The 144179-nt window shown below is 45.2% G+C and overlaps 1 long non-coding RNA gene across 1 annotated transcript; it reads right to left on the reverse strand.

The window, feature by feature from the left end:
• Positions 1-35804: 35804 nt before the first annotated feature.
• Positions 35805-115130, reverse strand: LOC146798212 (uncharacterized). The gene is made up of 3 exons (XR_014969129.1): positions 114784-115130; positions 40633-40762; positions 35805-36447 (listed from the first exon to the last, which is right to left on the reverse strand). It is a non-coding gene; the product is annotated as an uncharacterized LOC146798212 (long non-coding RNA).
• Positions 115131-144179: the final 29049 nt, after the last annotated feature.

The raw sequence follows: 144179 nt of genomic DNA on the forward strand, positions 1-144179 counted from the left end.
GAATCACTACCCCGGAGGACACCCCATGCCAAAATGACATTGGATTCCATCCTGAGGATAAAGGATGAACTGTCCGTCGACAGCCAGGGATGTCTGCTACGGGGCCCCAGACTGGTAATGCCGGCTAGCCTCACCCAACAGGTGGTAGACCTGGCCCACAGAGGCCACCAGGGAGTGGTAAAGACCAAGAGCAGGCTCAGAGCCAAGGTGTGGTTCCCGGGCATGGACGCAATGGTAGAGCAGACGGTGAGAACCTGCAACTGGTGCCAAGCGGCAGGACAGCCGGATCGGCCTCCCCCTGTGGTGACGGAAGACAACCCCCGGAGGCCGTGGGAATGTGTGAGTGCCAACTTTGGACACCTTCCAGATGGGCGTCATGCACTAGTCATCATCGATGATTTCACCAAGTATCCAGAGGTCGAAATAGTGGGGAGCCAGACGGCCACTGAAGTGATCGCCAAGTTTGAGAAAACCATCGCCACTCATGGCATAATTGAGGTAGTCAAGACTGACAATGGACCCCCTTTTCAGGGGCAAGAGTTTGCGGAGTACCTCAAGAGCTGGGGAATCCGTCACCGCAAGGTGACACCATGCTGGCCCCAAGCCAACGGAGAGGTGGAACGTTTTATGCGCACCCTCAACAAGACAATACTCATAGCCATGGCGGACGGATCCCCGGTGGAAAGGGCGATCTATAGTTTCTTGAGGGAGTACCGGATGACCCCCCACGTCACAACGGAGGCAGCGCCAGGACCGGCCACCATGGGCCGAATAATGAGTGACACGATTCCCCACCACCCGACGTGGGTCCCGGCACCGATCAGCGACAAGAGGACTCTGGCCAATCGAACTCGCTCAAATGATCAAGCCAGCAAGGGGAGAGGAGCTAAGGAGTCAACAATCCAAATGCAAGATCAAGTGTATGTTAAAGACCGATATCCGGGAAGCAAGTTCCGACTTCCTTTCGAGCCACGACCGTGGACGGTCACCTGCAGGACCGGCACGATGGTGACTGCCCAGAGGGGAGATGAAACTGTCACCCGGAATGTGTCCTTCAAAAAAGCCCATCCGGGAACACCTCCGAGTCCCGGACCTGAGCCGGAGGTGCGGAGCCCGAGCCAACGGTGTGGAGACCAGGAGAGAGAGGAAGCTCTGGAGGGTGATCACGATCCAATGGAGCATGACCCTCAATCCCCACCGGCTACGCCCGGGAGTAACCTGCCCCGCGGCTCCTCGCCCCAGGACGAGCACAACACCCCAAGGCGCAGGACTCCGGAGGTGATCCGATACAGAGGAGGCCAGTCCCGGTATGGGTTGCGGAGGAACCCAGCACCATCCTCCCAGCTGGCTGACTATCTGGTGTGACCCGGAAGGGCTGGCGAACTGGTAACAGATCCATCGTTCATTTGCATATTGTGTTAATTGTTTGCTGTTTTTGATAAAGTTGGGAAGGAGTGTAATGTCCGGCGCGCGAGGAGTCGGTCTAGCTTACCGCGCTGCCGGTGTGCGCTAGCGCTGACGCGCGATGTCAGATGCTAGCGAGTATAAAATAAAGAGGCGTCGGCAGTCGGAGCCGCGTGTCTAAAACTAATCACCGGCTCCTGTCGTCATTTAAGCGCGAGCGCGCTAATATGTAAATGAGAGCATTTAGAAATGCTACACTGGGCACCCAGATTTTAATTGCCTGTGACTTCCTCTGGTATAGGAGCATGTGCGGCACCCCTGGGCGAAGCAGCCCTGTACTGCTGGGCACTTTTAAATAATGCATTTCTATTTTTGTTTACACAATTTGTAACGGTTACGTTCCTAAATGTTAATATTCGTACCCTTTTCCGTGCGTGGGATGTATGAACACACATTCTGAATGCATTACTAAGATGTGCGTGGGTGAAGTTCAGCCCAGATGTTTCTTAAACTCCCGCTTTCGACGGCTTGAGCCGTGCTTGTTTTGCTCAGAATATTTACTTCGTACTTTAGTCTTGCCCACAACCTTGCGTAAAGGTTGTCAACGGTTCAATGTGGCCAGCGTTTTTAAAAGTATATTTGTAGGCTGAGCGCGATTTTATGGAGAGCTGCTAGTAGCAACTGTTTCCAGGCGTTGAAGTTTTTTCACTGTTTTTACAACTTTAGGGTGTGGAAGGAGGGAACCCCCCTGCTAAAACTTGGGTATTTAAACATGGGGTCTACTCGATGCCAATGGTGCCTTATTTACCATAATCGCTCCAGACTTCTGGATGTTCTACTCTAAAGTTCTTGAGTTTCACATAGTCATTGTTCGATATACTGTGTAAACAGCACCCGTCTCTGCTGGGTCTGACGCCTCCTTGGAGCCAGTGGAACTTGGAATGGGTTTTGACATGCTAGGTGTGGTATGTCAGGCTGCTAGGCCCAAGGATAGCTCAGTGAGCTGAACTCTCGCGCTGCCAAATGTTAGGTTCTTGATCTCATCCCAAGCCTTCCACCCTTCTGTGGTAGGAACCGCCATCAAATGGCAAATATTTGTCATTTAAATTATAAAGCTTAGAAAGGTATGAAGTGCTAGGGTCACAACCGGATGAGATTTTGTATGGTGTACCGTGGGAGAAATCGACTCCTAAATATGTGCTACAAAAACACCATAACTAGATTATAGGGTTATTATACTTCGCTTTACTTATAGGTGCCATACCAACATACATCTTCGTGGTCCATTGGTTTGGAGCCAAGAATAGTAATTGTGTACTTGACTTTGCCGCGGTTCGGCCAATATCTTTGTAGTGAATATTCTGACACACCAGGTTAGTGTTTTCACAAAATGTGGTTGTGCACGAAGGTGACAGCTGCGCAGATACAGACCTGTTGTGTTAACAGCTAACTGGTGCCAATTTGTTTTATATATAGCTCTTCAATCCACATTTATGGTTTCAAAGCGTTCCAATCAACACATGTTACTATCACCTAATATAAGGGCACTAAATGACAGACCTCACAAGGATAGTGTACAGAGTAACTTAGTAAATTTGACCTCTGACCTGTAGACCACCGCCGTGTTAGCGGCGATCATTTAACTCGAACTTGTCTTTCCAGTGGGGGTTCAAATTCGAATGATGTCACAGGAGTTCTTGCTGTAACTGTGTGAGGGAGTGGGGTGATGTGAAGACTACTCCTGATGTTAGCAATAAAGTAGTGTCTACCCGTGGTCGAAGTACATTTTAACAAGCATTGAAAATGCAATAGGTCTCGCCTTTTATTAAGTTAAAGCCATTTTCTTTGCTATACAATACCATTAGCAAAGCAAATGGCTTTAACTTAATCAAAGTAGTACAAAAGAGGGTGGTGATGGACAGAGCGTCAGAACCAATCAAACACTCACACCCAGTCAACAGATCTGGGTTTGATCCATCACCGTTCTTTAGCCCACTCTGCCACCCCAGTTCAGACATGGCCATATGCAAATCAGTCTGACCCTGTGCCTCATGGGAACAGTCCAGCCCGAACTGCCAAGCCATGCCTTCCCTGGACCGGAAACCAGCTTCCTAGGACCAGTTTCTGGCATTTCAGCCGTCTTCAACCAGGCTTGCTTGAATCCAGTGGCAAAGTGAGCAAGGGACTCACATCTGAGCATACCCTGCCAATTTATGGCGAACAAAGCAGTACAAAAGAGGGTGGTGATGGACAGAGCGTCAGAACCAATCAAACACTCACACCCAGGCAGAGTGGGCTGAAGAACGGTGATGGATCAAACCCAGATCTGTTGACTGGGTGTGAGTGTTTGATTGGTTCTGATGCTCCATCAATCACCACCCTCTTTTGTACCGCTTCGTTCGCCATAAGTTGGCAGGGTATGCTCAGATGTGAGTCCCTTGCTCACTTTGCCACTGGATTCAAGCAAGCCTGGCTGAAGACGGATGAAATGCCAGAAACCGGTCCTAGGAAGCTTGTGTCCGGTCCAGGGAAGACATGGCTTGGCAGTTCGGGCTGGACTGTTCCCATGAGGCACAGGGTCAGACTGATTTGCATATGGCCATGTCTGAACTGGGGTGGCAGAGTGGGCTAAAGAACGGTGATGGATCAAACCCAGATCTGTTGACTGGGTGTGAGTTTGATTGGTTCTGATGCTCCGTCCATCACCACCCCCTTTTGTACCGCTTAACTTAATCCAAGGCAAGACCTATTGCATTTTTAGGTCTCGTCTATGCAGCGCTTGCTTGAATCCAGTGGCAAAGTGAGCAAGGGACTCACGTCTGAGCATACCCTGACAACTTATGGCGAACAAAGCAGTACAAAAGAGGGTGGTGATGGACAGAGCGTCAGAACCAATCAAACACTCACACCCAGTCAACAGATCTGGGTTTGATCCATCACCGTTCTTTAGCCCACTCTGCCACCCCAGTTCAGACATGGCCATATGCAAATCAGTCTGACCCTGTGCCTCATGGGAACAGTCCAGCCCGAACTGCCAAGCCATGCCTTCCCGGGACCGGAAACAAGCTTCCTAGGACCGGTTTCTGGCATTTCAGCCGTCTTCAACCAGGCTTGCTTGAATCCAGTGGCAAAGTGAGCAAGGGACTCACGTCTGAGCATACCCTGCCAACTTACGGCGAACAAAGCAGTACAAAAGAGGGTGGTGATGGACAGAGCGTCAGAACCAATCAAACACTCACACCCAGTCAACAGATCTGGGTTTGATCCATCACCGTTCTTTAGCCCACTCTGCCACCCCAGTTCAGACATGGCCATATGCAAATCAGTCTGACCCTGTGCCTCATGGGAACAGTCCAGCCCGAACTGCCAAGCCATGTCTTCCCTGGACCGGAAACCACCTTCCTAGGACCGGTTTCTGGCATTTCATCCGTCTTCAACCAGGCTTGCTTGAATCCAGTGGCAAAGTGAGCAAGGGACTCACGTCTGAGCATACCCTGCCAACTTATGGCTAACAAAGCAGTACAAAAGAGGGTGGTGATGGACAGAGCGTCAGAACCAATCAAACACTCACACCCAGGCAGAGTGGGCTAAAGAACGGTGATGGATCAAACCCAGATCTGTTGACTGGGTGTGAGTGTTTGATTGGTTCTGATGCTCCATCAATCACCACCCCCTTTTGTACCGCTTCGTTCGCCATAAGTTGGCAGGGTATGCTCAGATGTGAGTCCCTTGCTCACTTTGCCACTGGATTCAAGCAAGCCTGGTTGAAGACGGATGAAATGCCAGAAACCGGTCCTAGGAAGCTGGTTTCCGGTCCAGGGAAGGTATGGCTTGGCAGTTCGGGCTGGACTGTTCCCATGAGGCACAGGGTCAGACTGATTTGCATATGGCCATGTCTGAACTGGGGTGGCAGAGTGGGCTAAAGAACGGTGATGGATCAAACCCAGATCTGTTGACTGGGTGTGAGTTTGATTGGTTCTGATGCTCCGTCCATCACCACCCCCTTTTGTACCGCTTAACTTAATCCAAGGCAAGACCTATTGCATTTGTAGGTCTCGTCTATGCAGCGCGCATGCGCTGCCTAGGAGGACCTTTAGCCGTCGTTCAGCTGTTTTTCGAAGCACATACTCGTGTTTGTGGCGGCATACACCTTGCGGGAGTGCGCAGCGGCGCGCCACAAGCACGAGTATGTGCTTCAAAAACAGCAGACTGCGCACGCACGCAGCACTCCCAGGCGCGTGCTCTCTCTCTCTCTCTCTCTCTTTTTGATTCTTCTTTCTTTTTCACACCTGGTTTTCTCCACACTCTTTTCTTACGTACTCTTACTCTTCATGCTTTCGGACCACTCTTTTATTTGTTGGCCTGCCTCTGCTTGTGTAATAAGTGTTTGTGTTTACTTCATGCGCCAAATTGTTTTAAATTGGACCGAGTACTTCTCATCAGCGGTCATGTTTTTTCATTTTCAACGCAGTGTCCGCTTCACGATCGCCACGCTTTATCTGGTTTTAGTACACATTTTGTTAATCTCATCACCTCGGTGTCCGCTTCACGATCGCCATGCTTTTTACTACACATTTTGTTAATCTCATCAATGGTCGTGTTTTGTTTTCACCCTCAACGTGACGCCCGCTTCACGATCACCACGCTTTATTTGGTTTTACAGCACATTTTTTCATGTTAAACATATTTATGGTGTACTTTGCTATTACTAGAAATACTTAGTTTTTGCAAGCCAGTAGGTGGCAATGCTTTCCTCAATCCCCATGTCCATGTATTTTATTCATGTAAAGAGATTAATGTACTTTCTTCATTTGCAAATTTTATGCCTTTTGGCTTTTAAATTTCAGAGTTACATTGAAAAAAAAACTTGCTCTCTCTGTTCACTTTACACGGCATTACTTTAGAAAAGGGAATTTAGATTGAGAGAAGCCGTGTTGGAAGGTTGCCTTTGTCACTTTTTATATCAACATACTATTATTTATTTTTCTGAGGACAAAAGCTTATAATGTGCATCATTACGATATGTCTTTCAGAATACATTCTGGCCCTTCTGGAACTTTTATGCTACACTTGCACACGTCTTACTGCCACAAAGGTTATGGCCTGCATTGCTGTGCTGCCATTGCGTAACAAGCAGGCTTCACACCACTTGGTGTGAAAATCTGTGCCTTTCTTGCTGCACAAAAGGATGTGTGACCCCACTTATACCACTCATAATCCATATTTCGTGTCTCATGTCTGGTTGTGTTTACCAGCTGTCAACAGGGTGTAGATGTTTTCCAGATCATTATGATATTATTAGCTTAATGTGCAGTTTCAGTGGCAGTGCAAGTTAGAAGTTGGCTATTCAATGCCTAAAGCAAAAATCACAGGCAACGCACATAAAAAAGCCTACTGTGTTCTGGATAATATGCTGCATTTCTAAACACTTAGAAGGTGTAAAAGGCGAAACCTGATGGCTATGCCAATGCTTGTTCTTCTCTCCGTGGTGACACAATTGATGATCTAAGTATTCACGAACGAAGCATGAAGCCGACTGCTTAACTGCATAAGCCCACTAGGTGTCGCTCCTGCATTAGAATCTATTGCTTTTCTAACCAACCTAGAAACTCGCCTTCATTTTGTATATATGATCTTTAGTTATATTTAGTTTTCTGTAACCCATAACACTGAGGATAAGGTAAGTTGTTAACTATCCCAATTTGGCAAATCAAAGACTGGGGTACAGGATGATATAGAAATTTGCGTTGGGTCAGAAAATGTGGTCACATTTGGAGGAATTCAGGATTGTGAGTGGCAGTTCTGGAATTGGAAAAACTTTACCATACATTGGGGGTCAGAGTGTGTCAACAAAAAAGGGATGGAGTCACAAGGGTGGAGTCATGAAAAGCTGTCTGACAGTCAACTGATAAATATATATATATTTTTTTAACTCTGCCACAAAGAAATTGGCAACAAGGAGAAATGTGACAGTAATCTGTTTTGGCTTAATTGGTTGCAAAGGCTGCATTTTAAAATAATCTTACAGGGTTAAGGCACCTGCTGCAGAGAGCTATGTCTGCCCAGTAGATGTGAGGAAAACATAATGGTAAGATAACTCTAGTGGTTAATGCACTTGCTGGAGAGATCAGTGGTTTGTCTAGTCACAGTTTTGACCAGCAGCATAGAGGATTAATGTGTCTCCTACAAAGCACATCATGTAACCTGCAGATGACAGATTTTTTATTTTAGGTTAATAGGTAAGCGTGTTACACTTACTGCTCTTGACACATAACTCCTTTTATTACTTGCAGTTCATAAATTGAAGTCCTTCTAACATACCACAGTGAGCTATGAACTGGCATCAAGGTTGCAAACTGCAAGGCAGGGGCTCGGAACCTTATTGTTTTTTCTCAATCTGTTCTTATTACAAGGCTGCTAAAAGGGTTTATTCGGGGAGTAGTAATGTATTATTAGTATAGACAACCCCAAGCATTGAATTACATTTTAAACCCTGACTGTGTGTTTCTTCTGGCAATGAAGTCTTAACATACAGGGGCAGATTTACTAACCTTTGACGCAGCGCAACGCAGCAAGACAACTTGCTGTGCTGCGTCAAATGGAGAGTTCTGCAATGCGCCATATCTATTAAGATATGGTGCATTCCTGCTCTCCCTCTGCGCCAGCGCGCTAGTGGATGCCAAGTGCCAACGCAGGCACTCTTGCACCATGGGGCAAAGGTGTCTGTGTTGAAGGCGGGATTGTTTTAATGTAGTAAGGGAGACCTTTCTGAACAAAAGTAGTCCTCTGAAGCTTTTCCTCTTTCTTTCTATGTGTGATGCAAAATACAGCACAAGTGCAAAGAGGAAAAAATAATGAGAAATAAACATATTTCTCGTCATTACGACTCCTGTGGGAAGGCTTTAGCATTTTGATGCATTCCCAGGCTTACCACTATTAGTAAATGTAGGAATGCGCCAAAAACTATGGGTGGATGCATGAGAACACCAATGCCCCCCACCCCCATGGAACACCTGACCAGTGCAGAGTACTACAAGGCAGCAACTTGAGTTGCCTTGCGTTACTCCAGGTTAAATAGGCCACGCAGACATTGGGATGAGTAGCTCTATTAACTAAATAAAAAAATAGCAAGCGCTATAGGAATTGTTATTTGTGTAAATACTTGTTCATACCAATACATCTGGCATTCTTGCAGTGCATGAACAGTGAATATACAGGGATTGAACAAAGTCAAAAGCTTGCCCCCAGATCGTAGTTTCTCTAAAGTACTTGTGAAGTGATAAGCTGTGAGCCTTTGTTGCCCCTCCATTGCACTGGCTTTTTGTTAGGCTCCGGATAGCTCCCATTCAGGGTCATCCTCAAACAAAAGGAGGGCTGATGACCCTGTAAATTCGGCCTGTGATTTGGGCCCAGCTGGAATCTAAAATAAGGAAGCCCCCTTGCAGTGGCGTAGCTAGACCATTTGCCGCGCATGGCGGCCCCTTCGTTTGCCCCTCCCATGGCGGCTAAATTTAAAAGCAGGGGTAGGGAGCTGGCAATTCCTGCGTTCGCCGCCCCGCAACTGCCGCAAGTAAGAGTGGGGGGAGGCCGCCACCCCGAAAACTCGTGCTGTCCGTGGCGGACCGCTTCACCCCCCCTTGCTATGCCACTGTCCTCTCCTCGCCGCCTCCACATTGCTGCTCTCACAAAAAAGCAGATAATGTGCGGGCATTGCTGAATTATATCCCTATTTTGTCAAATTACACTGGGACACACTCAGAATATTTCATTGTGCAGTCGGATCCCAGATCTGGCTCAATAAAAGCTGCCAGACCCGGGATCCGACTGGAATCCCCTTCATCCCAGCACTGGTGAGTGATGCGCTCTATGGCATGTAGCTACTTGGCTCCAGCCCCCTTGACAGCCTCCTTTGCCAAAGGGCGCTCTGTCCAAAAGTCCTGCGAGGCAGGATTCAGAGGTAGCCTTCGAAAAGAGAGTCCCAAAACCATTGAAAGAAAGGCGGCTGGAGGTTGCAGCCTATATAGGCAAGCTACAATGTGCATGATTTGTGTCCCAAGCCTTGTCCGGCCACTGGTGATGGTACCACTCTCACTGCTGTGGGAGAGGCATGGCTAAATGCTCTAGTTGTGTGCTCGGTGAAGACTGACTGAACCAAAATTACTATTTGTGAACAGAATGAAGATGATGCTTGTTAGGAAGTGTCTAGAGCTTGTATTTGCATATGTTCTGTGGTATCGCTCCATCATAGATTGTAAGGCGAAGGAAATTCTATAGGGTCAGTTGCTACTGACGCCTGGGGAGAACGGACGCCAGGTTGTGATCTTCATAAAAGCTACATCAAAAGTATCCTGCTGTGCCGCACTCCGTTACTTCTCTTATAACATTTTGGCGATGACTTGGAAGAGAATCTAAAGAGGACAAGGGCAGCAGAGTGAGCACAACCTGGGTAGTCCTGGACTGTGTATCCGTAAAGTACACAACCGGTGGAGTAATGCGATTTTCATCACTGAAATGAGAAACACCGGTGAGAGCTAACATCGCGATAGAAATTCTAATGCCTGGAGGTGAGGTCCTTAGGATTTAAGAAATTAGGCTCACCATGCGGTTGTTTTGGGCTTGAGGACACCGTGCGGCATTTGAATCACGCACGGGGAGTGGCTGCAGGGCGTGTGTACAGGAGCAGGGCGCACGCTGAACAAGCAGGTAAACCTTGAGAGGAGGGACAGTGTTGTGTCGTCACAAGGGGAAAAGACGTATACCTGCTAGCCTTGACGCAACAGCCAGATGTGTGCACGCATTGGTCGTTGCGCAGCACAAGCGCCTCAGGCAACGCCCACGTTAACGCTCAGAGAGAAGCAGCTTTATGGCAATGTTGCCAGATTGGGCTATTTCCCTCACAATTGGGCGACATTTTTCCCAATTGTGCAGGAAAAACCCATACCCGGTGGGTGGCTACTTTTTGGGTGGAATTAAAGCCAGTGTGCGCAAAATACTGGCTTGGGCGGCGCCGACCGTGGCATGCGCCTATCACAGTGGCGCGTGTGTGCTCGTGAGCGCTAAAATGATTGGAGGAGGACCCGAGTTGTCCCTCCCCCCCCAAACACACACGCTGATGCTGCACATCACGTATTTGTAAGTGCACACACACACACCCACCACCTAACTTAGCAGTGGTGTGTCGCGGGCCGAATTGTGGGTTCCCAGGGCCGTCAATCTTGTAGCGCGCGAAAGCGCTACCAATGACGACCCTGGGCATCATTCTTGTCCAGCCCCCGCGGCGCGCAGTGCTTTCAAATGCATATGCGCGCACCGCTTTTTCTCTTCAGCAGATGCGGCGACGAGGAGTCCGACTGGAGTCGGATGCACGTGGTGACATGTCCCTGCTGCTGCCGCCCACTGTGGTCCACTGGTGGTCACCCAGGCCACAGGCGGCGGCGGGTGGTGCTCGCAGGCAGTGCTCTCTGCGCAGCGCAGGCTAGCCAGCCCAGTGAGCCCACCACCAGTTGACAGCACAGCCTGGAGTCACGCAGAACAGCAGCAGGGCGCCCGCAGTTGCTGAGTCCGGACTTCAACGCCCGCCCCGACCTCAGGTGAGTGAGTCAGAGGCACAACTAGAGCCAAATGTGAAGGGGGGGGGGGGGTGCTGAGTCTTTAAGCAATAGACAGAGTGGAGATAGGGGCAGGGAATTATTTCCGTCTCATTTTAGAAAAGTGCAGTTTCAATATTATATTCAATTAAGTAATTGACTGACTGACAATTAAGCCATGGTTGCTGCATTTTTATTTTATGAAACTAACAACCATTAACAAAGCAAATGGTTCTGGTTTGTTGTAGGTGTAACGTTACTTGTTGTGATATATAACTGGATGCAATGACCGAAGAGGCAAAATACCAGTCTGGCGACACACAATGCTAAGCACAGATTATTAGCTTAGTAGTTTTAAGCAACACCATTAATTACATCAGACACGCCCCTTGGAGAGACCCCCATTTTGTTCATCCAGCTTAAAGCCCTGGAAACACCATGTCACAATCACCTCATGGCCTGGCACTGTGCATCATGCATGACTCATGACTTCCACTTTTTCAGATTGCCTATGTGCAGGTGCATAGTGAACCCTCCCCCACCCCACCCCACCCCTTGCTTTAGGAAGACAGCAAGGGCGAAATTATTGATGGGCCTCTTCTGTCTGCAACTCTGCCGACAAAAGGCTCAGCTCATAATTAAAAGGAAAAGGTGGGCGAGTGAGTAAGGGATGGGTGGATGGCTGGATGGATTAGTGAAAGGGTGAATAGATGAATGGAAGGGTGAATAGATGGATAATGAGCGAAAGGATGGATGGATGAGTGAAAGGGTGGCTGATCGGTGAGTGAATGGGTGGATGGATGAGTGATAGGGTCAATAGATGGATTCATGAGTGGATGAGTTGAAGTATCGGTGGATCGAAGAAAGGAAGGATGGCTAAGTGAAAGGGTCAATGAAGAGAGAAAGGGAGGATGAATGGATAACTGAAAAGGGGACTGGGTGGTAGGATGAGTAACTGGGTGGATGGATGAGTAAGTGAAAGGATGGCTGGATGGGTGAGTGGATAAATGGATGGATGAGTAGATGGTTGGGTGGAAGAGTGGATGGATGAGTGTACGGATGGATAGGGTGAAAGGGTGGATGAATGGATGAGTGAAAGTGTGAATGGAGGGATGGATGAGTGAAATGATGGATGGAAAGATACGTATGTTTTCAAATGGATGAATGTTTGGATATAGATGAAATTACTCATACACTATTACGCGACCTCCTTTGATGTGTCTGTAAAACTTACATTTTGTCCCGAAGTTTTGTCCTGAATTTTGACCTCCCGTCCTGAATTTTTGTCCTGAATTTTGACCCTTTGTCCTGAATTTTTACACTCACCGTCCTGAATTTGCACCCATGCCAGTTGTTCACCCTATTTGTAGGAAGTGATGAATATTGATAGATGCCAGGAAGTTGACGTAGGTAAAGAGTGTTTTAACACCCAAACCAAAACTGACCACATCGGTTGTTCGTATGCCAGCCCAGCTTCGAAAACGGTCGTGCAGGGGCCACCCAACCTCGCAGGCACCTGCTGGCGGCACCGCGTGCGTCTGTTTACCACTGTCCTGGCATGGATCTGACACTCCGTGCTTCACCACGTTGCTGAGGCCAAGGCATGCACTGACGCAAACAGTTTGCCGCTCGAACTGGAGCTGATTTCGGGGGGGGGGGCTGAATCTTTAAGCAATGAAAGAGTGGAGCTGCAGGGGCTCTTAGAAGTCGCAGTGAGGACTCGTCTTAAAAATGAATAGCATTAAGGCAGGTGCCCAGTTAACACCCTCCCACCATCTGTATATTGAATAGAATGTATATTTGTCGTTAAAATTGTTTCTGATGACAATTTGTGCATAATTGGAGACTTGCTAATTTGGGCTGGTTTTTGGGCTGAAACTGGTCTGATTGGGCTTATTTTGGGCTTATATTTGCACGGCTTTGGGCTTGGGACGGGTCTAAAAATCTGGCAACACTGCTTTATGCAAAAACCAAAGGAAATGATGGACGGAGTGTTGAACATTGCAAGCCCTCACCCCCAGTCAACTGATCTGGGTTTAATCCATCACCGTTCTTTAGCCCACTCTGCCACCCCAGTTCAGACATGGCCATATGCAAATCAGTCTGACCCTGCGCCTCATGGGAACAGTCCAGCCCGAACTGCTAAGCCATGTCTTTCCTGGACTAGAAACAAGCTTCCTAGGACCGGTTTCTGGCATTTCAGCCGTCTTCAGCCAGGCTTGCTTGAATCCAGTGGCAAAGTGAGCAAAGGACTCATGTCTGAGCATACCCTGCCAACTTATGGCGAACAAAGCAAAAACAAAAGGAAATGATGAACGGAGTGTTGAACATTGCAAGCACTCCCCCCCCCCCCCCCCCCCCCCCCCAGTCAACTGATCTGGGTTTAATTCATCACTGTTCTTTAGCCCACTCTGCCACCCACACTGCTTTATGGTCACGATCCCCTCAACTCCTCAGCTGAGGGAGTGAAAGGAGCAGCACGCTGCAAACTCATAAACGCGCTGCAGCACAAGGTAATACGCAGCGTTTCCATTGCTGGTTTGGGGAAAGTGACAATTCCTAGTTTTTAACGGGTACAACTGTTAACAGTGGTCAATGGACATTGGAAGCCAACACTAGGTCTCTGAAGACGAGAACTTTGTTGTTCTCACAGTACTTATTTTTGATTTCTGGACATTCTTGCGCTTATCTTGCTTATCCTGGTAGTTGTATTTATGTAATTTTTTTTTTTTTTTGCTTAAAAAAAAAAAAAAAAAAAAATGGCCAGCCACATCATTACACCTCCATTTTTTTTAATCAACTTGGTACAGCAACAATACCTTGGGAGGATGCTTTGGATAGCCATGATTTTTAAGCCGCTAGAAAAAAAGCCTTGCTACTGAGTGCCTTAGGTAATGAGGGGCAAAGGATTTTTAAGTATCTACCCATCGTTGTGGGAACTAATGGACAACCCATTACCAATGTCTATAAGGAGGCCATCAAACGATTGGAGAACAGATTTGCGAAATAACTTAATCTTGCTATGGTACGATACAAATTCTATACGCACCCCCAGGTGGAGAATGAGTCTATTGATGAATTTGTGGCAAGGTTGAGAGAACTATCAGTCAAATGTCGTTTTGGCACTATGACTGAGTTAATTCGGGATCAACTCATAGTACAGTTCAAGGACAAAAAGATCCAGGAGAGGTAATGGGCTGTAAAGGACCCATCTCTCAAGGAAGACATGGCAAAGTTGATTGAGGAATCGCAAAGATGCATGAAAGGGGGTGACGTGACTATAGTCAATGATGGCTCTCAGGAGGATGGAGAGGATGTGGTATGTGTGGTAAAACAGAAGAGAGAGAGAGTAAAGAGACCCCTGTGAGTCTCGTGAAGAGCAGAGCGAAAGAGTGTTCGAGGTGTGGCAATGGTTACCATACCTCAGACTCAAAGAGGTGTTTTACGGTAAACAAAAAATGCAGGAAGTGTGGACGCAGAGGGCACTATGCACAGATGTGTAAGGTCAATAATCCATGGAATAAGGAGACGAAGTCGAGAATAGTAGTCGTGGAGGAGGCAGGAAGCATGGGATATGGTGAAAGAGTCTTGGTTGTGGATGTAGGTGATCAAAAAAAAAAGGGGGACTTGTGTGCAGATGATGAGAGGAGGTTGGTGAGACCCAGGGCACAGTTCGTGTGTGGTAAGCAGGTGGAACTTATGGTGGATTTCTGGTCTATGTGCGCCATCATTCCTAAAAAACTGTTTAGAGTGGTTTGGGAGGGGGGTCACATTGTTGCCAACGGACATCAACCCTTCAGGATATCAAGGGGGGCCCATCAATATATTGTGGTACATGGAAGGTGAAGTTCAGTTTGGAGCACAAAGCACGATTAAAAAAGTGTACATCTCGGAGGATGGTCCACCGATTTTGGGGTGGATGCATCAGTTTATCTCTCGGTTTAATCATGTTGAGATCAAAGATCAAATAATGGTGGTACGGGAAGTTCAAGTGGATGATGTTTTGAATGGGGCTGAGAGTTTTTAGTAAATCTTTAGGTTGTCTGAAAGGATACGTACACAAAATTATGTTAAAAGAAGGTGCTGTGCACATGCATCATAAATTTCGGAGAGTACCACTTTCAGAGAGATGGTGTCAAAGACTTGTTGGGTGACATGCTCAAAGTGCGTGTGATTGAACCTGTGGAATGTTCACAGAGGGTTTCTCCGGTAGTCCTCATTCAAAAATCTGATGGCTACCTGAGATTCTGTGTTGACTTGAGATCTCTCAACCAAGAGATTGTGATACACATTTACCCTTCCAAATGTAAGTGAGATGCTGGTACAGGTAAAAAGGAGAAGTTTTCTCGAAATTAGATCTCAAGAGTGCCTACCAGCAGGTTAGACTTCACCATGAATCAAAAAAACTCACAACTTTTGTCACCACTGAAGGAACATTTCAGTTCACTCTTATGCCGTTCGGCTTAGCCTCGGCTGCGATTATCTTCCAATGTGTTATGATGAAGGTGTTGGAAGGTATTAGTGATGTCATAAATTTCAAGATGACATTCTGGTCTTGGGTGAAACTGTAGAACAACACAATGTCACATTGATGAGGGTCCTAAAGAAGTTGGAGGAATTTGGTCTAAACTTGAACAGGGGCAAATGTGTGTTTTTGACTGAGCAAATAGATTATCTTGGGTATTCCATATCAAGGGGTAAAATTAGTGCGAAGCACTCATTGCTTGATGCTATCAGGAAGGCACCCCCTTGCACAGAGAAGGATCCGTTATGATCCTTCCTCTGACTCATTGAATAGTACTCAAAATGTGTTGACAGGTTTGCAGATAAAATAGCGAGCTAGAGGAGGTTACTACGTAAAAGTGAGAGGTTTGTGTGAACCGACGATCAAAAGAGGTGTTTCGAGGACATTAAATGTGAAATTTGTAATACAGGAGTGTTAGCTGTTTTTGACAACCAATTGAAATCTATTTTGACGGTGGATGCAAGTGCTACAGGGCTATGTGTGGTTTTCTTCCAATGCATGAAAAAAGAGGGCAGTGGTTTTGCCTCCTGCACCCTCACCACTGCTGAAAAGGAACTATTCTGTATTCGAAAGAGAGGCTTTAGCAGCTGCGTGGGGTGCAGAGTATTTTTGTGTGTACTTTTGGGGTGCCTCCTTTGTTTTGCACACGGATCACAAGCCCCTTGTGAAAATATTGTCATCAAGTGGGGCTGGAAAAGGTTCTGCGAGGTTAGCCAGGTTGGCAGCCAGACTCCAAGCATATTCTCACACTGTGGAGTTTGTACAGGGGTGCAGGAATGTGAAGGCAAACTGCCTAGCTAGGCTACCGTTAAAGTGGGAAACAGTGGATGTCACAGCGGTAAAGAATTTTGACCCTGAGGGTGTAGTGGCATCCATACATGATTTGGTTCAATGTGGTCTGGGTGCGTTTACTGTTGACCAGTGGGAGGAAGAAATGGAAAATTATGGGGTGCTCAAAGAAGTTTGAAAGTTGATTCAGTGCAGGGCGACAAGGGAAAGGACGTTGCCACAGTCTGTACAGCCTTATTTTAAAGTTGCGGAGGAGTTATGCATGTATGACCCCAATCTTGTCATGAGAGGTGATCGCTTTGTTCCTCTGGCAGGTTTAAGAAGGAAGTTATTAGATCTGGCTCACGAAAGTCATTTAGGGCAGGGATTAACAAGCAAAAGACTCAAAGGAGAGTTTTGGTGACCAGGTTTAAATGAGCAAGTGAAAGGGTGGGTGGAAAGTTTTCTGTATTTGCAAGGAGAGTGAAAAGAGGCCGACGGTAGGATGCAAAGACAATGGGAGACACATTGATGATCCAGGGAGGCAATGGCATACCATCTGCCTTGATTTAATTGGTCCCGTGATGGAGTTGTCTACTGATCTTAAGTTTGCTGTTGTTGTGGCGGACGTCCATTCGAAATGGATTATTGTGAAGTGCATGAAGGATGTGACGACAAAAACTACCATCACAATTATAGGCGACATTTTCAGGGAGGAAGGGGTTCCCTTGGTGTTGATCACCGACAATGGTACACAATTAACTTCACAGATGATTGTAGGTTTCTTGCTTAAGAATGGTATAAGGCACATATGCACATCACTATACAATCCAAAGGGCAATGGTTTGGTGGAATGAGGCAAACGTTTGGTGAAAGGCACTATTCAACTTGCTTTAACAAATCAGTGTAATGTGGAGAGAATGTTGGATGACGTGGTGTGGGCTTATTGCACCACCATGCATAGTGCCACACAGAAAATTCCCTTTCAGGTAATGTGCGGGCGCATGCTAGGGACAAAATTGGTGCCTGCTTGGCTCAGAGCCTGGGTATAGCGAAAGCAAGGAGGACCTATCATGTGATACTAGAAAGCACAAAGCCAAGATTAACACAGGTGACTGGGTTAAGGGAAGATCTAGGAGAATTGAAAGAGGCATTTCAAAATTCAAAGGTCCATTTTGCGTTGTTGGTGTAGGGAAGTACATTGTCACATTGGAGAAGGGTGAAAAGTGGAATTTTAGGAACATTGCGCTATATCAAAGGGGAGGAGCATGTTCGAACAGGGGGATGATGGATGTTCAGCTGCGATGTTTATGAAAGAAGTAGAGGCCAGTAGCGAATACAGGGGTCATGGTGAAAGAACTTCCAGAGGCGAGAGTGTGGCTGGTACCATTTCCAGGAGCAGTTCCAGAGTATGCAGGACACCTTCTTACCATGAAGATTATGTTAGGTAATCATGGGAGTTCTTCTGTTAACTTTAGTTTTCAGTTCCCTTGGTTTCCTTTTCTTTTCTTATTTGGGGTATTGCTCCAGGGAACGGAGGGGGATATGTTATGAAGTGTCTAGTTCTTATATGTGCATATGTTCTGTGGTATCATTCTATCATAGATTGTAAGGCGGAGGAAAATCTATAGGGGTCAGTTGCTGCTGACGCCTGGGAAAGACTTACGTCAGGTTGTGATCTTAATAAAAGCTACATCAAAATTGTCCTGCTGTGCCGCACTCCGTTACTTCCCTCATAACCGTGCTCCTGCTGAGTATCATCGGAAAGTGTTTGAACCAGCGCCGTGAGACCCTCATGGGTGGGTAGGGCGCTCTATAAATCCCTGATTGATTGATTGAACGTTATAGTGATTTTGCAGAGGCAAAGGAAAATTATCAAGGGCTGTCTAGTTGAGGACAGGTGAGGCGGAAGGATCCACCCACTCTCAGGAGCCCTTTATAACTCGGGTGCAAGGCTTACATAGGAGAACATGCATCACATGGATAGGCACCTTCCAGTCCTCACTCTTACCTGCATACACCCATCACCCACCGCCGTCACCAGTTATATGATCTGACAAATATAAGGGAGCTGGGTGCTTGTGTTTTCACTCTAGATAACTGCTACTACAGTGTAAGCGTGCTTTTTTTCATTCAACACTGGCCTAAGCCCTCAGACACAGTAGTGGCCACGCGGTGGCCTAGACCGTTGCAGTTGTGAAGAGCCTTTTATTCTGATGCGATGGAGCTGGTCCGATTGCCCTGCGGCTTCGTGGCTGATGAAGCCCCTGGATATGGCTGGTCATTTCTTCTTCAATCATGATGTTGGGGTTGCTAGATTAAGCCCAGGAGGCCTGTCCACCCGGTCAACCCGGCTCGCATTGTTGGACCTAGCTCACCTCTACCCTTGGAGAAAAAAGAGGATGACGCTAGAGGCTCTGCCATGATTCCCCACTTGGTGAAGACCTGTCCTCGACAAAATGTTGAACCAACCCACCCTGCGAGATGGCGCTCTCGAAACAAGGGGCCAGAAAGGATTGCTGGCCACTTTCTTGATGGGCTGCGCCATTGGACGATAAAAGGTGTGCTACGCTGCCACCAACACTTCTCAGTATGCTACCTTTACATTGATTATTTTACATAGACTTACATTTACATCACATTTTTTTACAATGCGTTATTTCATCATTTTTTGTTGCATGGTTTCACCGTCAGTATTTTTTAAAAACTGTTTGCGTTCTATTTAAAAGATGAATGCCTTCTATTTGATTATTTTCTAATCAATGTTCTAACCTAATTTAAGAATATAGCTTATTTTAGAATAGCGTTCTCAAAGTTGAATAGGGCGAAGGATGTGAAGTAATTTAATAAACAAAATGTTGTTACATTCAGTAAATGTATTTAACATTTATTAGATCAATCTATATTAGTACAGGTCATTAATATTTATTTGAATTTTGTGTACTTTAAGAATGGGTAACTTAATTGCTATAGGGAAAGGGGGTAGTAGTTTAATAAGAAAGCAATAAGCATAAAATTAAAATAACCTTCAAATTTTAAATAACATTGATTTTTTTTGAATTTTTATTAACAAACGACATTCTATTTATGATCGGGTTGATTAAGTGCTATAGATGCAAAGGGTGGGTTGTAATTTAAATAGAAACATTAATTATATTGTATTGCATAAAAAGAATACTTAACATCTTTAATTTTAATACCGTTAATTATGTTTGTTAAAATTTGTTTTGAAAGATTAGTGTTGGCTATAAAGGCAAAATGTGGGTACTAAATTAATTTACAATACATTGTTATATTTTAATTATAAAATATAATTCTAAAATTTTTTTGTTAAAAAAGAATATTGTTCCGTTTTGGATTAGGCTACATATACCATGATAATGAATTAATGTTGCATTTACAAACAAAAGACAGTAGATGGCAGTGTTTTTTCATTTAATATGTCTGCAAAATGCACTGCGTATTTAGTGCGAACAGAGTCACAAATTGCACCAATAGAATGTTTTCAATAATGTACATCACGTGTGATGTAAATGTATTCAATATAAATGTAATTTACATAGAGGAACGTTATAATGCAACGTACATTTCATAATTATAATTTCTGCATTGTGATGTGCCTCTTTGTAAATGTTTTCTTTGAAACATCTGCTATCCACACTTACCCAAACAAACTAAAAATTGCACAAGTACGGCCCATGGGGACCTGCCTCCTGGTTTTCCATAGAGGGGCACATCACACTGACGATCCCTGGGTAACACACGCCTGTCAACTTCGGGCAAGATGGGACAGTACCCAGACCAAAGTAGAGTAAAAGGCCGCTTTATTAGGTCAGGTATGCAGTTTTGAAACTCATTAACATTTACAGAATTAAATTCATGCCTCACTAATACAATGAACAAATCTACCCCCCCACCCTTAAGCCACCCCCCAACAAGAATAATCCCCCAAACAAATTCATCCAATTCCAATCTTCCACTCACTTTCACACGTGACTCAACTCTTGACCCCTGTGTCCCTCTGCCAAAGCCTACCCTGCAATGCCCCCCAACCCTTTCGGCCTGTGACGAGCTCCTCCCTATCTGCCACCTGTCATAAGCAACAACCAAAAAGCCTCCAAACTGCAGAAAGCGAAAAAAATAACGAATTAAAAAACAATCGGACAAAAAAGGGAAAAGGAAAAACACACCCTACGCCTAATGACCACATTGTGAAATGACACAGATTCAAAACATCTTTCCCACCGACACTTAAAATCCCACCCCCAGATAAAAAAGGGTCAATGGGCGCTAACCCAAAGGGCCTGGCCAGTACCAATTGCCCGAAGCTGCCCCAGGAGCCCTCATTGTGCCTGCATCTGTCTTGTGTTAACCGCCCACCTCTCTGGCGTCACACATACTGACAAGGGCGCCTCCTTATCTCGGCTGGACTCACCACGGCGTTACTAACTGGCTGGGAAAGCTGTTGACCTTTGATGCTTTCTCTGGGGGCTCTGCTGGCCTTATCCACCTCCTGGCATGCCCCTTGGTCGAACACCCAGGCTTCACTTCCGTCAGGAAAGGCAGTGCTGACCGCTGCCTCCTTCCACACAGGAAGACATGGAGCTTTTGACTCAGCCCGAAAGCGTAAAGTGAGGCACAGAGGAACTCGCCCTGCCTCCCTCAAATCACAAACTTACGGGATGGCACACATGTGCGCTTCACAGACCAATGATTTAACTCTCTCCACCCATGGCCCAGAAATGCTACACCGGAAGTGCCCAAGCCTCACCACCTAAAGCAAAGGCCTGTGTCGGTGACCTCATCACGTCTACTGCAGTTGAGGTGAGGCGCTGGCCTTAAACGGTCAGCAAACACTCAATAGACTATACCGCTGTTTCTTCCTCACTGAGGCACCCATAAAAGAAAATCAACAGAGGTGTAAATATGAGGTAGAAACAACCCATCAATGTTATTTCAATTGCTCCCTCTAACCAGGCACTCAGCAATCACATCCAAGCAAGGAAAAGCAGGGAGACTTGAGGATGGGGACAGCAACCAAACGGCCCAGCTCGAGGTCTTATAGCAACCCAAAGAAACCATCTGCAAGCTGCCTCAACATCTGCAAAGCAGTTGAAAACCAGGCCCTGCTCTCTGCACAAGCCACGGCTGACAAAACAAGAGGAGCCACTGATGCCTCACATAGGCTGAATTTGCAAATACTTCAAGAGAGGCAGTATATCCACCACAAGCACTGTCCTGCCAAATGACAAGTCCACAGGGGCACAACATCCCTGAAGCAAACTACCCAGGAGGAGTTCACCATGCTGTCTGTGAATAAACACACATGTTCATAGTAGCAGAGCGCATTTGAGGCACAATGCTTATTGGTTCCATGTCATGAGTGGCCCCTGCGAAACTGACAGCTGCACAATGTATCTTGGCATTGGTAGCTTTGATTTTTACCATGCTAAGCAGTGTTTTAAGTGGGCAAAGTCCTGTTATTTTTGTTCTTGACAGTACTGTCTCAACAAAATAAATCTTTTAGCTAAAAACACAATATGGGTGACTGGATTGGAGGCTATACCTGAATAAAGACATTGTGGAAGGGGTCTGGAGAAGGAAGGAATAGGACCAGTAGGAGGAGGATGATGAGAAGTAGGAGAATATGTGCCAGAAGGTGGACCACCAGGAGGATTAGGACGATCTGAGTCACCAGGACAAGAAAAACTAGGCTCAGGTAGACCGAGTCTATGAGGACCAGGTTACCAATGCCAAAGGGACCAGGAACAAATAGATAAGGAACAAGACAATGGAAAAACAGGATTACGGGTACCTGGACTAGGGTCAGGAGGGCCAGGAGAATGAGGTACAGAGGATTTAGACCCAGTGGGCAAGGGCCAGTAGGAAAAGAAACACCTGGGTTGGAAGGAACAGAAGGCCCTGGACCATAACAGCAAGGAGGGCTAGGAGGGCCCAAGAGCACTGACCTGGTCCAGAGGAAGAAGGCTGACCAGGGCCATGAGTAGCAAACTTAGGTAGACAGTCCAAAGCGGACCAGTACCAGGAGACCTATGGAAAGAGGAACCAATGACAGAAGGACCAAGACCACACAGATGAGATCAAGGAGGACCAAGGGGCCAGAAGTGAATGGGCCAGTATTTGAAGACAACGACTAGAAAATACATGGGCTAGTAGGACCTGAAGACCTTAGGTTGGAATGACCAGGGGGGATATAAAGGACCAGGAGGTATAGGCCTAGTGTGACCAGCATCAGAAGGTCCTTTGGTTTCAGACTCAGGAGGTGACAAGGACTACATGAACCAGGGTGAGCTGCAACATGGGAACTAGGAGGACCAGTGCCAGAGGACTGAAGAGGACCAGACCCAGGAGTACCATTACTAGGAGGACCATGATACAGGGGACTAGGGTTAGATTCACATGAACAGGCAAACCAGTACAGTAGAAAGATTTTTAGGGCTAGTATAGGGCAGGAGGACTGGAGCACTCAGACTAGAGAAACCAAGGCCAATAGAACCAGTACCAGAAAGCCTGATACATGAGGACTAAAACAAAGGAGTACCATAACTAAGACCAGGACTACATGGACTAGGAGAAACAAGAGCAGAAGTATTAGGAACAGGAAAACCAGAGGGCTAGAGGAACCAGGAAAGCAGGACCAGGAGGACTGATGGATTAGAATTAGGATGAGAGGGTGAAAAGATCCAGAACCTGTAAAACAGACTCAGGATACAAAGCAATATGTTCAGGAGTGCATGGAAATGATGACCAGACATATCAGGAAGTACAGAGTCAATAAGTTCAAAGGCTAGCGTGCAGAACCATGAGGGCAAGGAGCAGGATGAGTTGGGCCAAGTGGAACAGGACCAGATTGAAGAGGGCTACAAAGATCAGAACCTGAAGTGCAATGGTCAGTAGAACCAGGATAAGCAGGACAGGAACTAGGAAGACTAAGGAGACTGGTACCAAGGGTACCCAGACAACCAGAGCAAGGAGGACTAGGTGAACTAAAAGGATTATGACCAGGAGGACCAGAAACAGGGCTAAGAGGGCCATGACAATCAAGACCTGGGGGACCAGAGCCTATATTACAAAGTGTGTCAGAGCAAGGGGACTGAACAATGGTGGCCAGGAGGACCAGGACCAAAATGACCAGGCTCCAGGAGACCTGGATCAAGAGGGCCTTGGTCAATGGCTGCAGTACCAGCCTGAATCAGAGGACAAGAAAATGATCCAGGAAGACTAGGACAACCTAAACCAGGATGACCCAGACTAAGAGGGTCAGGACACGAGAAGACAGATGTACAAGTACATGCGGTACCAGGACAAGGAGGTTCAGGGTGAGAAGCAAGACAAGAGGACCAGGTCCAAGAAGATCAGAAAGGAACAGAGCCAGATGGGCTAATACTGAGAGAACCAAGAAGGGCCAGGATGACTAAAAGGCAAGGTTTATGATAACAAGCGCAATAGGACAAGAAAGACCAGCATGACCAGGACCAAGGCTAGGATAGTTGGTAAGGCAGGTCAATGAGAATTAAGAACAGGAGAAACCAAACTATAAGGACCAGGATCAAGAGGATCATGGCCAACTGGTGTATAATCTTGAGAAGGACAATTACTATGAAAAACTCGAATAGCATGGCCAGGAGTGCGAGGGAGGTGAGACCAAAGATACAGACAGCCAGAGCCAGAAAGAAACAAAGCACTAGCTAGGTGGAGCAAGGAGATCAGGGCAAAGAGAAAAAAGACCTAGAAACCAGGACCAGGAGGATGGGAGAGGAGGAAAAGAAGGATCAGTACCGGGATGACCACACCCTGGAGGTCCACTCAACAGGGCTGGAAACAAGATGACTAGGAAGACGAGGAGCAGGATGGCCAGTACCAGAACAACTAGGCAAGGGGGGCCATGATCAGTTGATGTAGAAGCACGTGGACCAAGGGCAGGAGGATCAGGACCAGATCCAGGAAGACTAGAAACGTTAGGAACATGAGGAATACGGCAATAGGACCAGGGGACCAAAATAAACAAGGACGATGAGGGGCCAATACCAAGAATACCAGTAGGGGTAGAGCCTGAAGGCCAGGACCAGAGCAAGGAGGATTAAAAGGATGAGTACTAAGAGGACCAGGAGCAGGCCTATGAGTGCCAGTTGTACCATAACCATAGGTCTAGGTCCCAGTCTACCACATGGAGCAGAGAGACAAGGACCTGGAGGGAGCAGGACCAGGGTGAGGAAGCTCAGGCTGACTGGATCAGCCAGAGACAGGAAGACTAAGGGGACTGGACCTGGATGTCTAAGAGGACCTCAATGAGGCTCAGAAGGACCCAGACAAACAGAACACGGACCAAGGGGCAGAGACAGAAGGGCCATGATGACAAGGTGCAGGGCCAAGAGGACCACAATGATAAACTCAGAAGCCAACGGTAAGAGAGCAAGCTCTAAGAGGGGTGGGACACGAGAGGCCAGGTAGCCTGAGGGGACCAGAAGTACCAGGAACTAAAGTACTAAGAATCAGCTAAGCAGGGCGAGGAGGATCAGAATGACCAGGTCAAGAGGATCATGAAGAGTTAGGAGAATGGTGCTTGAAAGGACCAGGATGGCCCTGGAGGATCAGAACCAAGAGGATTACCATACAAAGACCCAAGCAAGGAGGAGCAGAAACAAAAGGATCCAGTACAGTGGGCACAAAACCAGGAAGATGACACAAACTGGGAGGTCCAATAATAGGAAGGCCAGTGCTAGGCAAACCAGACCAAGAGTGAGGAAGGCTAGGAGAACAGGACCTGGAGAATCTGAAGGAGGTGGCAAGGCAACTATAGTCAGCAGGACAACAGATAAAAGGTTCAGGGCAAAGAGGGACCAGTGGAACTACAACCAAGAGGAAACAGAAGACCAAATAACAGAGACCCAGGAGTACGAGGACATGACCCCAGGACAAGGAGGACCAGGGCAAGGCGGGCCAGGATGACCAAGCTGGGTGACTTAGAAGAGGTTGCCCTGAACAAGGATGATCAAGACTAAATGGACAAGTTAGGGCAGAATCAGGACAACTAGGAGCATCATGACAAGTTGGAGAAGGACCAGGAGAACTAGTCAGGGAAAGAGCAGGTGGACTAGGGCCATAAAAAGCAGGGACCAGATGGGGGCCATTTCCATTTGGGAACCATGTTGGCAACCTCCGAGGAAAAAGGTTTTCCAACACAGAAAAGTTTTTTTTAAAGCAGCACTGGTTCCATTTAAGAATGCAGTCATAGAGATAGTGGTGAGCTGTTCCTTGCAGGTCACCATCCCTGTGATTATAGTCGCACATTGAAACCTGCCTAATGAATATCAATTAGGCAGGTCATTTTAAAAACCTTCCTTGATTAAGTATGTCAGAATCTCGCAGCCGGTTAAACACTGACTGCTTCCATTCGGGTGATCCAGGAAGTCACCCGATCCTAAAAACTACAATGCCCAGCATCCATAGTTCGAGTCACACCCCACGTGACTCGGACGCAGCACTGGATACCGGATATAGGGGCAGCCAGGCGATCGGACGCTGCCGATTATCCTGGCGGATTCCCGTGGCTGTTTGCTCCAAGGATTATAGGTATTCGGGCGGTAAGAGTGCGTCTCACACCCTTTGACCGTCTTGTTCGTTGTTCTGGAGGACTGGATTTATGGTCCTAAACTGGCGCATCCCTTCGCTCCTCTGTTGGCGGGATATCGCATTCTCAGCGATCCCTTGCAGAGGAGCGCTATCCCGCTCTTGTCTACGAGTTTCCCCCTTGCTCCTCAATCGGAGGAGACACCGTGCACTCCCGCAGCCTCAAGGCAGAGGAGCGCCTGTCGTTTTTTTGTTGGGGGCGTAGTCACCCTGAATCTTCCTGTTGGAGACATCTGACATTGCTGTGGTCTCGTGCGGAGAGTCGGTGACCACCATACTCAGCAGGACTTGGCTTTTCCCGTGAGTAGACTGGCGAGTGTTATCTAGAGGGCTGTTCAGGGATGCACTACTGACATTAATCATCAAACTGTTGTAGCAGTTCAGACTTCTGTTGCTGCGCTCACTTTACTCCCGTACTTGGTATCATGTTGCAGTAAGTTTGTTTATTGTCAGATCAAAAGGAAAACACCTCAGTGTTGTGTAAGACCCCGCCTGTTGCTTTCCGATTCCTGGGGGTTACGGATTGTACTGTTGTCCAGTTGGCATCCCCAGGACAGCAAAGGACAGTTGCTGGGGGTTTCTTGGTCTCTAAACTAACCCAAGTCTGCTCCATTAAAGGCTTAGTACTAGTCGTGAGTGTACCTCGGCCTTTTATTTCTTCACGTTGGGTTGTTCTTTATATATTGTTTCCTAGGAGAGAGAGACGTTAGAGGGTGAGCAGGAAGCTGCTACTTTGCATCCCAGACCATTCCACATGTACCCTTGGGTAGGTGGGGGGACTGTCTCCTCTCTTGTTACTAGTGTGATAATAGTGATGTTGGTATAAGATCAGGCTTGTTTGTTATTTCTTCCTACCCTTAGTTCCATGCTGCAAGATTGCAACCACCCTCTTCTCTCTTCAGGTATCACTCCCTCACTCTTTTCTTTTACAGGTAGTGTTTTACAAAACGTTTCAATTGTTTATGTAGCAATGCTTTACCTACCTGTGTTATCGGAATAGTGAGCTGGGTACTTATGGTGTGTTTTCTGTGTCATCCTCAGGTCTCCCTCCATGCTGTTCCTACCCTTTCTTTCCCTCACTTGACTATCTCACTAGTCCGTGTGTATTTATGTTCCGGACTTGGGGCAGTCGAGAGGTGGACCCCTTTGAGCATCAGCACAATCCAGAGGATTCTGGAAGGTGGAACCTGACAAAGTATTTTGTGAATCATAGTTCATTGGTCGTTTGTAAATTAGACCCAACCTCTGGTCGTTGAGCCGCTCTCCAGCTCCTGCCGAGCTATTAACTGACTGGGACTACGTTCGAGTCCCCACAGCCGACAGTTCAGTCCGGATGCCTGGAGGACCACCAGGGTGGGCTGTGGATGCTGTCATTAGTAGGCATCTAATTCTACTTATTTATTTACTTATTTTCCCTGCTCTTTGGGTGTAATGTTGTTGTGTTTCTGTAAATTTCATTTTGTGGGGTAATTTTACCATTGGCTCTCTTCCTGGATTTTGTGGTTTTGTCCTCGCTTGCTCCCATGCCTGTACCTGCCGTTGTTCCCGCTCCCAGACCATCCTCCTTCCCTAGCAGCCCATCCCAACTCCCAGGGATACTTATGGTGGCCACTGCATGTCTTTGCCACTGACATGCCAAAGGTACACCAAAGGGAAGTCAGTCTGCGCTTTTCCGCGCCTGGACTGCGCCGAACACCAGGAACCATGGTCCTCCCACCATTCACCGCTACACCACCAAGGAGCTCTTGGCCCTGGACGCTGTAATAACAGCTGTGGTGCTGCCTCCCCGCGATGAACCAAAGGCCTCTTCACCTGCCGCCAATGCCACTTGTCCTGCTGCACAGGACTATCTGTCCGCACTGGACCTAGTGCCACTTCCTCTCAGAATACTGCTAACCACTGTTCCCTGTAAGGCACGCGCACGCACCTCCGTTCCCCCAAGCGAGCAGTGCTGTGTGAAGCGCGCACACACAGCCATCCCGGGAGAGCATTTGCACCGCCACTTTTAAAATGCGAGCGGCGCAAAACATGCTCACTTCCTGTCTGCTGGAAGCCTGTGCAAGCAGTGGCTCCTCCTGCATGTGCTGCATTAATTTCTTAATGGGGCACGGCCGGAGGCTGTTTGTGGGCCTTTGTGAAAATATGTGTTATTTACAACACCGTCATGCGCTGCAATTAACATAAATATTTTCACAATGGCCCACAATCTGTCCCCAGCTGCGCTCCTTTAAGATAAGAAACGCAGCTTTCCAGTCGGCGTCAGCACAAGAGCGGTATAGGACGCTCTTCTCTCTCCTCCAAGCATTACCTGAAGCCGGCTTCTCTAACCTCCTTGAGCAGTATGGCTTCCGGCATAAGGATAAATGATGTAGTAACTATGGTAATTGATTATTCCTGATTATTTTTATTGTTTGTGAATGAATCTGTGTTGAAAATAGTAGGGTCGCTCAAACAGCATAAAAAAGCTATGCAAATTAGAATAAAATTGACCAGAGAGCAATTAATGTAACTGTGCCTGAACAATACAGATTGATTCTTTGAAGAAGAGTATGAATGAATGAATTCAGTCTTATGATACGTAGAGGATAAAGAGAGATAGTTTATTGGAACATGAAAGGGCATATATGTGTGTTCGGGTCCTTCAATCCACAATTACCTTTTGTTCATTTAGTAAGTATTGTTCTTTGTCAGGGAACTTCTGATCGTGTACCACAAGTGATTCTTGCTATTAAACTGTGCATTCTTGCACTCACTACAGAAGGTGTCTGGAGTGATTTCCTGGATGCACACATTTTGGGAGTGTTCTATTTATAGACTGAGATATGTACATATGTATCTGATGAGAGAACCTCAGTCTTGGAGCTAGTCCTGTCTATGTGGACACTTTTATTGCATTGTAAATTATCAGTAAATTCATATATGTGTGTGATTTGAAAGGAGTACTGTCCAAATGTGATGTGTTACAAGGCAGTTCTGAAGTTTCGTCGTAGCGCAGTTTTATAAATATTTAGATGTTATCCTGAAAGCCGTGAGGTAGTTCTGGAATGATCAGTCCGCATAGTGGACGTCTGTCTAACACATTTGCATGTTTAATTGGCTATTCTCCCTTCAGTGCTTGGACATTTGTGTTGTTTCATAATATGCATATCTAACGATGTGTTCCTAGTAAGCGACACTGCTGAGATGCCCCGTTATATATGCAGCTTGATCGTAATCCTATAGTTGCACTGTATTGATATTCTTCATACATATTGTTCAAGCAAACACCTGTAAATTTAGTGTCAAGCTATTCGTCAGGGTAAACTTGCACTTCCAAACGCATGTGATGTTATGGAGTGGACTCCCCTGCCCAGCATATAATAACATACAGAAAGGTGCTTTGGATCAGCCCTCCGAAGCTCTTGGATTGTTTGGGTGAGCGCCCTTCAGTCATTGGCTACATGGGATGTCCACCACATTTTGGATCAGCCCACAACATTTCTAGGGTATTCACAACGACTCACAAAGTTATGCATGTAGCACCTCCTACGTGGGGCTGCATGTGGTGAACTGCAGCCGTGTGGTACCCCATCTCCTTCTCAAGCTTGTGCTTACTCCACACTGTGTGCACTTTAAGTCTTCTCCTGTTGTTTCAACAAAAAGAACGAGGCACAATGAGCGATTTTTCTTGCAATGCCATCTCTAATCCCCATGTGTCAGCAATACACAATGGGCCAAATAGGCAGACCGTAATAGGCTTAATCAAAAATAAAGAGGGTGAGGGATTTTTTTATCTGTCCGAGCTAACTCGGATACTTAATGCCAACAAAAATCACTGCCCAGTACAGGCCATCAGTGAACGGATTATGTTCCAAAACCCATACAATTTTAGACATCACATATGAAAAGTATGTCCAAAACAGGTTGCATGGATTTCATAATCCAGGCCCGGCTGCGGATAGGAATATCCTCTAAAGAAATAGAGGGCAATGCAAGAAGATTAAGATTGAGGACGCAGTGGAGGTAAAATAAAAGCTGTCGGACAGATCCATCCCTAGACTTTACAACTAGCGGGGCGTCACTTTAATCGAAAATTGGTCAAATAAAATAAAACTCTCAAAAATGTCGACATATTTCTCTTTTTAGCTATTGATGGATTAATCAGGACAGCCAGCATTCTGGGACTGGGAGCTTGCGAATAATCACAGCAACACCGGAGCTCGGTGTTACATATCTTTATTCATCTGAGTATAACCGTTAACTGCGCTTACTACATCATGGCTTTTCTTAAACCACACCCAAACACTTATGTCACTATTCTACGGAGTACGCCAGGGACCAGAGGGAGTACGTCAGGGACCAGAGGGGTCCTGCTATCTCTAACACACATGACACTACACTATACAAGAAAGAGCCTTGACCCAGAATCATCGGTAGCGCTTTTAAACGTGATGCATTTCTTTTCTAATTAGAGCACGACTGTGGAGCTGATTGTTTGACTTTTGAAAGTATTTATGTTAAATGCAGCCCTTGGTGAGCGCTGTGATTAACATAAATACTTTCAAAAGGCAGAATCAGACCTGCAGACACGCTGCATTAAGAAAATAAATGCATCAAGTTTTATATAGTTGGATTTATATGATGTTTTTTTTTTTTTTTTTTTTATGCACGGGGAGGTTTATTATTTTGCAGAGAATCAACGGATGTTAATCTGACCTGAGACTCCAAACCCGTCTCCTAAATCGGCAGCTCGAGCATTAAGTCACAACCTCTGCCACAAGAGCGGAAGCATTTTCAATATTATATCCAACTTTATGCAACAATCAGCCATTAACAAAACCAATAGTCCTGGCTTCTTGTAGGTGTAATGTTACTTGTATTATATTTCTGGATGCAATGACAGAAGAAGCAAAATATCAGTTGTGTGGCACACTATGCTAAGCACAGATTTTTAGCTTAATTGCTTTTAAGCCACACCCTTAATTGCATCGGCCATGCCACGTTGAGAGACCCCCCCCCCCCCCCCCGCCCCCCTAGTTTTTTCATCCCACTTAAAGCCCTGGTCTACACGTGCTGTCGAGTTCTTGGACGCACATAGCCTTGGCTGCAGCACACAGAGACCTTACTCTGCCGCACATAAAGGAAAAACATTAGAGGGAACATTGCTGCTAACAACCTGGAACCTCTCCAATTCATCCTGCTCAACCCCCGCTCCCTCTGCAAACGTGCCAGTGAAATCTAGGGCACCTTCACCACCCTCTACTCTGACGTAGCCTTCATCACCAAAACGTGGCTCAACTTCTCCTCAAACTTCGACATCACCACCGCCACTCCAGACGGCTACAAGATGAGACCATCAGCCTGCGGGGAGCAAAGAGTGCTCGTGAACCTGCCACTGCCATCACGCTACTCGGGGCGCCTGGAGACGCCAGCCTACGGACCTAGCCTAGGAGCATGAACTACAGCTCCCAGGTAGCCTTGCGGCAAGTACTCCGCTGACACACCCGCCCCGCGCCAGGAGGCGCTTTTAAGCTGGCGCTGCGGGAGCCCATACCTGCCTTAGACTATCGGCCTGCGGGGAGCAAAGAGTGATCGTGAACCCGCCACCGCCATCACCAGGCGCGCAACACCCATTGGACTCGCAGGGCTTCAGCACCCCCCCGTCGTGTGTGGCAATCCGGGATGAGACAGCTTGCCGGGCACACACGGTCGCACCCGAGCACTTCACATGTCTTTAAAAGACCATTTGCATGCTAATGAGGCCTCGCTGTTTTTTCACCCCTTCTAAGAGCCCCTGCAGTTCCACTCTGCCTATTGCTCACCCCTTCTAAGAGCCCCTGCAGCTCCACTCTGCCTATAGCTTAAAAGATTCAGCCCCCCCCCTGAAATTTTTTCTTAGCCCACCCCGAAATTTGGCTCTAGTTGCGCCTCTGGCCATCACACTACCCGGGCACCTAGACACGCCAGCCTACGGACCTAGCCTGGGAGCAGGAACTACAGCTCCCAGGTAGCCTTGCGGCAAGGACGCCGCTGACGCACACGACCGCGCCAGGAGGCGCTTTTAAGCCGGCAAGGGCCCCCGCAGCGCGGGACACATGCGGTTGTGCCCGGGCCGTGCACGGGCCCATTTACGCCCGTCCGAGCCAGGAGGAGGCTGGGCCCTTGCTCTTGGCTCTGTGACCTGTGCAACCGGCAGCTGAATTTGAGGTGGGAAATTAAGCCCTGAAGCCGACAGTCCCTACAGGTAACTCTATTTTACTGTATTTCAAGGCACACAAGGGTGTTTCTTGCTACGTACTGCACCATGGGAAGAGAAAGCCTGTACTTGTACTTGCCCCAAAAACCACTGACACAACCCTGGATGGGTTTCTGCAAAAGGCGGTGGGAGCCATTAGTAAAGAAATGGAGCAAGCCGAACTGAGACTCTTTGGCACCTACACCTGAATTACCCTCTGTTTCTATATCACCATCTCCCATCATTGATTCTCAAGTGGACATACCAGAAACTGCCATCGCTGATAGTCACCAAGTTCCCATTTCCCCCACCGTGATAGTTTTGAGCCGGGGGAATCACAAGGCAAACAGGACGGTGAAGTGAGCCCCATCAACAAGACTCTGACCTTGACTAAGTCCGGTTTATTGACCACAACAGGAGGAAAGAGGAAAAGAACAGAGTGGGGGAGAGAGCAGGAGCTGTACGTAAGAATAATAGTCAGTCGCCCAAGATAAAAAGACCAAAACAAACCCACATATAAGGCAAAGTTGTTAACTCAGGGATAGTAGAGGTTACTAACCCCAGACAGGATGGGTCTAGGGTGACCACCCGTCCGTAAATTTCACGGACAGTCCGTAATTTCGGCCGTCTTTCCGTTGTCCGTGAAGGATTCTTTAACGGACGCCATTTGTCTGTAATTTTAACCGGCACTGATCGCACCACCCTAAAGCCGGCACATCTTACACCCACCTCCCTTCTTGACTCTGATGCTGTTGAGGTCGGGTGTAACACAGTCCGATGCAGCACCAAAGCTCAGATACCCAACAGCATTGGAGAGGCACAGCGGGATGGCTACCCTCACACCTTCAGTCCTTGATGAGCTGCTAAGAGGTGCTTGAAGGTGACTGAGAGGGAGGGGCTGCAGCTTCAGGAGCAGGGACATCTATTCAGATGCAAACAGCCCTGAATGTGGCATGTCTCTGCAATTTAGAGGGGCCTCACACATTCCCTTTCTGCCCAGGGTCCAAAACATCGTAGAAGGGCCCTGATTACCCTGAGGCAGCACGTGGTTCTCTTCACTAAATTGTAAGCAACCCTCGGTTCTTCAAACATGCAGTCTATAATGTAATAAAATAAAGAAATGCCACAAACGCACCCACACTGATTTACAAAGTATGGAGGACAATCAGTTAAATCAGTTCTCTTGGAGTATCTCCTTTAAGTACTGTACATCACAGTGGGGGATGGCAAAACTAACATTTTAGACAGAGAGCCTGTCTTCTCGTTGTCTTGCCCAGGAGGGGGTGACGAGCCCTACCCCACCCTGAAAGAGACCAATATGTTACTAGAATACTGCATGCCCACCCTGGTGGATTCTGTTCCCCCTCCTGTGATGGCTCTTGATTTCCCCCCCCCGTGATGGCTCCTGTCCCCCCATGTGGTGGCTCCTGTCCCCCCCGCCTGTGATGGCTCCTGCCCCCCTCCCCCTGTGATGGCTCCTGACACCCCCCCACCCCTCCGTGGAGCCTGTCCCAGTCCTGGAATGGCTCCTGCAGCGAGGGTGAAGTTCTTGATGGGCCTCTTCTCAAAAGGCTCAGCTCAAAATTAATATGAAAAGGTGGGCGAGTGAGTAAGTGAAGGGATGGGTGGATGGCTGGATGAATTAGTGAAAGGGTGAATGGATGAATGAAAGATTGAATAGATGGATAATGAGAGAATGGATGGATGGATTGATGAATGAGTGGAAGGATGGATGAGAGAAAAGGTAAATAGCTGGATGTATGGTAGGAAGGGTGGATGGATAAGTGAAAGGATGGATGGATTGATGAATTGATAAGTGCAAGGGTGGATGGAGGGATGAGTGAATGGGTGGAGCAAGGAGATCAGGGCAAAGAGAAAAAAGACCTAGAAACCAGGACCAGGAGGATGAGAGAGGAGGAAAAGAAGGATCGGGACCGGGATGACCACACCCTGGAGGTCCACTCAACAGGGCTGGAAACAAGATGACTAGGAATACGAGGAGCAGGATGGCCAGTACCAGAACAACTAGGCAAGGGGGGCCATGATCAGTTGATGTAGAAGCACGTGGACCAAGGGCAGGAGGATCAGGACCAGATCCAGGAAGACTAGGAACGTTAGGAACATGAGGAATACGGCAATAGGACCAGGGGACCAAAATAAACAAGGACGATGAGGGGCCAATACCAAGAATACCAGTAGGGGTAGAGCCTGAAGGCCAGGACCAGAGCAAGGAGGATTAAAAGGATGAGTACTAAGAGGACCAGGAGCAGGCCTATGAGTGCCAGTTGTACCATAACCATAGGACTAGGTCCCAGTCTACCACATGGAGCAGAGAGACAAGGACCTGGAGGGAGCAGGACCAGGGTGAGGAAGCTCTGGCTGACCGGAACAGCCAGAGACCGGAAGACTAAGGGGACTGGACCTGGATGTCTAAGAGGACCTCAATGAGGCTCAGAATGACCCAGACAAACAGAACACGGGCCAAGGGGCAGTGACAGAATGTCCATGATGACAAGGTGCAGGGCCAAGAGGACCACAATGATAAACTCAGAAGCCAACGGTAAGAGAGCAAGCTCTAAGAGGGGTGGGACACGAGAGGCCAGGTAGCCTGAGGGGACCAGAAGTACCAGGAACTAAAGTACTAAGAATCAGCTAAGCAGGGCGAGGAGGATCAGAATGACCAGGTCAAGAGGATCATGAAGAGTTAGGAGAATGGAGCTTGAAAGGACCAGGATAGCCCTGGAGGATCAGAACCAAGAGGATTACCATACAAAGACCCAAGCAAGGAGGAGCAGAAACAAAAGGATCCAGTACAGTGGGCACAAAACCAGGAAGATGACACAAACTGAGAGGTCCAAGAATAGGAAGGCCAGTGTTAGGCAAACCAGACCAAGAGTGAGGAAGGCTAGGAGAACAGGACCTGGAGAATCTGAAGGAGGTGGCAAGGCAACTATAGTCAGCAGGACAACAGATAAAAGGTTCAGGGCAAAGAGGGACCAGTGGAACTACAACGAAGAGGAAACGGAAGACCAAATAACAGAGACCCAGGAGTACGAGGACATGACCCCAGGACAAGGAGGACCAGGGCAAGGCGGGCCAGGATGACCAAGCTGGGTGACTTAGAACAGGTTGCTCTGAACAAGGATGTTCAAGACTAAATGGACAAGTTAGGGCAGAATCAGGACAACTAGGAGCATCATGACAAGTTGGAGAAGGACCAGGAGAACTAGTCAGGGAAAGAGCAGGTGGACTACGGCCATAAAAAGCAGGGACCAGATGGGGGCCATTTCCATTTGGGAACCATGTTGGCAACCTCCGAGGAAAAAGGTTTTCCAACACAGAAAAGTTTTTTTAAAGCATTGGTGCAGATCAGAGCTTCCGAATCCCCTCTACTTCCACGGACGGAATGATTTCACAGTCCCACACACATACACACATCACACGCTGGTGGGGCCCATTACACCAACATTCACCCTAAATCACTCTATCTGAGCCCTGTAAAGGAGAAACACCTTTCCTGAATGTCTATCTAATCTGCCTGTACTTTGAGGTCAATGCGACCAGCTAGTTGCTATAGATCTCACAAAATACATTTCAAAGAATACACAATAAAATCAATAAACATGACCAGAAATAATCACCCGAGACAGAAATTCAAACAGATTGTTCATTTATCTAAAGTTGCAAGAAAAGCCAATTAAATGCAAATTCATTTTTTCTCATATTTACCTATTCTGTCTAAATGTCAGATCCTAAGTCAGAATCGGTCCTCTGTAGAAGAATTATAGTTTTCTGCCGTCATGTAGAGTCATCGTCCTCTCCGTCAGCATAGGGACCTCACATCATCAGCTCGGGAAGAAGTGGCGCTAGACCTCTCTAGTCTACTATTATTTATACTAAAATTTACATTCTATAAAGTTACATTTCTTTATTCAGAACGAATGAATGGCGGAAATAATGTCATCTTGGTACTTTTTCGATATTCTGCGAGATTTTCTCACGCATAGATTGTCCCAAATAATGAATAGCAGAATTGAACGTCCATGTCTAATTCGTTACTTTTACGGATGTCTCTACTAGGTGAATTTGTTTCAATAGTGGGTTCACAACAAGTTCGTATCAACTTTTCCGTCTTCCAGGGGCTCTTGGCAGATGTCCCGGACTTGTCATCATGCTATGGCTTTTCAGTTCATCGGAGGTGCAAGGTCACAGGCAGAGCGAAGCCTTTTTGTAAATTTCCATCTACTCAAGTGCAGGCTGTAGATGGCAGCCATTTTCGCGTAGGCCTCATTGGACAACTTAAGCAAAAATAAACATAAAACAGAATTACTGCACGGAAATGATTATACAGTGTTATTCCCCTGCTAATACCCTTATGTGTGTGTATTTATCTAGCCATTTGCGACATCAAAAAGCCATTAATGCATATTAATTATAAGTGCAAAACACCATTACATCACATAAGCAACATCGTTTTCTGTCAGTTTGCTCACTAACTTAGTTCACTTATTATTTAGCCATGCAATAGCATTCCCACGTATAATTCTCTTGTTAATAAGGTTGGTTAAACATCATTCAACAAACTTTTAATAATTAATCAGTAGTACTTTTAGTTATAACATGCGAAAATGAAACAGATATTTGGTTTTAAAGTAAAAACCCTGCTCCATCAGCAGCACTGGTTCCATTTAAGAATGCAGTCATAGAGATAGTGGTGAGCTGTTCCTTGCAGGTCACCATCCCTGTGATTATAGTCGCACATTGAAACCTGCCTAATGAATATCAATTAGGCAGGTCATTTTAAAAACCTTCCTTGATTAAGTATGTCAGAATCTCGCAGCCGGTTAAACACTGACTGCTTCCATTTGGGTGATCCAGGAATTCACCCGATCCTAAAAACTACAATGCCCAGCATCCATAGCACGAGTCTCACCCCACGTGACTCGGACGCAGCACTGGATACCGGATATAGGGGCAGCCAGGCGATCGGACCCTGGCGGATTCCCGTGGCTGTTTGCTCCAAGGATTACAGGTATTCGGGCGGTAAGAGTGAGTCTCACACCCTTTGACCGTCTTGTTCGTTGTTCTGGAGGACTGGATTTACGGTCCTAAACTGGCGCATCCCTTCTCTCCTCTGTTGGCGGGATAGCGCATTCTCAGCAATCCCTTGCAGAGGAGCGCTATCCCGCTCTTGTCTAAGAGTTTCCCCCTTGCTCCTCAATTGGAGGAGATATCGAGCACTCCCGCAGCCTCAAGGCAGAGGAGCGCCTGTCGTTCTTTTGTTGGGGGCGTAGTCACCCTGAATCTTCCTGTTGGAGACATCTGACATTGCTGTGGTCTCGTGCGGAGAGTCGGTGACCACCATACTCAGCAGGACTTGGCTTTTCCCGTGAGTAGACTGGCGAGTGTTATCTAGAGGGCTGTTCAGGGATGCACTACTGACATTAATCATCAAACTGTCGTAGCAGTTCAGACTTCTGTTGCTGCGCTCACTTTACTCCCGTACTTGGTATCATGTTGCAGTAAGTTTGTTTATTGTCAGATCAAAAGGAAAACACCTCAGTGTTGTGTAAGACCCCGCCTGTTGCTTTCCGATTCCTGGGGGTTATGGATTGTACTGTTGTCCAGTTGGCATCCCCAGGACAGCAAAGGACAGTTGCTGGGTGTGTCTTGGTCTCTAAACTAACCCAAGTCTGCTCCATATTAGGCTTAGTACTAGTCGTGAGTGTACCTCGGCCTTTCATTTCTTCACGTTTGGTTGTTCTTTATATATTGTTTCCTAGGAGAGAGAGAGACGTTAGAGGGTGAGCAGGAAGCTGCTACTTTGCATCCCAGACAATTCCACATGTACCCTTGGGTAGGTGGGGGGACTGTCTCCTCTCTTGTTACTAGTGTGATAATAGTGATGTTGGTATGAGATCAGGCTTGTTTGTTATTTCTTCCTACCCTTAGTTCCATGCTGGGAGATTGCAACCTCCCTCTTCTGGTATCACTCCCTCACTCTTTTCTTTTACAGGTAGTGTTTTACAAAACGTTTCAATTGTTTATGTAGCAATGCTTCACCTACCTGTGTTATTGGAATAGTGAGCTGGGTACTTATGGTGTGTTTTCTGTGTCATCCTTTCTTTCCCTCACTTGACTATCTCACTAGTCCGTGTGTATTTATGTTCCGGACTTGGGGCAGTCGAGAGGTGGACCCCTTTGAGCATCAGCACAATCCCGAGGATTCTGGAAGGTGGAACCTGACAAAGTATTTTGTGAATCATAGTTCATTGGTCGTTTGCAAATTAGACCCAACCTCTGGTCGTTGAGCTGCTCTCCAGCTCCTGCCGAGCTATTAACTGACTGGGACTACGTTCGAGTCCCCACAGCCGACAGTTCAGTCCTGATGCCTGGAGGACCACCAGGGTGTTGTTGTGTTTCTGTAAATTTCATTTTGTGGGGTAATTTTACCATTGGCTCTCTTCCTGGATTTTGTGGTTTTGTCCTCGCTTGCTCCCATGCCTGTACCTGCCGTTGTTCCCGCTCCCAGACCATCCTGCCTCCCTAACAGCCCATCCCAACTCCCAGGGATACTTATGGAGGCCGCTGCATGTCTTTGCCACTGACATGCCAAAGGTACACCAAAGGGAAGTCAGTCTGCGCTTTTCCGCGCCTGGACTGCGCCGAACACCAGGAACCATGGTCCTCCCACCATTCACCGCTACACCACCAAAGAGCTCTTGGTCCTGAACGCTGTAATAACAGCTGTGGTGCTGCCTCCCCGCGATGAACCAAAGGCCTCTTCACCTGCCGCCAATGCCACTTGTCCTGCTGCACAGGACTATCTGTCCGCGCTGGACCTAGTGCCACTTCCTCTCAGAATACTGCTAACCACTGTTCCCTGTAAGGCGCGCGCACGCACCTCCGTTCCCCCAAGCGAGCAGTGCTGTGTGAAGCGCGCACACACAGCCATCCCGGGAGAGCATTTGCACCGCCACTTTTAAAATGCGAGCGGCGCGAAAAATGCTAATTTCCTGTCTGCTGGAAGCCTGTGCAATTAGTGGCTCCTCCTGCATGTGCTGCATTCATTTCTTAATGGGGCACGGCCGGAGGCTGTTTATGGGACTTTGTGAAAATATTTGTTAATTACAGCACCATCATGCGCGGCAATTAACATAAATATTTTCACAATGGCCCACAATCTGTCCCCAGCTGCGCTCCTTTAAGATAAGAAACGCAGCTTTCCAGTCGGCGTCAGTACAAGAGCGGTATAGGACGCTCTTCTCTCTCCTCCAGGCATTACCTGAAGCCGGCTTCTCTAACCTCCTTGAGCAGTATGGCTTCCGGCATAAGGATAAATGATGTAGTAACTATGGTAATTGATTATTCCTGATTATTTTTATTGTTTTTGAATGAATCTGTGTTGAAAATAGTAGGGTCGCTCAAACAGCATAAAAAAGCTATGCAAATTAGAATAAAATTGACCAGAGAGCAATTAATGTAACTGTGCCTGAACAATACAGATTGATTCTTTGAAGAAGAGTATGAATGAATGAATTCAGTCTTATGATACGTAGAGGATAAAGAGAGATAGTTTATTGGAACATGAAAGGGCATATATGTGTGTTCGGGTCCTACAATCCACAATTACCTTTTGTTCATTTAGTAAGTATTGTTCTTTGTCAGGGAACTTCTGATCGTGTACCACAAGTGATTCCTGCTATTAAACTGTGCATTCTTGCACTCACTACAGAAGGTGTCTGGAGTGATTTCCTGGATGCACACATTTTGGGAGTGTTCTATTTATAGACTGAGATATGTACATATGTATCTGATGAGAGAACCTCAGTCTTGGAGCTAGTCCTGTCTATGTGGACACTTTTATTGCATTGTAAATTATCAGTAAATTCATATACGTGTGTGATTTGAAAGGAGTACTGTCCAAATGTGATGTGTTACAAGGCAGTTCTGAAGTTTCGTCGTAGCGCAGTTTTATAAATATTTAGATGTTATCCTGAAAGCCGTGAGGTAGTTCCGGAATGATCAGTCCGCATAGTGGACGTCTGTCTAACACATTTGCATGTTTAATTGGCTATTCTCCCTTCACTGCTTGGACATTTGTGTTGTTTCATAATATGCATATCTAACGATGTGTTCCTAGTAAGCGACACTGCTGAGACGCCCCGTTATATATGCAGCTTGATCGTAATCCTATAGTTGCACTGTATCGATATTCTTCATACATATTATTGTTCAAGCAAACACCTGTAAATTCAGTGTCAAGTTACTCGTCAGGGTAAACTTGCACTTCCAAACGCATGTGATGTTATGGAGTGGACTCCCCTGCCCAGCATATAATAACATACAGAAAGGAGCTTTGGATCAGCCCTCCTAAGCTCTTGGATTGTTTGGGGGAGCGCCCTTCAGTCATTGGCTACATGGGATGTCCACCACATTTGGGATCAGCCCACAACATTTCTGGGGTATTCACAACGACTCACCAAGTTATGCATGTGAGCTGCTGTAGCACCTCCTACGTGGGGCTGCACGTGGTGAACTGCCGCCGTGTGGTACCCCATCTCCTTCTCAAGCTTGTGCTTACTCCACACTGTGTGCACTTTAAGTCTTCTCCTGTTGTTGCAACAAAAAGAACAAGGCACAATGAGAGATTTTTCTTGCAATGCCATCTCTAATCCCCATGTGTCAGCAATACACAATGGGCCAAATGGGCAGACAGTAATAGGCGTAATCAAAAATAAAAAGAGGGTGAAGGATTATTGTATCTGTCCGGGCTAACCCCGATACTTAATGCCAACAAAAATCACTGCCCAGTACAAGCCATCAGTGAACGGATTCTATTCCAAAACCCATACAATTTTAGATATCCTCTAAAGAAAAAGAGGGCAATGCAAGAAGATTAAGATTGAGGACGCAGTGGAGGTCAAATAAAAGCTGTCAGGCAGATCCATCCCTAGACTTTACAACCAGCGGGGCTTCACTTTAATCAAAAATTGATCAAATAAAATAGAACTCTAAAAATTTTTGACATATTTCTCTTTTTAGCTATTGTTGGATTAATCAGGACAGCCAGCATTTTGGGACTGGAAGCTTGGTATTAATCACAGCAACACGGAGCTCGGTGTTACATATCTTTATTCATCTGAGTATAACCGTTAACTGCGCTTACTACACCATGGCTTTTCTTAACCACACCCAAACACTTGTGTCACTATTCTACGGAGTACGTCGGGGACCAGAGGGGTCCTGCTATCTCTAACACACATGACACTACACTATACAAGAAAGAGCCTTGACCCAGAATCATCGGTAGCGCTTTTAAACGTGATGCATTTCTTTTCTAATTAGAGCACGACTGTGGAGCTGATTGTTTGACTTTTGAAAGTATTTATGTTAAAGGCAGCCCTTGATTGGCGCTGTGATTAACATATATACTTTCAAAAGGCACAATCAGACCTGCAGACACGCTGCATTAAGAAAATAAATGCATCAAGTTTTATATAGTTGGATTTATATGATTTTTTTTTTTTTTTTTTTTTATGCACGGGGAGGTTTATTATTTTGCAGAGAATCAACGGATGTTAATCTGACCCGAGACTCCAAACCCGTCTCCTAAATCGGCAGCTCGAGCATTAAGTCACAACCTCTGCCACAAGAGCGGAAGCATTTTCAATATTGTATCCAACTTTATGCAACAATCAGCCATTAACAAAACCAATAGTCCTGGCTTCTTGTAGGTGTAATGTTACTTTTATTATTTTTCTGGATGCAATGACAGAAGAAGCAAAATATCAGTTGTGTGGCACACTATGCTAAGCACAGATTTTTAGCTTAATTGCTTTTAAGCCATGCCCTTAATTGTATTGGCTACGCCACGTTGAGAGACCCTCCTCTAGTTTTTTCCTCCCACTTAAAGCCCTAGTCTACACGTGCTGTCGGGTTCTTGTGTGCACATAGCCTTGGCTGCAGTGCACAGAGACCTTACTCTGCCGCACACAAAGGAAAAATATTTTAGGGAACATTGCTGCTAACAACCTGGAACCTCTCCAATGCATCCTGCTCAACCCCTGCTCCCTCTGCAAACGTGCCAATGAAATCTAGGACACCATCACCACCCTCTACCCTGACGTAGCCTTCATCACCAAAACGTGGCTCAACTTCTCCTCAAACTCCGACATCACCACCGCCACTCCAGATGGCTACAAGATGATCGGCCATGAGCCTGCGGGGAGCAAAGAGTGCTCGTGAACCTGCCACCGCCATCGGGCTACCAGGGGCACCTGGAGACGCCAGCCTACGGACCTAGCCTGGGAGCAGGAACTACAGCTCCCAGGTAGCCTTGCGGCAAGGATGCCGCTGACACACACGACCGTGCCAGATGCTTTTAAGCCGGCAAGGGCCCCCGCAGCGCGGGACACGTGCGGGCGTGCCCGGGCCGTGCCCGGGCCCATCTATGCCCGTCAGAGCCAGGAGGAGGCTGGGCCCTTTCTTTTGGCTCTGTGACCTGTGCAACCGGCAGCTGGATTTGAGGTGGGAAATCAGGTCCTGAAGCACAGTCCCTACAGGTAACTCTATTTTACTGTATTTCAAGGCACACAAGGGTTTTTCTTGCTACGTACTGCACCATGGGAAGAGAAAGCCTGTACTTGCCCCAAAAACCACTGACACAACCCTGGATGGATTTCTGCAAAAGGCTGTGGGAGCCATTAGTAAAGAAATAGAGCAAGCCAAAAGGAGACACTCTTTGGCACCTACACTGGAATTACCCTCCATTTCTGTATCACCATCTCCCATCATTGATTCTCAAGTGGACATATCAGAAACTGCCATCGCTGATAGTCACCAAGTTCCCATTTCCTCCGCCGTGATAGTTTTGAGCCGGGGGAATCACAAGGCAAACAGGACGGTGAAGTGAGCCCTATCAACAAGAATCTGACCTTGATAAAGTCCGGTTTATTGACCACAACAGGAGGAAAGAGGAAAAGAACTGAGAGAGTGGGGGAGAGAGCAGGAGCTGTACGTAAGAATAACAGTCAGTCGCCCAAGATAAAAAGACCAAAACAAACCCACAAATATTAGGCAAAGTTGTTAACTCCGGTATAGGAGGGGTTACTAACCCCAGACAGGATGTGTCTGATATTTGAATTGAAAAATATGGTAAGTTAGTCGAAGAGGCCCTGGCACCTATTCTGGTAAGACTAATTAATATCGAGGAACAATTAACCCATGTTCGTCAAGCCCTAGCGCCAGCAACAAAGTCCTCCCTATACAATTCTATAGAGAGAGAGAGGAAACAACAAGCAGTATAGCCGAAGGGCGGGGTGTTAACGTAGAGGACGTTTCATCCAGAGGGTTGGTCCTTGGGAAGGCTAGATTTACTCCTGGTGCTACTTCCCGCCCTTGTGAGCGTAACCAGGATGCTCCAAAAAATAGCGTACCGGTTAGGTTACCAGAGGACCATGTTTCTCAGGGAAATCACCCCCCCCTCCCCCCCCCTCCACAAAGCCAACATCTGAGTGAGGGTGTTCTGCTCCCCAGAACCCTTAAACCAGGGGTGGGGTAGACACCTTTTGGGGGTCCCAACGCCCCACAACCATTTAGAGGGCCCTTTAGGTGGGAGAGGGACTAGTGACTTACTAAACTCATTAAACTTGCCGCCAGAATGTACCCCCTATAGTTTGATTTTAACCGGGGTTCCGATGTTATCTCCCGGCCAACCTGAAAGCTGCCAGAGCCTTATAAATAAATCTGCACACTGGTGCTCCAGGAAAATCCCATCTCATTTTAACTGGTTCGAGTACCTCATCATGGCCAGGCAGGTGAGTTGGGTAGGTCAAACTAAGAAAAGTATCCGGGGGACTGTGTTGTGCTCAATTTGATGCGAGGTGTGTGCACCTTGCCTTAAATCAGCTGAAAGATTCACCTAGTGAGCAAATAATGGCTCGACCCTTGGGTTTCTTATATCCCCCTATCCAGTTTTTTATCTCATGGTATGCGGCCCACCCAGCCAAGATCAAGTTCCAGCGTACCAAACCACCCTTCCTCCTTTCACCCTAACCGCTTCGAGGCACTCTCAGACTTAACTGAGATTGACTGACTAATCAGACAGCCTGGTTGCCAATCAGATAATGGTAGTAGGGGTTACATATCTGTTGATCCAGAGGACTTTGCACATACAAAACCCTCCAAAAATATGGTCTCAAACTTCCCTGGTCCAACTGATAAGGAGAATATGGTTGATTTCAGAAACTGCTCTCTAGTCATGAACTCAGCCACTGAGGTCATTTGTCAGGATGAGGGGCTGTCCCAGATATTTGTGGCTAGTCCATCTGCCATAATGGCCATACCTCCGGAAATTAGCCAGGGCCACCCAACACCCAGAGTCAAACTAAACTCCTGGAATTTTGCAGGCATGCGTTCTAAACTATTGGATGAGGTTTGGCTGGAATATATCCGGGGATTTGATGTTATCTGTGTGCAGGAAACGTGGGCCAAAGAGAACATAGTGATGGATGGCTATCACGCCTTCAACGTGCCTGCCATACTTTCTTCGGCAGGTAGGGCTAAGGGAGGGCGGGTTACCCTACTCTCTGTCAAATTTGGTTCCATTAAAGCTCAATGTGTTGGTTGGTCACAGTGGTTTCAACTGATTATGATTGTTAATGTGTTGCAGGTTAAAGTTTTACTTGTAAATTGGTATCACAATATTTTTGACCCAAAGAACTATCATGCTATAGAAGCTTTGCAATTGGAAATTTCAAACGTCTCTGGGAAATGGCAGACTTTGTGCGTTTTGTGGGTGGGGGATTTTAATCGTACGTTATGTGAGTATAGTAATGATAGAGTTTGGGGTCTCGTGGACACAGCTGACAGCCCCTGTCGCACTTCATCCACACCCCGCATGGGGAGGTACTAAATTCCATCATTATTGAGAATGATCTGGACAGTTTGACTAATAGTTTTTTAACACAGTGCCCCACTTTTGTCGGAGGGGGTAGGGAAAGTATGCTTGATTTTATGTTTATTTCAAGGGAGTGTTCTTCATTTGTATGTGATTTTAAGATGGAACCAAAACTCTTGAGTGACCATAACCCACTCATTGCTTCACTTATAGTATTAGCTAGGACAATGGGGGGGGCAGATGTCGTATTTATTACAATCATAATAAAGGCGTTCTAATAAACTTTGGTGAAGTAAATCCTATACTACTTGAGGGGGAAATAGTCAAAGCGAACCACGATGTGATCATGAACTGCCTCCAGCAGAAATCTCACTCCGAATCGATTGTACAAAATTTCAAAACAATCTGTACCAACGTAGCTAACAGACTAACACGTCTGATCAGGCCCAAGCAGAGCCTAGTGTCGAGATGGTTTATTGCAGAATATTCGAGAGCCCACAAGAATCTAAAAATTGCCCTCCATTCTATCCCCGTAATAGAGAACTAATAAAAAGTGCTGGATGTCTATATAAAAGTACTATCCCTAAAAGAAAAGAGGAGTTGAGGCATCTAGCCTGGAAGAATCTGGAGAGGGCAAGTGCTCTAAAGGATAGCAAACGTTTTTGGGCCATCATTAACCAACCCCAATTTACTGAGGAAGCAACTAAAATGGACTCAATGATCTTGGGAGACACTTGGGAATCCCATTTTGCGACCATTTTCAACCCTAGTGGTAGGCTGTTGGCGGCGAGCAATGAGGAGCATCCCGTAGACAAAGGACTAGCAACTGAGCTTAGTGCTTCGATTACGGTGGCAGAAGTGAAAGAAACCTTAGCGAAAGGAATATGTAAGAAGGCCCCAGGTCCAGATGGTGTTCCTCTAGATCTGTTCAAACTAAATACTGGTCTTTGGGCACCCCTGCTGACCAACGTTTTTAAATCTGTGATAATTGGTCCAATTCCTGCTTCCTGGAAGGAGGCCATAGTTGTATCTGTGTTTAAAAAAAGGGATTAGAATTGATCCTGCCTGTTATAGGCCTATTTCCCTTATTGACGCCACTGTTAAGGTCCTGGGTATGGTAATATTGGCGCGACTTGAGATCTCGGCATCTAATAAGGGGATTAACTTGAAAACCCAGTATGGTTTCCATAGGAGGCTGGGAACCACAAAGCAGTGCTTACATTTATCCCTGATTATAGGCAAGTACATGAAGGCAAAGGGTGGCTCTATCCACCTTGCCTTCATGGATTTGTCCAGCGCATTAGATACCATTAACTGGGAGTAACTGTGGGTGCTAACGGGTGAAATGGGCTTTGAAAAGGCTTTGATCCTACTTCTGAAAAGACTCCACGCTAACACTTCCGTCTCCATAAGATTCAGCACAAGTGGAGAGAGGACAAAGCCTATTGCTTCCACCGAAGGAGTTCGGCATGGGTGCATTTTAGCTCCTTTTTCCCCCCTAATTTACACAAATGGTTGGGAAGCGTTTTTATTGGGCAAAAAAAATTGATTTTCCCCGTATTGGAGGTAACCCAGTCCCGCTACTTTTGTATGCGGACGATACCGTACTTATGGCCTTGACGGCCAATAGTCTGCAAACGTAATTGGATGCTTTTACGGATTTTATGTCGACCCTAGACCTGAAGGTCAATTTTTTTTACCAAAAAAAAACGTGTATTGCAAGTGGTTGAAAATAAGTTTATAAAACGCTTATTGATGATCCCAAATAGCTCCGCCACTTCTTTCTCTCATCAAGAAGTGGGGATGGAATATGTAGAAGACCGTAGAGGCTCTGCTCCCATGCTATTATGGTCTAAAATGTGTGCGTGCGAAGAGCTACAGTTTTCCAGGGAGATCATCGAAGACTGTATCAATTTGGACAAGTCATTGACGATCTCCTGGCTTCGCTTTGTGAGGGATAGGCTATTTGGGATTGGGCTGGGTGAGTACTTTGATACTCCGTTGAGTAGTCCCATAAATGCCAAGGTAATAGTCAAAGAGGCGCATAACATCTGGGCAACCCTGCATCATTCTCAATTGGAGGCGGCTGGTCCCAGCTGCTCTTTTATGCCTAAACAGCATTTTTACCTGTCCTTTACTACTAATAGTCAGAAACGTTTTTTACTAACAAGACTCCACAAAGGCACCTTGCACTTTTTAGTGGCTTTCCCCAGACAATCTGGGTGGATGGACTTCCTTACTCCTTGCCCTTGTGACAACATGGGAGCCCACAGTAACATGCACTTTATCCTCTTTTGTGCACTTTATAAGGAACCGAGGAGAAGATTTTTGGTACCCCTATTAAAGACCATTCATCCTTGTACTCGCGTTGCGGGGATACTTGCAACCCCTGACCAGTCCTGTTAACTGTAGTGCGGTGACAAATTTTATTAAAACTGCAATGGGTATTAGGAAACGTTATGAGGCTCAGTAACCGGTCGGGGAGATGATGCACATGGTATAGCTCATTTTAAGAAACATGAGTTTCTATGACTAAAGAGGTGCTTATTTTTATTATTTTTAACTGTGATATTATCTTCTAAACAAGAATTTTAACTTTTTACCAATTGTATTGTTTGTCTGTTAAACTTTTGTGGTCAAGGTGCCGGATAAAGTTATTTTGAATTGAATTGATACACCATGACCGCACCAACAAACACGGCAGGGGCATTGCCATAATCTTCAAGGAAACCATCCATTGCACCATCACCAAAGACGACACAACATCTCTCATGGAACACCTCAACCTCCAATGACAAACCGACGCTAAGACCACAATAAGAGGCAGCATTGTCTACAGAACCCCAAAATCCCAACCAGCCTTCTGCGATGCCATCTCCAACCTCATTGCCCCACTTGCCATCGATTCCCACCACTACATCCTGCTTGGCAATCTCAGTTTCCACATAGACGACCCCAACAACGCGGACTCTACCTCACACCTGGAGGACCTCAACAACACTGGCCTCACCCAACTGGTAACCGATCCCACGTACAAAGCCGCTCACATATTTAACACCATTTTTACCTCCAGCTACAGAATCAAATTCACCCATGTCATAGGACTCACGTGGACTGACCACGCTATCGTTAACATTACCATCTCTGATGCCCAGCATACCATCGCCACAGCGCCACCCAACGCAGCTGGGGCAAGGCAACCAAGACTCAATGGACATTGGCCCTCAATCACCACACAACTCGAAACATCAGCAGACCTTGACCAGGCCATCCAGAACTTCTCTGCTTTGATCAACAAATGCTCCGGCAGAGTTGCCCTGCTGAAGCCAGCTAAAACCAACAAAACCTCAAAACATGCCAGCTGGTACACCCCAGAGCTCAGTCACCAAGCGCAACTGCTACCAACTCAAAGTGATGGTGCATCACAAAGGACCCTGCTGACAGAGCCACTCACAAAGCCATGCTCAGCAGCTACCACCTGCGCATCAAGGAAGCCAAGAGAGCAGCTATCATGGAACCTATCAACATTGTGGCCAACCACATAAAGGAACACTTCAAAATTGTCAAGGAATGCTCCAACCCGAATGCCACAGAGAAACAACATCCACCCCTCCCAGAAATTCTTTGACACCCTCTCAGACTACTTTCACAGCAAGATTACTTCCATCTACAATAACTTCAACCTCCAACCCACTTCTCTCAGCCTCAACACTCTCAATCAACTAGAAAACACCAGCCTAATATTAACCACCTGGGCACCGCTCCCCACTCAGACCACCACAGTCGTCATGTCATCCATCCACTCTGGGGCACCATTCGACCCCTTCTCCCACCGTCTCTTCATTCTCAACATCAACCCAATCAGCACAGAATTTACCAGCATCCTTAACACCTTCATCTCCATAGTAACCCTCTCAGACAGATGGAAACACTCCGAGGTCAGACCCCTCCTAAAGAAGCCCTTGGCAGACCCCAGCGACTTCAAAAATTACTGACCAATTTCCCTCCTACCCTACCCAGCCAAAGTATTTGAGAAAATAATCAACCAACAGCTTACCGGACACCTAGAACAAAACCACCGATTCAACACCTCAAAATTAGGATTCCGTACCCACCACAGCACTGAGACTGTGCTGATTGCCCCAACAGACAACATTAGAACTCTCCTCAACTGGGGAGAACCTGTGGTGCTGATCCTCCTCGACCTCTCTGCTGCTTTCAACACCGTCTCCCACCATATCCTAATTGGTAAACTTTACAACTTCATACAGAAAAATGCCCTCAAGTGGATCGCTTCTTTCCTCTCAGGACTCACACAGAGCATCTGACTGCCTCGCTTCATCTCTGCACCCAAGGACATCATAACCAGCGTACACCAAGTATCATCCCTTGGCCCCACCCTGTTCAACATCTACATGACCCCCCTCGCAGACGTCATCAGATCCCATGTATTCAACATAAACTCCTACGCTGAAGACATTTAACTAATCCTCTTGCTCACCAAGGGCCCCTTCGATGCTAAAACCAACTTCTGCAACGCCATGACAAACGTAGCCAAATCAATGAGAGGCAGCTGCCTCAAACTCAACTCCAACAAAGCAGAAGTACTGATCTTTGGGAAGAACACCTCCGCATAGTACTACAGCTGGTGGCCGGCAGAACTCGGACCATCACCCACATTGACAGACCATGCATGCAAACTCCATCATCCTTGACAGCTAACTCCCCATGAAATGACAAGTCAACAAAATCGCCTCCACACTCTACAAATGCTCCACAGACTCTTCAGATGGATCCCAATCAACACTAGAAGGACCGTCACACAGGCCCTCGTCACCAGCTGCCTCTACTATGTCAAAGCTCTCTATACCACAATTTCCACCCAGCTCCTCAAAAGACTCCAGACCATTCAGAACACCACAGCCAGACTGATCCTGGGCCTCCTCAAATGAACTCACATCACCCCTTAGCTCAGAAACCTCCACTGGTGTCCAATCCAAAATAGATGGCAGTTCAAGATCCTCACATACGCATAGAAAGCACTACACAACCAAGGACCATCCTACATCAACTGAGGGTCTACCTACCCTCAAGCCACCTGCACTCCGCCTCACTCCTCCTCGCACCCCCCCATCTGTCGCAGCAGGGGACTCCTTCTCCTAAATTGCTGCCAAGAGCTGGAACCACCTGCTATTTTCAAGTCCGCCAGCCAAATAGCAAATATTTTCTACAATTTAGCCAGCAGTCAAGTAAATAGCAGAGATAATTCAATATTTATCAGGTAGCTGACAACAGCTGCTACTGAATACTTTACTTAACCGGTGTTACTACCAAGGTCAACTGAGCAATCTGGGAAGAATGAAAGACTAAACCAGCTTTTTGAGCCATCAATTGGCACGCAGTGATAGTCATATCTTGCACTCACCTACACTCACCACAAAGACAATCTGGAACTATCACAAAATTGATGGGGATCGGAGGTGGTCTGTGCTTGCAAAAAAGTCATAATATGCAGAGACTGCCAGGGACAGCATGGGATGGTAAGGAGCCAGAAAGAGTCCAAAACTACAGAAGAATTACAGTGAACAAACACTGAGGAAATTATAGGTCACAGTGTTTATAGGACTTTTGGTGAAACAGAAATAAAATACTTTCTTAGAGAGATTGGCCAGAAACTGGTGGGAGCAGAGGCAGAAAAAAGTCCATAGAGGAAGAGGAGAGTCTTAAACAGGAACCAAAAGCCCAAGGCCGCCAGTTATGTGCATCATGCCCGAGCATGAATAGAGCCATCCCTGTGTGACTTCCACAGCATACTTCCTCCCCTCACCTTAGTCACCAAGTGTACCTAATCTACAGTGAAACATCCGTCATTATCTGGCAACAGGCTTTCTAGTTCAGAACCTCTGCCATTTAATCGTCTACAGCATAAATTGTAAGGTTTTCTTCACCAAGTGGTACTTAATCTCTATTGTGTCGGTGTTCAGGTGAATAGTGTAGTTTTTTAGCAGTTTGTAAGGCTGCTGGCCAAATAGTCAATTATCTCTGCCATCAGTCGGTGGCCAGGTAAATAGTGAATTGTCTTTGTTATTTACATAGCCATTGGCCAAATTATACACAATCCCTGCTAATTAGATAGCGACTGGGTAAATAGTGAAGTTTCTTTGCTTTTTGCACTGCTAGGGATAAATAGCACAAAATCTCTGCTATTTATTGGGAGACCAGGAAATTAGAAGTTTCTTCTATTTGCATGGTCGCTCGTGAAGTAGTCCATGATCTCTACTATTTTAGTCTGTAGCTGGATAAATAGTGAAATTACTTTGTTGTTTGCATGTACTCTGCCCAAACAGTACATGATAACTGCTATCTAGCCAGCAGGCCTATTAGCACATATCCTCGGCTATCTAGTCAGTGGCCTGGTAAATGATGAAGTTTCTGTGCTATTTGCATGGCTGCTGGCCAAATAATACATCGTTTTTGCTATCTACAGGGTTGATGGGTGAATACTGAAGTTTCTTTGCTGTTTGCACGTCTGCAGGCCAAATAATACACAATCTCTGTTATTTAGTCAAACAGAAATCAACGAGGAAAACACATTCCCCAATTTTTTGTTTCAAAATCTCCCACTCTTTTGTTCTACAATGTTGGCATGTATGTTAGCTGTCCACAAAAATGGACTCTAGAGATAGATGTTGCATGATTACGTACATGCCTTTTTACTATATATGGATGACTTGCTAATTTAAATTAAAGAGGCATCATCGGTCCTAACTCAAGTAATATCAGAATTAGATTATTTCTGTAAAAATACTACTGCCTTTATCATCTCTCAAAAATTCCGTTTACATACATCTCTTCTGTAGAGAGCCAGCCCGGCTCTCCACTACTTTACCACATTACACACTTGCATACACCCATCGGGCGGGCTCGACCCGGGGGGATAAATAAACGGTAAGAGACCGCTCTGTGTATGGATGTCACCCTTATTTAATAGCGCCCCTGCAGCCCTCATACCTTGGCCCTGCCGCGCTACACTGGCGATGAGGCCGATCGGTCTACAAGTTGAAGCCTGCGGTGCCTACCCACTGCGCTCCGTTGTCTCGGTCTGACTGCCGAAGAGGGAACCCGCACCCGCTGCCTCCTGTAACCTAGGCCGCGCCCCCTGAGCCTTATGCTGCCGCAAGGTCTGTTACCTGGCCTCCGGCTCTACGGCCCCGGGTCGTCACCCGCTGCTGGGACGGCATCATCCACACATCCCGCACTTGCCGGCACGCCTCCCTGGACTCGTGGGAGCGCGCTCAAGCCGGTGGTGCATGCGCGACCGAAGGATCTCCGCCCGGTGAGTTGCGCTGCCTGGGGTCAGTGCACGCGGTGGTGGGCGGCGGTACTGCAGGCAAGGACATTGAGCTACACACTAAGGAGCATGCCACGTGGTCTGTGTCTCCCCGTCCAGCACAAGGAGGGTGGCAGCCACACGCAGCAAGGCCGTCTGAGCCCAGGAAGCCCCTGTACTGCCTGCCTTCAGCTGAGGGAGGTCCCAGTGAGACCCTGCACTGCCTGCCAGTAAGAGGAAAGGTCCTATCCCCCAGGCCATCAGGAGTGGCACAAGGACACGGTGCAGGAAAAAAAAGAAAGGCGAATGGAAGGAAAGGGGACACACACAGCTCGCAGAGGGACAGAGTCAAAGCACCCAAGACACACAAGCCCAAACAAGGTACTCCTCACCAGGCCCAGCAAGCCCGTTGCTACGCGCTGGCACATGCCCTGCATCAAGGACCCCTAGCGTCAGCACAGCGACACCGCACTCGCGCCCAGGTGTGCCCACGCCAGCTGCAGCAGGCGCGTCGGGTCAGCAGGCTGCAGTGGACAATCCACCCAGGGGAGCCAATGCACCACCTCCCGGTCAGACACTCAGTTGTCTCCCCGCTACGGCTATTCAGTGAAACTGCTGACCCTGCCACGGCGGCACCTCGATGGAAAGCGTGGATTGGACGGCTGAACCACTATTTCAAAGGCACCAGAGAAATGGATGGTACCATGAAGAGGTCACTGCTCATATACTATGGTGGCGCAGAGATCTACGATCTCTTCGTAACCCTGCCCAACACAGGTAACGACGACCATGAGGTGGCGGTCGCCGCTCTCAACAGGCACTTTGGCACGCAACTTAACCCCGACTTTGAGCGGTTCAAGTTTAGTCGCAGTCAGAAACGGAGTCTGTAGACATGTTTTTACGCGTGGCTGTGCAGGCTAGCCAGCATGTGCGCCTTCACAGATCAACTGGAGGAAATACGTGGCCATGTCATCCAGGGATGCCACTGGACACTGCTGCGGAAGCTAATACTTCGACAACCAGGGATCTCGCTGGACGAGATCCTCATACTGGTCAGGTCTCCCGAGCTGTCGGATGTCCGGGCTGGCAAGATGGAAGCTGCTCTGCACGAGTCTGTCATGGGGACACACGTCCCACGATACGTGTCCGTCAAAGCAGAAAGGGTTGAGGCGATACAACGATGCTCTGCCATGGCTCGCCAGGCACTGAAGAAGAAAACTGGAGGGACATGCAGCAACTGTGGTGAGGACCACCCAACGACAGCAGTGTGTGGAGCTAGGGGGAAGATGTGCTCTCACAGCGGGAAGATGAACCACTTCACAAGGGTGTGTCGCAGTAGCCGGCCCCAGCAAGCCCCTCAAAGATCACGAGGGATGTCACAACGCCTGCGCCAAGTCTCACTCGAAGACCTGCAGTCGCGAGAAGATGACCCGCCAAGGGAGCGTTGCCTCGCACTAGAAGACGATGATGACGAAGTGTTCGTCGTGTCTTTTGTCAGCAGGTCCGACAACCACCGGAGGCCACCACCGATGTGCTCTGTTCTGGTTGAAGGGTCCGCTGTCCGGGTGCTCATCGACACGGGCGCATCGGTTAACATCATGGACTTGGAACATTATGATCGTTTGTCACCACGGCCCCCGCTCGCACCCACAAAGGCGCGGATATACACCTACAGAGGAACCGACCCACTTCCCCTTCGAGGAGTCATCGAAGCTAAGATTGCCAGTGGAAAGCATGTCATGGTGGCTCAGTTCAACGTCACAGAAGGGAGAAAAGGCACACAACTCAGCTGCCACACGGTGGAGGATCTAGGCCTGGTATTCTTTGCGAACCAGATCCACGAATCCCACGTCGAAACCATCCTGAAGGACTTCCCGGCGCTGTTCACTGGACTTGGCAAGCTGAAAGGTAAACGATTCAAGCTTCACGCCCTGAGTCACATTCAAGGGGGTTTAAAATTTTCAGAGGTTAGATGCGAAATATTTTTTAACACAATTTGATCTAAATAGGTGGTAAGGGGTAACCAGAAGAGATCTCTATTAACCATTGGTTTACAAGAGGAGGAAAAAGCAACATGAAGTCTATGAAAATGACAAAGGGTATTCCACCAATGCTGTATAGAAAGTTTTGTGAGAGATTTCCAGTTAAAGAAAATGTGTTGGAAGGCTAGATCAAGCATGAGATCAAAAAGACCATGATTATGTGAGGGGAGATCTAAAGAGTCAGAGAGGCTGCCAGCAAAGAGGAGGGGTATAGAATAAGGAATGGAAATTGTAAACAGTCGGGAGATGTATGATCAAACCTTCCCCCAAAAGTCAGAAACTGTAGGACAGAGTAAGAGAAGATGAATGAGATTAGCATTAGAGGAGCCACAAGTCCAACAGTTAGAGTCAGTAGAGGAGGAAAAATGGGCTAAAGAGGCAGGGGAAAGATAAAGCCTGTGATAAAGGAAGAACATAGATTGGGTAAGAGAGGCAGAACGAGAATTTTTTAAGGATCACAGAAATGTGAGGAAAATGTGTTTTTTGGACAAAGTTTGAGGTTTGCAAGGGACTCTGGATAAGAGAACCTGGTGAGAAAAACACAAGTCATCCCATACTGGATTCCCTTGGGTGTCTAGTTCTCAAAAATGTAGGGTTCAAAATCTACAGCTAGGCACTTTGCGAAAAAAGGGTCCGTTTTCACTGTAAAAATGTGGTGTGTCCACGTTGCTTTTTTGCGCCGTTTCCTATCCTGTAGTGAGGTACTATCTTTATCGGAAGACTTTGGAGGATGCGGGGTGTGTGGAATTTTGTGGATCCAGGCAGATTCCAGAACTTTCCATCACAGAAATGTGAGGAAAATTTGTTTTTTTTTAATACAAAGTTTGAGGTTTGCAAGGGTTTCTGGGTAACAGAACCTGGTGGGAGCCAGACAAGTCACCCCATCCTGGGTTCCCCTGGGTGTCTAGTTTTCATAAATGCATCTTTTTTTGGGGGAGTGGGGGCATTGGCATGCCTTTTCTGGGCAGCCCCCACCCTGAACTTTAAACAAAAATCAATCCTGGTGGCTGTTGGGCTTTCTGCCCCGGGGGGGCAGATAAGGGGCTATTGCCCCATCTGCCTCCCAGGGGGGCATAAAGACTGTAGCATTTGTTTTGGGGATGGGGGTATTGACATGCTCACTCTGGGCAACCCCCACCCCTACCTATATAAAAAAAAATCCCTGGTGCTTAGTGGACTTTCTGCCCCCCCAGGGGGCAGATAAGAGGCTATTGCCCCATCTGCCCCTTCGAGGGGCAGAAAGGCTTTTGTTTTCTTTGGGGGGGTAGGGTGGGGGCATTTGCATGCCCATTCTGGGCAGCCCCCTCCCGGGCCTATATATATATATATATAAATCCCTAATGTCTAGGGGGCTTTCTGCGCCCCAGGGGGAGCAGAAAGACTGAAATTTAGTCGGGGGCAATGGCATGCCCATATTGGGCAGCCCCCACCCCTAAATTAATCGTTAAAAAAAAACCTTCAGTCTAGTGGGCTTTCCGTCCCCCAGGGGGGCAGATTGGGGCTACTGCCTGGGGGGTAAAAAGACTGTTATTGTGCTAGGGAGGGGGGCATTGGCATGCCCATATTGTGCAGCCCCCACCCCTAATTTAGATAGGCCCCTAAAGACTGGAATTGTGTGGGGGGGGAGGGGTGGTGGCATTGTATTGCCCAACTTTGGCAGCCCCCACCCCTAAATTCATCCTTAAAAAAACCCTGGCGTATAGTGGGCTTTCTGCTCCCCCGGGGGTAAGAAAGACTGTAATTATGCAGGGGCAGTGGGGGCATTGGCATGCCCATATTGGGCAGCCCCCACCCCTAATTTACATAGAAAAATAAGTCCCTGGTTTCTAGTGGGCTTTCTGCCCCCCCCCCCCTCCCGGGGTAGAAACACTGAATTCACCCAAATAATTATGGGGAGAGCAAAGGCCCTTGCCCAAGAGGCGGCTCCCCCCTCCCTGGTGCCTATTGGGTGGATCCCTGCTTCGGGATCGCCCTCCCATCTTTCTATGTGCTCGGGGGGCTGAGATAGCCCACTGAGCACGTAGAAAGTGAAACTGAAATGAGTATCAAGGCTCATTTCAGTTTCGGTTTCACTGAAATAACGTCAGCGCAACATGCGCGCAGATCTTCATTTCAGGGAAACCACACAGACAGCCTCGGGAGCTGGGGAAGCTCTTCCGCATCTCCCGAGGCTGTTGATGGTGGAAAGAAATCTCTCTGGTGCCAGCACCAGAGGGATTTCTAATGCCATGTGATCGGACAGCCGGGGGCCGTCCTACGTACATGGGCACTGGTGCATCGGACAGCCGACGCACCGAAGGGGTTAATCAAGTTGAAAGTGTTATATCAGGCACTGTTTCTGTACTTTCCGAGAATTTCCGCCCTCCATGAATTTCTCTTTCTGTCCTTCTTTTATGTACTAGCGTGATTTTATGATATGTTTATTGATATGATGTTCATCCTATGAGGGCAACCTAGAGGCAATATCTTGTTATTGTCATTTATATTGTTATTTTTATTAACTATCAGGATCCGTTGTATGATTTACATTTTCACTCTCCTTCCCCTTATCCCCCTCATTCTCTTTTTCCCCCTCCCTCTTAAAATATAAAGACGTTTATGGTTTTCTTGATGGTGCTTAAAACTGCTTATGTACTTTTGATTATCTTTGTTGATATTTTTGTACTGTTGGTATGCAGTTTATAGTGAGCTTAATAAAGTCTTTTTAACAAACAAAAAACCCTAATTTCAGACAGTATAGGTTGGAAATAGTTACCAGGTTTTGCCTCTTTCTGTTTCTAAGCTGTCCTGGCCAAAATAATGCACCAACTAGGAGAAATATGAAGGCAGACAAATGCACCTAACACCGCACACGCCCAAAAAGGCAAATCACCTCAGCCCTGATTCAGAGTTTGTTCGACACAAACATGACAAATATCCTGTCTTCCTTATTACAAGTGCCATAGAATTTAATACACTTGTAATAAGGCTGACATGATATCTGTCATGCTTTTTACGGCGTATCCCATCAACCAACTCTAAATGAGTCCCTAAATCTCCCTGTAACTAAAAATGTGTAATATGTCATTATTGCTTAAAGTGCTGGGGAACATCCTATATAAAACTGCAAGACATAAGTTCACGCATCACGCTGTGTGGCTGCACGCATTGCCTTACTCAAGCTCTCCAGCTGCTGCTATTCCAAATACGGACTCTCCCAGTGTGAAAATGCACAAAATGCCACGAGCCCACCCAAAAGAGAAGGGCACCTTAAACAAGCCAATGGCTGAGGGCACCAGGCTGCGCACCAGAATTAGGCATACCAGTGTTTGAAGAGGGCTGGTCAAAAGCCATCTATCTGTGTTAAATACACAGCAGGGTTGCTTTTGGCTACACCAGATGTAAAAACGTGGTAAATATTGTTTTTGCCTAATGTTCGAAACCCATTATTTCATGCCTCAGATGTGCAGCTTGTGTTCTATCTTGTAGACCCTTCTATACATTTCTTGCTTGCATTAAGCCCATGGAATCCATGGGCCACCACTGGGGCTATTTGTCAGGTGGCAGAACTCCTCAGGATCTGGGCGATGCTATAGAGGTCCACCTCCTGATCTCCCCGGACTCCAACCAAGGGTTACAGAGCCCAGAGGTGATCAGGCAAGGGAAAGGATGGGGGGGAAGGGTCATCAGGGACAAGATTCTGAAAAGACAAAACATAACAAATAACAACTATTAACAGTCTACTCTCTTTAGGTCTCACTAGTATAGGTGGTTACTATAGTTACTGAGGGCGTGGACCTCACATCCTGTGATTCCACTGACAGTCGTACACCACACCAGACTCCTCACATTGGATATGTTTGAGCCCTCCTGTGAACCAAACACCTTGCCCTCTTGCGTTTGTCCTCCTTGCTATTCAAGCATGGAAGTTACATCAGACCCCAGCTACGAGTGAGTTATCCCCCTCCTTAGGGTATATGACAAAAGACAACCAAAAGTAGGCTTCCACGGTGAAAGCACCGCCACCTGGAATCCCTACGATGTAGCGCTCCTTCACCCGGTGAGTATCAACATGCTAGGTTCTGGTGAGGTATCTCCCTAGCTAGTGCTCCTTAGACAAGCCCAATGTCTCGCTCCTCTAAGGCGTATGGCGCTCTTCCAGTGCTGAGTGTTAAAGTTAGCTTCACTGAGCTAAGTATCCTACTAGTCGCGCTCTCTCAGCGCTGCCTGACATGGTTAGCTCCTTTGAACTCAGACCCCAGTGTCGCGCTTCCCCAGCGCTGCCACCACCGGTGAGCTCCTCCGAGCTGAAAGCAATATCGCGCTCTCTCCGCGCTGTTCTGCAAAGTTAAGCTCCTCCGAGCTGGAAATGCAAACTCACTCCTCCGAGCGCTGTCAGAAATGTGAAGCTCCTCCGAGCTGGAAATACAAACGCGCTCTTTTCAGCGCGATTCGAAAAGGCTCGTCCGAGCCTCTGCCTGTGTCTGAAAGGGAAGGCGTGTCTAGAAGTCTGCGAGGATCGGGCAGGTGAAGGACAGTGAGCTCAGCCGAGCTCCGCTACTACCTCTCACCTGCTTCCTCCTCTGTAGCCGTGACTCCTCCATTTTCGCTCCCCGCCTGGACGCCAAGCTCCGAGGGACGGGGAAAGTGGAGTCCTCCGGTGCTCCTATCACCATTCCCGCCTGGACGCCAAGCTCCGAAAGGCGGTAACAGGATTCTCGGTTTCAAAATAACGCACGCCTTCTGCCGTGCGTGACGTCCTCTTATAGACACCCACTTCCTGGTTCCGGGGCTGCTGGGACTTGTAGTGTTTAGACGCTAGGTAGGCGCCTTAGATCCCGAATCCTCACAGTAGGTCCCCTCCCCAAGCGCCTCCTAAAGCCAGGCTTCTCCGGATGGCGCTCGTAGAACCTCTTCGCCGCCGCCGGGGCGTGCACCGCTTCCGAGGGCTCCCATGAATCCTCTTCAGCCGAGTAGCCCTTCCAGGATACCAAGAACCACAACTTGCCCCTACGATAGCGGGCGTCGCGGATGCTTCTCACCTCGTATTCAAAACCCCCATCCACCCACACCGGTGGCGGGGCTCTCCTGGAGGCGGCCCCCGCCGGCTTCAGCAAACTGCAATGGAAAACGGGGTAAATCCCAGTCAATTTTCACTGGCCCCACATATCCGGCTAATGGTGCTGAACTGACAGGCACAGATCAAGGTCGGCAAATGAAGGACAGGATTATAAACCCAGTGAATTTTGTCTATAACCTCTCGGCTTCCTGATTCAAACACGGGGGGGGGGGCTTTGATTATTCCCACGGGGGAAAATACTCTACATTGCAGGTTTGTGGGGAACATCATGCAGTAATCATTTTTTCCTGGGGGAATCCACATGTTTTCCCTCAGTGTCACCCAGAGATTTTGACTGCTTTCAGCAGGAGCAGTCACTTGATAAAATAATTTAACAGACCAGGAACATTTGTGGAGTGCATCTTCACACATTTGGAGGTCTCTTGGAGATATTGTTGACAAAAATATTGTGTCAAAAATATCGTTTACCCTAGTATCATGCTCCTATGCTCCTCTACTTATAGTGGTAAGTATCAACACTTTGGAAAAAAAATATCGTTGACACTAATATCGTCCAAAAATATACAAAAATATTGATTTCTTAACATAAATAGAGTTTAAAGTAGTAAAAGTTAAATAGTAAACAATGCGACCAATGCTTATGGAAAAACTCTCAAAAACATGTTGCAGCCCACATAAGGACATCAGTTGATTACTGATTTTGAGCAGCTACTGTGACAACGTCTTTAGGACTAGACACATGTTATCCGCAGTTTTATAGCAAGGCTAGAGGCTTCTTTTTCTTCAGTGTGAGTAAAGTACATGAAAAAAAAACGACGTACCAGGAGGCATGGTAAGACAAGTCAGAGGATAAGTACATAACCAAGCAGTCCTATTTCCTGAGAATACATTTAGAAAGAAAACCAGCAATTACTGGAGAGAGGATGTGGTATAACATGTGGAGCTGCCGACTTTGGAACTGGGGAACCGGGTTCAAGTCTCTGCTTCGGTTCTCCTCGTGCCTACGTAAAAACTAACCAAAGCAACCAGAAAAAGGAGTGCAATAGAACAAACAGGAATGGACAGAGTGCAATAATACATGTAACAGGGCCAGTCGCCAGGGGCAAAAACCACCCACGGAAAGGAGGGATAAATGTGAACAGTTAGCCACGGAAAGGAAACTAATTTTGAAAAGCGCACACAGGATCAAATGGCAAGCAAGGGGCATGCTCAAAGCACCACAAAGGAGAAACGGCATGTCTCGAAGAGACAGCGCATGTGGTGCCTAGGTGAGACCTAAAAAAGTAAGTTGTTGTGTTTGGTAGCCTGAGTATGTGTTTGTCTGTGTGATAGGGAGTGCATGTGTTTGTCTGTGTGACTGCTCCTTGTGTGTTTGCCTGCAGCCGTGTGTGTATTCTTAAGTATGTGTGCGTGTGATTTGAAAGCCTTTGAAGGGGTTGGCAAAGCCCGGGGCCTAATGTTGAAGAAAGCTTTAAGGCTTCAAGGGGCACAACCACTTCCAAAATCCACCAGCTGCCACTGCTTAGTAAGTAAAAAGTTTAAATATTGCACTGGCAGAGGGACCAATGGACAGGTAAAATAAAAGTGGGCTCCATATCACTTCAAAACTTTTATCTTTACCTGACATTACGCTTGAGTGTCTCTCTATTGCTATTATGTCCCAAAGGTTTTAGTGCCAGTGTAGGAGGGTGGGGGACCAACATGAGGCAAGGATGTTATTTGCCACTGTGGAGGCTCTGGAGTTCTAGAGGGCGTGTACTGGAAGATTCTCCTGATCAAGTAATTAGGGCCACGATTATAAAAGCCTCATGAATACAAATTAAGACTTTGAAAAGGATCCTTTTTTAGGTCTCGCCTGACCCAGCGCATGCGCTGGTCTGGCGAGACTTATTGAGAGGGCTCTAAAAAGTGCTACCAGGCCAGCCTAGAGCTACAGTGCATGTGGGCGGGCGCGCGCGCCGTGCTTTGCCGTGATTACTTTCACGGCCGCACGGCCGCTTTGATGTTTAATCGCGATCACTTTCGCGGCCCCACGGCCGCTTGGCATAGCCAATGGGTCTCGCTTTTGGGACCTTATAAGTATTTAGTTATGCAACTGTTGCATGGCTAAACACTTATAAGGTACCAAAGGCGAGACCTATTGGCTATGCCAATGCTTGTTTAATGGGTAGCCAATGCAATTCACGCAAGATGGAGGAGACAGAGTCTCTTCTAGATAGGCCCATAATAAGCTGGCCCACTGCTCTTTAGACTAAAGTTTGCTAATTTTATATTTGGGCATGCCAATATAAATAGAGTTTGAGTAGTCTAGCCTAGAAGTGATCAAAGCATGGACTACTGTCCTATGAGTCTCGACTGGAAGAAAGACCAAAAATGTATTCAAAGGACGCAGAAGACCACAACAAGTCCCATCTACTAACCCAATCTGAGTATTAAAGGATAATATTTCATCGATTTTTACTCCTAAATTCTTAGCTGTCCTGCCTAGAGAATGAAGAGACGGAGTGTCCCGTGGCCAATTAAAGTTGGTTCACAGATCTCTTGCGTTGCCGAACAAAATAATCTTGGTTTTGTGTGCATCGCACTGAAGACAACTCTTCTGCGTTCACTGCAGGAAATCCTTCAGGCAGGCAGCAACAGAAGAAAGGTTGATAACAGAAGAAAATGGATTATCCCCCCAAAAATATCAGCGCTAACAATATTTACTGAGAATGTCTGAATATAGGGACAATCCAACTAAATAAGTTTGAAATCCAGTTAGTGGCCTCAGCCCCTTCAGCACAAGGCACTCATGAGGGATAAGAATTTGTTCAGCTTCTCTGGACTAAGATACCAGTTGAATACTATCCTACATTGGGCCTCTGCCAGGATTCTCCCAGAATTGCAGGTGAGATTTTGTTATGTTGCTAATACTCAGCCTCCTCCTCTTCCCTACGAAAGACCCGCCCCATCCTGTTCTGTTAGAATTGGTTGTGGAACGAAGCCTCAAGCAAAAGGTTACGTAACACAGAAATGATATGCTTCGAGCCATGTCATGATTTTATACATTTTTTTTTAATCGGGCCAGGATGTGAATCACCGCCTCTTTAATAATATGTTTCATCAACCAGTATTGGGCGTAAACAAATTATTCTGCCTCATCCAATTTAAAGGCTCTTTTACATGTCTCAAAGGGCAAAATATCACCGGGTGGAACATGCCTGACATCTTAATGCAATTCCCTTATTTCCATTTATAAAAAGGGCCTGGTTTCAGAGCTGGTGAAAAGGCAGGGTTGTAGTTGATAGGTGTGTGAGTTGAGGCAAATGTTGTTAGGTTTCTTTGTTTTGTTAAGGTGTCCCAGACTGTCAGGGTAGTGCTTGTGAGCGTGTTTATTCAAGCACCTAAGGCCTATCCTGCTTAGACATCCACATCAGGTCCCATATAGTTATGCCCATCCAGGGCACAAGTCCTAAAAAAAAGAAGTGGGGGGACGCTGACGTCACGACCGGAAGTGACGTCATAAAAGGTGGCATGCACCATCAGACTCATTGCCTCCCCTCGCTCACCCCTTAGATGCGATTGCATCAGAGAAGCCAGCGCGTGAGCAGCGTTCTGAATTGGCTCCGATCTCGCCCCAGAGAGGCCTAGGAGTGAATTTGTGGCTCCATTTGCTCCAGTTATGGAGCTCCCGGTAAAATAAGTGGGGGGACGCCGTCCACCCGCGTGGTACCCCGACTCGAGCCCTGTGCCCATCACTGCCCGCTCCAGGTGTGGCCCTAGTATATCAGTCTCTCTGAGGGGCCAATATGAGAAGCTTTGTAGCTGGGCCATTCTGAAGCACGTTGGAAATCTGGAAGAGCCATCCATCAGTCTGTTTAGGTTAACACGAACATCTCTAAGCTAGTCCGGCGTGACTCCCTTGCCAGATTAATTTCAAAGTCATTTTTAAGCTTGATGAAGAAGTCTCTATGAACATAGACACAGAGGGCTTGAAAAAAGTATAAAACTTTAGAGAGTGCATTCATTGTGATGGTATTTATCCTGCCTAACCACGAGAAAAGCTGAAGTGACCATCTCCAAAGTCATTACAAAGACAAATGAGGATTTGTTGATAGTTGGTCTTGTAGAGATCTGATGGGTTCATGGAGATGTGGACCCCCAGATAAAAAAGAGCCACTCAATAATGATTTGTTTAGACTGAGTATTGCTTGTGCCTGAGGCACAATGTATCTTGCCTCCCCAGGTGTCTCTTTTAGGGTTATGATATCATATCTCTCTTCCCGGAGAGTGATTTAGAATCTGACTCTCTGGTTTAGAGAGGTCAACACATTTGTTTTAAGTAAAATTATTTGAAGCATCATGTGTAGCCACGGTGTGTGTTCTCTATCTTAATTTTATTATTTATTTATATACTTAATTATGGTCCGGATATGCTGCACTTTTTTTTTACCGGGAAATCGTAAGCCTGCTTTACACATAACAAATAAGATGCGATATGAAAGAGTGGAAAATAATGAAAGCATACGAAGCACAGTGGAAGGCAACATAAGAGGGACCACCAGGGCCAAATTATGTAATGTTGCTGAGGGGGGGAAATTAAATGTGCTCCTGCTTTGTGAGCCTCGGGACCACGTTTCAGAGGTTGGCCTCAGATGCTTGCGTGCACCCCTCTGTAATACAGAGCCCCATGCGCATGGTGCGCTGTTGGTATGCTAAAATAGCAGTCGTTCATTTTTATGGGGTCAAGCCCCCATGCAATTGAGGAAAACGCTTTGCCTCTGCACCCATATTATGAACGCAGGCGCAGTGAAACAGGACATCAGGAGGCGCACTGATTGTGCTGCAGAAATAATATTCCTGGATACTTAGTGAGTCCCCAAGGGTGCACCCCTCTGGAGACTGGAAATGGGGTCCTTTGCACCTGCAGGCAGGCGGGCAACTAGAGCCAAATTTCGGGGGGGGGGGGCTGAAAAAGATTTCGGGGGGGGGGGGGGGCGCTAAGTCTTCCAGCCATAGGCAGAGCGGCTGTAAGAAGGGGCGAAAACACAACAAAAGCCTCATTAACGAGTAAATGGTCTTTTAAAGACCCGTGAAGTACTCTGGTGCGGCTGCAATTAGACGGACGCCAGCCCGCGAGGCTGTCTCAGCCGAGCTGTCACACACGACGGGGGGGGGGCTGGGTGTTGCGCGCCTGCCTGCAGGCAGGTGCAATTATTCACTGTACCCACCTGCGAGAGGGTCTCTAACTCACTTGAAAGTGGAGCCGCGTGCCACCTGCACCACGAAAGTCGTACTGGCTGCTTTTGCCGGTCAGTCTTTCACTGAGGGCAGTGCAAGTCTGTCACCGCCTGGGGGCAGCACATTATCAGCAATAAGGTGCACTGACCGTATTTGTGCTCGGTATACCTAGTAAAAAGGTGTGCCGTGGTGCAAACAAGCACAGTACACCCGTAATGTATCATGACCCCATGTGTAATTTGGTAGAGTGAGGTGAAGTCGCAACAAACCGGTTTTTAGAAGCTTCCTGAAGGCGAGTAAGTAAGGTTGTATTTCGATGGACATAGCAAGGGAGTTTCAGAAGCTGGAAGTGGTTCCAGAGAATGACGGTTCTATGGATATGAACATGTACAAAGCTGGAGTTTTCAAGAGGAGAGAGTTCTTTTTTAATAAAAATCTTTATTGCTTTTAAGGGGAAAAAAACATGAAAACATTAGGGTGCCGATCACGATCCGGTAAAAAATGTCCCCGTACGACTCGTATCGGGTCTTTTTACCGTACGAATCGTACAAGTGCCGTACGAACTGGCAATCACGATTCGCATGGTAAAAAGTCCATACGAACCGCACTGGGAATCATTCCCCACACGTCCTCGGGTCGGAAAATGTGTCCGACACGTCCTCGGACGATTTACCTTACAAACGTGAAAAGCCAAGTCCGACCGAGGAATCACGATCCATCCCGTGCGTCCGAGCTTACAACCGTATGGAAAAAACACCGTCCGCACCGAACTCCTATAGCAACCATGGAGACATGTGCCCGCATACGCGCCCAACACTCCCCCCAGCCCCCGTACGTCCGACACGTACCCCCCGTGTATGTATACCCCCACCCGTCTAGGTACACCCCAGTACGTTCAAGTCGTACCCCCACCCCAGTACGTGTCGTACCACCGTCTATGTACACCCCAGTACGTTCGAGCCCCACCCCCACCCCAGTACGTGTCATACCCCCGTGTACCTACACCCCAGTACGTTCCGGTCCTACCCCCAACACAACCTCCTAAGTACGGAGCGCACCCCAGGCCCCAACATCACAACCGCATGTACGAGTCATACCAACCCACACACAAGGACAGCACCGTACAACCAAATGGCTTATCTACACACTGTTGGGGTGGGGGTACGGTACGTACATACGCGGTTGGGGTGGGGGTACGCTCCATGCATACGCGGGTGAGGGTACGGGTCGTACTTACACTGTTGGGGTGGGGGTACGTTCCATGCATAGGGGGGGTGGGGGTAGGGTCCGTACATCTCTATCCCCACGCTATGTGATGCTTGTGCGGGCTGTACCCAGGCCTTTGCCACGTGGGTACGATCCGTCCCGCCATTGTTGGGGTGACGCGGGTGTGGGCGTGGTACGTCTCGTACCCACGCTCTTGAGGCGTGGGTACGGGACGTACCGGTCTGGTTGTGTTGCCGGTTCGCGTGGTGACGGACTTCCGTTGTGGCGGTCGCTGGCTTAGCTGGACACGCCCCCACCCCCTCGTAGTGACCAGGGCATGGGTGTCAGGTATGTCCTGGGCATGTGTGGTGTGTGACTTTGGTGGGGATTTTGTGGCCTGCCCTGGTCCTGCCACCCCCACGCCCCCCCCCTTTCCCCCCTCCCTTAGTTGTTCTGACCTTCTGCGGCGTCTGCGTCGTAACCTGTAGAGGAGGTGGACTGCTATGAGGGCCGGGATGACCCGTAGGTTTGGGTCCATGTCTGTCCGTCGCGTACGGGTCCTCCTTGTTCGCGTCGTCCTGTGTGTCCGTCGCGTACTGGTGGTCCTTGTTCGCGTCGTCCTGATTTCCCGGCAGTTTTTGGCAGCCGGAAAATATTCACCGTGCGGGATGACGTCGGTGCGAATCGTGATTCCTGGTTCGTGAATGGCAGGCTGCGCGCGTCCCGACGTCAGGTCGGCCCTTTCCCGGATCGCATTGGTAGGTTTATTTTGTTCGGTCGGGCTTTTTTACGAATCGTACGGAAATGGTGTTCCGTGCGAATCGTAATTCCTTGTTTGTAAATTTTGACGACCGGGTACGCGTCGGACGGAGAATATGCTTCGTCCGACGGTTCGTACCCGGTTTTTACCGGATCGTGATCGGCACCAAAGTCATTCCACACTTTACATTTGCTCACCGAGCTAAAACAAACATAGCAAAGGGGTCAGGGGGCACCCGAATGTACAATCCGTTGATAAACACCCAAACTAAAGTTGTCCAACAGTATGCTTATTTTACCTCTTGCCAAGGAAGCATATCATTTTGTGGCGTTTGATATACAATCCATACACCCACATCATTGCAGTGAATCATAGCTGTCCGCTGTACATTTACAATGAAAACCATATTTGTTTTGAACTTTCTTGGACACCCCGACCTTCCTACACAGATCTTCGGCCCCCATGCACCGTCCATGTGTATTTCCAACTATCCAGAGTTGGAGGGGTGCTTGCCCCCAATGTTGTCTGACATTTAGTTTGGCCACCACCATCCCAAGCTTACAAAGTTATTTTGTATATCGTGATGCAGTTTTATTCTCTCATATCTCAAGCACAAATTGCTTCACACTGGTTTCCACAGGATTTCCAGATACCCCTGCAAAGCAATTCATTCATTTTTCCAGTATGGTATTAAAGTATATTCCAAAGTGGTATTAGTATGTATGAACGGAGGAGAGAGTTCCTGCTTCGAAGTCCTCTCTTTCTGCCAGAGATGTTAATCTGCGAGGTTAGGTGTCTTCAAGTGAATAGCCTTGTGAGCGAGGTATCTGATTTTTAATTGTACTCTGCCATGTATGGAGAGCTAGTGAAGTTCCCCCAGGACTGAGGTCATATGATAACATTTCCTTGAGGCAGAATCCTGCTGAGCTGTTGCATGGAAGATCTCCTTGACGGGGCGAGAGAAGCCATTGAAAGACCCGCTAGAGGAGCATTGAGGATGTTATTTGACTGTGGGCTGCACTGCTTAGTTGGTTGAGGATAAGAGGATTATTTATTTTCATTAATGTATGAAGGAACTAAGTAGCTGGGTCTCCGGAGGAGAAGCAAGATGGCAGCCGCCTGAGGTGGTCATTCGGCAGTACTCTGAACCATGGTAGAATGAATGGATAAAGACTCTACTCACCTAATAACATGGCTATGACTCTGGGCGTTTTGGTTGCGGTTGGTACGGCACCCGGTGGTTGTACTAGGGCCTTGCTGATTCAAGAGAGCCTGCTTGCTCTCGGTCGCCAGTTCGTGGCTGTACTGGACCATGCTGACTGCGGTGTTTGTTGCGATCACCGGACGGCAGCAAAGATGGGTCCCAAAGTGGCAGGAGCTACTCAGAAAGTGAAGGCTGTCCGCCCTCCTCTGGTGACCCTGCTGGGCCCTGTGCATTTCGGAGCTGAGCCAGTACCACGGGTGGACCAATGCGGGGGTCTAGTTGGAGACGTGCATTGCTGGTATTGAGGGTGGAGACGGCCTTGGAAAGGAGGGGGAAAGGCGGGCTGTGTCAAGTCAGTGCCCGACTGGCTCCATGGCGGTGGAGTTGCTAGGCGGCTCAATATGGGTGCAGGGCTTATTAATGTTACAGGAGGCTCCTGGAATCATCCTACCTGATGATATGACAGCACTCCCAGATTTTTGGCTTGTCCAATGAGGACAGGTATGAAGGAGCAGCGTTAGGTAATATTAGTACCGGTCTCCAACCGATAGGACAGATAGAGTTTCCTATAGCCCTTGATGTCACCGTAGCAGAGGTTGAGTCTGCACTAAGGGCTAGCAAGGGGGGAAAGGCACCGGGTCCAGATTGGGTCCCAGCAGACCTTTTTAAGTATAATTTGGAGCTATGGTCTCCAATTTTAACAAGGGTATTGGAAGCTTCCTGTATTGATGGACTCATTTAATCATGGTCGGAATCTATCTTAGTTCCCATATTTAAGAAGGGAGATAGACAGAACCCGGCATGTTACCACCCTATCTCATTGTTAGACACACTCGGCAAAGTGGCAGGCCGTATTTCCTTAACCGCCTACAACAATTGGCAGAGGACAATAATGTATTGCCGGATCTCCAATTTGGATTCCGGGAAGGATTGGGCACCATAGAGCAAGGTCTCAATTTGACTCTTCTTATGGGAAAATATGCAAACGCGAAAGGGGGAAAATTGTATATGGCCTTCGTAGACCTAACAGCCGCGTTTGATTGTGTAAATCATGTTAAATTGTGGAGAATCCTGGAAGCAATGGGCGTGGATATCCCCATAATTAACTTCCTAAGAGAACTCTATGGAAACGCGACTGCTAGGGTGCGATTTGGCATCAATGGAGAGTGTACGGGGTCGCTCAAAGTGGAGAGGGGGGTAAGGCAGGGCTGTGTCCTGGCACCCTTCCTTTTTACACTCTATGCAAATGGTCTGGAACAAGCGATGTTGGACGGGTGTCCGGACCTACCACAGTTGCAGAAACGCCCAATTCCCGCCCTACTCTACGCAGACGACGCCGTAATCATGGCTCGCACTGCGGTAGGATTACAACATGCCCTTAACTCCTATCATAAATTCATGGTAAATTTAGACCTAAAAATAAATATCAGCAAAACCTTTATAATGAACTGTGGGACAGGTGGAAGCAAATAGAGGGATATTTATATTGATAATATAAAGGTGGAGTCTACAAAAACATATCCCTATTTAGGTTTTTTAATTGATAATAAGGGCTTATGGCGACAAGCAATAAAAGCAAGGAAATTACTTTTCATGAGGACAACAACGGCTTTGGTCAATTTTTCGCATAGTTTGGGCAAGAGGCCCCTAACAGAGATGCTCCAAATATATCGTGCCAAATGCGTAAGCTTAGCGACATATGGGGCAGGTATCTGGGGATATGGTGAAATGAACAAAATACAGAAAGTTGAGAATGCCTTTTTAAGATACTTATTGGCAGTCCCTCAAGGCACCTCAACATTTCTTTGTCACACAGAATTGGGAATTCCCTATATCATCTCCGAAAACCTCATTTAATCGGGAGGTTCTGAAGGATAGCCTAGGTCTCGAGAATGCCTTGAAGATCGGGTGGCTCAAGTACGTAAAACATCTTTTAGTTGACTTGGGTCTAGAAAATTACTATAAAAAACCCACCCTGCTAGCCTCAATCCCTAGGAAAATCTTTAAAAAACAATGCATGAGCCACATGGAGGAGATGAGATTCGCCGCAGAGGCAAATAAGCAAACAGTACAGAACAACCTAGCGATGCAATCTAGCCTTGGCATTCAACCATATCTAACGTTTATCGTAAGCGGTGACGATAGATTTGTGTTGACACGCTTTAGGCTGGATGTATTTCATCGCTTGGCTAGCTTCCCTAAAACGAATGATTGGAGAAAACACCTAGGAAACTGCCCCTGTGCCGAGGTCTTGCCGCAAACAACGATGCATGTGGTTTTCTTTTTCAGATTCTATAAAGAACAAAGAGAAAAATGGATCAAACCTATATTAAAAATTTGGGGACTGAGAGTGTCGCCCGGCCTACCTTGCATTACAATTTTTAGATACAGAATGTTTTACGAGGAATATAGCACAATACTTAAAATCTGTAATTAAGCAAAGAAAGTATTTGTGAAGAATGTTTTACTATGAACTTCGTAGAGTGATTAATTTTTTAACTTTCCTTTTAAACTGACATATTTGCCTATTTAAAGAAACCTCCGATTGTTTACAGTGTTTGCTTACAGATCTTAATGACGGTGTCACGAAATTATCAATTGAAATTTTTTTTTACATTCAATGCTTTAATGAACTATGAAATTGTTTTTATTTTTGGAAAATTGTGCTTTTATGTTTTTTTTTATATCATATGAAAACCGAATAAAGATAAATTGATTGATTGACAGCACTCCCTCGTTCTGAGAAACTGACGGCAGAAATAGCAGATCTCATAGGACAAAATCGTAAGACAATTCTGCTCAATGTGGATAAGGTTTCAGCAGAGACCAGGACTCTGGTTCCCCAGGACGGAGGTATGACTGCTTTAATTCCTCATCTTCCAGTAAATAAGGTAAAAGATTGTGCTGGCTTACCCGTATCAGGAAAAGCAAATCCCGATATCGACGTGGGTACGGAGAGCATTAAGTATGCGGTGTTCGGGGGTCCGTATGAAAAAATGGGAATTTGCCCCAACTAGGATTGGTCAGTTTGCTGAATAAGCCCTCTCTGGTCAGCGTCACAGCAGAAGATTGTATTCCCGCTAAGAGTTCGACCCATCTCGATTCTTCAGACCTACCCCCATTCTGATAGTGCCCATGACCAAAAGTACTCTAGCAACTGGTGGCCCGTCTTGAGGGGTCTGAAGGTAGGGGAGAGAAATGATTTGGAACTGGAGCACAACGATTGTTTCTTTTCGTTCTCTTACTGCAAAGAATGGTCAGTCGATGAATGTGGCTCTCTTACAGGGTCTAGTGATAACGATAGTGATTCTGATGTAGGTGCTCCTGCCATGACAGTGCATAAGATGGTTGAAAAGATGTGTAGCCAAACATTCGGTGGTAAGGATCTGAAATGAAATTACTTACCAACAGAACAACTAGTTGGCACTCGGCATTACCGGCACACACCTCTAGCTCAAATCTCCCGCACTCGACACCATCCTCCAATCTATAGTGCTACATCGAGAGGAAACATGACAGGATGGTAGTAACTCTCAAGCTGCAATAAGAAAACTGCAAGGTGCTGTCAGAAAACTGACTAAGGCATTTAGTGCCATAGGGAACGCTTCACGGACCTTGAAACAAGAGCCATTGCCATTGGAACAGATCTGGCAGGCACCCGCATGCCGACAGAGGCGCATGAATCACAGCTGATTTATTATCCATTGGTAGCTCGAGCATCAGGAGAATCACCAACGGCGTAACAACTTGCAGGTGCTGGGGTGGCTGGACGGCGAGGAGGGAACGGACCTCAGCGTATATATGGTAGAACTACCAAGCACAGCTTTCTCAGAGTTGGAGGGATGGAACTGGTCTTAAGAGGAGCAACGAGTCCACAGGGCTCCCTTTGTCATGAGACAGCCCTTCAAAGAGGATTCAAAGCTTCAAGCCATCCTGGCATACTTCAGGAACTTTCTCCTGAGAAAGTTAATCTTTGAGAAAGCCAGCCTGCAGTGAAGGAGATTAGTGGCGAGGTCTCTTTCTTTGTCAGACCTGACTTGGTCATATAACGGTCGAAAGACGGTGGCGCTTGCAGTAGTAATCAAGCCCTTTCAAGAGAAAGGTGCTCAGGCATACCTGGTCCATATTGCATGCTTAAAACTGATCTGGGGGGTGGGATTGTCAGACACGATTTTTCGCTTCAGAAATTGAGGCAAAGGAATTTTGTGATGAGATAAGAGTATAGGGATGGGTTCATTGGTGCAATTGAAGGTGGTGTGTTTACGTTCCCTTTGAACTCATTAATTTTTTCTCTTTGTTTGTGCATCCTAATTTCCTATTTTGGGATTGGTTTCCTCTTTTTTCTTCACTATTTGCTATGGGTTGCACTGATGAATTGATAAAGGGAATTGAGGTTTGCAATAGTTGTTTGAATAGAACCTTGCTGCGTTTGAATATGTGGTGGGTGATGTAGAGTTGTCAGTTAGTTGTCCGTAACAAATAGCCATGGGTCGAGCTTGCCTCCATTTCTACCACAGACCAATGTGTGATCTTTATACTTCTCAGGGCTGGGGGGGGGTGAAGGGAAGGGAAAGAGGGTGGGGGCCTATGGTCACGGAAGGCCTGGGTGGAACGGTAGATAATGGGAGGGGTAGAGGTGGGGGAAAAATATTTTTTAAAACTCAGAGAAGGAACAAAAGCAATTTTACTGAATCTTGGATAAATATGATCGAGAGTATGAGCACAATGCCAATCTTTGTTACCAAAACAATCATTTAGCCCCAATGTGGGTGGGCTAAATGATGAGGCTAAGTGGTTAAGGTTTGCCGAGATCAGTAGCCCCGACATAATATGTCTACAGGGGGCACATATCCAATGGGGTAGGAAGGAATTTTTAACGATTGAAGGGTATATTTTATAGGCTTGCTTTTCTCAAAGGTCTAATATCAGAGGGGTAGATATCCTAGCTAGTAATAAAATGGGCCGGTGAGGTGGAAACTGGTGGACAATTGTGGCAGATGGGCATTGGTGGAGTTGGATATGGGGTGAACAGTATGTACTATCTATGGGTAAAATCAGGATGATTCAAAAGTGTTGGAAGACTTGGAGGTGGAATTAGCATCCTGCCCAGATACACTGATAATTTGTGGGGATTTGAACATACATCAGATAGGGCCCACATAAGTAAATATTAGGGAAAACAACGCGTGTACAAAGAGTACGGACTTCACTCATGGTCAGCCATGGTTTAGAGGATGTTTTGGGCATTAAACCTCCTTTGGACCCCGGCTATACGTACTTCTCTTGTCCCCACAAAAAATATGCTAGGTTGGATTATTTCCTGATTTTGAGCAGAATGTTGGAGAAAGCAGTGATTAGGAAACTCCCAAAGCTAATGTCAGATCATAATCCATTGGCTTTTGATGTAGTGGTCCAAGGGAACTTTAAGCACCAGTATAAATGGACCTTTGATAGAAAACTGCTGGCCAATGCAGCATTTAAAGAGCATATGAGAAACTGGACAGACCGCTATTTTGATATCAATAGATACAGTGCCCCACGGGGTATTGTACGGGATGCCTTTAAAGTAGGATTACGGGGGGGAGATCATCAGCTTTGTGGATTGCCCTAGGAAACATCAAGAAACTAAGAATGGGAGACTGCTTGGAAAGTTAGCTGAAGTGGAGAAAGAGCATGTGATAAGGATCAGCCAGGGGTTAGATGTAGTACAAAATCAGCTTAAAATCACAATGGTAAAAGCAGAAATGAACAGTTATTTTACCCAGAAACTTGAAAGATATCAAACTTATAGGAATGAGAGCCATGAATAGATAGAATCAGTTGGGAAACCTCTAGCTTTACGTACAAGACAGAAAGAAACTAGGAATAAGATCACCTCATTCAAAAAGGATGGGTTAATCCTAACCGGTGTTAATGATGTAATATGTGTATTCCAGGAATTCTATCAAGATCTATCTAAAGATGACTGCACCAGGGTTAGCTCAGGGGGTGGACCACGGTAGAAAATTAGACCAAGCCGTTAGGCAGGAATTAGAAGCTAATATCTCAACTGAAGAGGTATTAAATGCATTACACCAACTCTCCTCAGGAAAAGTGGCGGCCCTGATAAAATACCATTGGAGCTATACAAGGCATGTCAATGTCATGTCAATGTCTATTAGATCTATTTCGAGGAGCACAACTGAATGGGTTCCTCCGGAGTCTTGGAAGTGTATAGACAATGTCATCTTTCCTAAAAAGGACAAACCCCCGAATAGTCCCACGTCATATCAACCAATATACCTCATAAATACAGATGCCAAAATATATTCAGAAATTCTGGCGGTTTGTTTAGGGAGGATCATAGCTCATGTGGTCAAAGCATGGCAGCAGTGGCATCCGCCAGTAAGAAAGGATGGTAGGGCGGGTGGCGTGAGAGCATGGGATTAATAATTTTTTTTAAACGTACCTGACGCTGTTGCGTTGCTCCTGCTGCCGTTTCCTGGGTCCCAGCAGCCCCTGGGACCGACTCCCAGCCAATCCCTGTGCTACAGACCAGCACAGTGATCGGTCTGAGTGGGCGGAAAAGATGCCTCGCTCAGATCAGGGAGTCTGTGGGTGTTTCTCCAGCCCAGCTGCATCTGCAGCCGGGCTGGAGAAACCTAAGTGCGCATGTGTGTTTTGGTCGGCCAGAGATGGCATGCCAAACTCACATGAGCACTTAGGGACTAGGGAGTGGACAAGCAGTCCTCCTCCCCCTCCCATGCCCCACCCCTCCATGCACAAGCTGGCAATTGAAAAATAAAACTATGTTAGAGCATCATTTTATTTTTCCTTTGCTGGCTCTGCGCCAGGGTGGGGGGGGGGGGGGGTGACGCTCTTCCACCATTGCACAGGAGCTGCCACAGTTTTTTACCAGGGAGGGGTACAACTGATTACATACAGTGAGCCATATCGCTATTTGATATTGCCGAAGACACCGGAAGCCAGATGGCTATGATCCTTCTCGATAATGAAAAAGCATTTGATCGGGTGGCCTGGAGATATTTATGGGATATATTTGAGGCAAAGGGATTTGGCCCCTGAATGATCACTGCTATCAAGGCAATGTATGTAGATGCCAGACTGCAATTAATGGGTGAAGAATCTGAAAATATAAAGGTGGTCTTAGGAACAAGACAGGGACGTCCCTGCTCTCCAATTTTAGTTGTCCTCTAATTAACGCATTAATTGAGCAAATTTTACACAATCGGAAAATAAAACCGGTCATCACGAATGGCCATGAAACAAAGGTATTGGCATATCGCCATAGTAACTATTGATTCTGAAAGCGGAATGAAGGAGGTTGAAGATATGGCAGGGGAATATGGTCGAGGATCAGGATACTTATTGAATAAGGAAAAGACTCAGATAATTTGTACTGAGAACATTGATTACGTTGATCTTTGGCGAGTGGGCACGGCTACATACCTGGGGGTCAGGATTAATCCTAAAGTAGATCCAATCAGTCAGATTAACTTTAACCCTTAATAGCCACCGATCTAAGACATATGAACGGATTACATCTGTCAATAATTGGTAGGAGCAATATTCTCAAGATGATAATGTTACCAAAGATATTATACTTATTTAGATCTCTCCCTTTAGAGATTGAAGGATAGGGAAGATATAGAATGCCCCACGGTTTCTCTAACTATCTATGAGCTCACAGTTGGGAAGACGGTAGGCGGCATGCTGCTTCGACAATTGAAGCTGAGCAATTTTAAGAAAGTATGGTTTAAGATAATAACTAATGCCTGGAAAGTTTGGAGTATGGTCCAAAAATGAATGAAGATCCCAAATTATAAAAGATACACACCCTTGTGGAGTTCTCCGCTCTTGCTGCCCTTCTTTTACGATGCAATGGGAAGACAATGGAAGCAACATGATCTCGCAAGGATCAGGAACATGTTTTTATCAGGGCAATTGTGCTCTTTTTCAGATTTGCAGCAGGATTTTGGCTCATATTTCAAGAGGTTACAAGTAAAGGAATTCTTCAACCAACGCAGGGTGGATGTGTTTTTGGATACAATCCCCGTTTTAGAGGCAATTGACCACATTGATTGTGAGATAAGGAATATTTACAATATTTTATTGAATAGTGTTCCTGATGACCTTGAGAAGACTGAAACATACTGGGCCAGGAAACTAGAGGATCCAGATTCCGATTTAGATATGTCACTAGGACTAGCCTCAAAGATCTTCCTCTCTGCTAGTCTGAAGGCTCAGCACTATAAGTCAATATTTAATTTATATTTCACCCGGGCTAAGCTGTTTGGGTGGGGGAAAAGGGAGGATGATAAATGCCCCAGGTGCAGTGTTGGCCTGGCTGAGCTGGTCCATATTTTTTACAGCTACAATAAGCTATCACTCTTGAAAAAATGTCTTAGAGACATTCTGGGAGAAACTATTTAGGAGAAAGATCTGTCTCATCCCATCTATGGTGGTATTGGGGTACGATGATAGAAGCAACTAGACACGACCCAGATTAATGTTGTCTTCATATCAGCTGCAGTTGCTAGACTGCTAATTGCAGCAAGATGGAATGATTCAGAACCCCCCTCGTTTCAGGTGTGGTATGGGTGACTGATATCCATATATAACTAAGAAAGAACATTATATATTTGTAAGGGTAGACATGCTAGGAAGTGGGGACAAAAGATCTAGTGCCCTTTGCAGGATTGTATGAGTGGTGACCTTGATGGTAGAGGCTGGCTTGTCTCCGGCTCTTACTCTAGGTCTTAAATATCTATATGCTTAATCAATCAGTGCGGTTACAAAGTATGGGGCCTTTATTACTATCCTCATTTATAGATATATTCATATTCATGCTGACCATTTATATGTAATTATTATATTATGAATTTATATATGAAATCTATGGATGAAGTATTGTATTTATTCTTTAATTATGGTGCTATGTATTGATAGTGGCGCTAATTTAATATTTTGATAGCATGCTTGTACTGACTTTCTTCTCAAGGTATGGTGTCAAGTATTCATATCGATGCTATTATAAGGTAATCAATTGCAAGCTCATATCTCTGGGTAAACAAATAGGAAATAATTAGCTCATTGAGCTAGTTTGTTGATCTGTGGGATCAAGGTCAAGGAGCTGTTGTTGACGCATCCCAAAGATTTTGCTGTAGATGAGATGTTAGGCTAAGAGTTGTTGAGAGAAAGTAATGCACCTGCCAGTTAGGTCCAGTTCATTTTTGCAGAGACGAGCAACCATTTTGTCCTTGGAGTGTTTTGGAGGACACAGTTGATTGACATCCAACGCTGTGTTTTTCAGAAGCCGTCCCTCAAACTGTGCATATCCTCCAGGCATGATGTCTTAATGTATAGCTGAGTATCATCAATATAATGATGCATACATATGTTTAACTGTTTCAGTGTACGAAATAAGAGCTCCAGGTAGAGATTGAATAGTGGTGCGGCTAGAAGAGAGCCCTGAGATACATCGCAGTTCACAGAAGACCATTAATATCAATGGTATTACAGCCTGCGCTTGCTACCTGTCAGTCCCCTGAGATTCACTGTGGTGCCTGTGAGAAGTTGGCCTGATATATGGTGTCCACTAGTTATAGTGGGCACTCTGTATCAGTCCAAACAACCCCTTATTGGTTATAGGTTAAAGACAACCTTTATTGAAAGCTATCCTAGTGGTAGCTATGAAGAGCAGCCTTCAGGCTAAGTCTTGAAGGAATGTAAAGCAGCTTGTTTTACCATTCTATAATCTCTTGAGTTGCTAAATGAAAGATATCCACACCAGGTATATATATAAAATATATGTATTTATTACTAAACACACCCTCCTAGTCTCTTTATGAGACTAGAGGTCAACACACATAAGTTACACTTCAACAATCACAGTAAAATAGCACAAATACACGTCAGGCCCTGGGGACGAGCCAAACCATATACTAAAATAGTGGTATAAAAACCACGACTTAACTAGACACAAGGCCTAGAGCCTGTAGAATCGCTGGGACCCCAAGAAACCACCCAAGGTAGTGACACAGGGCACCTACGGGGGCAGTGTGCAGTGTGTGAACACAGCAGTGAGCTCCCGTTAGCTTCTATGGGGAAAGTCGCAGTTAGATTTTTAAAGATTAGGGACACTTAGAATTGAGTGAGGACCAAACCCTTTTGGACTTGGGAAGTTCTTGGGCTCACACCCACGAGAGCACCGGAGTACTTGTGTTACCTCACCCAGGGAAGCCGGGTGCATAGGTGTCTTTTGGTATCGGATCGTGTCGTCGATTTCAATGGGAGCTGGCGAAGAAGTGCTGCTGCCGTGAAGATGCAAAGTGTCCAAAGAGATCCAAGCCTGGATCGAAGATGAGAAGAACCTGAAAGCAGAGGGGACAGAGTCTGGGTCACTAGCCAGTGACGAGGAAGGCTATAAGCAGATGCCCACCGATGTCGGGTAATTTCACGTGAGAGGTGAAGCTTGACTCTTAAGCCACGAGGACCAGGAGGCGTCGAGGACAACCAGGAGCTGGATTCGAGCTGTCTCACAAAGGATGTCGAGTGCTGCAGCGTCGGTGTCCGGATTGGACACAACAAGCCTTGGCAACAGCAACCCATGAAGAAACAAGATAGATGCTTCGGTGCAGACCAGCAAGGTCTGAGGGAACCACCACTTGGTAGGGAGTCGGGGCACATCTGGAGCAACCAGGGAAGCCCAAGGAAATTCAACATTACCCCATCAGGGACCCACCAGTCAACAGACCAGGGATCGCGAAGGGACCTCGAGACAAAACACAAAATGGCGGCTCACGGGTCACTCGGAGTGACCAGGCCGACAATCTTCGGTGGATTCTGTGCTCGAGGTAGGGGCAACAAGTTAGCCCAAGCACGACTTCAGGAGATGTCGAGAAGTCAATGCACTTGCAAAAGTGCCCAGTGACCAGGAGTTCCAGTTCCAAGCTACTCACAAGGACTGCGGGTCTCAGCTTTGCTGGGGACTCGGATCGGCCTCTGAGATGTCTGAAAATCCTCTTCCTGGGCTGCAAATACTTCAGAGTCTGGCAGGAGCTTCGGAAATGCAGACCAGAAAATTGCTTTGATGGTGCCTTCTAAGCAGGGGAGTCACTCCTTGACCCCAAGGGATTCGGCTTCAGAGTTTCGTCCAGGGTAATCTAAAGTTCTGGTTACAGAGGTTCCTTACTTATACCTAAGGAAGGGGTTGGACTAGCTCTGGGAACCCACCTATGGGAGGGTTTGGAAAGAGGGGTGGCTACACTCATTTCCTTTGTCTAGTTTCGTGCCAGAGCAGGGGCTGGAAGCCCCTGAACCAGTTTGAGCTGGACTATGCACAGGGACACCAAATGTGTCCCCAGTGCAGGACTTCCAAGCACTCAGAGTGCGCTCCCACCCAGCCCCAATACACATAAGCCTGTCTGGGAGGTGGTTACACCTCCCTGTGACAGGAAACCTATTGTCCAGGTCTCCCCTGCCGGAGTTTCGGTCAGCAGCAGGCCAGACCTGTGTCTGTGGCTGCAGCATCCATTTTGTGATGCCATGGCTCTGTTAAGTTTCTACCGGGTAACCCAGTACTGCCATGTCTCTCCCTCTGGAAGGGTGGGATCATACTCCCACACCAGTTACTGATGTGGGGGTATGATTCCAAGGTGTTTGACACCAAACACAACATGTCTTCGTGCAGCCAGTCCAAAGTTAGCATTTACCGTTTGGTTATAATGCACTTAAGAGTATATGGTCAGGCTGCACTACAAACAGCATTAGAGAAAGGTCTCCAAACGCTGCAGTTGAGCTCTGCTCATGCAGGGGCACCCTCTCACATAAGAACCAAGCACTCTGTCTTCAGGATTGATAAGGCCTGCCATAGGAGTGACTTATAGGTTTATATGTGTGTATATAGGTAGTGATATAGGTAATCTATATCACAGTAAGGGGTGCCTGCACCACCTTACCCAGGCTGCAGTAGCAGACCTGTGGTGTCACTTTGGGTGGCTTTCCAGGGGTGGCATAATACATGCTTCAGCCCCTGGTAGGTCTCTGGGGTACCTATGCCCTGGGTACATAGTATACCATATACTAGGGACTTATAAGGGCACTCCAGATCCAATCTGTAATGTACCTAAATTACATGGAATCAATTTAGAGAGGAAGCCGCTAGGCTGGGGTCCTGAATAGCAGGGTCCCAGCCAGACTAAAAGTTGAAAAACAGTGAAACACCAGCAAAAAGTGGAGGTATACATGTGAAGCAGATCCTACTCTCCTACACCCCCCCCCCCCCCCAACGCAGGGACATTAAACTAACCTTGACCAATTGAGTCTTCATGTTCTAAGTGGAAATATCTGGAGAGTCCATCTACATTGGCATGGTTACTCCCAGGTCTATGTTCCACTGTATAGTCCATCCCCAGTAGGGAAATGGACCACCCGAGTAGTTTGGGATTTTCACCCTTCATCTGTTTTAGCCAGAAGAGGGGCTTATGGTCTGTCTGAGCAATGAAGTGAGTACCAAACAAGGATGGCCTCAACTTCTTCAGAGCCCAAACCACAGCAACAGCCTCCCTCTCAATGACTGACCAACATTTCTCTCTGGGAGTCAACCTTCTGCTTATGAAAGCTACTGGTTGATCCTGACCTTCATCATTCAACTGTGACAGTACAGCCCCTACCCCCAACTCAGATGCATCTGTTTGGACAATGAACATTTTGGAGTAGTCAGGACTTTGCAGAATGGAAGCAGTGCACATGGTCTGCTTCAGGTAATCAAATGCCTTTTGACAGCTAACTGTTCACTGAACCTTTTTGGGCATTTTCTTAGAGGTTAAGTCATTCAGGGGTGTCACTATTGATCCATACCCCTTGACAAATCTTCTATAGTACCCAGTCAGGCCTAAGAAGGCTCTCACCTGGGTCTGGGTAGTTGGAGCAACCCAGTCCATTATGGTCTGGATTTTGCTCTGCAATGGTTGAACCTGGCCTCCACCTACAAGGTGGCCAGGTATACAACCTGACTCTGCCCTATCTGGCACTTAGTAGCCTTGATAGTTAGGCCTGCTTTTTGCAGGGCCTCCAAAACATTCCTTAGGTGGACCAGGTGATCCTCCCAGGTCGAGCTAAAGACCGCAATATCATCTAGATATGCTGCACTATAGTCTTCCAGGTCTGTAAGGACTTGATTCACCAACCTTTGTAAAGTGGCAGGTGCAGCTTCAAACCAAAGGGCATTACCACAAATTGATAGTGCCAACTAGGGGTAGAAAATGCTGTCTTTGGCTTTGCATCATCAGCCAGTCTGATCTGCCAGTAGCCAGCTATCAGGTCAAATGTGCTTAGAAACTTGGCTGAGGCCAAAGTATCTCTTAGCTCATCTGCCCTGGGGATGGGATGGGCATCAGTCCTAGTGACTGCATTGAGACCCCTGTAATCCACACGAAACCTCATATCTTTCTTGCCATCTTTTGTGTGAGGTTTAGGTACCAGGACTACTAGACTAGCCCAAGGGCTATCTGAGGGTTCAATAACTCCAAAATCCAACATCTTTTGGACTTCTGTCCTTATACAGTCCCTGACATGGTCAGGTTGCCTGTAGATCGTATTCTTCACAGGCAGACTGTCCCCAGTGTCCACTTCATGAGTGCACCAGGTGGTCTGACTTGGAGTCAGAGAAAACATATGCCTGTACTGACTGAGAAGCTTTCTGCAGTCAGTTTGCTGCTAGTCAGTGAGGCTGCCTGCCAAGGCTACACCATCTACTGACCCATCATCAGGGTTCTGAGAAAGCAGGTCAGGGAGTGGGTCACTCTCTTACTCCTGTCCTTCATCAGTAGCCATGAGCAAGCCCATGTCTGCCCTGTCAACATATGGTTTTAGTCTGTTGACATGAAGTACCCTGTGGGGACTCCTAGGGGTTCCAAGGTCTACCAAGTAGGTGACCTCCCCTTTCTGTTCAACAATTGTATGGGGGCCACTCCATTTGTCCTGGAGGGCTGCTTGGGCCACAGGCTCCAACACCCACACTTTCGGTCCTGGCTGGTAAACAGTCAGTACAGCCTTTTTGTAATTCCTGGCTACCCTCAAGGTTTTCGGTTGCCTTTTTCATATACTCAGCCATCCTGGAGCAGAGACCAAGTACATAGTGCACTATGTCCTGTTTAGGGGGTTTCAGAGGTAACTCCATCCCTCCTTCACCAGACACAAAGGACCCCTAACAGGATGGCCAAACAAAAGTTCAAAAGGGCTGTAACCAACCCTCTTTTGTGGCACCTCCCTGTAGGCAAACAAAAGGCAGGGCAAAAGATTGTCCCATCACTGCCTAAGCTTCTCTGGGAGACCTTTAATCATGCCCTTTAAGGTTTTGTTGAATCTTTCAACTAAACCATTGCATTGTGGGTGATAGGGGGTGGTGAACTTGTAGTTCACTCTACACTCCTTCCACATAGCAGTCAAGTAACTAGACATGAAGTTTGTACCCCTGTCAGATACTACTTCCCGAGGAAAGCCTACTCTTGAGAATACATCCAAGAGAGTTCTTGCCACCACAGGTGCTGTAGTGGTCCTTAGGGGAATTGCTTCTGGGTGCCTGGTGGCATGGTCCACCACCACCAGTATAAACCTGTGCCCAGATACTGTCTGAGGATCCATGGGACCAACAATGTCAATCCCAACCCTCTCAAAGGGAACCCCCACCACAGGCAGTGGTATCAGGGGGGGGCCTTTGTGGTTCCACCTGCCTTGCCACTGGCTTGGCAGGTCACACAGGAGCGAAAAAAACCCTTAGTGTCTTCAGACATGTGGGTCCAGTGAAAGTGAGGGACAATTCTGCCCCAAATCTTGTTCTGGCCAGGTGTCCTGCTAGGGGACTATCATGGGCTATTGTCAATAGGAAGCCCCTAAACTTCAGAGGTATAACCAACCTCCTGGATGCACCAGGCTTGGGGTCTCTACTCTGAGTAAAGGAGTCCATCATCCCAATATATCTTATGGGTGCCACTAGCATTCCCAGAAGCCTCATCAGCAGCTTGCTTTTTGAGGGGTTCAATAGAGGGGTCGGTTTTCTGCTCCTGGCTCAGATCAGACCTGGAAGTGCCCCCTGTCCCCAAGAGCTCCTCTGGGACAATTCCTTCTTCAGGCTCAAGATCATCTCCGTGAGGAGGCTGAGCTGCATTCTGAGTCAGGTGGGAAGGCACTGCCTTAACCCTTCTGCTCCTCCTCTTGGGAGGCACCTGGTCCATTATTCCAGAATCCAGGGCCTGTCCAGTGTTCGATATTTTGGCCTGTGACCTAGTCACAGCAAAGACATGAGCATTTCTGCATGTGTCCTGAGCTCCACTTCAGTACAAGCTGAAGATTGTAGATCATTGCCAAGAAAGCACTGTACTGGTAGGTCTGCACTTAACACAACCTTCTTAAGGCCAGTTACCCCTCCCCAGGAGAAGTTAACAAATGCCAGAGAATGGTCTGTTCTGACATTGCTAGCATTGGTCACTTGGTACATTTCACCAAGTATAATCTGCCCAGGATCCACAAGATCTTTTGTCACCATTGTGACACTTGCTCCTGTGTCCCTGAATGCCAAAGCCTCTTTTCCATTTATTAAAGGCTGTTGTCTGTATTTGCCCAAGTTACTGGGACTCACAAAGGCGGACATATCCATGCCTCCATCACAGACTAGAACAGCCTGAGTTGGAACTCTGACTAGGCCAGAGTCCATCTCAGAACCCAGGGTCAACCCTACTATACCCCTATTCTGAACATTACCACCACCAATTGTAGCTGTACTAGGAGGAACAGTTGCCTTAGGGGCAGTGGTGGTTGGAGTAGATTCTTTGGACTTGGTGCAGTCACTTATCCAGTGAGTTTTCTGCTTACAGATTTTGCACCATCGTTTCTTTTGGCCTTTTCCCTTGTTAGACTGTGAATCCCGAAAAAGCAACAGTTGATGGACAGAATGCAGAACAATGTCATACATTCACCCCAGTACAGTGATCTGGGCCTAAATCCGTTGTTTTTTTGCTCACCATGCCGTTCCAGTTTGAACCCAGCCATATGCAAATCAGTCTTGACCCTGTGCCTCATGGGTACAGTCCAGCCCGAACTGCCAAGCCAGGTCCTCCCTGTACTGGAAACAAGCATCCTAGGACCAGTTTCGGGGTTTCACCCCTCTTCAGCCAGGATAGCTTGATTCCAGTGGCATGGAGAGCACAGGACCCACGTCTGGGCATACCTTCCCACTTCCCACTGTGAATCCCCACCTGAAGAAGATTTTTGGGGGCCTTGTGAAGACTTCTGATCTTTACCCTTCTCCCCACTCTTGTCAGAGTTTTTAGAATCTTGCTTCTTGGGTTCACCACCTTGGTTCTGTACCTTCTGCCTCACCATGGTTCTGACCCACTTGTCTGCCTTCTTTCCCAATTCTTGGGGAGAGGTCAGATCTGAGTCTACCCGGTACTGGTGCAACAGCTGATTCTGACAATTATTAAGGATCTGCTCCCTCATAATGTAATTGTACAATCCTTGATAGTCATGCACTTTGCTGCCAAGTAACCAACCTTCTAGAGCCTTAGTAGCACAATCTACAAAGTCTACCCAGTCTTGAGTCTGTGCCTTTTGGGAACTCTAACCTGTATTGCTCAGTGATTAGGCCAACCCCATCAATTAAGGCACTCTTCAGACTGTTGTAATCATCTGCCTCCTCCTCTCTAACAGTGATGAGTTTATCTCTACCTTTGTCTGCAAAGGAGAGCCATAAGATTGCTGCCCATTGCTCCTGGGGGACCCTTTGTACTTTACAGGCCCTTTCCAGTGCAGTTATCTATTTGTGGATGTCATCCCCACTCTGGTAGGGAGGGACAATCTTATTCAGGTTTCTATGTTCATAAGACCTCTCCCTACCTCTAGGAATGTTGCTGCCACCATAGGCCTCCCTATCTAGGGCTACCTGCTTTCTTCTGATTTCAAGCTGAGCTGCCTCATACTTGAGCAGTCTCTCCCTTCTCTCCTGAGAGCTTTCCCTCCTATGAGAGGAGATTGAGGTGTCCCTATGGATGAGTTAGAATGGTTAGACTCCCTGGAGGAAGATCTTGACCTTCTAGGCCCACCACCAACTCTCACAGGAGGGACAAAGAGGGGTCCATTTTGGTCCTCTCCATCACTTTCTAGGGGAATTGGATTTTCCAGGTCCAGATCATTGTTATCTGCCTGGCCAGCCTCAGAGGTCAGGTCATGGGGAGTTACCCCCCTAGGCCTTTTCTCAGGTGCGGTCCCACCCACTCTGCCTAACCCTTCAGATCCTAAAGATCTGCTAAGGTCATCCAGCCTGAATACCTCTATGAGATGCTGGGTGGTTGGACTTTTGCCTGTCTTCCGTTTCCTAGTTGTACATAATGCTCTCAGTTCCATGAATGGGAGTTGATCATACTGGGAATCTTGAAGCCCATTGGCTTCTGGCAAGGACCTACTGGTTCCTGGCCTTGAAGACATTACTAGTGTGGTGTGGTGTATTGCACTACCTACTCTAGTGTGGCCTACTAAACTCTCTTGAGTTGTAGAAAGGGTGTGCTAAGCCCTTAACACACAACTCTAAGTTCAGTAGAACTTACGGTATTCTAAAGCTTGTATTATAGGTACCTAGGGTACCTTTAGTGGTTTTCAGTTAGTCACTCAATTGAGATTATCTGGTAAAACAATAGCAAGCTGGAATCCCACCCACCGCTGCCACCAATGTGAGAAGTTGGCCTGATATATGCTGTCCACTAGTTATAGTGGGAACCCTGTATCAGTTCAAACAACCCCTTATTAGTTATAGGTTAAAGAAAACCTTTATTGAAACCTATTCTAGTGGTAGCTATGGAGAGCAGCCTTCAGGCTAAGTCTTGAAGGAATGTACAGCAGCTTGTTTTACCAGTCTATAATCTCTTGAGTTCCTAAATGAAAGATATCCACACCATGTATATATATAAAATATATGTATTTATTACTAAACACACCCTCCCAGTCTCTTTATGAGACTAGAGGTCAAAACACATAAGTTACACTTCAACAATCACAGTAAAATAGCACAAATACACGTTAGGCCCTAGGGGCGAGCCAAACCATATACTAAAATAGTGGTATAAGAACCACGACTCAACTAGACACAAGGCCTAGAGCCTGTAGAAACACTGGGACCCCAAGGAACCACCCACGGTAGTGACACAGGGGACCCACGGGGGCCGTGTGCAGTGTGTGAACACAGCCGCGAGCTCCCGTTAGCTTCTATGAGGAAAGTCGCTGTTAGATTTTTAAAGATTATGGACACTTAGAATTGAGTCAGGACAAAACCCTTTTGAACTTAGGAAGTTCTAGGGCTAACACCCACGAGAGCACCGGAGTACTCGTGTTACCTCACCCAGGGAATTCGGGTGCATGGGTGTCATTTGGTATCAGGTCGCGTCGTCTATTTCAATGGGAGCTGGAGAAGAAGTGCTGCTGCCGTGAAGATGCGAAGTGTCCAAAGATATCCAAGCCTGGATCGAAGATGAGAAGAACCTGAAAGCAAAAGGGGCAGAGTCTGGGTTACTAGCCAGTGACCAGGAAGGCAATAAGCAGATGCCCACCGATGTCGGGTGATTTCAGGTGAAAGAGGTGAAGCTTGACTCTTCAGGTACGAGGACCCGGAGGTGTCGAGGATGACCAGGAGCTGGATTAGAGCTGTCCCACAAAGGATGTCGAGTGCTGCAGCGTCGGTGCCCAGATTGGACACAACAAGCCTTGGCAACAGCAACCCACGCAGAAACTAGAAAGATGCTTCAGTGCAGACCAGCAAGGTCTGAGGGACTCACCACTTGGTACGGAGTCGGGGCATGTCTGGAGCAACCATGGAAGCCCAAGGAAGTTCAAAGTTACCCCCTCAGGGACCCACCAGTCAACGTGCCAGGGATCGCGAAGGGACCTTGAGAAGAAACACAAAATGGCGGCCCACGGGTCACTCGGAGTGACCATGCTGACAATCTTCAGTGGATTCTGTGCCCGAGGTGGGGGCTAAAACTCAGCCCAAGCATGACTTCAGAAGACGTTGAGAAGTCAATGCACTTGCAAAAGTGCCCAGTGACCAGGAGTTCCAGTTCCACGCTACTCACGAGGGCTGCAGGTCTCAGCTTTGCTGGGGACTCGGGTCGGCCTCTGAGATGTCTGGAAATCCTCTTCTTGAGCTGCAAATACTTTGGAGTCCGGCGGGAGCTTCAGAAATGCAGACCAGCAAATTGCTTCGATGGTACCTGCCAAGCAGGGAAGTCACTCCTTGACCCCAAGAGAGATTTCTTCAGTCCTCTGGTCTTTAGCAGAGCATCAAAGGTCCAAGATTTGGCTTCAGAGTTTCGTCCAGGGTAATCTAAAGTGCTGGTTACAGAGGTTCCTTACTTATACCTGAGGAAGGGGTTGGACTAGCTCTGGGGACCCACCTATGGGAGGGTTTGGAAAGAGGGGTGGCTACACCCATTTCCTTTGTCCAGTTTCATGCCAGAGCAGGGGCTGAACGCCCCTGAACCAGTTTGAGCTGGACTATGCACAGGGACACCAAATGTGCCTCCAGTGCAGGACCTCAAAGCACTCTAAAAGTGCTCCCACCCAGCCCCAATACACATAAGCCTGTCTGGAAGGTGGTTACACCTCCCTGTGACAGGAAACCAATTGTTCAGGCCTCCCGTGCCGGAGTTTTGGTCAGCAGCAGGAGGCCAGACCTGTGTCTGTGGCTGCAGCATCCATTTTGTGATGCCAGGGCTCTGTTAAGTTTCTACCGGGTAACCCAGTACTGCCATGTCTCTCCCTCTAGAAGGGTGGGATCATACTCCCACACCAGTTACTGGTGTGGGGGTATGATTCCAAGGTGTTTGACACCAAACACAACATGTTTCCGTGCAGCCAGTCCAAAGTTAGCATTTACCGTTTTGTTATAATGCACTTAAGAGTATATGGTCAGGCTGCACTACAAACAGCATTAGAGAAGGGTCTCCGAACGCTGCAGAGGGGCTCTGCTCATGCAGGGGCACCCTCTCACATAAGAACCAACCACTCTGCCTTCAGGATTGATAAGGTCTGCCATAGAAGTGACTTATAGGTTTATATGTGTGTATATAGGTATTGATATAGGTAACCTATATCACAGTAAGGGGTGCCTGCACCTCCTCACCCAGGCTGCAGTAGCAGATCTGTGGTGTCACTTTGGGTGGCTTTCCAGGTGGGGCATAATACATGCTTCAGCCCGTGGTAGGCTTCTGGGGTACCTATGCCCTGGGTACGTAGTATACCATGTACTAGGGACTTATAAGGGTACTCCAGATCCAATCTGTAATATACCTAAAGTACATGAAATCAATTTAGAGAGGAAGCAGCTAGGCTGTGGCCCTGAATAGCAGGGTCCCAACTAGACTACAAGTTGAAAAACAGTGAAACACCCGCAAAAAGTTTGGGTATACATGTGAAGCAGATCCTACTCTCCTACAGTGCCCCTGCTGATACTTTTCCACTTTTAAATGATGGCTCTCTGAGCTGGTTGTACCTAATTTGCTGGTACAGAGTTATGACAGCTTTCTTGTTTTTGGGCTCATATTATCTTGGCATTCTGAAATCTGATGACAGCAGGCAGAGCACAGAACAGTCATTAGTTCATTCCCTTTATTTCAACTACAGGCATTTAAGTATACCTTAATTACACAGCATAACTTTGAGTCATGTAAGAGGTATTCAAACACAAGATGGATCACTAGTTTACGTGATGAAATACAATTGTTACTTCCTGCCACAGCCGCTCTTAAAAGTTATATTTGTAACAAGTTGGACTCGATCCTTGTTCCTCTGAATGCGTGTATTACTCAAAGTTAATGCCATTATTCTGCTTCCATGTGCCTCGTCCCGGTCCTTGTTGAAGTAAGGTGTATGTGTGCCTCCCAGAGAGCCACCCCAGTGAAAACCCTGAAAGAAACAAACTGTTCTAGGTCCTCCCAGGAACTTTATATCCAGAGTACCCCCAACCACAACTTCTCAGTAGACTTTGCAATCTTCAGTCAACTGCAACAATCAATCCATCCACGGTAGGTACTAGAATAAGGAGGATGGAACCCGAGTAATGTAACTTTTCACATGGGAATGACATTAAAAGAGAACAGCATACCATAGTAATTCCAGGGCAATCGGAGAACCAAATGCATCCAAAGACAGACAATAACAAGTTGAAAGTGGCAGGTAATTGGAAGATAGATTGAAATTTAAGCTTTCTCGACATAGAAAAATATCTGACAGCTGCTAACAGAGGCCTACTTATATTTTTCTACTTATGTTTGTCCTGTCTGGTTAATTTCCAGTGTCCGAAGAACATAGTTCATTTCTATAAATCACACAATTTTTTGTGTTTGTCTTATACTATATCTATCTATCTATCTATCTATCTATCTATCTATCTATCTATCTATCTATCTATCTATCTATCTATCTATCTATCTATCTATCTATCTATCTATCTATCTATCTATCTATCTATCTATCTATCTATCTATCTATCTATCTATCTATCTATCTATCTATCTATCTATCTATCTAGATTATGCATTTGCTTTAATGATAACTTTGTTGGATTTACAGCTTCATTTGTTCACAAATTAAAGATGCATGTACATACTGTTAGGCTTTTCAAAAGATGCAACAATACGTTTGATTTGCTTAAGAAATGCATTATGAAAATATAATACAACTGTTTCCCGTTGTCTGGTGTTTTCACTGCATGTCTAATAAAAGATCCACTAATACCACTAATGAAGGAACGGTGGGAATGTACATGTTTTTCTTTTTGTTCAGTCAATTTTTTCTTAGGCTAGAATCACAATATGGTCATTTATTAGCAAACTTATTTATTACTATTTCAAAACTTTCCACCACTCCACATTGGTTCCATGTCATTTTTACTATACCTACAATATCTGCCTACCATGCCCAGCCTACCAACCTCCCATCTCTCACTTACTATCCTAACCTATTTCACCAACCATACCATACCATACCATACATATCATACCACGATTACCTATCCTTACCCATCACACTTTCCACCCTACCATACCAATCTGCAATGCCTACCCACCATCCATAACCTAACATACTTAACCTATTATACCTATCATATCACATCTTCCATACCTAACATTATATTTTTAACCTGCCATACCTACCGAATTAACCTACCATATTATACCTAAAGTACTATAGCACCTTTTTACCACACCTGACATCCCTAGTTACATACCATATCTAACTTACCACATCTGTTGGTCTTGGTCTCAGCGCCGGGACACACCGTCTGGTGTAACCAGGCGCTTTATAAACCACTTTTTATTATTATTATCAATCATATTCTGCTACCATACCTAATCCACTATACCTAACTTACTCTACTAGCTACCTACCATACTTACCTACCCACTATAACTTTTTTATCATACCCAACCTTAAAAACACAACCTACCTCGGCCCCTGCAATACATTTGGTTTTGTGGAATAGAGGCAAATTAAGTTATGTTTAATTTGACAAGATTGAAGCAGTTAGTTAGTCAATTAATGTATCTTTATTCGGCTGAAGTAGCCATAATAGCACAAAATACATAAATACGATTATAAAATGTGCATAAAAACCAGTTCCAGACATTGTGAAAATGCATTCTAAGCAAATTAACCCCATACTACAATAAAACAAGCATTTGCAATGCAATAGGTCTCGCATTTACGAGAGTTTGAGTTATTGGCATTGCAAATGACGATGGGGCATATGTATCAAGCCCTTTTCCCATTCGCAAAGGGGCAGATTTTCAGAATTGGCCCGTTTGCAAACGGGAAAAGGCCTTTTGGGATGTATCATCGCAAAATAGGGAATCACAAAATTTGCGATTACCTATTTTGCAATTGCATTTAAGGAATCGCAAAGTGCGATTCCTTAAATCCGATGCAGGAAGCACCTAATGGGTACTCGTAAATTGCGAATGTCCTCCCATTCATTCCTATGGGCATCTTGGCCCATAGGAATGAATGGGAAAGTATTCCTTAATTGCGAATCGCAATTTGTGATCTGCAATTAAGGAATCACAATTAATATTGCGATTCCTACATACATACGATTCGCAAAAAATCGCTATTAGGGCCTCACAAAACTGGTTTTTCATACATATGCCCCAATGCCCTTTATTTATGTATTGTTTTTAAATTAGATAAATAAAAGGCATCGTCATTTACAATGCCAATAGCTTAAACTCTCGCAAATGCAAGACCGATTGCATTGCAAATGGTGTTAGGAGAGAGCGTGTCCTGCCTGCAACATCAGGCAGGACAAAGCTATTTGGGAAAATAGTGCTAGGAGACTGTAATTAAAGCCTACCGAGCAACAAAACACATAACACGAGGTGTCCTCATGGGAGGTTACAAAATGAGACATGGTGGTACTAAGGATTGGCTACTAAGCCTATTGACCGATGAAAAGCCACAGTTTACAGCGGGCAATGAAAAATATGGGCAGAGAGTGGGCGGAGCTTGAAGTTTATACCTGAATACAGCATGCCTCGCAGAGCAGCGCATGCGCTGCCCAGGCTCGACCTAAAAAGCAGTTTCCTTATTTTAAAGTTTAGGTTTTTTTTTTTATAGCAAGTAAGTCAGATCAGTAAATAAGCTAAAACTAGGAAGAACGATAGCACAGATAAGTCCCAATCTTTTCCTCTCAGCCTGCATAATACATATTACGGTACTCAAGAAAAAGTAAGACAAATAACTACCAAATTATTTTCAGGTTTATGATGTCAAGAAGTCCCTCGTCAGTGGTGGACCCAACCATGTGTTACAGATGCAAGACACTGAGAACTCAACAAGACAACAATATATATCTATCATACACACACACAAACGCTACATCAAAATGAGACTCCTAGCCAGTGAGACGAGGACACTGCTAAAAAGACTGTGTTTAGCAAAAGTCTAATCCAAGAGACAACTCATTTTGCAAACAGCCTACACCAATGGCAGAAGTGAGAAAAACAAATGTTTTACACAAAATACAGTTTTGCAATAAATGATAATATTGGATTGCAATAAGGCCGAACTGTGCTTTGCATTTGTTGTAGCAGCCACCCTTTTCTACCTTTCAGGAGGTTTCCACATCACATGTTGAGTACTCAATTAGCCCCACGACTTCAGTACTACAACAGCCATGAGCACCACCTGTTTCAAAAAGTGAATGTAGAAATGGTATCTCGAGCTCCTAAAACCCGTGGGTTGTACTGTTGGATAGCACGCCACTTCCATTAAAAAAACTTTAGACAGTGCTGTTTTGTTTCAGTGAGTTGTAGAAATACTTCGGTTGGGAACAAAAGGTCGAGGGTCAGTTGAGAGTTGGTGGAGAGAATTGATTTACTGTTTGTTGTAACTGACATCAAAAGGCACTTATGTACTCCTACAGGAGGTGTCCATGAAACAGGAGGGTCTGTCCAGTGAGTTCTTTTGATCTGAGAGAGGAATGGTGTGTAATGCTGGCATGGGCAGATTGAGGACACTGCGTGGCTATTTTTGCTTTTGGTGCTCTATGAATATGAGGGTGGTCTAGAGTATTTAGTAGCTGAGCAAAAGGACTCAGTGCAAGCGATAACTACTTTTAATAAGTAATCTAGTTCATACATGGGTCAGGGCTTACTGCGCTCCATACTTTCACAACTGACACTGCAAATCGTAGAGCACAAAAATGTACATATTAATGAACTATAAGCAAAGGAACGTGAAAAGGGAACATTCCAAGCAAAGGCTCCCTGCTATACTTCGAGGTAGAGTCATCATAATTAACATTTCCCACAATGCTCTCTTTTCTCAGTTTCAATGGATTCTTAACTTTAAGCAGATAACGTGGATGAACAAATTCAACCAAGATGTACTCTAGGTCACCCTACTTTTCACAAGTTTGTGAAATTAGAGGCGCGTTTCTGTGCAGTCGACTGATGGCTTCTCAAGCCTACAGATGTTACATACAAAACCATGAGTATTCACTAATGATGCAGTGACAATGGCATTTGAGGTAAGGGATATCTCATATTTAGAGTGAACTAACCAAACACATACAAAAGCATTTAGCCCAACATATTGCAGGTCTACCAACGTTGAAAAAGCAAACACCAGAAATCAAGTATTATGTTAGCTCTATAGTTCTAGAACATTATATAACAATTTTAATCTGAAATACAGAATTCACCATAAACCTATTCCTACTCATTTAGGTAAAGATGAAAGTGGCCATGACCTACACAAAGGAAAGCATGAAACAGCCACAAATACAAGAAAAAAAGCTTTTGAGAATGCATTTTCATTTGAGGTTTTATTGCCCAATTAGATGCCATAATCTAGTTCAAAACAGAATAAAACGTGGAAAAAATCTGAAAAACGGCAATAAAGCAATCCCTTTTATTTAAAGGAGGTTCCAAGTAGCATTTATGATGATTGTCCATGTACACAAACGTTTTCAAATTAATGATTCAAAATTACTAGAACAAAAAGTTCTTCTTCCTCAACAGATCAGCAAAAGTTTCTGATATCAACATTTTATCTTTTCAATCTTTCAAAATAACGTCATTTTATGACTTCAATAACAAGCAAGAGGACAGGACTCTCTTGAAACATTGCACAACACTAATAGACTTTTCAAAAGTGAACTTTACTTTGGTAACAATAAACGCGAAGCACCCTGGATGAGTGGGTGTTCACGGTCCAGCCTCAAAACCTTTGGTTTGTGACTAGCAGATGAACACTCAAAATAGCCCTTGCTAGGTTTGCCTCATTCAGCGCACATCCAGAATATGCTCGCCAAAAGGAGTGCTGGATTTCTATTTGCAAGATTAGGTGAAGCTGAGCAATGGTGAGTGAAGTCGGAGCAGTCATCGTAAGAACTTCATGCTAGACATTCGATTACAGAAGGAAATCAAGTGTTAAGAAGATTTCAGAGCTGAGAAGAGTTGCATGAAAGTTGTCCTTTGCAATGAAGAACGGGTCACGGGAGACAGCTCGAGCAAACTCACCGCCGTCTCCTTGGAGCCACAGCATTATTTGCAGCAATTCGATTGCAGCTGGGTGGCCTGTGTGGGACAATCTTTGTGTCAACCTGGAAGTCTGAGTTCAGCGAGAGAAAATACTGCTGTTCAATTTAGAGGGAAAAAGCTGCCTGTCTAAGCACCCTGTTGGAGATTTTAAAATATTAAAACCGACGCCTGCTAAAATATGAATCGTTCTACCTGGACCCGGCTCAATACACAAAAAGTACACGTACTGTGTAACAACCAAGTAAAGGGGCCAGTAGCCATGGGAGGATACAAATGACGACATGGCCGTACTAAGGAGGGACTAATAAGCCTATTAAGGAATAAGACAGAAGCATTTACAAAGGACAAAGACACAAGCCAATGACAAATATGGTCGGAGCTCTCCTCTTCCTCCTAGTTACAGATCATCTAATATAAATATTACCACAAGGCATGTTCGCAGTGAGCCTAGCTGTTTTGAAAAGATTGGAACTAATTTGTGTTGTCTAATATTTGCTTCCCATAGAATTGTGGCTAAAAAGTGTTTCTGATAAGAGATATATAGAGGGCAAAAAGCATACATTGAAGTGTGCTTTGCTTCCAAACATAGTGACAAGGGCAACTAGGAAGATTTCAAAACCAACATCCCTGCATTGAAAACACCACTATAAAATGAATGGTATTAAATCACAATCAGTGAGAAAAACCCTATACTGGTTATTAGACATGATGGCTAGATAAAACTCTAATCCTGATGATACATTTAAAAGCCAATAGTAGCTACCAATCTGTGATTTTTTTAAATCCTCTTTGCATGAGTCGTAGGGTGAGAATTAATGAACAAACGTCTCACAAAGTCTTTTGATTTGTTTGCTATACCCTCTGGATTAGAGTACAGATCTGAGAGTAATAAAAGCTTCTTTCATGTATGCCAGCCATGGATTGGCAGACACATTATTTAAAGATAAGCAATCAGCAATAACTGCCCTCAAAGCTCGCTCATGGATTCCCCCAAACCCTCATCCATCAAAGCAAGGAACAAAATCTGATTATATGTTCCAAATAACCCAGTTCCATCTCAGAATGGCACATGGGAGTAGATTAGGATTGTGGGATGGCCTGCGTATAAAGCTATTTCCACCTTTTGCAGTTGTTCTCCATTTGCATACACGTATACCCCAGCTCAGTAACTCCCCACTGCAACATATTTGCTCTTGTAAATGTGGATTATTTCCGTCACTCGTTTGGGGCCCAGTCTTGATGCAAAGCGAAAGACAGACTCTATGGACCTTTTAAATTTGTGTGCCCTTGGATTAAGTACAAATATCTCAATTGATAGCAGACTCAAAAGGGATGCCCATGTATGTACACTTTTCCAGTTTAGTGACCTCAACCCCCCCCAATGCTGTATGTCTTTCATTTGGGGTTTTGGGCACACATTTCCTAATGAATGATTTAGTTAATTTAGACTGAAGACCCAAATCATTCTTAAAAGTGCTGGCATCTAAAAAAATGAGGGCCCTTTTGATGAGCTTCCTATTAAGACTACCTCATCAGTACATAAACGCACCAGAACTGGACGGTTCCCCAACTGTGGCATATATTTCCCTGCAACATGCAAGTGATTTTCTAAGCCATTGATGTAAATTGGGGCCAAAAAGAAGGCCATGACCCAGCCCTGGTGGACCACGGGAGTGGATTACATTTTGAGAGAAAGGTTGCCATTCAATACAAAAACAAATCTCAGCCAATGTGTTCCAATGTAATAGTCGTTACAGATCTATCAAGGCTTTTTCAGTGACCATCCTCTCCACAACACCACTCAGTTTGGAACGTTGTACTGGGTCAGAAGCACAGGGCCACGTGAATAGCCCTCTCCTGGCCTTGACATATTTCCCTATTATGAGGTCGAGGTTAAGGCACTCCTTGTCTATACCCAGCCCAGGACGAAAGCCAAACTGCACAGCGACAGGACATTAGTTGCTTCTGCCCATGCCTCCAGTCTTTAAAATAATACTCTGCCTAAAATCTTGGTGGTATCATCTATTAGCAAGATTGGGTGAAAACAATTTAGGAGATTCCTATTCCCTAATTTAAAGACTGGCACAAGAACTGGCTCCTTCCTATAAAGTAATAGTGCCCCAACTATTTCAGCTCCAGGACATTTGTTAACAGAGGGGCCCAAAGTGATAGATTGTCTTTCAATAGGTCCATGGGGACTCTGTCTGCACCTGGGTCTTTTTCTGGGGGGTGGGGGGGGGGGGAGGGATCACGTTAATTGCAAGAATTATGCCCTTAACGTAATTTGACTGACTCAAAAGAAGAGCATTTCCGGATAATAAGTTGCTCACCTTTGATAAGTCAAATGATGAATGTGTAGGTGAATGCATGTATAGATGGATGCAAGCCTAGATCATGTATGTCTATATGGATGGATGGAATGGCCAATGAATGGATAGAATGATGAAAGATTGAATGATAGATGAAAGAATGAATTGGTAAGAAAATGTAAAGGTGAAATGGTTGATCCCAGTGGGTGCATGGAAGTGTTAAAGGATGAATAGGTCAATTCTTGGATGGAAGAGTCAAGGGAGCTCCTCTAGGGAGGGTCTGGCTTATGTGCCTCGCTTGTTTAGTGCCATCAGTGATTGGGTGTAAAAAGGTGGGGGGTTACTTTTCTGGTTACTCTCTATTTCTAGGGATATAGAGTGGGAAGTTAAGTAATACATATGTAACAATTAATGACAATTGTTACTTGATTAACTGATTATCAATTATGTAAATTCTGCTTTACTCCTTTATTTTAGTTATGTTTTAAGTATGGGCAGCTAGGTTTGTAAAGATATAGGGTGGTGAGTTAATTTACTAGAAACTAAATACAAATGTAACTGCTAATTATTTAATTGTTTTTAATTATGTAAATTGTCTGATTGTTTTTAAACATATATAAATATTTTTATGCTAATAATGATTATATTAAAAGTTTAATACTTTTTCCAACTTAATAGGGTTACTCAATTATGTAATGTGTTCGAAATAAAGTACTTTTCTTACTGTTGCTTAGACTGGAGTGGAAATAGTCAATGTAACACTGCTGAAGTACAAAGCTTTCCCTACTGTTGCACAGACTGGAGTGGGAATAGTAAATCTTACACTTCTAAAGTTCAGCCCTTTCCTTACTGCCCTACTGTTGTACAGACTTCAGTGGGAATAGTTATACTTACTCCTCAGAACTCAAACATTTTCTCCACTATTGTGCTGTTTGGAGTGGGCATAGTACATTTAACTCCTCCGAAGTCCAACGCTTTCCCTACTGTTGTGCTGACTGGAATCTAACCCCTCCAAAATCGAAAGCTTTCACTACTGTTGCTTGTGTGGGAAAAGTAAATCTAACAACTCCGGAGTCAAACCCTTTCCCTACTTTTGCAAACAGTAAATGTAACCCCTCCCTCTGAAGTCCAACACTTCCTCTACTGCTGTGCAGTTTGGGGTAGAAATAAATAATGTTACCCCTCCAAAGTCTACACTTTCACTATTGTTGCATAAACTGGAATAGGAATAGTATATCCAATATTTCTAGATTCAAATACTTTTCTTAGTATTGGTTAAATATATATTGTTATTATTTGCTCTTTTTAGTTTATATTATATGTTTATATTTTAAATTTGTTTTTAAATTATATAATATTTTTTGTAAATGTAATTCTTTTCTTTTGATATGTTATATATTTGGTAATTAATTTAATGCTTTATAAGTGAATTAGTAATATAAATTTTATATTTCATTTAAGGATTGCCACTAGAGCAAAAAGGAACGGCGCGTGGAAGGGATTCAAGCAGGACGATATCCTGCAATGATCGTGCTGTGAAAGGTTGCCTTTCCAATGTCAAACATAACATGAGAACATTTGCGGTAATGTACCAACTCACCTGACTGTCCTTTAAGAATATTCCACAGTATTAACAGTGCTTGTGTCAAAATCTAATCGCTATTAAGGTCATAACATCCATGGACTTCCAACTTGTGCATTTGAAAAACATTCACAATGCACTGTGGGATTGGTAGTATGGTGATTTCAGTCACGTGATGCAATTATTTAAAAGCATACCTGAGCGCACCTGGGCGCTTGTAATTCCAGTCTGTGATCATGGCAAGTGTGCCGAATCGTTGAATGAGTGGAATCAGGCGCTGCTGAACTTTGGAAATAAAACCACTTTTACAGTAGTGGGCCTCACTTTGTTTGCCTAACCAGTATGTTTTTGATGGGCTGCTCCATGCCCATTGCGTGAGGCCGCCCTGAAGGGTCTGGGGCTCTGGAACGGGGAAATGCTGTTTTGTATATATATATATATATATTTATATATATATATATATATATATACATATATATATATATATATTCACTGAAAAAACCATAGGTTTCACACATGTTATAGTTAGCTGGACATTTTACTGATAAAAAACCAATGAAATTCCCCCGTTATAGTTACTGTAGGCAACTATAACTCACGCGACCGCAATCCTCTGCTGATGCTAATACTGTATTTAGACACTTATTTGCCCATGTCTTCTTCCATTAAATTTTAGCTATACATATATTACAATTTTTTTTTTTTCATAAAGACACTTATGTCATCAGCAGAGGATTACGGTCGCGTGAGTTATAGTTGCCTACAGTAACTATAACGGGGGAATTTCATTGGTTTTTTATCAGTAAAATGTCCAGCTAACTATAACATGTGTGAAACCTATGGTTTTTTCAGTGAATTTGCAAGGTTTTTTAAATGCTAATTCCTAACTATAACGTGTGTGAAACCTATGGTTTTTTCAGTGAATTTGTACGGTTTTTTAAATGCTAAGTTACTTTACGCCATTTGTGGCGTGCGCGCCCACTTAACGCAGTTCGTTCCGTGCGCGCACGGTGTGCTTCGCGCACCGCGTGCCCACGTTACGCTAGATGGGCCATGAACGCACGATGCGCTTCGCGCACCGTGCGCACATGGAGGTCATATGATGAGCATCGTTGTGACAGGTAAAATATATGTTTTGTTTATCTCTGAGCCATGCACAAAAGGTGCACTTCGGGCACCTTTTGCACACGGGGTGGGGAGAATGTGTATATATATATATTTTTTTATTATTTCTTACCGTACGCGTACGGTAAGCGTAATCGGCGAAATTTTCGAAAAAATTAAAATTGCCTTTTTTCACTTGGGGGATTGTTGGGGACTCCCTCGACATGGCTAGGTGCTTGGGAGCTGTGTAAACAGCCCCTTTACATGATTTGCACTTTGTTTTTCAACCCCCTGTCAGAGTGCGAGAGAGAAAATGGCGGCCGCCGCTTCCTGGTTTCGACCGATTCGAATGTTTACTAAGATCTAAGGGCCAATCAGAATCGCGCTCGCGCACGCCACCGTACGCGTACGGTAAGCGCACCGTAAGCGCACCGTAAGCTGCCACAGATATATATATTGATTTAAAGGCTATTTTCTCAGAATCTACTGAACTGATTTACACCAAACCTACAAAAGGCACTTCCTTGACCTGAGGACTACCTCTCTGCCAAATTTCAAGTAATTCTGTTCAGCCGTTCGGGCTGTAGCTGTGTCTAAAGGTCCTATGGAAAAATGCATGGGAAAAACGCGTTTTGGGACCCCCCTTTTATCTCAGCCCCCGCTTGACGAATCCCCCCGAGACTTTCAGGGTAGGAGCGGAGCGTAGCGCCCCACCTATTTTGAAAAATTTGCGAGGATTCGTCAACCAGCGCCAAAGTTATTCAAAATAGAATGTTGCGGATTTCCTATGGAAACGTGGTCCTAACTATAACTACCTACTGGCGACCGCCAGTAGGTAATATATATATATATATATATATATATTTATATATATATATATATATTCACTTAAAAAACCATGGGTTTCACACATGTTATAGTTAGCTGGACATTTCCCTCGTAAAAAACCAATGAAATTCCACCGTTATAGTTAGTGCAGGCAACTATAACTCACGCGACCGCAATCCTCTGCTGATGACGTCAGATATTACATCACTGTATTTAGACACCTATTTACCCATGTCTTCTTCCATTAATCTTTAGCTATACATATATTACAAATATTTATTTTTCAGAAAGACACATATGTAATCAGTGATGTAATATCTGACGTCATCAGCAGAGGATTGCGGTCGCGTGAGTTATAGTTGCCTGCACTAACTATAACAGGGGAATTTCATTGGTTTTTTACGAGGGAAATGTCCAGCTAACTATAACATGTGTGAAACCTATGGTTTTTTAAGTGAATTTGCAAGGTTTTTTAAATGCTAATTCCTAACTATAACGTGTGTGAAACCTATGGTTTTTTAAGTGAATTTGTACGTTTTTTTAAATGCTAAGTTATGTATTTATTAATATTTTTTTTTTCAGGTTTTTCACCGTGCGCGCACCGTGCTCGCGCTGTGGGGAATCGGTGCGCTTCGTGCACCGAGGGCCCACGATGCGTTGTGCGTGAATGTTTACTGACATCTAACAACCAATCAGAATTGCGCTCGTGCACGGTGCGCGCTTATAGATATATATGTACTTTTAACTGAACTTTTCTCAGGAACTACTGAACAGATTGACTCCAGATATTCAAAAGGCACATCCCTGACCTGAGGACTACCTCTCTGCCAAATTTCAAGTAATTCTGTTCAGCCGTTCGGGCTGTACCTTGGACTAAAGGTCCCTATGGAAAAATGCATGGGGAAAACGTGTTTTGAGACCCCCCTTTTTTCTCGGCCCCCGCTTGACTAATCACCCCGAGACTTTCAGGGTAGGAGTGGAGCGGAGCGCCCCACCTATTTTGAAAAATTCGCGAGGATTCGTCAACCGGCGCCAAAGTTATTCAAAATAGAATTTTAAGATTTCCTATGGAAACACGGTCCTAACTATAACTATCTACTGGCGACCGCCAGTAGATTATATATATATATATATATATATATATATATATATATATATATATATATATATATATATATATATATATATATATATATATATATATATATATATATATATATATAATGTACCAACATAACGAAATGCTTGTTAATATGATTTCGATTTGTTTAGAAAATAATTACTTTCTATTTCAAAACCAGATCTTCCATCAGACACGGGGTGTAGCAATGGGGGCATGCTTTTCTCCCAGTTATGCCTGCCTCCACATGGGTCTGTGGGAGGAACAGCTGTTAAAATTTGACTACATTTTGAAAGATCATGCTTTAATTTGGTACAGGTACATTGATGAATTTGTTAATGATATGGAGGAGCACACAAGAGAGCGCTCTCCAATTCATTGAACAAATTAATGTAAATAATTTGAATTTTCATTTCACGGCAACAACTAGCAAACAATCTATATTTTTCTTGGATCTGAAGATCTATGTGGCTGATGGTAAAGTTGAAACCAAAATTGCACAGAAAGCCAACTGCAGGAAATACTCTTTTGCATTCCACCAGTCATCATCATAGGCACCTTATCAACTGTATACCCTTCGGCGAAATGCTTAGGATCAGGCGTATTTGCAGTAAGGATAGTGATTGTGATAAGGCACAGTTGGAGAGCAAACAAAGGTTTTTAGCTAGGGGGTATGCTGAGAAATGTATTGACAATGCAATCAGTAAGACCAAATTGTCTAATAGAAGTAAACTATTGGCCATTACAGCTATCCCAAGCATTGATAATGTTGAAACAGCAAGATTGATCCTGACATTTAACAGACAACATCACGCTTTAAGCAGGATCATCAACAAAAATTGGCCTCTGGTACTTAGTGATCCTGTCCTTGGAAGTAAAATGTCCAAAAGTCCTAATATCACCTTTAGGAAAGCAAGATCTATGAGTGATGCCCTAGTGAGCAGTGGTCCAGAAATTAGATCCGTCACCAATTGGCTAAATTCCAGAAAGGGATTTGTGAAATGCACCACATGTCATGCATGCAGATTTGGGGTAAACAAAATGACCTACACAACCCCTTTCAAAGCGGAACCAGAATCCATTTCCAAACTACTTACTTGCAAAACAGAATATGCCATATATGTGTTGCAGTGTTCTTTTGGGCTACAGAACCCTGGGCAGCACCAAGCAGAGAGTCCACAAAAGAATACCCCAACACATCAGGGCCATTACGAATTATGATGCAAATTACCCAGTTGCAAGACACATTAAGGAAGTCCACAGCAATAAGTTGGAACATTTGAAATACTTTTTTGTGGATGCTATCCCAGTGCTCAGGGGGCAACTGGTAAGCATTACTACGCAAGTTGGAAATAAGATGTATAATTGAACTGGGCTCCAAGACCCCACAGGGCCACAACTCCAGCGACGATTTTTATACCTGCCTTTAACACTCTCCCCCAATAGGCGACCTAACATCAGTTTAAATTGAATGCTGCTGAACCTCTCTTGAATTTTTTTGTTCTTTAACTTAATATTGCATAATGCACTTTTTGAACCAATACGGTTCATCATGGTGGCACTTTTCGCACTGGCACTTTGTTCATAGACAGAATGGGAAAGGCAAGGCCCACTTGGGCTTAAATTCAAATGTTGTACAATTGGTAATTATTAAATGACCCCATACTTTACGATTACAAGGTTAGGGTACCAGTAGGCATGAAGTTAAAAGAATTAAGCCTTGACTTGTTTTTAATGGATGATGTTTTTTACATGTCGGGACACTTTGTGAATTTTTAAATCTCCTCTGAAACCACATATTTATTTATGTATATATTTATTGGTGTAATGCCTTTTATAATAATTATACGATTCATAAAAATGTATTGTTTATTTTTACCAATTTAAAACGTGATTAACAATGCAAGGTATTTGACCATATGTTTTAGATCCACATTACCGCAACATGCTGTCTATATTCATGATTTTGGTTTGTCACGTGTTAAGCATTAGCATTTTAAAAATATGAAGGTGCTCTGCATGCGCGTCATGTGATCAAGGCCTCTGAGGCCGAAACGCGTCATGGCGGTGGTGTAAGGGCTCAATTAATCCTTTACGTTGCACCAAAGAATGGGTTCACATTCGTTTGTTTCCTGAAAATAAATGGAAGTACCACGAGCCAAGACAGCAGTGATATATGAAAATTAAACAATTTTTGTACGGGCATATTGGAACGCCGAATTGAACACAGTCCACAAATAATGCTTGACGATTTGAATTCTGGTTGCTGATTCGCTGTAACGTGTTTCGGTCGCAGCCGCGACCTTGATATCACACATGCACACGCACATGCACCAGCACTTTTTTTGACAATTTTAAGATTGGATAAAAGCACAAACAGATGACAGATATGGGAGATAATCAGTGGTCCAAGGACTTTATAGGGGGCAGTACCAACAGTCATGAATATATAAATGGCTTGTAACGGGATCTTGGTGTGGGCTAGGAAATTTCACAATCTTGCATATGAAATCCCACAGTTGTATATCCCAATGAGGGTGTGAAAAGGTTGAGCCTTATCAGCTGACATTATCAAACAATCCAATTATCCATTCTACAGACCTTTAAATCTGCTATCAGCGTTATTAACATTAATGATATTTAGCACTTGGATTTTATATGATGAAATCCGTAACATTTGCACTTGCACTTTAATGTTATAAGGTATAAGGTCCAATTAGTGATTCCTTGATGAAATATCTGGTATTTACCACCTTGGGTCCTGTCCCTGATCTTGATTCAAATGACTCATTAGAACAAATTGGTGTTGTGGAATCGAGGTATATTTTCCCCCAAAAGGAAAAACACATGCCAGCCAATGTGCGCATAAGCAAACTCAATAGAATTATGCACTCTACGAGGCTTTAAGTAGATGTGTAGTAAAGAATATTCCAGCATACGTATGTCAAATCATTGGGAATTTTAACAAACTAGTAACTCTCTGATTTATTATGTGAGTAGTTAGTTAAAACTTACAAACAAAAAGTAGAAAACAAGAAAACAATGAGAGTGGAAAAAATTTAAAAATGCAAAATTATATAAAAATGTAAATTCAACAATTGTGAAACCCCTGTATTTGATTTACGAAAATGAAACCAACGTATCTTGAAGTATGTTGTTTATGTCTGTGACCATGGCAGTCCGTCAGTCAAAAATGCTTTATTCGGCAACTTAATGTCATAAAAGAACACAGTACATTCAAAATTACATTTCATTTATAAAAAAGGCCTGTCATAGTATTAACTTGGTGGCCAGCTCATAAAAATTCAAACATAAGAAAGAAACTTTGTAAGCAGGGTTCAGTGTGCAAATATGCAAGTAGAATTAAAGTGCATAGAAGCTTTGCTAAGCATACAGTACATATTTTATGTAAAGTGCGGAATACAGTCAAACTCGTATTAAAAGTAAAACGTATTCGTCCTCATGATTAAGGAATTTAAAATACAAAAGAAACAAAATATATTAAAACATAAGACTACAAACACATCAGTTTTTAACATCCATATAGGGTACCAAGGCCTATGCTACCTACAGATAAAACATTTTATAAAATACTGAATACAATAGAAAGATTTTCGGGAGCTAAAATGATCTTCCAAATTTGAGCACATTTGAGCCTCCTAATGAAAACATACTAGACACCATATAATCAAGTTAAAAAGATTAAAAAAAATTCCTGCGCCTAATGGCCCCAACTAAAAAACTAGCCATTTCAAAACAAACCATGGGAGAAGCCAGCATTTGGAGATACAACAGGGCTGGTCTAACTTGTGCAAAATTGCAGTTTCTAAGCAGTGGTAGAACAAATTTCTTGCGTAGGGGGGCATAATAATCATAGAAAAATACCAAATGGATAATGTCCTGTTCAGAAAAATCGTCACAGTGACAGGGCTCCAAGGTGCTGGGTATCGAGAAACCCAGCGGGACAGATAAGAGCCAATGTGCCATCTGCAGACGGAATCTTGTTAAAATAAAACGATGGAAAGGTTTACCAACACTTAATAAATAATGTTGGACTTGATTGTTCAAAGATAATGTAGCGTACCGTCTTACAGATGGTTTTTGCAGCTCCTCTTCTTCCCTCAAACCCTGACGCTTAGACAAAAACTGTAATCTTATGTTTTTAATAGCAGCTTTGTCCATGGGTTTGGGGCTTGAAAATAAATCAGGGCGACCCAACCAGGCTGTCAAATCTTTTAGGTATCTAAACCAAGGGATATGTTTGGCTCTATCTAGTGCCAAACAATAATTGATTATTATTTGATATAAAATAGTAGTAGGACTAGCCCAGATTCTCATCCATCTCATCAAAGGGGCCACTGCAATCTGATCTGTAATGTATCCCAACCCTAGTTGCTCGTGTGTTATGTAGGAGGCGGTTGAAAAAGGAACTGCAAAAACCTTGCATAAAAATTTATTTTCCCCCTGTTGAATGCCCCTCCCCTTTATGTATCCCCAGATGTCGCTGCCGTAAGTGGCTGTTGGGACGCATTTTTCTTATATATTTTCATCAGGGCCGCAATAGGTTTAATCCCCCCTTTTTTTTGCGAAATTTAGTGTGGCTCCTGTCGTTCTTGCAAGAATATTCTTTTTTTGCACAATTTGTGGGCACCATGATACATTTTCATCAAATAATACTCCTAAGTAAGGGAATGTTGGAACCTTTGTTAGCTCTATCCCATTACAATAGAATGTTTTCTTTTTTGGGGACTTTTCAGGGCCAATGGACATGGTGTGTGATTTTTAAAAATTTACAGATAAATCTAAGGAATCCATAAAAACTATAAAAGCATTTAACAGAGATTGGAGGCCCATTGCAGTTCTTGCTAAAATAACAGTATTGTCTGCATATATTAATGCAGGAATCGTCTTGTTGCCAAATCTAGGGATATCTCTACAGTTGGCTATTAAGATGTCTCCCAATTTATTTATATATAGTGTGAATAAGAGAGGGGCCAGGACACAACCTTGGCGTACCCCTCTTTTCACATCCCAGGTCGATGTTAAATCCCCATTACGATTATACCTAGCAACTGCAGAATTATTTTTATGAATAGTATATAAAAAATCCACTAGCTCTGGTTCAAGGCCCATATCCCTCAGGATCGACCACAACTTTGATCTGTTTACACAGTCAAACACTTGTGTTAAATCCATGAATGCCAAATGGATTGTCCCTTTTTTTGCGAGAGTATATTTGCTTATCACAAGATGTAGATTTAAGCATTGGTCCAGGGTCCCTTTGCCGGGTCTAAAGCCATATTGCAGGTCAGAGATGACGTTTCGGTCATCCAGCCATGTCGTTATACGATTTAATATGACTTTTCCCATAATTTTGGCTGCAGAATCTAAAAGTGAAATTGGCCTAGAACATATAGGATCATTCCTGGCACCCTTTTTAAAAATGGGAACTATAACTGCTTGCCCCCAAGACATTGGATATCCCTGTAAACACCCAGCATTAAAAACATTAGTTAAGATGCTTGCCCATACATTTGGGTTGGCTTTGTATAAATCAGCCGGTACCCCGTCTGGGCCTGGGGCCTAGCCTCCAGCTGTAGTTACAATAGCATCATAAACCTCGTCTACCTTAAAAGAGAGTGGTATGTTGATTTGTCCACCCTCCCTTAGCTCCTCTGTTACCATCAGATTTGCATCGCTAAAGATGTTCCCAAAATGTGATACCCATTTATCTGCCGGGACGAGACAGTCAATATTTGAATTTGGAGTTTCAGCAAGGAATGGACTATTCACTACTGACCAAAAGTTTGCACTGTCTTTCAAAATACTTGCTTGTTGTAAGGCGTCCCAGGCTTGTTCCCTTAACTCCTTCTTCCTATTTTCAAGTGCTAGCTTATAAGATTTCCTTTTAAATCTAATTTCTATTTGATCTCTTGGAGACTTTTTTAGAGCCAATATAAGCTCCGTATGTTTTACTGAGCATGTTCCATTAAACCATTTTACGGCCTTGGAGATCTAGACCCACCAGTAGTTGCAAGATCTGAATGGATCTGTTTTGTTATTTTCTCGAAGGCTTTTGTGGTAGCACTATCCTGCATAACGGGGTCTAAGCAAAGCTTAATTTCAGGGGCACAAACTGTATATAGGTTAGTGAAAAGAAGATGAAAAGAAGCCGGAGCAGGTAAGAGTAGAAGAGCTTCTTTAATACGGTCCAGACACTCAGATTCCCCGGCAGCAACTGCCAACCCTGACCGCTCCACATTCCCTGCACGGAACCTTCATTCCAGGTTCCGTGCAAAGAACCCGAACGCGGTAACCAAGAACCCCACACACCCCCCTTCCTTCACAAAAAAAAACACAAACCCTCCACTCCGTAAAAACAAAAAACAACCCACACATAGACACATTAACTCCCACTACAGAAAGTCAAAATCTAATATAATCCCTCAACTTAACAGGAGATGACCTAGACCTAACAGGAAGAAACTTGGTTCTCGAAGGGCCTTGTTGAGAAGCAAGATCATTTTCTGAAATGCAACCACCATGCACATTGACGCTGGAAGGTGAAATTGTACCCTGAGTACCAACACCAAACTTAGCTCTTACAAACTCCACCTTAGACCTAGGTACCACAGAAACCGCAGACTTATTCCAGACCTCGCCATTGTCCAGGACAACTACGTGATCTCTCACCTTACTAACTCTCATAGGAGCAGAAAAACGAGAAGAACCCTTACGAACAAAAACAGGTTTTTTGATTCTCACCCAATCCCCTTCACACACAGAAGACTGCTTGGGACAATTAGAGCCATACCTGGCTTGAGTGGCAGCTCTAACATCCGCCACCGCACCCAACCTCAGAGGGTCTACAACCTTCCTAGACATCCAATCCTTGTTGAGCTTCGAACCGGCAACCCTACCCCTTAACAAAGAAAATGGAGACACACCCGTACTACAGTGTGGAGTTGTCCTCATTGCCCACAACACATCCGAAATCACCACCTTCCAATCCAGACCATTAACAGAGGCCAACTGTAACTGTTCCTTGACAACACGATTAAAACGCTCCACCAACCCATTACTGCGTGGGTGGTAAAGAGAGGTAAGTGTGTGTTTGATGCCGTGCTTGCACAAAAAACTTTGCATCTCAGTAGACACCAACTGAGTACCATTGTCAGTCACCAGTTCCTCAGGAAATCCCTCCCGAAGAAAAACCTCCAACAAAAATTTAATAACCACACTAGAGTTAATACCATCCACAAATTTGACCTCCGGCCACTTGGACATATAGTCAATCAGGACTAGCACGTATTTGGGAGAAGCCCCAAGACCGCTGAATGGACCAGCCACATCAAAAGCCAATTTAAACCATGGTGCCTCCTTGACCACAACGGGACTGACAGAGGACGGACAAGTTACCTGAGATTTGTCGCTCAACACACACGCACCACAATCCCTGACACAATGTTCAATGGACCTGTCAACACCCGGCCACCAAAAATCCTCTCTCACTCTCCGCTTCATTGCTCGAATGCCCAAATGACCTTCATGAGCTAAGTCTAAAACTTTTTTCCGTAAAGACAAAGGAACAACCAGTAACCCACCCCTGCGTAAAATCCCATCAACCAGAGACAACTCGTCACTAATTCTTGAATAGGGGATCAATTCCTCGGGAATAACAGCACTGTTAGGCCAACCCTGGATTACCCAATCGATTACCCTGGAAAGCTCCGCATCTTCAGAAATGGCCAGTTTCCAATCCCCTTCGGACAGAGCAGCTCCCGTATCAGCAATAGCGCTGACTGCACACACCATTTCCACAAAGTCATTGGCAGGTTCACTAACACAGGCAGAAAGAGGCAACCTAGATAAACAGTCAGCCACACAGTTCTTCACACCAGCAACATACTCCAAGCAATAATTGAATTCATTCAGCCTGTATTGCCATTTGGCAATACGAGGCGTAGCTCTGCCACCTCCTTTGGTGGTGAACAGATCTACCAAAGGTTTATGATCAGTTCTAAGAACAAAATCGTTACCCCACAGAAAATTACGAAAATACTGTACACCCCACCATAGTGCCAATGCCTCCTTTTCGATGGTAGAATAAGTTCCTTCAGCACCCCGAAGTGTTCTGGATGCAAAAGCAATGATTTCTTCCTTATTATCCGATCTCCTCTGCATTAAAACAGCACCAAGGCCAACATTGCTGGCGTCAGTGGTAACAATGCATTTATCGTTGATGTCAAAAAGTTTGAGAGGCTGTGCCTGTACAATAGCCTCCTTGAGAGACCTAAAATCAGACGCACATTGCTCAGACCAAGTGTACTTTACATTCTTCTTAAGAAGACTACGCAAACACACAGTTCTGTCAGAAAAATTGGGTACAAACTTAGCGTAATATTCAACAAGCCCTAGAAAGGAGCGTAACTGGTCTTTGTTCATGGGTTCAGGTGCATCCTTAATGGCATCCAGTAATTTCATTTTTGGTTCCACCCCCTTAGCAGAGATATGGTGACCAAGGTAATCTACCCCTTCTTGCAGAAATCTGCACTTGTCCCTCCTTAATGTCAGACCACTAGACTTGACTATATCCAACACATGCTTAACCCGGACATCGTGCTCCTGTATGGTCTTCCCGTGAATAAGAATGTCGTCCTGGAAAAACACCACACCCACAGCGTTCCTGAATAAGTTTCCCATGAGACGTTGGAACACTGCAGAAGCCGATGCCAATCCAAACGGCATGCGTAGATAACGGAAAGCTCCATCAGGAGTCACGAATGATGTAAGATGTCTGGAGCCCTTGCACAGTTCGACTTGGTGGTATGCGGAGGATATGTCAAGAGAAGTGAAATACCTGGCACCCTCCAAGGTCGACAACATCTCATTGATGTTGGGTAGAGGTTGTCGATCGACCCAGATGCACGCATTAAGATCGCGCAAGTCCACACACATCCTGAGGGACTTGTCGGCCTTGCGCGCTAAAACAATGGGTGACAACCACTCAGACCCTTCAATAGCCTCGATCACACCCAGTGCGCATAGCCGTTCTAACTCAAGCCTCAATTCCCCACGCATACTGAGTGGTACCTTCCGTACCTTGTGCGCCACAGCAACAGCACCATCCTTGAGAACTATGCGATGTTGAAATCCCTTAAGTTTGCCCAACTTACCACTAAATACCTCGGGATAACTTTTAATCCAATCATTCATAACACACACATCAGACGTGATGGTATGTATTGGAGGAACCTCTGGAAGACTAGCATAGTAGTGTTTAGCTTCCCGTTTAGATAACACCATGTCAACATGGTTAGGATCAAGAATAATCCCAAGTTCGCCTTGTTCATGCCATCCTAATAAATTCGCACCTTCCTCCACTATGAATATAGTACAGAGAATACATTCATCCTTGAATTCTAACTTTCCCTTAAATTTGCCAACTACTTTCACTCTTTTACCACCATACGCAAAAATTCTTATGCTAGAGTGAACTAGTGAAACATTGCCCAGGGTTCTAAAATCCTTGACATTAACTAACGTAAAAGGGGAACCGGAATCAGCAAGAAACTTCATGCCAATCCCATTCACATTTATGATGCATTCAGGACTCTTCCTTCTTTGACCCTCACTGATGGAAGCTATTTCTACAACTCCTTCTTCATGTGACGAAGATGAAGATAACATTAATAATTCATAGCGCTCGTCATCCTCATACACACAGTCCTCTTCAATGGCTCTCACAGTACGAGGAGGTACCCTCTGTGGTACAGTTGCCTTGCACATCCGTGCTAAGTGTCCTTTCTTGCCGCACTTGAAACAAGTTTGATTTATGGCATAACAAAATTTGAAGTTTCCCAAATGAGAGGTGCTACCGCAGCGATAACACGCAGGACGTTGCTCAAGTCTTGTTTTCGGAAGATTAAACGAGGGTGGTGTCCGGGAAACATTGTCATTAATACTCTTGGTCGATTTGGGTGAAACTTTTGTGGTGACCAGTTTGACCTCAGATGTAGAAGTCGTTTCGGATGAAGACACAGGAGTATTCAATTCTTTCATACAGAGTTGAGAATGTTCAACACTCTTTGCTAAGATAAGGGCAGTCTCAAGGTCAGGATCATCAGAAGACAGAAGCTTTTGTTGCACCTTCTTGTCACAGGTACGCTCAATCAGCTGATCGCGAATTATTTCATCCCGAAATTCTCTGTAATTACATTTAAGGGCTAAAATTCTGAGAGCCGCAACAAAGTCATCGATGGATTCACCAGGCATCTGTGCACGTTGTAAAAACTTGTGTCGTTCCAAGACTACATTGCGCTTGGGATTGAACCTTTTATCGAGAGTTTTTACCAAGGAAGCATAATCATCAGCAACTAGTGCATCCCCGTCTTCTCCACGGCTGGTGCACACCCACACTGACTCTAGAGGTAAAGTTTGAAGGATTGACCTTGCCTCAGCACCAACATTGTACATTAATAAAGCCTTCTTTTTCTTGGACGTGAAGGTGTCACCATCAATTGCTTCTAAATAGGCCTCAAAAGTGGCCTTCCATTGTGGCCATAGCATAGGAGGAGGACCAGGTAGCTGTAAAAATGGGGGTGGAGCAGCAATATTATCCATAATCAATCTTGCGTGGGTGAGTTGCTGCCACAAAGATTAACGCAATACTGCCAATGTCACAAAAATAACCGGTACTTCAAATGGAACCTCCAAAGAAATGCACTCTTCTGCTTAAAAAAAAAAAAAATGTGCACATCACTGTAAGTTTTATACTTCAAGAAAGATGCTTTCATGTAAATAGCACGAAGTTAAAAATTCTAAAGCACTGCTCCGTGTGCCATGAAAACGCTTCAAGTGCTACACGCGCTGCTTCAAATTAAAGCGCATGACACCTAACTCCCGATTACCAAGGCAACAGTACACAAAGAGGCAAAAGTCAACACGCGCTGCTTCTAATCAAAGCGCATGCCTCGTAACTCCAAGTTGTCAAGGCAACAGTACGCACGAGACGAAGGACGTCAGAACATGACGCTAAGATATACGCCGCGCGCCGATCTACGCGCCGAGGAACAGAAGAGGCAAAAAACAAAATAATCTCACCGGGGAAGATGAAATTTGAGAAAAGCAGGAGGCGTTCCGAGTCCGGCGGTCGTCCAAGCTTGGCCAGACTCAACTTCGACGATTCTTCGTTACCCAGAAGTGCAGGCAGGAAAACCACATCACCGGACAAAAGGAGGGGAACTGAGACCTGGACCAGCCCGTCGCCAATGAAAAGAAGATGAAAAGAAGCCGGAGCAGGTAAGAGTAGAAGAGCTTCTTTAATACGGTCCAGACACTCAGATTCCCCGGCAGCAACTGCCAACCCTGACCGCTCCACATTCCCTGCACGGAACCTTCATTCCAGGTTCCGTGCAAAGAACCCGAACGCGGTAACCAAGAACCCCACAGTTAGTTAGTAAATGTTCTGGGATTATCTTTGTCCATTTTAGCCTACGAGCCTGGTCTTTAGTACTAATATTAGTGTTTGTCAGGGAGGAAGCTGATTCTCCCACTTTGGTAATAGGGAATAGTATATTAACCACAAGCGGGTTATGGTCATTTAAACTTGACCATGTAACCAGTAGGTCCTCAGCAAAAGGGACTAAAGGCGCATATATTAAAATGTAGTCGATAGTGCTAGCTCTGCCATTTCCTATATAAGTGGGTACTGGGGACACATTATCCGATTGTGAGAGGCAGCATAAATTTTGGTTTGCTAAAATGTTCTCGAGAATATTTCCTGCAGATGTATGCTCAAAATGCTAAAAAGGTAGGTTTACACTCCCCTGATCCTTATTTGGGAAACAGTTTGAAAGACATTGGTGAATATTAAAATCCCCAAGAATTAATATTTCAAAATAAACCGAATGGCTCTCCTCATAATGTTCCAAAAAAACTTTTAAGTCTTGCAAATGTTCCAGCTCATGTGCTGTAGTGAAGAAATTATAGAACTTACCACTAACACCATAGGGCAATCCTTAAAAGACATTTCCACTGCCAAAATATTCTGAGAATTACAGTTAACCAAACGTGTCTTACAGGAAAGTTTGAGTGAGAACATTAGCAATAGCCCTCCTTGCGCTCTGCCCATACTTGACGGAATAGCACATTTATGAAAAGAAGTAAAACCGTCTAAATAGAAACAATCATTTGCGTCCCACATTTCCTGAAGGGCAAGAATAAGATGTAAAGCTAAAAAAAAATCCCAACATAAATTACCTCTTTTAGCCCTTATGCCAGCTATATTCCATGAAAGCACGTTCCCATACTTAACCCCCCGTAATGTTTTGTGGCTGGGTTACTTCTAAGGTTACAGTTGGTTTTGTATAAAAAGCCTCCGGTATTGCTGTTAGTGCATTTGAAGACCTATTAATTTGGCAGGAGACCTGTTCAAATTCATCATCTTGCTCTAGTCAGTCATTTTCTTCCAAATTTTGTCAATCTGTCAGAGCTTGGAATCTAATATGTATAGGCAGCTCATTTCCAAAATTACTTTTAATCATCGGGCTCCTTGACTTTCGTGATATTTGCCACTGTCCTTGCATGAAACGCCCACGCTGTCTTGGTGGGTAAAAGTATTGTAATGAAACTGCATTTATTTGAGTATTGAAATTGCTCTGGGATGCACTATCTATTAGCATCTTGGCTTTCTCTGAATCCTTAAAATTGACGACTATACAGTCTCCTGTACCAATCTTATTAGTTTGATGGCCTATCCACCCCACTCTTCGGGCCATTATAATGTTGGATGATAAGTACTGACCTTGTAGAACGTTTTTTGTACACCAGTGAGTCACTTTATGAATTAAGTCTTGAGTGGTTTCCCTAGTTTCTTGAGAAAGGGGGGGACCTCTAGTAAGACTGCTACTAGTGGGGCAGATGCGGGCGGTAAGTCAAGAATACTTTGGTTCACGACTTTAGATGGGCAATGAGTAGACTGACTACATGTGGGTAGAGATAACCTATGTGGCACCTGAAGACCTTTGGCCTGGGCTGTCTCAGTCATCTTGGGTACGGATTCTGCAACTTCAGGAGTATTTGACTGACTTAGACCACTTATAGCACCCTTACTCCCTGGGTTAGTGGCGAAACATGAACTTTGGGGCAGGGGGACAAGCTCAGTGTGGATTTCAGAATTATTTTGCATTTCATTTCCATCCCCGGCCCCTACTGGATTTAACACCATTGACCCATTCTTGGATAATAGATTTTGAACCAAAATCTCTATTTTTCCTACTTTCAGTTTTATTGGCGCTAATAAAGTCTTCGTCATATGTTCCAATTTTAAAAGTAAAGAATCCAATAACTTCCCCTGGCCTAGATCTGTTTGTAAAGAGGACTGAGTCCGCATCTTCAGATGGGGTGATTTCCTTATGGACTTGTTAGGAGCAGTTCGTTTTCTTTTTGATGGTGGTAAATCCGGGGCTGCTTCAGTGCCTTCTAATGTATTTTCGGTTTAGGTTTTTGGAAACATATCTGGCTCTGGGAGAATGAGTGCCTCACTAGGTGGTACACCAGATGATGGTACTGCAGGGCATTCTAAGGGGCCCATATTTACAAAAGAGACCCTTTGTGCTCTCTCTTCACTGGTGTTTTGACTTTGGAGGCATTTATTAGCCTCAATTGATAGTCTCCGCTCGGTCAAAGAGTCAATTTTGCCAGTCATGCATCAGCCCTGCGCGCCCCCTTGTGTAGCGAGTGCTTTCCTTTTGCCCATATAGACGTAGATCGCGTGGAGTCCCCTATCTTGGTCCAAGGCCTTCTATGGGGTGCTTTAAAATTGTTTATGAATTCAGGGGGGCAAAATAATAAAACAAAAAAGTTGTTTAAAAGTTACCTTGCTATATTTGACTGACTGGTATACTTGGATACGAATGTTCAACAGCCAGGGTTTCTGGCCCTGCCCGGCCTCCTCCGGTCACTGAGAGGCGCAGATGGGCCTGCCATTGGCCCGGGCTATACCCGGGCGCGGCCCGCGCTGCGGGAAGGCCGCAGTGCTGTTATCGCGCCCCCCCCGGCGTGGTGACATGGATGCTGGTTGCCAAGCCCTCTGGGAGTTGTGGTCTCGTGTCTCGTTGGGCCGTTCACCTCACGGCCGGGAAATCAGGGATTCTGCCGATTGCCTCACAGCAGCAGCAGAGGCTGCAGAAACAAAGGGCCCGGTCACAGCAAGATTTGCTTCCCAAAGCGTCCCGTGCTGCGCGAGGACCGTTGTGCTGTTCTCGTGCCCCCCGGCGCGGTGACGTGGATGTCGGTTGCCAAGCCCTCTGGGAGTTGTGGTCCCATGTCTCGTTGGGCCGTTCACCTCACGGTCGGAAAATTAGGGATTCTGCCAATTGCCTCACGGCAGCAGCAGAGGCTGCAGAAACAAAGGGCCCGGTCACAGCAAGATTCGCTTCCCAAAGCAGGTTTAAAAACAAAGATTGTATTGAGGCGCAATGTGTGAACAAGGCAGGTGATCCTGCCGAGACGCGTCATGGCCTGGGAATTAATTAAATAAAAGTCACTTGACAGCTTTGAACTGCAGTGTCATTTCTGGCAAGGAGATTTTGAATGCTGGCGTTGGTTGTATATATATATATATATATTCACTGAAAAAACCATAGGTTTTAGGCAAAGTTATAGCTAGTTGGACATTTCACTCGTACGAAACCTGTGAAATTCCCTTGTTATAGTTAGTTCAGCTAACTATAACTTGCGCCCCCGCTATGCACTGCTGATGACGTCACCTATTACATCACTCATGACATGGTCAGTGACATCACTGATGACATCACTGATGACATCTCAAATGACATTACTGATTACATCACTGATTACATCATCCATGTTATAATTTCATGCATCTTCTCACACCCTAATATAACTTTAGATACACCCACTCTAAATTACAGACTGCCATTACAGACACTCCAACACCAATAACTACATACCCACTCACTGACTCTTATGTCTACACATACATCCACTCACTCACCTGTACAGTCACTCATACTTATGGTCACTCAGTACAGGACTATCATATGCACTCATACACATATATAAACACTCACAAACTACCACTCATCCATAGAGGTACCTAGTCAGTCATGCAAATAAATAATCACACTCCCCTTTACTCACCTATACAGTTATACGCACACCAGCTCAATTACACATACAAATACTAGCACATTCTTAAGTTCTTATATAATCAATGATACAAGCACACATTCATCCATACAGCCACTCTCACAATCACATCATAGCCATTTATGTACTCCAACACACATATATACTGCATTTCACATATTCAGTTACTCACACATGTACCACTGAGATATATATTCACTCACTAACACACCCATACACACACTCACCCACCCATACAGTCCATCACAGATGCACTCTTGAAACCATGCACCCAATGAATCACCCACTGACACATCTATGCACAGAGTCACACACACCCCACCCAGACAAACACTCAGGCACCCATACAGATACTCAGACAACCAATCAATAACCCATATAGACACTCATGTAGCTATTCGCAAACCCATGCAGCCGCTTACACACCAACACACAGACGAATACAGACATTCACACAGTTTAGTCACTAAACCATGCATTCAGTAAGATACGTTTAATCACTCACTTATAGAGTCAGTCACGCACCTACTAAATCATCCATTTAGACATTTATACACCCACTCATTCTTCAATACGCCTTTCCCTATATATATCAAACGTATTTAAACTTTACAGAAACACACAGTCATTAGATGATGTCATTTCAGATGTCATGAGTGATGTCACTGACCATGTCATGAGTGATGTAATCTGTGACATCATCAGCAGTGCATTGCAGCGGCGCGAGTTATAGTTAGCTGAACTAACTATAACGGGGGAATTTCACAGGTTTCTCACGCGACCGCAATCCTCTGCTGATTCTAATACTGTATTTAGACACTTATTTGCCCATGTCTTCTTCCATACATTTTTAGCTATACATATATTACAAATATTTTTTTTTCATAAAGACACATATGTCATCAGCAGAAGATTGCGGTCGCGTGAGTTATAGTTGCCAGCACTAACTATAACGGGGCAATTTCACTGGTTTTTTATCAGTAAAATTTCCGCTAACTATAACATGTGTGAAACCTATGGTTTTTTCAGTGAATTTGCAAGGTTTTTTAAATGCTAATTCCTAACTATAACGTGTGTGAAACCTATGGTTTTTTCAGTGAATTTGTAAATGCTAAGTTACTTTACGCCATTCGAGGCGTGCGCGCCCACTTAACGCAGTTCGTTCCGTGCACGGTTTTTATCAACTTTAATAAGCCCTGTACATTTGGTGGCCTTCGGCCACCAAAAGCACAGGGGGTGGGGTCAATGTGGATAGTGTTTTTTTTATTTCGATTTTATAATTTCAAGTTGCCAAAATTTAGTTTTTTTTACCTATTAATAAGCACAGTACATTTGGTGGCGTGCGGCAACCAAAAGCAAGGGGGTGGGGTAAGTGTGGATAGTGTTTTTTTTTTTTTTTTTTTTTTTACCGTACGCTTACGGTAAGCGTACGGTAAGCGTACTCGGCGAAATTGCCGAAAAAAAAAAAAAAACGTTTTTGCTCTTGGGGGATGTTTGGGGACTCCCTCAACATGACTATGTGGGAGGGAGTTGTCAAAACAGCCCCGTAACATGTTTTTGGCCATCATGTTTGATAAACAACACTCAGTGCGAGAGACAAAATGGCGGACGCCGCTTCCTGGTTTCGGCCGATTCGAATGTTTACTAAGATCTAAGAGCCAATCAGAATCGCGCTCGCGCACGCCACCGTACGCTTACGGTAAGCGTACGGTAAGCGGGCTCAGATATATATATTGATTTAAAGGCTATTTTCTCAGAATCTACTGAACAGATTTACACCAAACCTACAAAAGGCACTTCCTTGACCTAGGGATTACCTCTCTGCCAAATTTCTAGTAATTCTGTTCAGCCGTTCGGGCTGTAGCTCGTTCTAAAGGTCCTATGGAAAAATGCATGGGAAAAACGCGTTTTGGGACCCCCCTTTTATCTCAGCCCCCGCTTGACGAATCCCCCCGAGACTTTCAGGGTAGGAGCGGAGCGTAGCGCCCCACCTATTTTGAGAAATTCGCGAGGATTCATCGACCGGCGCCAAAGTTATTCAAAATAGAATGTTGAGGTTTTCCTATGGAAAAGGGGTCCTAACTATAACTACCTACTGGCGACCGCCAGTAGGTAATATATATATATATATATAATCTACTGGCGGTCGCCAGTCGATAGTTATAGTTATCACCGTGTTTCCATAGGAAATCTCAAAATTCTATTTTGAATAACTTTGGCGCCGGTTGACGAATCTTCGCAAAATTTTCAAAACTAATGGGGCGCTCCGCTCAGCTCCTACCCTGAAAGTCTCGGGGGGGTATTCGTCAAGCGGGGGCCTAGAAAAAAGGGGGGTCCCAAAACGCGTTTTACCCATGCATTTTCCCATAGGACCTTTAGTCGAAGGTACAGCCCGAACGGCTGAACAGAATTACTTGAAATTTGGCAGAGAGGTAGTCCTCAGGTCAGGGATGTGCCTTTTGCATATATGGAGTCAATCTGTTCAGTGGTTCCAGAGAAAATTGCAGTAAAAAGCACATACATATCTATAGCCGCGCACCGTGCGCGCACTAAGACGCACGGTGCACGCACCCTAACATGCGCGAGCGTAATTCTGATTGGTTGTTACATGTCAGTCAACGTTCGAATCGGTCGAAATCAGGAAGTGTCGGCCGCCATTTTGTTTGTTTTCAGTGCGAGAGTGGAAAAGGAAGGTGGCGAACGTGCAAAGGGGGCAGGGTAGAGAGTTCCTGACCCCCTAGCCTTTGTCAGGGGGTCCCTGAAGGACCCCGAAGGCAGAAAAAAACATTTTAAATTTTTTTTTTTTAAATCGCGGGGGTGCGCGCACGGTGAAAAACCATATAAAACGTAGTTTATTGAAAAATAAATATATTAAAAAAATAATAATACATACATAACTTAGCATTTAAAAAACCATACAAATTCACTGAAAAAACCATAGGTTTCACACACGTTATAGTTAGGAATTAGCATTTAAAAAACCTTGCAAATTCACTTAAAAAACCATAGTTTTCACACATGTTATAGTTAGGTGGATATTTCACTCGTAAAAAACCAATGAAATTCCCCCGTTATAGTTAGTTCAGATAACTATAACTCGCGCGACCGCCACTCTATCACAAGGACGATGTCATCAGTGAGGTCAAGAGTGATGCCACTGACCATGACATGAGTGATGTAATATGTGACGTCATGAGCAGAGGATTGCGGGCGCGCGAGTTATAGTTATCTGAACTAACTATAACGGGGGAATTTCATTGGTTTTTTACGAGTGTAATATCCACCTAACTATAACATGTGTGAAACCTATGGTTTTTTAAGTGAATATATATATATATATGCAGCTACTCAGACTCCTCGAACCTCCGCAGTGATGCGCACGCAGCAGCAGCAGCGGTGAACAGAGGAAAACGGACCCCGATTGCTGGCAGGTAGATTTTATTCTGCTCCTTCTCTCAGTGACGCGTTTCGGGCACAGCCAAGCCCTTGATCACACACTGGTAACAGTCCGCCATTACAATTTAAATATGCTAAGTGAGTTTACTAACTGTGTCACGTGATCATAGACACAGAAAACAGATTTCTGAAAAGACAGATTACGTGAAGTCACTTGAACAATCGCCATAAATTTAAATACATCTATTGTGACTAGATTTGTGTGCACAATATTGCTGTATAAATACATATAAAAGCATCACTTAAAACATATATCAGTTGGTCCAAATTCTAAAATAAAAAAATTAACATGACCTAAATGCAAATACATATGATTATATTTACATATCAACACTGGAATGGATAAAAATGTAACACATTGTTAAAAACTGTCAATAAATAGGATATAAAATATCGCTAATAAAACAGTATCAATATAGTGCCACAAGATCCAGACATGAGCCAGCGAGAGTCATATATGTGAGCTATTAAGTATCAGCCTAAATGCTTGCTATGATGTAGTTATGGCCCAATTGTTTTCATATCATGTCATAATTCGTCATCTGAAATAGGTAAGAAAGTGCCATTAAAAATGTGCAAAATATTACTAACGCTATCCTTTCCTCAAATGTCATCTCCATTAAAAAGGATATTCTAGTGTAAGTAAAACCCCTAACAAAATCTAAAAAGCCAAAATGTGCAAAATCTCCTAAAGCAGCTCAGGTTCCATAATGAGTATTGTGTACTGACAGTATCTACTCCTAAAGATAAGTTACCCAAGAGGGAAGGAGTATTAAGGAAATAAATAGGGAGGTGACTAAAAAGGAATCAGTGCATAACGTAAGATAAAAAATCTACGTTTAATAATCTCGATATTACCAGGGTCACAACAACATGTTCCTATAGGAAATTGTGCATGTCCTCTGTTGTGTTCAACCCATGTGGTGCTTTACTATCAAGTTCTAGAATAATGCGAGATTCTAATTGTCTTAGCTTCTTTTCTTTGTTACCACCCCTCCTTAGGGGGATTATCGCATTGATTACAAAATACGAGAGGCAGCTCAAGTCATTGTCATGTTCTCGTTTAAAGTGTCTGGCTACAGGATAAGATGAATAGTTATTCACTATAGCCCGGATGTGTTGCAAAATCCTGACGTGCACCTGTAGCTTGGAACTTCCCACGTAACGCAAACCACAGGTGCACGTCAGGACGTACACAGCAAACTCAGTGCGGCAGTTATAATTCCCTTGGATGGCACATTTCTCATCCGAGAATGGAGTGGTGTAATGAGTAGTATTAACACCAAACTTGCACGCCCGGCACGAGGAACATTTGAAGAAACCTTTCCTTGGTTTTAGCCAAGTGCCAGTGATTCCTGTCTCTGGACAACTTTTGACTAACTGGCTCCTCATTGACTTCGCTTTTCTGTAAGTGATAGTAGGAAAATTAGGAAGGCGTAATTCCGTTCAGCAGTTCAGGCTGTAGCTGCGATTAAAGGTTCCTATGGGAAATTGCATGGGGAAAACACGTTTTGGGACCCCCTTTTTTCTCGGCCCCCGATTGACGAATCACCCCGAGACTTTTAGGATAGGAGCGGACCAGAGTGCCCCACCAGTTTTGAAAATTTCACGACGATTCGTCAACCTGCGCTAAAGTTATTCCAAATAGAATGTTGCGGATTTCCTATGGATAATAGGTCCTAACAATATATATATTCACTGAAAAAACCATAGGTTTCACACACGTTATAGTTAGGAATTAGCATTTAAAAAACCTTGCAAATTCACTTAAAAAACCATAGGTTTCACACATGTTATAGTTAGCTGTACATTTCACTCGTAAAAAACCAATGAAATTCCACGTTATAGTTAGATCAGGTAACTATAACTTGCGCACCCACAATAAACTCCTGATGACGTCACATATTACATCACTCATGACATGGTCAGGGACATCACTCATCACATCAATGATGACATCTGAAATGACACATTGTGGATTGCGGTCGCGCAAGTTATAGTTACCTGATCTAACTATAACGTGGAATTTCATTGGTATTTTACGAGTGAAATGTACAGCTAACTATAACATGTGTGAAACCTATGGTTTTTTAAGTGAATTTGCAAGGTTTTTTAAATGCTAATTCCTAACTATAACGTGTGTGAAACCTATGGTTTTTTCAGTGAATTTGTACGGTTTTTTAAATGCTAAGTTATGTATTTATTTATTTATTTATTTTCTGATTTTTCACCGTGCGCACACCCTGCGCTCGGGGGGATTCGTCAAGCGGGGGCTGAGAAAAAAGGGGGGTCCCAAAACGCGTTTTTCCCATGCATTTTTCCATAGGACCTTTAGACACAGCTACAGCCCGAACGGCTGAACAGAGTTACTTGAAATTTGGCAGAGAGGTAGTCCTCAGGTCAAGGAAGTGCCTTTTGTAGGTCTGGTGTAAATCTGTTCAGTAGTTCCTGAGAAAATAGCATTTAAATCAATATATATATCTGTGGCAGCTTACGGTGCGCTTACGGTGCGCTTACGATAAGCTTACCGTACGCGTACGGTGCCGTGCGCGAGCGCGAATCTGATTGGCTGTTAGATCTTAGTAAACATTCGAATCGGTCGAAACCAGGAAGTGGCGGCCGCCATTTTCTCTCTCGCACTCTGAGAGGGGGTTAAAAAACAAAGGCCAAAAACATGTAAAGGGGCTGTTTAGACAGCTCCTAAGCACCTAGCCATGTTGAGGGAGTCCCCAAAGATCCCCCAAGGCCAAAAACGGAAATTTAATTTTTTCGATAATTTCGCCGATTACGCTTACCGTACGCATACCGTAAAAATTATTAAAAAAAATAAAATATCCATACTCTCCCCACCCCATGTGCAAATGGTCCCCGAAGGGCACCATTTTTTTGCATGGCTTATGACACATCAGAAAAATTAAATAATTATCTTTAACAACGAAGCGCAACATATGTCCTCCATGTGCGGACGGTGCGCGAAGCGCATCGTGCGTACATGGCCCATCTAGCGTAACGTGGGCACGCAGTGCGCCTAGCGCACCGCGTGCCCACCGTGCGTGCACGGCACTAACTGCGTAAAGTGGGCGTGCGGTGCGCGAAGCGCACCGCGTGCTCACTGTGCGCGCACGGTGCGCGAAGCGCACCGTGCGCGCATGGAACGAACTGCGTTAAGTGGGCGCGCACGCCACGAATGGCGTAAAGTAACTTAGCATTTAAAAAACCGTACAAATTCACTGAAAAAACCATAGGTTTCACACACGTTATAGTTAGGAATTAGCATTTAAAAAAACCTTGCAAATTCAGTGAAAAAACCATAGGTTTCACACATGTTATAGTTAGCTGGACATTTCATTCGTAAAAAAACGATGAAATTCCCCCGTTATAGTTAGTGTAGGCAACTATAACTCACGCGACCGCAATCCTCTGCTGATGACATATGTGTCTTTATGAAAAAAAAATATTTGTAATATATGTATAGCTAAAATTTAATGGAAGAAGACATGGGCAAATAAGTGTCTAAATACAGTATTAGCATCAGCAGAGGATTGCGGTCGCGTGAGTTATAGTTGCCTGCACTAACTATAACGGGGGAATTTCATTGTTTTTTTACGAATGAAATGTCCAGCTAACTATAACATGTGTGAAACCTATGGTTTTTTTCACTGAACATATATATATATATATATATATATATATATATATATATATATATATATATATATATATATATATATATATATATTCACTGAAAAAAAACATAGGTTTCAGAGACGTTATAGTTAGAAATTAGCATTTAAAAAACCTTAGAAATTCACAGAAAAAACCATAGGTTTCAGGGGTGTTATAGTTAGCTGCCCATTTCACTCGTACAAAACCATAGAAATTCCTCCATTATAGTTAGTTCTGCAAACTATAACTAACGCGCCCGCAATGCACTGCTGATGATGTCACATATTGCATCATTCATGACATGGTCAGTGACATCACTGATGAGATCACTGATGACATCTCAAATGACATCACTGATGACATCACTGATGACATCATCCACTGAATGTGGTTTAGTTTGAAATTTAAATATGTATTATATATATACCAATCTGTATTGAATATTGAGTGGATATATAACTGTCTGGATGGAGGATTTAGTAGCTGTCTGACTGTCTTTTTAAGTGAGTAATTAAAGGTGTCTCACTTAATACATGGATTAGTAACTAAACTATGTGAATGTGTGCAGCACTGTCTCTGTTGTTGTATAACATGCTGCCTCAGTTGGTCAATCAATCAAAGATAGCTTTATTTGATTTCAATAGAAAATCATAAAAGCACATTAAAATTGATACATACAATAAAACACAATAGTGGAAATCGAAAAACATAACAATTTAAGTAAATCATACTAGAACTGTCTAATTCAAAACAGAATTGAGTTTAAGCCATGGAGGATCTGCATCTAATTGCAAATGTTAAAAACTTAGATACAGCATTTATGGACATTTCATTGTAATAAAAGCAGCTTAAGAAAAGCAGGTCTACACTGTCTCAAGCCCCAGATCTTTAACAGAGGTATCAAGTATCTCTTTCTCCCCCATGCATAAAATTTACAGAACAAAACACAATGGATTGTTGATTGCATGGAAAGATCATCGCATGGGCATTTAATTAAATTAATCGACCAATCATTAGTATCTGGAAAGGTTAACAGCCTAAAATAGCTACCAGTTCTCAGCCGAGCTAATAACATTCTATTGTAACTAGGTTGCTCGGGGGATAAATAAAGCTGCAAGCCAGGACCCTGTAAAAGTAAATGATGTTGGATAACGGATGCCTTCCTTCCCTCCGCAGACCATCGTTGGTTCTCCAGAAAAGCAAGACAGCATTCTTTTAATGCTTTTCTGGAGATCGAGGATAGCGTGGAGGAGATGTTAAAATATACTGGGTAACTTATATTTGTCACAAAGTCCTTTACATAGGAAAGCCACTGGATATTTTTAGATCCCTCATATTTGATGCAATCCGCTAAAATTGCTCTATTAAAATCAGTTGCCCTAGAGGTCCATATCTTATCCCATAACAATAATGGACTTATCTTAATTAAGTCAGATATGTAAACCAAATCCAGTTCCTTATGGCAAACATATGTGGAGGTAGATTTGGGGACAGCTAACAGATAGCGCAGGAATTTTTTTTCCTTTGCTTGGATTTCCTGACAATCTGCAACCCCCCAAATACCAGCCCCATAAATAGCAGCTGACACACATTTAGCCTTGTAAATATCCATCAAAATACGAACAGGCCTACCCCCCAGTTTATTGGCAAACTGTTTAACTGCACCTATTGCACGAGCAAATGCAAGGTTCCTTGTGCTAACCGCTATTGTCCAGGTACCTCTTTTGTTAAAAACAATCCCTAAATATGAAAAAGTACTTATTAGTCCTATCTTGGACTGTTCTAAAAAAAAGTATTACAAAAAACCTTTTTTTTGATGAGCAGCACATGGTAAAGGTTTTCCCAATATTAATTTTTAAGCCCCTAGATCCCATATATACTGAGAAACTAGTTAACGCCTTTTGGAGGCCTACTTGGGTTCTTGCCATTATAACCGCATCGTCTGCGTACAATAAAATGGGCACCGCCATGCCGTCAATTTGGGGATAATCTACGTCTAGTTTTATTAAAAAGTCTGCCACACCATTTATATACAAGTTAAAAAGAAAGGGTGCCAGAATACAGCCCTGTCGAACGCCTTTCATTATTGGGAATTTGTTTGTACATTCGCCTTTCTTACCAAAACGCACCTTTGCCCCTGCCCCTCTGTACAGCTCTTTAATGAAATTAAGAATATTTGAGTCAATGCTGAGGCCTGTTAAAGTGTCCCACATAACCTCATGACTCAAGCAATCGAAAGCTGAGCTAAGATCTACAAATGTCATAAATAAAGTGCCCTTTTTTGCCACCACATATTTACCAGTTATCATAGCCAGATTAAGTTCTTGTTCAACAGTACCCAATCCTGACTTAAAGCCATACTGGAACTTAGAGAGAATACCTCCATCCTTGGCCCATATTTGCAGTCTATTTAATATAATTCTACCTGCCACTTTCATCAAGGAGTCAAGTAGTGAAATGGGCCTACAGCATTTGGGGTCATTTCGATCTCCCTTTTTAAAAATGGGCACTACTATCGCTTCCTGCCACGTAGATGGAAATCCTTTATTATTATAACTATTAAGCACGTTCGTCAGGAGCGGGACCCATAAGGAAATATTATCCTTAGAAATGTCTATGGGAATTCCATCGGGTCCTGGAGCTTTGTTGTTAGAGCTTTCTACTAATGCTAATTCCACCTCTGAGATGGAGAAAAAGATCCCCAAAGGAAACGAGACAGAAGGGACAGGCTCAATAACAGTCAACTGGCCGCCGTGGCAAATGCTTTCTGGACTAACCAAATCGTCTTTCTTGTATAACTCGGTGAAGTGATTGACCCATACAGACTCCTCTATAGCAATGTCTACCAGGTCCGATTTCCTTTCGACAAAAAAAGGAGCGTTTACTGCTCTCCAGAGGCAGTATTATCTCTCGAAGAGCACGCCTTTACTAGAGCACCCCACGCAGCCTCTTTCAACTCCGATCTCCATTTATGTAGTGTAGTTTTATAAGCTGTTCTAGCAGATCTAATATCTTGCTGATTTTTAGGTACTTTTTTTAATGTCTGCTTTAAATAAGTGTGTGCTTTACTGCACTCCGAATTAAACCAGCCCTCCGCCTTATGTCTCTCCCCTTCCCGTAATGTTCCTGTCAGTTTATTACCAATTTGTACTGTAATATTCTGAAAAGCTACAATGACCGCAGTTGGGTCAGGGGTTTCCTCAAGGCACAACATGAAGTTACTATACTGGCCCGCTACTACAGTCTGCAAAAAATTTGTGGGGTCAACCTTACTCCATTTTATTGCGTAGCCATTAGTTCTCGCCAGCGATATAGCATGGCAATATAAATTTTCAACTACATTAGATACTAGTCTACTGCTCACCCCAGTATCGAAGGTTGAACTGATCGGGAAATGATCGCTCAGTGCAATGTCCTCTGTTTTAAACGACAGGACACTATGATGATAGCTTATAGTAGCCTATGTATAATCTATGACAGACCGCAGACCCCGCCCATTAAAGGTAGGGTTGGAATTTAACCTGGGGGCTACATAATTCATTTGCAAAACCCAGGTTCCAGTCATAAATTAAATTATTAAACAAATTTCCCAGCATAGAATGCTCAAAGTGTGTGCAGGGGTCACCCATAAGATTAACCATTCCACATATACCCAAGTTACTATGGGCACATAGATGGCAATTGAAATCACCCGTCATTATGATGCACCTATCATTATGCGCAGGACCTGTCCCATATCGTAAAGAGTTGTTTAAGTCTTCCAACACTCTTTTTTGGTCGTCCTTTGGTATATTGTTGTACAAGTTTACAAGGGTAATATGCTGATTTCCTCCCACTTTAAAGAAGTGTACCTGATAGTAATTATGCCCCCCGGTGGTCTGGTGCTTAATGGTCAGATTGGCAGTATTAGAAATGTATGTGATGAGCCCACCGGAGCATCTGCCCCTCCTAGTCTGCAATGCTGTAGAAAAATACGTGCAATACCCAGCTAGATGTATTTCGACCTGTTCCCAGCACTCCTGAAGACAAATAACATCATAATTGTCAATGAATGCTCGAAAAATGTGATCCTTTACCTTGTTTGACAGGCCCGCTATGTTCCAAGATAGAAGGGCCAGCTTCTCCCTTTGGTGGTCTACTAAGATCTCTGGGTCTAAGGCAGTGCCAGTACAGTTACCTATTTCTATAGATATAGGTACAACATTTTCTCCAACATCCCCCACTGCAATATTTAGGGGTCGTTGACGAGCTGGCTCTTTCTTCACCGACACCAGTATATTTAAGCACTGCGGGCTCTTGTCTATCTGGCCCCTTTACCGATGGACAAGAAATGGTGCCGGCCACAGCTACATCTTTATCCCTGATCTTAAGTTGAGCTTTTAAGATACTATACGCCAAATGATTGGCTCTTCTATTTGGCTTACTAGGCCCCTCACGACAATCATGCATAAGCCCAATAATCGGAGGCAGTCAATCAACCATCTCCAGGCAACTATACCTATTAGCGGTCGGTATTCCTCTCCAGTTATCCCGAGATGTTACGTCCCTGGTCGTTTGCCTTCCCCACTCCCTCCAATCTGCTCCCCTCTCTTGGTGGCCTACTCTAAAAACTGGACCAAAACGACTCCTGGGAGGATAAAAAAAAGAAAGTCGCTTTGTTTCAATGCCTTCATTTATGCCCTGCATATCCCATGAGCATATGTGATCGACCATACGCGGGTCCTCAAAATTGACCAAAACACAGTCACCCTGGATTATTTTACTCCCATGCCCCACCCAGGGCACCCTACGCACCATTAGGATCTTACTCGACCAATGGGGGGGTAGTGGTCGGTTAATATTAAACCAATGTTGTACCTTATTTTTTAATGACCAACTAGGCTCCTCGGTGAGATGACTCAACTCTTTGACCCCAGTCAACACCACCACAAAAGGCTTACTTTAGGGGGCAGGTTAATAGCTAATTTCCCCAATGGGGGTCCCCAATTACAGTCCCCATTGGGGTCCAATCCAGTAGCCTTGGATGTATTGACCTCCTGTCTGGGGTTCACAATGGGGGTATTAAGATTGTCTACCGTTTTTTTCTCTGAAATTGTAGGATTCATCGATTTTGCGTTCGCAGCTGGAGCAGATGTTTTTTTTACTGGCTGGCCCACTGGTTTATTGTTATTACGACTTAACTTCCTACCCCCTGCCTTCATTACCCCAGGATTAACAGGAGTCTTAGAAATGGCAGTCAATTCAGTTAGCTGCTTTTCTATGCACTTTAGTCTGATTTCTATCGGAGAGAAATACATTTTAAAAAGCTCCCTCATTTTTTCAAAAAATTGGCAATCAACCTCATCATCCTTACTGTTTCCAATCAAGCCAACCGAGACCTCTACGCTTCCTGAATCCAAGACCTCATTATTCGCATCTATGTGCATAGAGGCACACCCGCTCTTTCTTTGTTGTTCTAGTCCCTCCCCATACCTTTTGGGTAGCTCGCATGGCCCCTTATCCACGGGCGCTATAGTTTTCTGTGATTTCTTTAATATTTTCGATATAGCGCCCTCTCTCGTTCCCCTCGACTGCCTGGTTGGTATATCCTCTAGTAATGGATTTAACTCTAACTCCGGGGTCCTTTCTAATTGTGAAACGGATATGAGTTCTGACGCTGACAAGTCTACCATATTTGGGAAACTATGCACATCTGCGTGGACTGCTATGGGGCCTTCTTCTTTATTATGCTGGTCTGGGGTTTTAGCAGTCACAAAATGCCCCAATGATGATCGTTTTGCCAATGCTAAATCTTGGGACACTCTCCGTTCCATAAGGGCAATCCCTTGATCAATGACTGAATTTGCCCTTACAGTAAAATTATCTAATGGACCTATTATGTTGGCTGCTTCCATGGCCGTTTAACTCCTGCTTGCTCGTGTGGTCATCATAATAATAATATACGTATACACAAAAAATAATTAAAAAAGATAGATAAATATATATGGAATTCACACAGTAGCAGGGGTTAGAGGGGGGGCCCGCCCCGGCCTTATTCGGTTTTTAACGGGCTTAAACGGGCCCGCCCTTGGCCCGGGCTTCGCCTGGCGCTCGCCCGCGCGCGTCCCGCGACGCCTAAAGAGACTAAATATAAATAGGTAATGCAGGCAGAAAGGGGAGTGTCCTGGAAGAGGCCGCAGCTGTTGGTGTAATTTGCACTGCTGGTCCTCGCAGTCCTGCAATCCCACAGCAAAGAGGCTCACAACACCAAGGGCTCAAAGTTCACAGCTACGAGCGGCTCCCTCGAAGCGGGGGCCGCGAGCTGTTAAGAAGGAGGCAAGCAAAAAGGGGAGCGTCCGGGAAGAGGCCGCAGCTGTTGGTGAAATTTGCGCTGCTGGTCCTCGCAGTCCCGCAATCCCACAGCGAAGAGGCTCACAACACCAAGGGCTCAAAGTTCACGGCTACAAGCGGCTCCCGCGAAGCGGGGGCCGCGAGCTGTTAAGAAGGAGGCAGGCAAAAAGGGGAGTGTCTGGGAAGAGGCCGCAGCTGTTGGTGAAATTTGCGCTGCTGGTCCTCGCAGTGCCGCAATCCCACAGCGAAGAGGCTCACAACACCAAGGGCTAAAAGTTCACAGCTACGAGCGGCACCTCAGTTGGTCACTAACTACATGAGTGTGTATATTAGTTATTGATTAGTTGGGTGAGTTTTTGTATGGGACACTGAGTTTGTGTGTGGTTGGATGGGGTGTGTGTAACTCTATGCATAGATGTGTGAATGGTTGATTGACTAGGTGTATGGGTTTAAGAGTGCATGTGGAAACAGTTGTTTGGGTGACTGAGTGTATTTATTTGTGAGATGGTGAGCGAATATATGTTTTAGTTGTACATCTTCAACAAAGTAAAACAATAAAAGGCATTGTATGTGAGAGTTGGTGTATATAAATAAGTTTGTGTAAGAGTAAGTGATTGTGAGAGTAAATATATGAATGAGTGTATAATTGTAATGGTGCTTTTTTAACATATTAGCGATGAGTTACTATGTGTTTGAATAAATGAGGTGTCGTTGGATAATTGTGTAAGTGAGTAAATTTAAGTGCGATACATTTTTTTCATGAGTGAGTAGGATGACTGCATAACCGACTAAGATGACTGCTGATGTGTCAATGTCTATATATGTGTATAAGTGCATTTGATAGTGTTCTATTAATTAATGACTGCATGTATAGATGATTCTGTTGTTGAATGGGTAGTTGTGTGTGTAGACTTAGGAATCAGTGAGTGGGTATGTAGTAACTGGTATTGGTGTGTCAATGGTTTCAAATATGGTACTCTGTATTTTACAGTGAGTGATGAAAGGTTATACTAGTGTATGATGTGGTGTATCGGATTGTCAAGTGGATGATGTAATCAGTGATGTCATTTGAGATGTCATCAGTGATGTCATCGCGGATGTCACTGACCATGTCATGAATGATGCAATATGTGACATCATCAGCAGTGCATTGCGGGCGCGTGAGTTATAGTTAGCAGAACTAACTATAACGGAGGAATTTCTATGGTTTTGTACGAGTGAAATGGGCAGCTAACTATAACACCCCTGAAACCTATGGTTCTTTCTGTGAATTTCTAAGGTTTTTTAAATGCTAATTTCTAACTATAACGTCTCTGAAACCTATGTTTTTTTTCAGAAAATATATATATATATATATATATATATATATATATATATATATATATATATATATATATATATATATATATATATATATATTTATTCATCAAAATGCCCACGCTTTAGGAGTGACTACTTCACCCATAATGCAAGACGCGCACGAAGCGCGGTCCACTCATGACGGAGCTTGCAATAAAAGGATGTTTGTTGGAAACCGCCTGCGAGTTTCATTGTGCTTTGACCTTTGAGAAAGCGGTAACAGCCGCGAAACGCGTCAGGTCTAAAATGATAACCGAGGAGCATCAACGTGTGGTTACTCCCTGAATAGCCGGATGGTGAAATTCCTGTGAGTGCGCTCCTAAAGCTTGGGCATTTTGATGAATATATATATATATATATTCACTTAAAAAACCATATATATATATATAGTTAGGACCTATTATCCATAGGAAATCCGCAACATTCTATTTGGAATAACTTTGGCGCGGGTTGACGAATCGTCGTGAAATTTTCAAAACTGGTGGGGCACTCTGGTCCGCTCCTATCCTGAAAGTCTCGGGGTGATTCGTCAATCGGGGGCCGAGAAAAAAGGGGGTCCCAAAACGTGTTTTCCCCATGCAATTTCCCGTAGGAACCTTTAATCAAAGCTACAGCCCGAACTGCTGAACGGAATTACACCAAATTTGGCAAAGAGGTAGCCCTTGGTTCACACTCATGCCTTTTTGTTAAATGGTGTCAATCCGTTCAGTAGTTCCTGAAAAAATCAAAATCACATATATATCTATGGCAGCGGTGGATCCGTGCACCCTGCCGAGCACGAGCTGTATGCTAATTGGCTGTCAACACTCCAAACCAGGAAGTGTTGGCAGCCATCTTGTGCCTCGGTAGAACCGAGGCACAAGAAAGCAGAAAAAAACCCTTGCAAAACGCAAAAAGGGGGCAGGGTAGAAACATCCTGACCCCCTAAGCCTGCTCAGGGGGTGCCACAAGGACCCCTAGGGCCAAACAAAGCATTTTTTTTCAAAAAATAAATCGGCGAGATTCGAGCACCCAGCGCGAATTTCGACCAAAATTTAAAAAAAATAAAAAAAATGAAGCGCAGGCTTCTGCGCTTCCAAATCCCAGGGGCAATACTTATTATGTAAAGGGGGGCCCAGAGGGGCCCCCCAGCCCCGGGGACCGCCACCCCCCTGGGCGTCTTTACATTCGGTGGGGGGGAGCTCTCAGGCCCCCCTAGCCCTGGGGACCACCACCCGCCGGGGCTTCTTTAAATTAGTTGCGGGGGGCTCTCAGGCCCCCCTAGCCCCGGGGACTGCCACACCCGGGGCTTTAAAAAAAAAAAAAAAAAACCTGCGTGGGGAGGCTCAAGCCCCCCCACACGCCCCGGGAACTGCCACCTCCACGGGGCTCTAAATATTTAGATTGGGGGCTGCGTGACGGACCCCCCAGCCCCAGGGACCACCACCCCCCTGGGCTTTGAAAATGTGAGGAGGGGGGTGGCGGTCCCATCCTGGAGCCATTGATGGCCCTGGGGACCCCCACCCCTCAGGGCCGGCTCCTGCAGTGTCCTGGGGTGCCCACCCCCGGGACACTGTAGTTTGCTATGGCAGGGCGGGAGCCTCGCGGCTCCCGCCCTGCCATAGCAAACTTGGTTTGAATTTTGAAAGAGATAGCAGGAAACGTGCTCGCTCTTTCAAAATTCAAACCAAATTGAATTTTCCACAACGGGGAGCTGCATGTTAGCAGCTCCCCATGTGGAAAAGCAATGCCGGCTCTCGAAGGATGCGGGAGCCCGCTGGGACCATGGGGGATTGGGGATGCCCCCACGGTCCCCAACAGAGAGGGCCAGCCCGGGGGATGGGGTCCCCGGGGCTACAAGTGGCCCGGGAGGGGGGCCTCGCGGCCCCCCCTTCCCAAAATTTAAGTAAAAAAATCAAATAAAATAAACAAAGGCCGGCCCCGGGGGATGGGGTCCCCGGGGCCTTAAGTGGCCTAAGGAGGGGGGCAACGCAGTCCCCCTCCAAAAGAATTTTATTTTTTTTAAAAGGCTATGCCCGGGAGATGGGTCCTCGGGGCCGATCAAGGCCTCGGGAGGGGGGCCACGCGGCCACCTTCGCAATTTTTTATTTAAAAAAAAAAAATTGGGGGCACGCCCTGGGGGATGGGGTCCCCAGGGCCAAAATATTAGGAAAAGAAGGGGGACCACACAGCCCCACTTCTTAAAACAGAAGAAAAAGACCGGCATCGCGCCGGAGACCACGCCCCCTTCTTGCAGCACTCTGCAAACGCATCCCCTGGCGCGTTTGCAGAGGGGAAACAAATTCCCCTTGAATACTGGGGGTTCCTGGGGGCCAACTAGCCCACCAGGAACCTCCAGTATGCGCCAGGGTGCTGCGTTGCAGAGAGGTGTTCTGAGGCCATGCCCCTTTTTACACCTCTCTGCAACGCAGCTCTGTGGCGCTTAATGGAGGTAGCTGGTGGGCTAGTTGCACCCCAGGGACCCTCAGTATTCAAGGGGAGTTAATCCCCCAACTTAAAACGCGCCACGGGGCGCGTTTGCACAGTGGTGAAGGGAGGGGGCGGGGCCTGAGTTCACATGTGTGCAAACACACCCTGTGGCGCGGTTTAAGTTGGGGAATTAATTCCTCGCCAATCCTGAGGGTCCCTGGGGGCCAACTAGCCCATCAGGTACCTCCAGTAAGCGCCACGGAGCTGCCCTATGGTGACTGCCTTTCCCCGACCACGACCCCGGCCGTCTTCTGGAAGTTTCAGCGGCATAGCGGCAGTCTTCGCAAAGCCGATCCGCCCAACTCGTAATATGGCAGTCAAACTACCGAACTCACAGCACTCCAACAGCCACCACCTATTTGGCAGTCCACGGGACAGCCAAACTCGTAATAAAACCCTAAATATCCATCTTGTTAAAAGCAAATACACGAAGAAACAAGCATTGGCATAGCCAATAGGTCTCGCTTTTGGGACCTTATAAGTATTTAGTTGTGCAGCACAATATCCTTGGTGCAACAACATCAACTGTTGCATGGCTAAACACTTATAAGGTCCCAAATGCGAGACCTATTGGCTATGCCAATGCTTGTTTCAATAGCTTTGAACGCACGTTTAGCTACACTGTATTTTCTGCTTACAGTTCTATACTACAGTCAAAGGTTGGCATTTCTATTAGCTAGACCAGTTTGTTCACCAGGTCCTCTGAAATAATACACTTTAATGCAGTTCTATAGCCATAAGTTTACGGTTCAGTTATACGTGCCAGGAATTTTCCACTATGAGTGCAGAGAAAGCTGCAGCGGTAATCCACACAGAAGGGGGATTGTACTACAAGCTGTAACTTGCCTTGTAAGTTTGTGTACACACACAAACATGTATGTTTGTGGGCGTTCACAATCTGAAATCTGACCCTTTCCATCCTGGAAATGGCTGGAAATGTACTCCAATCAAGCATTGCCATCATGTAGATGTTGCCAGAGAGCACAGCGGCTTTCTTTAGTATTACTTGTGCTTGTTTTGAGTTCCTATTCATGGAGCGCTGCACTTATTTTTGAGCTTCTTATTTTTGCCTTCTTTGGGCTTTTTCTAGTGGGTATTTGGCTTGTTTTTCTTTTGCAACTAAATGTTTATACTACACCAATGCTGCTTGCACGACAGGGTGGTTTTGCACATAAATGAGTTGATGCATCTTAATTTGATTTTAGCCCTTACTCAGCCCAGAAAGGCAGCAATCCCACCAGATTGCCCAAATCCTTTTAATGGCTGCTTATTGCACCATCAGTGTGCAGTGGTGTAACAAATCTTTCTCTTAGGTGTGTTTTTGAACCGAATGGTGTCTTCAGACTCCTGATGATGTTTTACCTGGGATAACTTTGCACCTAGATGTGATTTTGTGCATCAATGTCACGTGTGCTGCTAAATGTGCTCTGTGCTCATGCTGATGTTCCTCCAAGGTTCGTTAACCAGATGTGGAATCATACTGAGACACACCTTTCAGACCTAACACACTGTTTTTTATTCCTCAAGCCTGCAATGCAATTGTTTTTTACTCTCCAAGTTTGCAGTTTTATTGCCATTTGGAACTCCAAACTTCGGGTATGCAAAATAGGGCATAGACAAAAGAGACAGGCTGCACAAGACAGCACAAATAGTGTGTGTACATTTGTGCTTGCACTCGTTTGCATGCATCAACACAAAGTCAGACTTGCTGGCTTTGCATACTGCCCTAGTGAGTTTGCTCAGCTTAATGAAGTGGAAACTAAACTGAAAAGTTGTGTGTACATATGATTCATTATTTTAAATATGTGCATGGAGTAGCTTAAGGGATGTATGTAAAGATCGTGAGACTACCGGCTGATTAGTTTAAACAATTCTCAGCTTTGACAAAATTCGATTCGAAAACAGAAACCTAGGGAGAATCCCTTAGAACTACTAGCACATATTTGTGCTGTTAACCTCTTCAGTGCCCATGACGAGATAGTCTCGTCATGGAGCACGGTCGCGCTGTGCCCATGACGAGACTATCTCATCATAAACCCCACCCACTAATAAAACGCCCGGCACAGGAGGGGGAAAGGGCGTGGCACAGAAGGGGTTAAGAAAGATTAGAAAACGTAACGCAATTTATATCATTATAAGTCAAACACAGACTTGCTTACAAAGTTGTTTAGCTCTGCCACTGAGCTATAGGAGTTAGAATGTTGAAGCGGGGGTCATTCTGTACCCCGATCAGCCTCCCCTTGGAGGTGGGCTTTTAAGCTCTGGCTACACGTATTGCGGTAAACGCATGAATAATGAGGAGTAACCTTAAGAGTTTCTACCACGGAGCCATAATTCTGTTATCGGAATAAACATGAATCAAATATGACTTTTGTCATACAGTATATCGTATCTTCTAAAATCATTTTAGCAAATACTTCAGCAATTTAAATGTGTTAACTACTGAATACATACATTACTCGCTACTTCATATAAACATTTGATTAGATTTGATTTAATTGAATTTTTATAAAGCGCTAACAATTGCCCGGAGACGTGTTGGCGCTACCCAAAAGGCAGAAACATTTACTGTCTTGACCAGAGCAACAGACGTTGATGATGAAAAATCAGCCTGGCTCACATGTTTAGGGTCCTGTAATGAGCAAGTGAAACCGGAAGCCACTCTTGCCTCCTGGTCAAACTTCAGGATTATTAAAGAGCACGCTACCTTTGAAAAGCCAGCGTGCGAAGGCATTGGTGTGTGTCGCATGATATTTTTGAGCGTTCGTGTGCCCTCTTCTACGGGATCAGGACATGGCTCGACAGGGGGCATTGGCACATTTCTAAGTGTCATCATTTCCAGAGCTGCGCATTCCTGGGGGGAGTCGGCGCGAAACCACTGCAAGCGCAGGTGTTCACCCCAGCAGAAGGCGTTTCTTTGTTTTTTTTTTTTTTACGACGAGTCACCGCCTAATGGAATCAGCATTGTTTTGAAATTACTTACCTGCCCCTGTCTATATAAAATGATAATGAGGTATCAAAATTAATGATCGATCCATTTTCTTCCAAAACACCTTCATTTGGGGGGAGAATCACTGGTGTGAAATAGCAGCAGGGAAGGGGGCAGAGAGGAGGCTATGAGGGAGATCGACGTAAAGCCATATGGCTGCTTTGCGCGCGTGCACGCCTCGTGCACTGTAGCTCTATGCTAGCGGTAGCACTTTGAAAAGTCCCTTACAAAATGTCTCTTCGAGCCAGCGCATGCGCTGGGCTCAGCAAGACCTAAAAAGAGGGGGTCACTCACAGGGCAATCATTGATCTATCAAGTGCTTTTGATTTAGTTAACAGGGATAATAATTCTGAAGTTGGGGTTTGAAACAAGGCTCCTCACCCTAGTAAAACGTTTGCATTATGCTCTGAAAGTCTTGGTACGAGATGGCCCACCGGGGAAATTAACATAAAAAATAGAGTCCCTAAGAGTAGTAAAACAGTTATGCATATTAGCCCTATTCCTCTTCCTAGTTTACATAAATGGAATAACCAAACATTTATTACAGTTATGTAAGGACGTGTCAAAGATGGGAGAGCTCTCAATACCCATACTTTTATACACAGATGATGCAATACTGATCGCCTGTATGCCAAATGGCCTCCAGGGCCTGTTAGATCATTTTATGTCTTATATGGCGGGTTTGGATTTAAAAGTGAACCAGCCAAAATCCTATACAATGACTTGTGGGCCACTATGCACTAAAGCTAAGCGCTTTAGAATGGGGGGAACACTCCTTAAAAGGACAAACAATTTTAGCTTTTGTCAAATATGGTTTCTTATCTCCCTCTTAACATCAAAAAACATGCCAGTTTTCTGTTTTGGTTTCTTAGGATCACCTTTATTTACTGCTGGGAAACCTGCTGGAGTATTGCATGCAAAGGCACAATCAGAAACTTACTGCGCATACCTTATATACATTTCTTCTGGCTTTTTTAATACAATGGTTTGCTCCTGGCCACATTCCTTTGCCTACCACAAGCACATCTGCTGATCATAAAAGTCACCCCATCCTGTTTGTACTGTGAGTCTCTTTTATTCATGTCTGAGCTAACCACTAACTTCTCTCTAGGCCATATATGCTCAGCTGAGTGCTAAGGTCAGTATGTTATTTCTTTGAACTGTGTATATTCTTTTTTTACCTATGATCACAACCCCCAACACCGGGACTAGCCAATTTATTGAAACTACAGTTTCAGCACATTTTTTACTGGTTTATCTATTTCTGTCTTACGGATCGATTTTTTTTAAAATGGAGTCTGTTTTTAATATGGAGTCACTGTAGGTATTTCTATTTCAACATTATCTATTCATATTTTTCAGTTCCAGCCCTTTAAGTGGAAATCAAATTCCATATGAAATTATAACAAATAAGAAGTAATATGGAAGCCATTGTTTGCTTTGCACGGATTTCAAAACATGAACAATTTTGGAGATGATAGCTCTGTTTAAGGCAAATTGCACCTAGGCTGCTCTATATAGGGTGGGGGGACCAACATGTGGATGCACTATAATGTACAGAAAATGGCCTCACACACCGACTATTTGCAGTCCCCCTAAAAATTGCACATTTTGTCTCTCATGAGGAGCTGGGCTTACCTTTTATAGGGGATCAGCTAAGAATTGCACTACTTTTCTCAAGGATTAAACGTTGGCAGAATCCAGAGGCGGATTGGGTGAGAATGTGTCTGTCAGATTGCTGATCCTTAGAAAATGTAAACAAAATACTGTGGTTTAACCTCTTCTGTGCCCATGACGAGATAGTCTCGTCATGGAGCACGGTCGCGCTGTGCCCATGACGAGACTATCTCGTCATGAACCCCACCCGCGTGTGCAACGCCCGGCACAGGAGGGGGAAAGGGCGTGGCACAGAAGGGGTTAAAATCATTGTTTTCAAAAACTGGTTCTAATAGAAATGTCTCCACACCCGTAATGCATTGGAGCAGATGCTAAGGAGATTGTGAAACGTCACACGGAGGTCGGTTTAGATGAGAAATTATGGAGCGTTTCGAAAATTGAGGATGTTGGGTTTTGTTTACAAATATCAACGGTTAAAATGTTGCGCCATACCTGTTATTGATCGAGAACCCGATACATCAATCTTATTGAACACATTTTAGACTGAATTTGTTGCTTTTCCAATACAATGTATATGGCAGCATGAATTACCCTCAGGTCACTGTAATAATTGGCAAAATTTCCGTTCCGCTCGCGGAAATTGCGATAATTTGACATTTTCGCGTTCCGCGGAGAGCGCGAAAATGTCAAAATTTCCGCAGTTTAGCGATAATTTGGTTGCTCGCACTGTAAAATAATACATTCTCGCGCGCGCGCGATCGCCTTACCTGAATCCCTGCGTTCGCCGACAAGTTTTCCCGATCCGGACGCGTTCACCACAAGATGTTGGATTGTTGGTAGCCATTTGCGCTGTCTCGCGACAGTTCGCGCCCGCAGTAACGTCATGCGTCGCGCGATCACGTCTTTCTTCTCGCGATCATGCACCGCGAGAAGAGTGAAAATAAGATGGCCGCGCCCGCAAGCAACCGCATGGGTAAGTTGGCGAGCCGCGAACATGCAGAAAATACCGCGAACGGGCGGTAAAAAAACTTCCGCATCTTTGCGATGTTTCCGCGTGTTTGCGGAGATTTTAAACATTTTCGCGATAATTTGCGAAAGTCTCTTTCGCAAATTCCGCCCACCCCTAGTAATAATGCCACAAAGCAGAGCACTTGCCACTTTACCTTATTCTGTCCTTTGCACTCTGGTCCAAGAGTGTCTTTCCTCCTGGCACAATTGTTGAGTCTGGCAGAGATTAGGCAGCATCTGATAGCAATGGAGCTTTTACAAAAATGATCTTCGATAGTTTGTCAAGTTTAGTTTATCAGTCAATTAAAACCATAAACAAAATCACACGGTTAAAAAGTATATAATGAATGAAAAGTTAAATGAATGAAAAACGGGTATGTCATACAGCTACTACAACCTCGACTCTTCACGCTACATACCCTTTGCTTTCTTCAACTTTTCTTCCTGGAAATTTTAGTCAGGATACCAACACTAATCTATGTTAGATAAAAAGTGACTAAACATGAATCTTTCGTTACCCTGACATCTAAAAAAGCAAGCTTTCTGCACAGATAACTAAAATGTCCCTTAAGTAAATGAATATATATGTAATTAAAATGCCTATAAGCAGGACTAAGAAAAGTTTATAGCTTAGAGAAGAAAGCAGCTAGGTTATATACGAGTGCACAGCCTAGACCTGTCACCATGCAGTAGTGCTAGTATTGCCCACCTCAAATGGCCTGCTGCTTGAAAGACCACAAATACAACATCTTTTTAAAGAAATATGAGAGGCAACACAAAAGAAAGCTGTATAGAAGTAATACAACACAAGCACAAATTTTCAGTTCACACGAAAAATTCGCAGTAGTCAGATGTTCTTTATTCCAAGACGTAGTGCAACAATGTTCACAGCCAACGCGTTTCGCCCAAACATGGGCTTTTTCAAGGCTGTTTGGGGATCATACAAAAATATGGAATGTATCCTTACTTGTTACACATAGAGAAATCATTTACAAACCATAGTGAAAGCAAAAAAGAAGTAAGAGAAAGAAACGTTTAAGAGAAATGCAAGCGAAAGGAAAGGAAAAAAGCATGCTGATGACAGATAGGGAAAAACAGCAGCAAGTTGTTTCAAAAATATAGGTGCGGAATAGACCAGGTTGGTGAACTGCCGTGAGTTGACCTAGTCACCCATTGTTCTAGACTCCTGTTCAATTGGGAAAAATAATAAGGTGTCATAAGACCTTGTGCTCTCGTGCATTTCTTTCTGGCAACCTTGTCCAATCACATGAGCTAGCCGTTTTGTTGCTACTGTGCTAGTTCAGTTTCTCGCACGCCCCACACGGGTCACATGGGTGACTAGGTCAACTCACGGCAGTTCACCAACCTGGTCTATTCCGCACCTATATTTTTTAAACAACTTGCTGCTGTTTTTCCCTATCTGTCATCAGCATGCTTTTTTCCTTTCCTTTCGCTTGCATTTCTCTTAAACGTTTCTTTCTCTTACTTCTTTTTTGCTTTCACTATGGTTTGTAAATGATTTCTCTATGTGTAACAAGTAAGGATACATTCCATATTTTTGTATGATCCCCAAACAGCCTTGAAAAAGCCCATGTTTGGGCGAAACGCGTTGGCTGTGAACATTGTTGCACTACGTCTTGGAATAAAGAACATCTGACTACTGCGAATTTTTCGTGTGAACTGAAAATTTGTGCTTGTGTTGTATTACTTCTATACAGCTTTCTTTTGTGTTGCCTCTCATATTTCTTTAAAAACAGGACTAAGAAAAGTATGAATACGGTGCCAGATGGACTGTGAAACCCACTATTAAAAACAATTATACAAATATTCACATCATTAAGAATACAGAAATAGATAAAATAGTTATCTGAGTCTAACGGGATAGCCTACTAGTTTTAGACCCTAGCAGCCGGCCCTTCACATTTACTGAGCGTGCTCGGTTAACATTAAAAGTTCTGAGTTATTACAACTTAGAATTACATTCAGGGACCACCTCTAGATTACACATCGCATATCCTATTAGCTGATCATTTTCTTAAAACAGGTCAATAACGGAGTCAGTCTAATATTCAGCATGGTGTTGATTGGATCCATGGACTCCAGCAGTGCGTGCCTGCAGGACCTAATTCCCCGTTCAAGGAACTCCCGCCTTAATAGAGCTCTTCGTTGAACCATCAAAGCAGGACAAACCACGACAATGTGTAGCAGGGATTCAGGCCCCTGGTGGCATAGACGGCAGGACTGGTCTTCACTTTGACCGGACATCCTCCATTTTGGCATGAGGTCTAGCGTGGGTATTTCTCCAAATCTTAGGGCCAAAAACGACTGTTTGATCTTCCAGTGGTAAGGTGCAGCTACAAGGCTGACTCTCTTAGAGTAGAATACGATTTCAACACCAACCAACTGTGGCGACGTTTAGACAGGGTATCTTTGTCTGCCATCCAACTTTGCAGTTTTGTAGATTTATTTACAAGCTTCTTTTTGATAAACAAGTTTTTATTTTCAAATAGGCATCAAGATCAAAAAGGACATACAGCAAATTGAGCAATTTGGTAGCAGTCAGACCCTTCACATAGTAATTAAATAACAGCAGCACAAGTATTCTCCCCCACCCCTCTCCCTCCGTTCCCGCCCCACGCATACCTCCCCCTAAACTAGGCCCCCAAGCCATTTCCCCCATACTTTATGGAACTTTTTGGGGCAACCCCTCGCAGCGTACAGTGTCCGTTCCTGTGCAGTGCACCACTCCACCCCTCTCTGCCATTTGTCTCCCTTGGGTGGGTCAACCTGCTTCTAGGCGGCCGCTATATCCCTCTTGGCCACCACCAGGGCCGTGGTTAGGAAATAGTGCTCGTTACGGGAGCCATCCAGCCCATCCGTTATGCCCAGCAGCGCTAATCGAGGGTCATGGGGGACCTCCCATCCCAGAACGTCAGTTACGTCAGTTTCAATCTCCCCCCAGAAGCTGTCCAGGCGAGGGCAAGACCAGACCATATGAAAGAAATCTGCCGGTTCCACCCCGCACTGCCCGCACGAGGCCCCCTGGCACAGGCCTGCGCGAAACAGACGCTCAGGGGTCAGGTATGCAGTGTGAAGGTAATAAACCTGGACAAGCCGCAATCGAGCCGATGCGGTGATTGTCCTGGGCGCCAGAAGGGCGTCCCTCCAATCATTGTCGTCCAGAGGACCCACCCAGGCCTCCCACCGCTGCTTCAGCCCACTCCAGTCCATCGAGGTATTATTAACCAAGGATCGATAAATACGGGAGATGCCCCCCTTCCCAAGATATCCCAGCATCACCTGGGCCTCAGGCGGGCTATGGTCAGGGAGTTTGGAGTCTAGGGGGACGTGAGATTGGAGCGCATGGCGCAACTGCAGATAACGATAAAACTGCGAGGGATGCAGAGAAAACCGACTCCGGAGCTCTTGAAAGGAGCACATGTGGCTTCCCCGCCAGACGTCACCCAGGCAGGAGATCCCCAGGAGGTCCCAGCTGCGAAAGCCACCGAGCCCCGCCACCTCCCGCATCCAAGTGCCATGCCATAGCGGTGTCACCCGGGTTAGCACCCTCGACCACCGGCTGTGCCGTAGAGCCGCTCGCCACGCCAGAAAGGGGGCCCGCACGACCTCTGGAAGCGATCCAGGGACCGTCGCGCCATAGAGCATATTCTGAATAGAGGAGAATCCGATGAGCCGCACCTCCAGTCTATAAGCCGGATCGTCCCACCCACCCGAAAGTCGTGGACCACCAGCAGCCGCGTAGCGAGATAGTATAGGTAAAGATTCATCATGCTCAGGCCACTGTCATAGGAAGGAACGCAACAGCGGTCTAAGGCCAACCGGGATCTACCTCCGCCCCAAAGAAATGTAGTCGCGGTCCTGTCCAGGTCCCGAAACCAGGAGCGGGGGAAGGAGCAGGGCGTGTTTTGGAGCATATATAGAAACCGAGGGAGGATCATCATCTTATAAAGAGCAATCCTTCCCAACGGATTCAATGGGAGAGATTGCCACTTCACCATATCTGATCTGGCCTTGTTAACCACGGGGGCCACGTTGAGAGCCCAGCACAGTTCCAGGAGAAGGGTAACCCAAATCCCCAGGTATTTAAAGGACAGCCGTCGGAGGGGAATGTCAGACTGCCAATCAAAACACTCCTGTGAAGGGTGTAGCGGAACCAGGACAGACTTCCCGGAGTTCAAACGGAGACCAGATGCCTGCCCAAACCGATGAAGATTTCGGCGCACCCGAGGACCCGAGACAGCCGGATCTGGGAGATAAATAAGAACGTCGTCCGCATACAACGCAATCCTATCAGGGACCATACCCGGCCAGTCCCAACCCCGGAGAACAGGATCTGCCCGGATGAGCACAGCCAGGGGCTCCATCGCCAGGGCGAAGAGGAGGGGTGAGAGCGGGCAGCCCTGCCGCATCCCCCGCCCTATGGAAAACGCGCGGAACAAGGTCCCATTGACCAGCACCCGAGCTCGTGGGTCCGCGTAAAGAACCCGAACCATGGCGCGAAACTGGGGGCCGAACCCCATTAGCTCTAAGGTGTCTCCAAGGTATTCCCACCCCACCGAATCAAAGGCCTTCTCGAAGTCCACCAGTAGAAGGGCCAGATAAGGAGAAAGGCGCTCTCGGTGGGCCAGGGCAAGATGCAGGCGCCGCAGGCAGTGTCTGGTTCCTCGGTTTGGCATAAACCCGCATTGGTCCGGGTGAACCAGCGCGGCCAGAAACGGGCGCAGCCGTTGCGCAAGGACGGTAGCGTAGACTTAGAGCTCGGTGTTGATAAGAGAGATCGGCCGGTAATCGGAGCAGGACTGTGATGGGGGTTGAGTCTTCGGCAAGACGACTATAGTGGCGGTATCTGTTTCTCGCAAGAAGGAACCCTTCTCCACCGCCTCTGCAAAGAGATCCCGAAGCCGCGGGGCCAGGGTATCACGGAAATGGGCGTAATAGTCCTGTGGAAAACCATCCGGTCCCGGGGTCTTCCCAGGCGCCAAATGGGAGATTGCCATCTCGACCTCCTGCAGGGTAATGGGCAGGTCCAGGGTCTCGCTATCCTCCTGCCCCAACCGCGCCAGGGCCACCCCACCCCCCCATCAATCCCGCAAGCGAGAGCCCCTGCGCCCGGAATAGCTGGGAATAGTAGTCCGCAAAAGTTTGAGCTATTGCCACCGAAACCGTGTGTGTCTCCCCCGCGGCGT

Source organism: Triturus cristatus, chromosome 9 (genome assembly GCF_964204655.1).
Source record: "Triturus cristatus chromosome 9, aTriCri1.1, whole genome shotgun sequence".
NCBI lineage: Eukaryota > Metazoa > Chordata > Amphibia > Caudata > Salamandridae > Triturus > Triturus cristatus.